At 46.4% G+C, this 113,452-nt stretch overlaps 19 protein-coding genes and 1 pseudogene across 29 annotated transcripts; 15 read left to right on the top strand and 5 right to left on the bottom strand.

The window, feature by feature from the left end:
• The first annotated feature begins 461 nt into the window (after positions 1-461).
• Positions 462-1,305, top strand: LOC112878000 (basic blue protein-like). Its single transcript, XM_025942375.1, has 2 exons — positions 462-747; positions 869-1,305. Exons 1-2 carry the CDS (start codon positions 576-578, stop codon positions 1,201-1,203), a joined length of 507 nt encoding a protein of 168 aa, XP_025798160.1. The 5' UTR covers positions 462-575; the 3' UTR covers positions 1,204-1,305.
• A 1,474-nt stretch (positions 1,306-2,779) lies between these two features.
• LOC112876437 (mavicyanin-like) lies at positions 2,780-3,334 on the top strand. Its single transcript, XM_025940558.1, has 2 exons — positions 2,780-2,954; positions 3,054-3,334. Exons 1-2 carry the CDS (start codon positions 2,780-2,782, stop codon positions 3,332-3,334), a joined length of 456 nt encoding a protein of 151 aa, XP_025796343.1.
• Positions 3,335-4,381: 1,047 nt separating this feature from the next.
• On the top strand, positions 4,382-7,223 carry LOC112875803 (basic leucine zipper 23-like). The gene is made up of 3 exons (XM_025939779.1): positions 4,382-4,516; positions 5,125-5,924; positions 6,591-7,223. Exon 2 carries the CDS (start codon positions 5,152-5,154, stop codon positions 5,920-5,922), a length of 771 nt encoding a protein of 256 aa, XP_025795564.1. The 5' UTR covers positions 4,382-4,516; positions 5,125-5,151; the 3' UTR covers positions 5,923-5,924; positions 6,591-7,223.
• Positions 7,224-9,430: 2,207 nt separating this feature from the next.
• Positions 9,431-13,708, bottom strand: LOC112874306 (YTH domain-containing family protein 2-like). The gene is made up of 9 exons (XM_025937557.1): positions 13,519-13,708; positions 13,085-13,161; positions 12,851-12,992; positions 12,682-12,737; positions 12,106-12,531; positions 11,149-11,706; positions 10,838-11,050; positions 10,469-10,615; positions 9,431-10,141 (listed from the first exon to the last, which is right to left on the bottom strand). The coding sequence occupies exons 1-9, from the start codon at positions 13,544-13,546 to the stop codon at positions 9,890-9,892; spliced, it is 1,899 nt and encodes a 632-aa protein (XP_025793342.1). The 5' UTR covers positions 13,547-13,708; the 3' UTR covers positions 9,431-9,889.
• A 1,037-nt stretch (positions 13,709-14,745) lies between these two features.
• Positions 14,746-17,197, top strand: LOC112874307 (annotated as a pseudogene).
• Positions 17,198-17,970: 773 nt separating this feature from the next.
• Positions 17,971-33,181, top strand: LOC112874305 (casein kinase 1-like protein HD16). Of its 4 annotated transcripts, none has more exons than XM_025937553.1 (17): positions 17,971-18,102; positions 25,675-26,130; positions 27,171-27,296; positions 27,378-27,451; positions 27,529-27,598; positions 27,682-27,737; positions 27,812-27,883; positions 27,976-28,070; positions 28,227-28,293; positions 28,389-28,518; positions 28,599-28,814; positions 28,899-29,029; positions 30,071-30,245; positions 30,326-30,416; positions 31,688-31,845; positions 32,533-32,721; positions 32,828-33,181. In XM_025937553.1, exons 2-17 carry the CDS (start codon positions 25,720-25,722, stop codon positions 32,885-32,887), a joined length of 2,121 nt encoding a protein of 706 aa, XP_025793338.1. In that variant the 5' UTR covers positions 17,971-18,102; positions 25,675-25,719; the 3' UTR covers positions 32,888-33,181. The 4 variants fall into 4 exon arrangements, with proteins under 4 accessions (XP_025793338.1, XP_025793337.1, XP_025793340.1 ...); XM_025937552.1 differs by having other exon boundaries at positions 25,667-26,130; XM_025937555.1 differs by lacking the exon at positions 17,971-18,102 and adding an exon at positions 25,252-25,565.
• Positions 33,182-38,174: 4,993 nt separating this feature from the next.
• LOC112875698 (type I inositol polyphosphate 5-phosphatase 4-like) lies at positions 38,175-43,031 on the top strand. The gene is made up of 13 exons (XM_025939640.1): positions 38,175-38,777; positions 38,876-38,963; positions 39,532-39,609; positions 39,814-39,901; positions 40,122-40,226; positions 40,324-40,821; positions 40,968-41,103; positions 41,254-41,447; positions 41,553-41,661; positions 41,743-41,885; positions 41,982-42,251; positions 42,331-42,476; positions 42,563-43,031. Exons 1-11 carry the CDS (start codon positions 38,748-38,750, stop codon positions 42,199-42,201), a joined length of 1,689 nt encoding a protein of 562 aa, XP_025795425.1. The 5' UTR covers positions 38,175-38,747; the 3' UTR covers positions 42,202-42,251; positions 42,331-42,476; positions 42,563-43,031.
• A 3,124-nt stretch (positions 43,032-46,155) lies between these two features.
• LOC112877624 (non-specific lipid-transfer protein-like protein At2g13820) lies at positions 46,156-48,932 on the bottom strand. Its single transcript, XM_025941970.1, has 4 exons — positions 48,599-48,932; positions 48,415-48,486; positions 47,739-47,865; positions 46,156-46,836 (listed from the first exon to the last, which is right to left on the bottom strand). Exons 1-3 carry the CDS (start codon positions 48,930-48,932, stop codon positions 47,753-47,755), a joined length of 519 nt encoding a protein of 172 aa, XP_025797755.1. The 3' UTR covers positions 46,156-46,836; positions 47,739-47,752.
• A 2,521-nt stretch (positions 48,933-51,453) lies between these two features.
• Positions 51,454-52,605, bottom strand: LOC112873811 (non-specific lipid-transfer protein-like protein At2g13820). 2 transcript variants are annotated; one of them, XM_025936876.1, is made up of 4 exons: positions 52,226-52,605; positions 52,064-52,090; positions 51,920-51,967; positions 51,454-51,818 (listed from the first exon to the last, which is right to left on the bottom strand). In XM_025936876.1, exons 1-4 carry the CDS (start codon positions 52,554-52,556, stop codon positions 51,631-51,633), a joined length of 594 nt encoding a protein of 197 aa, XP_025792661.1. In that variant the 5' UTR covers positions 52,557-52,605; the 3' UTR covers positions 51,454-51,630. The 2 variants fall into 2 exon arrangements, with proteins under 2 accessions (XP_025792661.1, XP_025792662.1); XM_025936877.1 differs by having other exon boundaries at positions 51,920-51,955.
• Positions 52,606-53,093: 488 nt separating this feature from the next.
• Positions 53,094-58,491, top strand: LOC112873812. 4 transcript variants are annotated; one of them, XM_025936878.1, is made up of 5 exons: positions 53,094-53,589; positions 53,691-53,783; positions 55,530-55,590; positions 56,710-56,813; positions 57,716-58,491. In XM_025936878.1, exons 4-5 carry the CDS (start codon positions 56,763-56,765, stop codon positions 58,238-58,240), a joined length of 576 nt encoding a protein of 191 aa, XP_025792663.1. In that variant the 5' UTR covers positions 53,094-53,589; positions 53,691-53,783; positions 55,530-55,590; positions 56,710-56,762; the 3' UTR covers positions 58,241-58,491. The 4 variants fall into 4 exon arrangements, with proteins under 4 accessions (XP_025792663.1, XP_025792665.1, XP_025792664.1 ...); XM_025936880.1 differs by having other exon boundaries at positions 53,667-53,783; XM_025936879.1 differs by having other exon boundaries at positions 53,094-53,592.
• A 1,204-nt stretch (positions 58,492-59,695) lies between these two features.
• LOC112876404 (non-specific lipid transfer protein GPI-anchored 2-like) lies at positions 59,696-60,677 on the top strand. The gene is made up of 3 exons (XM_025940503.1): positions 59,696-60,038; positions 60,136-60,219; positions 60,329-60,677. The coding sequence occupies exons 1-3, from the start codon at positions 59,696-59,698 to the stop codon at positions 60,445-60,447; spliced, it is 546 nt and encodes a 181-aa protein (XP_025796288.1). The 3' UTR covers positions 60,448-60,677.
• A 163-nt stretch (positions 60,678-60,840) lies between these two features.
• Positions 60,841-61,694, top strand: LOC112874641 (uncharacterized N-acetyltransferase p20-like). Its single transcript, XM_025938089.1, has one exon. It carries the CDS (start codon positions 61,012-61,014, stop codon positions 61,561-61,563), a length of 552 nt encoding a protein of 183 aa, XP_025793874.1. The 5' UTR covers positions 60,841-61,011; the 3' UTR covers positions 61,564-61,694.
• Positions 61,695-62,249: 555 nt separating this feature from the next.
• LOC112876387 lies at positions 62,250-63,074 on the top strand (the record flags this gene model as incomplete). Its single annotated transcript, XM_025940485.1, has 1 exon — positions 62,250-63,074. A coding segment is annotated over one exon (690 nt), but the record flags the coding sequence as incomplete, so codon positions are not given.
• Positions 62,952-63,866, top strand: LOC112874642 (uncharacterized N-acetyltransferase p20-like). The gene has a single exon (XM_025938090.1). The coding sequence runs from the start codon at positions 63,077-63,079 to the stop codon at positions 63,590-63,592; it is 516 nt and encodes a 171-aa protein (XP_025793875.1). The 5' UTR covers positions 62,952-63,076; the 3' UTR covers positions 63,593-63,866.
• Positions 63,867-64,003: 137 nt separating this feature from the next.
• On the top strand, positions 64,004-65,099 carry LOC112874640. Its single transcript, XM_025938088.1, has one exon. It carries the CDS (start codon positions 64,410-64,412, stop codon positions 64,977-64,979), a length of 570 nt encoding a protein of 189 aa, XP_025793873.1. The 5' UTR covers positions 64,004-64,409; the 3' UTR covers positions 64,980-65,099.
• LOC112874639 (glutamate dehydrogenase) lies at positions 65,027-70,672 on the bottom strand. Of its 2 annotated transcripts, none has more exons than XM_025938085.1 (10): positions 70,358-70,672; positions 68,152-68,292; positions 67,823-67,936; positions 67,002-67,223; positions 66,825-66,899; positions 66,446-66,562; positions 65,971-66,221; positions 65,759-65,834; positions 65,579-65,665; positions 65,027-65,469 (listed from the first exon to the last, which is right to left on the bottom strand). In XM_025938085.1, the coding sequence occupies exons 2-10, from the start codon at positions 68,257-68,259 to the stop codon at positions 65,284-65,286; spliced, it is 1,236 nt and encodes a 411-aa protein (XP_025793870.1). In that variant the 5' UTR covers positions 68,260-68,292; positions 70,358-70,672; the 3' UTR covers positions 65,027-65,283. The 2 variants fall into 2 exon arrangements, with proteins under 2 accessions (XP_025793870.1, XP_025793871.1); XM_025938086.1 differs by lacking the exon at positions 70,358-70,672 and adding an exon at positions 68,379-68,470.
• Positions 70,673-72,352: 1,680 nt separating this feature from the next.
• LOC112878147 (40S ribosomal protein S18) lies at positions 72,353-74,201 on the bottom strand. Its single transcript, XM_025942566.1, has 4 exons — positions 74,052-74,201; positions 73,802-73,962; positions 73,523-73,711; positions 72,353-72,675 (listed from the first exon to the last, which is right to left on the bottom strand). Exons 1-4 carry the CDS (start codon positions 74,052-74,054, stop codon positions 72,570-72,572), a joined length of 459 nt encoding a protein of 152 aa, XP_025798351.1. The 5' UTR covers positions 74,055-74,201; the 3' UTR covers positions 72,353-72,569.
• Positions 74,202-77,698: 3,497 nt separating this feature from the next.
• LOC112874453 (5'-3' exoribonuclease 4) lies at positions 77,699-89,645 on the top strand. Its single transcript, XM_025937775.1, has 22 exons — positions 77,699-77,905; positions 78,001-78,103; positions 78,187-78,263; positions 78,344-78,535; positions 78,631-78,750; positions 78,834-78,896; positions 79,038-79,172; positions 82,301-82,465; positions 82,564-82,641; positions 83,661-83,747; positions 84,236-84,307; positions 84,437-84,535; positions 85,422-85,492; positions 85,753-85,881; positions 85,981-86,057; positions 86,183-86,223; positions 86,309-86,383; positions 86,541-86,692; positions 86,775-86,879; positions 86,977-87,052; positions 88,139-88,215; positions 88,444-89,645. Exons 1-22 carry the CDS (start codon positions 77,699-77,701, stop codon positions 89,210-89,212), a joined length of 2,970 nt encoding a protein of 989 aa, XP_025793560.1. The 3' UTR covers positions 89,213-89,645.
• A 1,714-nt stretch (positions 89,646-91,359) lies between these two features.
• Positions 91,360-96,761, top strand: LOC112877824 (tryptophan--tRNA ligase, cytoplasmic-like). Of its 3 annotated transcripts, none has more exons than XM_025942197.1 (11): positions 91,361-91,837; positions 92,214-92,337; positions 92,868-93,053; positions 93,194-93,245; positions 93,348-93,500; positions 95,252-95,344; positions 95,513-95,593; positions 95,733-95,804; positions 96,108-96,176; positions 96,254-96,364; positions 96,526-96,761. In XM_025942197.1, the coding sequence occupies exons 1-11, from the start codon at positions 91,699-91,701 to the stop codon at positions 96,574-96,576; spliced, it is 1,131 nt and encodes a 376-aa protein (XP_025797982.1). In that variant the 5' UTR covers positions 91,361-91,698; the 3' UTR covers positions 96,577-96,761. The 3 variants fall into 3 exon arrangements, with proteins under 3 accessions (XP_025797981.1, XP_025797982.1, XP_025797980.1); XM_025942195.1 differs by having other exon boundaries at positions 91,363-91,837; positions 92,218-92,337; XM_025942196.1 differs by lacking the exon at positions 93,194-93,245 and having other exon boundaries at positions 91,360-91,837; positions 92,218-92,337; positions 93,353-93,500.
• Positions 96,762-98,048: 1,287 nt separating this feature from the next.
• LOC112876376 lies at positions 98,049-99,857 on the top strand. Its single transcript, XM_025940474.1, has 5 exons — positions 98,049-98,566; positions 98,722-98,868; positions 98,971-99,030; positions 99,138-99,302; positions 99,392-99,857. The coding sequence occupies exons 1-5, from the start codon at positions 98,153-98,155 to the stop codon at positions 99,788-99,790; spliced, it is 1,185 nt and encodes a 394-aa protein (XP_025796259.1). The 5' UTR covers positions 98,049-98,152; the 3' UTR covers positions 99,791-99,857.
• The last annotated feature ends 13,595 nt before the right edge of the window (positions 99,858-113,452 follow it).

The raw sequence follows: 113,452 nt of genomic DNA, 5'->3' as shown, positions 1-113,452 counted from the left end.
TCTCACCACGGGGAGGGCCCTGCTCACGCCGACGACCGGGCCCGGCCGGCCAACCTAGCTAGCTACCCAGGTGAGCGCCGGACAATCAAGTGTCACCGTCACGTCAGGACCAGGTCCGGGTGTCGCGCATGGAGGCACAACGATGCGGTGGGCGGTGAAACTGAGGCAGGCAATTGTTCTTTGTTCACGTTCGGCGTCTCTGTTTCACACATGTTCAAGAGATCGCGCCGTTTCGTTGCATTTGGCGCGACGCGGGCAGCTCCATGGCTGCCGCCATTGGCCTGCTGCGGCTGCGACGCAGAACAAGTCCTCCCTCTGAGAGCTCCACTGGCAGACAAGCCTGCCTGACAACAGCCTGGGCAAGTGACCAAGCAGTGGCTGGCCTCTTCGTGCCAACCCTTGCTCTCCACCTTTATATACACATGCAGGATGCACCTTTTCTTGGCAGGCCAGAACCGAGAAGCAGCACGAGCAAAGAGCTAGCTTAGCTGCATTCTGAAACTGAAGGTCGAGGGCATCCGCTGCACGAAACTAGAAGAGTGCGCTAGTTAGCTCCGAGTCTGACGACAATCCCTATGGCTTCCAAGCAGACGCTCGTGCTCGTCGCGGCCGCCCTCGCCGTCGCCTTCCTCCCGGCGCTCGCCGCCGCCACCGAGCACTGGGTGGGCGACGACAAGGGCTGGACCCTCGGCTTCAACTACTCCGCCTGGGCCGAGACCAAGCAGTTCAAGGTCGGCGACACGCTAGGTACGCACGCGACGACGCTAGCTTCCTGCTCTTCACGGCGCACGCCGGCGAAGATCTCTTCCAAAACGAGATGAGCAAGACCTGTGTATGTATTGATTGCCTCTGCGCGTTTAATTTGCAGTGTTCAAGTACAGCGAACCCAGCCACACGGTGGTGGAGGTCAGCGGCGCCGACTTCAAGACGTGCAGCAAGCCGGAGAACTCCAAGGTGCTCACCACCGGCCAGGACCAGGTCACGCTCAGCGAGGCCGGCCGGCGGTGGTTCGTCTGCAGCGTCGGCGCGCACTGCCAGAACGGCATGAAGGTCAGGATCGACGTCCTTGCCGCCGAGGATGCCGCCGGGGGTCCGTCCGCGATGCCGCCGCCGCCGTCCAGCCCCGCGGCCAAGGTCCAGGCGCGCCTCGCGCAGGCTGTGCTCGCGGTGACCGCCGTCATCGCCGCCGTGCTCGCGTTCTAGGCTTCTAGCCTTCTGCGCCTACGTAAACGTATACTTGATTTGAGCGTTGAGTTCTGTGGTGCCGTGGTGGTTTAATTATTTCTGTAAGAGTGTCTACGGGAGAAAATTTCATTGTGTATTTGTATCCAGTATTTTGAAACCTACGTATTCAATATTTTTTTGAATGTCGATGATTAAATTAATCTAATTTGGTCACTTAAGCTACTATGTTGTTGCTACCGAACTGGTGAACATCTGATGCTTGGGGTGCTTAACAATGGAGATTCTAAGATGCTGTAGATCGTGTCTTCAGATTACTGTCCATCGTGTGCTATATTCCATTGCGCTCTTCCAACTGTTTTGAATTCTGCTGAACAAGATGCATGGCAACGCTACACATTGGCATTCAGGAATGCCCCTAGCAGATTACACATGGCGTTGCGTGTTTCCAATTTGTCGTCGATCCAAGTAATTCAACGTGTCAAGGAGACACGAATTCAAGATCAAGAACCGTGTGTTGTTATGGGCACGTTAAGGATTATAGGAGCTGTTCAAAAGGTCAAGCAACTTCAGAGCCTGAACACTAAACCCCGAACTCTAACCTCGCTAGAGAAAACCTACTGCCCGGGACCCTATATCCGACCTTGGCCAAAGCTCGTCGAAATTGGAGAACATATGTTGAAGAGGAGGGTTTTAACATTACTCAGACCTGGAATAATCACTTTGAGCTTTTTAAGAGGATTCACTTTGAACTAGTACATGCTGTAGATCTTTTTTTTTACAGTTTCAGTATCATGCATCGCTCATTGTAACAGTACTTCTTAGTAGTAGAATTTATTCAGTTTATTTATGTAATCAAATTTCTGTAAGACTGAATTTCTTCTTCTCTTTTAAGTGACATGGCAGTGCTCCTGCCTTTATTTTCAATAAAAAAAGTATAAGATATATGTCACACTGGCCAAAATTCAGGGTGTTCGCTGGCTGTTCGCCCAAAAATTGGCAACGTTTCTGGCTTCCTGGCCGCTGCACGTAGCTCAATGAAAATTTCAGCATCAAACAAATGCAAGCTAAATTTCAAAATTCAGTTCCAGCCCTAGATTCCCTCTCTTGTACTCTCACCTGAAAAAATTGGCCCTAGGCCCCTATCTCGAAGTGAACAGGTACCGAGACCATGTCAAACAACTCAAATTTGTAGCGATGCCCCTGTGCATTGTATGTTCATTGGTTACTCAGAAGCAGAGCTTTCACGCCTGTTATGTGCTGCCTCCATTTCCTTTCCTTTCTTTTCTTTCTGGAAAGAAAGCCTCCATTTGTTGCCAAATGAGAATCGTATAGCTGATGACGCAATGTAGTTTGTGTGGCTGTTTAATTACGTGTGGTATGCAGTATACACTTGCAGACCATTACGAGTCAAGCCAACAATATTGATTTGGCGCGTGTGATCATGCACCCTGCCGCCCTGAGCCTGCTTGGAGCCCGTCTCAGCTGACCCGTTCTCCAACCTTCCCGGAACAAACAAGAACTCGTAACCTATATAAACATGCAGCTGAACCTGTCCTTCTGAACTCAAGGAATAATTGAAGCCCTCCTCGCCTCCATGGCTTCCAAGCAAATGCTTGCAGCGGCGGCGGTGTCCGTGATCGCCGTCGTCTTCCTCCCCGCGCTCGCGTCCGCCACGGATCACGTCGTGGGCGATGGCCACGGCTGGACGCTCGGGTTCGACTACGCTGCCTGGGCCGAGAGCAAGCAGTTCACAGTCGGCGACACGCTAGGTAACTAACTAACACCAGTCCACGACACTAGAACGATCGTTTCATTCAGAGCTGCACCATGCATCTGATGAAGGCATCTGATTGTGCGAACCCTTGCAGCGTTCAAGTACAGCAAGAGCTCCCACAACGTGGCGGAGCTGAGCGGGCCGGACTTCAAGGCGTGCAACAAGGCCGCGGCCACCTCCGTCTGGAGCTCCGGCGAGGACCGCGTCACCCTGGACAAGCCCGGCCGGAGGTGGTTCATCTGCGCGGTGGGCGAGCACTGCCGGCTTGGCATGAAGCTCAACGTCACCGTCCTCCCGGGCACGCCAGCGCCGCTGCAGGCGCCGGCGCCGGCACCGGCCGATCCTCGTGCTCGGCGCTCCCTCTCCAGGTGGTGATGATGGATGCGCAATGTCTGCACGGCTGCAGATCGTTCAGGAGCTTCCGCTACGCCTACGCCATCCTGGTCGTGGTCCAGCGACATGGTGTGATAACTGTTGGACATGTGTGCAGTGTGCTCGTGTTCAACACATGAATTTTTCTACTTTTTTTACTTCAAAAAATAATCTACTTTTCTACTGGGCTGATGCTTTCCGCTCATAGACATGTGACCTTGCATTCGCCGTTCACTTCGCTCCAGAGTCATGCGAACGAAATCACGCCGCTCCCTGAACGGTGCGATGCCGATGCGGTCCTGCGCCGCGCGAACGCGCTCCGTGTCCATGGGCGCGCTCTGTCCTCTGCCCAGGATGATGTGTCGCGACGTCGCAGTGCTGAGGCCCATTACGCAGTGCCGCGGCGGCGCCGGCCAACCGGGAGGCCGCGCCGGCGACGGCGATGAGGCCCCGATGCCGCAGTGTGCAGCACCGCAGCACTTCATGTCCTCGGTGGGACACTTCCGCTTGGGCTTCGGCGTTTTGGCCTCCCCGTGTGGTTGCTGACGATTTGGTCGTCCACATTGGTTAATGAAATCTGTAGTTATAGTGTAGTGTAAGAGAGAATGAGGCGTAGGTATTTCGATGTTTTTATTCGTTTGGATGAATTTTCAATTGTAAGCTTCTAAAGGATGGTGTAATCCTCTAGGGGTGAAGGTGAAAACGAAATTCCTACCAGAAATCATTCTTTACATTTCTTCTAATTTTTGTGCAAATATGGAAACAAGAATGAAGAATGTTATCCTCAAATAAAGACGGAAATAATAAAAAAGTTAAAACAAAAGTAATTTAAGCCTTTCTTACTAATTATTTTCATGTTTTTCGTATTTTAGCATTAACAACTGTCAGTTAAAACTGTTTTTCCTAGCTTCTGGTTTATCAAAAAAAGTTCTGATATATTTCTCTTTGGTTAGATTATGCAGAAAAAAGTTCGTAAAAAATCAAGGCTTATAAACGGTTAAAAAATTTATAGTGCGGCCATCTCTCTTATACGTCTCCGATTACCTTATTCTCCTCTCTTTCCTCCCGTTCACATCTGCGGCCTTTCTTTCCGGGTGGTGGCGGCGTCGCGGCGACGACTGGGCGATCGGTGCCATCCTACTCAGGTCTTCGTCGGGCCCAGCGCCAGCGACGAGCATCCACCAAGTACGCCCTTCCATTCCAATTCCATTCCATTCCCGCTGTGCGAAATCGAGCTCCACATACCCTAGCTTCGATTCTTCGCAAAAAATTACCGGGGGGTACATACGCATGTCCTATACTTAGATCCGCCCCTGCTACTCCTGAGGGCTTCCATTGAACCCATGTCCAACGTTAGATTCACCCCGTATGGCCGCCGCGTAAACAAATCAGGTTCAACATTCGTAGGCATCTCTAGAACAGGAGTCCCTAAAGCTTACCCCTGTTTTGTTTACTGCTGCCAAAGTTGGTGGTAAAGATTGATTTGCTTTTGCTCCACAGAATCTGTTCGTTTGCTGCGAGCCCTGGAATTACTGGGCATGATGCTTCAGTCTGTCTAATTTGTTGTGGATTTTTATGCTGAGTGGCGGATTACAGAAGTAGTAAAAATTTCCAGTTAATTTGTTAGAGGCTCCCCATGTCCCGCGTTAGATTTGCCCTGCTTAGCTAATACGATTACCACCACACACAAGTGAATCATGGAAGATTGGGACCTTGGTTTGTTCATTGTGTACTCACTTTGCTTATTGCGACGGCCAATGTTAGTGCTGAAGCATCTGATCCTTTGTTAACAGGTTTGCACTTGACTGCTAGTTGCCAAAATGGATGACGAAGACCTCGATTTCTCAAACCCGGACACGTTCTTGTGCCCTGCCATTGGCAACGATCTACCCAGCAGTTGCTCCATGGACAGCTACTTTGATGACATCTTGAAGGATACAGAGCATCATGCCTGCACACACACCCACACCTGCAATCCACCAGTCCATGATCATTCGCACACCCACACCTGCATCCATGTCCACACCAAGATCGTCGCGGCTTCGCCAGAGGCTGCTGAGTCGCCGTCTGAGAACAACGCCTCCAAGAAGCGTCCATCTGGTAACCGAGCTGCAGTGAGGAAGTACCGGGAGAAGAAGAAGGCTCACACGGCGTCGTTGGAGGAAGAGGTGGTCCATTTGAGGGCTTTGAACCAGCAGCTCATAAAGAAGCTCCAGAATCACGCGGCGCTTGAGGCGGAAGTAGCCAGGCTTCGCTGTCTGCTTTTTGATATCAGAGGGAGGATTGAAGGGGAGATTGGTGCTTTCCCTTATCAGAGGCCAGTCAAGAGCATCGATTTTGTGTCTAGTGTTGACCAGGGAAGCTTTCTTGGTGGCACCCAGGTGACCAACTCCTGTGATTTCGGATGCAACGATCAGATGTATTGCAATCCTGAAATGCAGGGGGCTATGCGTGCTCAGGTGTTGGGGCAAGGTGCCTGTGATATCGCAAATATCCGATGCATAGGAAGTGCGAAGTCTGGATCCACAAAACTACCTGTCTGTGGGGGTATGGACACCGCTGTCTGCTTGCCAAATGTTGAAAAGAAGTGAAGGTAACTTACTAGCCATATATGTTTGGGAACTATGGTTGTAACACTCAGAAGTTTTTGCTGTCTATATCCCTAATTGAAGAAGAGCATAAGTTGACTTTTGGGCCATTGATCCATTATTTTGTGGTGTATTCAATTTGCTGCAGTCTCATAAATGCATTTTAGTGAACTTGCATCTTATCATGATTGAAGATGAGATCCTATTCAATTCCGATCTTGTCAATAAATAGCTTGAGTTTGTGGTATGTTCTCAGCTGGATACCTGCTACCTTTGCAAACCTGCATTAAGTCATCTGTGGCTGGTTGAAAACTGTTTTCCAATTTTTTTATTATCTTCTGTGCTTATTACACCAGATTCAAGTACCAAATAACTCAATTCATGGAAACAAAGTACTTACAAGTTGGTTCAAGTTGATGTTGAATGTAGCTATTACTCACCTCTCACCATGGAACTTATTCAATTTAAAACAAGTAATAGTATCTTGTTCTTCAAATGGTCCTTATTTGTATCCATCTTGATATATGGACATTAGCACTCGATAGTTCTTTTGACTGACAGCAAATAAACCTGCTACATAGTGTCATCTTATTCTGTGCTACCATTCCTGCTGGCAGGAATTTTTCATGTTCTAAACTCAAAGTAACACACGTTATACTGCTCTTTTCCAGGACTCCTCGTGGTGTTTATGGTATCTTCTTTTCAGAGCACTGGGTCTCGCTTTCTGCATCCAAGAAACACTGTATAAATTGCTAGTTTTTGTATTTTGGATCCCATCTGGTTCAAGCTGTCATGTATGTTTGTTGCCGGTGATGCTTCTATGGTGCCCGAGCTGATTCAAGCTCGTTAGCTCTAAAGCTGACAGGACATCCTCGTTTATTTTGCTTAGTTTCCAGATGCTCTCTGATGAAGTTCAGAACTGACCGGTTTGAAGGAGTTAAACTAGCTAACCTGGCACATGTGCTTTAGACACTTGCTTAGATGTTGGTAGAGACCTCAAGTTTAATGCGGGCCTTATCCTGTGTAGATGCATCTTGCGCGGAATCTGTTATGTAGTTGGTCTGTTGGTGCCATGTTTCCTTGTTGATATGTCCGTGATCCAAGTGTTTGGGTTCAAATATTATTTGATTGTTCCCCTATTTCATTTGTTAGTAAATAATGTACTGCATGGATCGGATCTTGGACAGGAACTCTGTAACTCTAGCCCTGGTCATATTTTGAATTTCTGACGTATTCTACAGTACGTCTGCAGGATTTATACTTGAAAAAGAAAAAAGAGCTTGCAACTTGCAAGCATTACCTTATGTGTATCGGAGTGCAGTATAGTGGCCAGTCGAACACAAATCATTGAATCCAACTACTCGTGAATTTTGAAGTCAACAGACGCATTCATCGATCACGTAACGAATCAGTAATCACGAGCACATATACACACGCAGACCTCCAGAAGGCAGGAGCTCCGGTGCTGCCTGCGAACTAGATTACACTTTTCAGTTTCCACGACCAAGAAACTGTTAGTACTCCTTACGCATTGGCTAGTTAGTTATGCATGCCGTTTATTTCTGCTTACATGCGCACGAGCTCCGACCTGTGGTGACCGTGTGCTAGGAGGCCGTGGACCGGGAATAGCTCGTTCACGATGCCTGGGATTGCGGACGTGAGGATGGACACGCGACAAATCCGCAAGGAGCAGCGGCAGGATCCTTAAGAAGAGAAGTGTTTCCCTTTTTCTATAAGAAGAGAAGAGAAAGAACAAAAAGCTGCTCATTGTACGCAGCACCAAAAACCACCGTATGTTCCAAGTGTGTCTAGCGTGCATTCCGCTGTGTGAGCTCGTCTTCCGTCGAGCTTCCATCCTCGTCGCCGGCGTACATCGCCGGGTTGAGGCCTGACAGAAACCAAGGATCACGTGAGCGAATCCGCGATCAGCTCCTCTGTTTTTGGCTATCTTGGCTGCAACGACGACCGGGTTCTGCGTGGCGATCTGCTCCCTCCCGGCGGCCTTGTAGTCAAACCTGCAGCTGTGCGCGTCCGAGTAGCGGTGCGAGCAGCGAGCCACAGAAGGTCCCGCCGCAGCGGCACCGGAACCCCGTCAGGCAGGCCCTGGGTCGACGGCGGCAGGGACGGGATGCCTACGGCGACGTCTTCCGGAGGCGGCGTCCGGCGTAGGAGCAGATCCAATGGATGACGACGAGGGCGCGTGGCACACTGGCACCGGCGGCAGGGAGGAGAGCCGTCCGAGGTCAGGGCGACATTTGCAAATATTGAATTAGGGAATTTTTCAGAAACACCCCTAAATCGGATCGCGATTATGTCGATCCATAATCGCGATCCAAATCGCGGGGGGCGGGAGGGGGGGGGGGTGGTTCGAAAATATTCGGGGCGGCACCGGACCAGCCGGCACGAACCCGCGCCGCCGCCGGTCAGGCCCACCTTCTTCCGGCACGACAAGAACCGGTTCGCCGTCTTCGACGGCTTCGCAGGCCCGCCGGCAGGCTGCTTCTGCTGCGTCGTGACTAGCAGCGACGACGGGTTGACTGCGGCCGTGCGGCGGCGGTATAGCATCAGGCATTCGGGCGTCAACAGTCAGCTTGATCATGTCTTGCGGCTGTGCAAGGGGCGGGGCTGACGCCGCGGCGGCGGCGGCGGCGGCGGAAAAGGCTGTCATGTCGCGATCGGCATCCTTGCTCTTCTCCTGGACAGCGGCCGCCGTGGTAGCACTTGGAGCACATGCCCTTGTCAGAGAGTAGTCGCATGAACTCGCGTACGCACCGAGGATGTTGGCGTCTTTGAAGTCCTTGCCGCCGGCCCAAGCTTGGTAGTCGCCGACGAGCTTGTTCCGGCCGTCGCCGCCCCCGACCCTATAGACCGCGGCGAGCTCAGTCGCCGGGAGCAGAGCGGCGGCGGCGGCCACGGCAGGTTAGCGCCCGAGTATCAGAGGTTAGCTGTAGAGCAGTAGAGGTCTGCAGCCTGCCTGTCAGTTTACGGCACGTCGTTGGTCGGATCACCGGCGGCGATGGCCGGGTCTGCCTTCCGCCGGCGCCGTCGCTTTTCATCGCGCGAAGCCTCATGTTAACTTCCCGTCGCGGGACACAAACGAACGGGTCGGGAGAAAACAAACGAGCTCCTCATGTCACCTTGCGGCCCCCAGCGTCACCTTGTCGTCGTCCCCATCGACCAAACACGGGAAGTGGTGGTCCGGCAAGGAGCACGCCTCGTATCGCCAGTGAAATTGCCGCACGCGGGCACGTACAGAGCGTGCCGGCGGCGTCGGCCGGCTGTGCTTTCTGGTGCATTCGACGGGAATCTGGGACCGAGCGGGCACGGGATGGCACTCGGCAACCCGGGGCACGCGGATCGTAAGCAAGTTTGCGCTTCATAAAGAAAAGGAGAAAGAGAGATACGATACTGAAAACCAGATCCAGATGCCGTTCCCGATGTTAACATTTACAGTCGCACAAGCATACATGGACAACGATAGCAGAAAAGCTAAAAGAACGGTGTTGCCAGGTTCAGGACTTCAGGGACTTTCAGAAATCAAAAGGTTGGAGAGGAACAGAGTGAAAGAAATAAACCATCCCAAAACCACTATCATTCATTCACTTCGAGAACCCTTACAGATCTCACCACACCTAGGTACAACTCCAAAAGACAATACAAAAAGACAACGCACCTCGCCGGAACAGGAACAGCTGACCTCTATCTCACGCTAACCAAACTCAACTCCCAGACGACACAACCAATCACAGGGAAAATAGTACAGAAGAAGCAACGAAAAGGAGGACCCTAGCCAGATACAGAATCGCCTTAGACTGCACCCTTCTGCAACCTAGCAGCATTGCAAACGAAAATCAAAGAGAACAAAAAACATGGCAGGATCTTGAATGGCTTGAACAGCAGCAGCTTTCTGCGGCACATAAGCTTTGTCTCCTTGCACCGAGCTCGAACAGCTGGTTGCCTGCAGCAAAAATTAACAGCCATTTGCAACTGCCACCACTTTGGTTGTTGGGTTAGCGTCTTCCGGGGCGACACCATTAGCAGCTACTGCCACCGCACCATTTTCTACCACAGCAGTTTGCTCCCTTGGGGCAACACCATTAGCAGCCACTGCACCATTCTCCACCTCAGCATTCTTAACATCCTCAGGTTTCTGCAGACACTGCTTCCCATCAGTGGCTTCATTTTCAGCATTGTTGGTGGTAAGCAACTTTCTGTTCATGACCTGCAGGGCAGAAAAATGAAAGTTCAAATAAGTTTTTTAACATCCAAATGAAGGTAAACATCCCAAAGCTGACTGATGGGTGCCATGAAACTGAGGTTGAATAACCAGAATGAAAACAACGCTGATCCAGTTTAATAGGAAAAATGCTAAAATCAATTCTACTGCACCTCCATTGCTGCATATTACCCTCATCAACAAGGCTACAAACATGTGTGTGTTCAAAGGAATTATCAGAACACAGAAGCTGGGTTCCCACGGTTCTCAGGTTCACAAGTGAATATAGAAGAGAGCTCATTACATAAACTAGATTGGTAGTCACACACATACCTTCTCCACTGGATACTGACGCCTTGATTTCTTCTCTTGCATTATCTTTTCACGGTTATCATAAAAGCCAAAGTCATCCAAGATGGATGTCTTGCAGACATGATCCTTGAAAATCTTTAACATTTGAAGGCCTTGGTCAAGCTTAACCTGACACCATGAAAAGGTATGAGCAAACTTAGCTACTGCAATATTAAAAGAGTTAGGCACAAAAGTCTGCAGGACAAATTTCCATTTCCCTTAAGATAGTACTTTTCACATATATTATCAAGGATTTCTGATTCAGGCATATCAAGAATTTCTGCAATGTGCAACCTGATACAAACAGTGGAGGAAATTGGCAAAAAAAAAATTGAAAGCAACTTATCTCACCTCCTGCGTATCTCTGCTGTTTGTCACTGGTTTGTTTTCATTATACTCAAGAATGATGTGCTTCAACAAGCTGTTAGGAATGTCCTTCACAATGTGCCACTTGACAGCAAAACAACCAGTCCACTTGTCTTGCTGCCAGTATTCCACCGTCTTGCTAAAATCAACCCGGCCCACCATCTCAGCCAGACCAACAAACTGTCCGCTGGTGTTAACCTGAAAAATTAAGGAAGACCAGTAACATCAACATCCAACCTTACACATTGTTCACAGAAGGAAAAAGAGCATCAACAGATGGCAATGATAAAACTTACAGAGAACAACAGGAACACAGGAGAACTGCTCGATTTTTCCTTAGCCTCTAGATAAGCAGCGTCCAGCTTTTTATTTCCACTAGGGGTGCTTGCCCAAACATTGTACTTGATGCTCTTGTGAACATCATCCTCACTGTATGATTTAATAATAAAGAATTTGGCATCTGAGTAGGTCTCAACAAAATCAGCACGGTTGTACTCATCCTGCTTAACAGCATTGGATCCATCACTGGTGGGAAGCTCCTGTCCTTTTGCATCAACAGCTGCAGAACCCTGTTGGTTTTTGAAGAGACCACTTCTTGGTCCACGCTTCAACTCATTCAAGCCATCCAAGTTTTCATTGCCAAAACCATAAGATCCATAAGTTCTTCCTCTAGGCCTGTACTTTCCATTCGACAACGCATTCCACCCACCATACATCCCCGGACCATAGACATGAGATCCATACCAAAAGCTAGGTGTGTAAGCGTTTGTGTTGTACATTCCATTACCAGAGTATATTGAACTCATGAATCCAGATGATGGTGGCCCCATCGGAGAGTTTTGCCCATTGAAGCCCTGCAAGAAATGTGCACATATTCAGAAGCAGTTTAAGCCTATACATCAAACTATGAAGGTATGCAGCATGTCTAAATTTCACTTGAAAAACAACTGAACATACTTCATATTGCCACCAAATAACACAAAACCAATCGATAAGTCAATGATAATGCCAAAGAAAATCTAATGTTGATTCATCTATCTTTCTTTCCCTTATGTTGATTATTATAGACCTGGGCGCCTAGCCAGAAAAAAAAAATAAAGAGCATGTGTTTTGACAGGTCACAACAAACAATACAGTTCTGTGGCACATGTATTACTACCAATAAACAGTATTCACCACTCAGTAAGCAACACAATTTGTGGAGTAAGCCAAATGTAAATGACAAAGTGGTTGTTTAGATTCTTCAGCTATACCTTGTTACTACGATTAGAGGCCGTTGACGTAGGACTGCCACCAGAGAGTTTCGGATGCTTCTCTGAAGAGGTACGGGCACCAGACCATGGATAGGCTGCTTTGCTACCTTGATTCTGGTAACTACTCAAACGCTCATTTGGTTTCATAGGCAAAGTCTCCTTCTTAAGACCTTTTACACCATCAATGCTCTTCGAACTGGTTTTGGAGGCATCCAACAAGACAGGCTGCTGATCAGCAGCAGTTGCAGTAGAAACATCTTCTTGTGATGAAGGAGTTGATTTGCCAGTTTTAGCCTTGTATGCTGGCTTGCTGGCAGTAGTCTTCGGCTGGTGGTATGTGGATGGATACTGGTACTGCTGAGATCCATAAATCTGACCATCAGCAACGCCATATTGAGGATAGCAGTACATGTCCCCATAAACACCCTGAGGAGCAACAAGCAAGATTGGTTAATCCAAGTACACTTTGCACGATTTGCATTTGCTGTCCAACTTGAAGGCTTGGACCATAGATTGAACTAAGGAGCCAAGTGTCTACAAGCTTAGCGAGATGAGAAGAAGGGGATGGATACTCACAGAGGAAAGTGCATCGGTTCCATCCTGGCTCACATAGACCGAGTAATCACCCCAACCTGCAAAGCCAGAGTTCTAGATAAATGCTCTGGATGTGGAAGCTGACATGTAACTACGCAGTTGCTAATTCACTAGAAACGGGCATATAACAAACTTGATGGTGAAGCTTCACCTCCACAGTAGTAAGCTCCAGGGTAGCCATAGTACATCGCAGCATCCTTGTAATCCTGCTGTGCCCACGGCTCCACTGACAACGCTGGAGGGTTTGGAGACAACACCACACCCTTCGACACACCATTCAGCCCTCCCGACGCCTGCAAAGTGATTCAAACTCAGGCTGCGAAGTGCTACTGTAGAACGTCGCACTGATTCGCTGGAATAGCTCGGAGAGGCAAGCTGACCATACCTTATCCTTCGTCTCTGGGCCCTTGCCGCCTTCGCTCTTAGGATCCAGGGACAGGTTCTGCAGTAAATCCGCAGCATCTGGAGCAAATCAAGTCAAGAAATTCTGATCCAGCTGCTTCCAATACACATACCAGAAGATCACAGATTCAGCATCGAATTCTAAAACTCGGAGCTAAAACTAGGATCGAGCAACAACCAAGACAAAAATTCACAGCAGAAACTGAACACCTCGCACTATAAGTCCGCGCTTGTAACCCACACGGAATCACCCCCAGAAAACTCATAATCCTCCGCTTCACCAACGAATCCCCTGCGGCTAAGAAACCAAGCTACTCGCTGGCCCAAAACCCACCCCAAAAATCTCAAAAAAATCCGCCCAAAAAAAGGCAACCAAATCCGGGAAAGAGTAGAGCAGCGAGGGGTGGTCAAGGATACGTCCGGCGGCGGGGGCGACGGCGGCCATGGTGGCGATCCGGCGGCCGCGGGGTGCGTGGCGGCGCGGTCCAAAAACCCAGAGAAACCCTAGCGAGGCGGAGCGTGGGGGCAGGTGGTAAGTGTGAGAGGGGAGGGGGAGGTGGCGCCGCAACGTGGGAAAAAAAGAAAGGAAGAAAAGGGGGGAGCGAGGGAAACGAGTGGAGAGAGAGCGGGCGCGTTAAGTAGCAGTGATTCGCGGCGAGGGGTTTTGGTGTTTTAATGCTTGCCTTGTACCGTTTGGAATTTTCTATGTCGACGATGTTGTGGGCCTGGGCCGTTCGGGCTATCTGGGCTTTGAGGAGGTGGGAAATGTAACTGGGCTTGTAACTTCGCTTGACGATGCAAAAATGCAGCAACTCCTTCGAATCTCCGATTCCATGGCTGTTTATGAAACAGGTTTGCCGTACCAGTTCGTTTTGTTTCGATAGTTATTTTGAACCATCTCGTTATGTATTTCGCAGTTTGTACTTTGACTTTTGGGATGGACAGGCACAGGCAGTGTTGTCAACTTGTCATCGAGAAAAAATGAGATGGTGTTGGAGGATACTATTCAACGCACATGCTCCACGCGATTCAATCGTAGAAGGGAGTGCCGACCGTCGCTGCCATCGCTCGCGCTTGCGCGGCCGGAGGAGTGAGAGCCAGGGGAGGGGGAAGGGTGGAGCGGCCGCCGACAGGGGGTGGGAGGTGGGTGGAGCGGCCGCATGCGAGGGTACCAGCGGCGGGGGTAGCGATCGAGGCGGCAGAGGTTAGGGTTTCGAATTTCGGAAGGGCGGGTTGCCAGGGCGGGTAGTCACCGACGGCCTTAGAAGAGGGGGGAGGAAGGGAAGACCGGCAGTGGTGGCGGGTTGCGGGGCGGCGGCGGGACGCCGCCGGCCGGGGGTGGCGGCTTGACAGCCGGTGGGCCAGGAAATGGGGTGGAGCGTGAGAGTGGGGTAGGCACTGGGCAATAGGATCCGGCGGCGAAAGTAGCTGTTGGAGACCAGGAAGATGATCGGTGGCGGGAACGAGTACCTTCTGCGACGCGTCGCTCCCCACTCGTATATGCAGGGAATAGAAGCCCCGTGTTGGGATGGGTCTTGAACTTTTTGAATAACAGAATTCAGGAGTCTGGCCTCGCACTCCCCCAACCCAAAGGACAAAACTGGAGAGGGCCCAATCCAATCGTCCAAGCAAAGCCCCCGCGCCCGGAGCTGGAACCCCCCAATCAAGAGACGAGGCCATGGTCCCCTTCCGCCGGCCGGCCGGCGACCTCCATCCGTTAAATTTGATGGCCTCGGAGGTGCCTCCTAGACGCTATCGCCGGCTCCAGAAGGCTTCTGATCTCCCCGCTGACGTCGCCGCCTCGCCCTCCAAACGCAAACGGGTAGGTACCTCCCTCCCTCGGTCGCTCCCCCTCTTCCTGCCCTCGTGGTTTTGCGTGTCTTCAACGATCTGTTCGTACGTAGCGGCGAAAATCTGTCAGCGGAGAACCACCATTGACATGCACAGTGTTTCAAAATCGTGGAATAATATTACATTTTCCTTTTACTATCTTTGGATTGCCAGTCTCAACAGCAGAGTGTAACTCATGCTATCTTCAGTCTAACTGCAGGATTGCCCGTTCATTATCTCTATTTGTTGTGAAAAATGGTTGATTAGGACACCTCTTGTTCATTTCATGTGATAGTTTAGAATTGTAGGTGGAAACGGTAAAAATATGAGATTTAGGTGTTAATCTGAATTTTTGTAATCTTGATAAACCAAACTGCAGGATTGTTAGCTTGGTATCTCTATTTACTTGTTAAAATCGGTCAATTAGGAGACCTCTTACGCATATGATCGTTTACAATGGTTGGTGGAAACAGTGAAAATATGAAATTTTGTGATCTTGACCTTCCAATGCTTCTAGCTATTTGACATTCCCACATTATTTCTAATCAAAACAAAATTTAGATGCGCGTTGGCAAGAAATGTACCAGACATGATGACAGGATCAGCATCTTACCTGACGAGATTCTGATCCTGATTCTTGACAAGTTAGACACACGCACTAAAATAGCAACCACCATCCTTTCTAAGCGATGGCGTGATCTTCCTCGATGCTTGCCCACATCCTATAACCTCGCTGTCGATGACATCCTCCCACCACGCTATCACCGTCCTGAAACACCTTAACATGGAGGCTAAGGCAGGGTATGAGGCTGAGAAGAACGCGCATAAGCTGAATGATATCTACGCCATCAAGGATCGGCACGAGCGTTGAATGACCACGATCCGGCCGCTCACGGCCATCCTGAACGCATTTCTTCTGGCTTCAAAGGATGTGCGTCAACGCCGGCCTGTCCAGAAGCTCAGGCTCCAAATGCTAGGGCGTTGGCATGAGAATATTGATGAGTGGATCACCACAGCCATTGCCAAGCGGGGCGTTGAGGATTTTGAGCTTGTTAGCGATGGCTATTGCCTGTGCTATGACCTCAAGCAGCTAGATGCATACCGGAATTTGCGGCTGGAGCGGCTTGCGCTGACCAATTGCGGGCCTGTTTGTTCATGGAACTGCCTGACAGTAAAGAGGCTCACCAAACTCTCGTTGAGTGAAAGTTCATATATGGGAATGGTCAATGATATTCTTGCAAACTGCGTGCAGCTAACTGATTTCAGGATCACACAGTCAAGATATTACCGAGCTAAATTTTTTATCTACGCCCCATCGTCGAAATTAAAGAATCTGCAACTGGACAGGTGCAACTTTGGGAAAATCTATCTGACCTGTCTACCTTGTCTTGAAGTTTTTGTTTGCCGCGGTCGCCCAACCAAGTAATCCTGCGGTGAGGTGCCTCAGCTCAGGCGTGTGAGCTTGGACTACTTACAAACTGAAGATAATGACATAGATGATGAATCTGGTTCCAAGAGGGCATCCACCGAGCAAGTTCTTCAAAAGGGTCCCACAGCTAGATTGCCTTGTTCTGCAGTTCAAAGGGCCCCAGATGAGTAACCATCTCTTATACAAACTAATTGTGTGTCAGCATTGCATTGCCACATAAAAACCGCTGTATGCAGATGTGGATCGAACCATTTGTTGTTCTCAGCGAGTTCACCCAGCTCAAGAAGCTGTTCATCGCAAATGTCCCAGTGAACTGGGATGCGTATGGATTCTCCTGCTGCTCGACGCAACACCAGCCTTGGAGTCACTCCATGTTCATGTATGCTGTTTCCTGACCACTTAACTTTACTAAAAACGTGTGCGCGTGGATGCTGGGAAGCAATTGTAAAAGAGACCAAATTGTTCTGAAATTCGTATGCAGATTGACAACAGCTCAGAAGAGAGAAGCGCAGGTGATCTCTGCGACAGTCTGGACGCCGGTGCTCGGCAGGCTCGGTACCTTCGCCTGAAGGAGCTCGTCGTGGCCGGCTTCGAAGGACTGGGATGGCAGACCGGCTTTGTCAGGCTGATCATGAAGAGATCGCCGCTGCTGAGGCGCGTCCACCTGCTCGACGGGGAGGTCAGGGCGCGGCAGATCGTCCCACGCCGCCGGGAGTGGCACGAGTGCGAGCGAGCTGAGGTGCTCGATGACCTCACGGCTGGGTTTCGCTGGCCTCCTCAGATAATTCTGGAATGAGTTGTACAGCTTGCTTCTTTCCTGCTCCAATAAAATCACATCATCCGTTGTTATTAAATTGGTTTAAATAAATTAAGAAGAATGTATAATTACGTGTGCCTTGTGCTTTACTTTGCTTGGCGATGCAAAGGATGCTGCTAGCTGCTCAGATTCCATGTTTGTTCACGGAACCGGTACGGCTTGGCTTGACTTGCCGTGATCACCGGTTGCTCGCACCATCAGAAAAGATCTTGAGAAATTCAGTACACGCACTGTGTGGCTGATTAGTTGACCGGTTAACGCTGAACAGTAGAACACGCCATTGCTTTTTGAACAACCAGAAGTAAACTAATAAAACATGCCATGACCACGTGCAATGCATATTTAGTATAATGACATGACTGTCAAGCGTCCCGGTTTTCAAACGAAGCTACGAAATTTCAGGTGCTGCTACGCGTATGAAGTTTATACAAACTTTAAAATATTTTGTTTTTTAAAAAACTTGATGTCTGATGTAAACAGGAATTTTCACGGCCTTTTTTTTTGAAACGGGAATTTTCACGGCCTTGGCTGCAGCGTGAGGGAAAATTCCTGAGTTCCAAATGGAGCCTCTGAACCTGGTCAAGCGCGGCACCAGACATGGCCCACATGTCAAGGACGGCCAGCGGCCCAGCGCCATTTCCGTCAATTTAAAATATAAAAGAGAATTCCGCAACTGCCGCGTAGGGCCCACCTGTCGGCGGTACCAGGACACCGGCCCCAGCCCAGGCTCGTGCCACCTCCACCTGCATGAGTTGCTGCGGCACACACCGGGCGCTGCTCCCACCACGACAGACGCGAGACAGAGGAGAGAGCCGGCGCCTCCGCTCCGCAGTTTCTGCCCCCGGTCGCCACGCCCCGCCGCACGGCTCCCGAGGCGCCGCACTACGGCCGCCGCCATCGCCGTCGCCGCGGAGATGCTACCGATGTAAGTCTCTCTTCGCTGCTGCTCCACCGCCGCGCGCTCTCCATTCCGCCCGCCCCCCATTGTTTCTCCGTTTTTTTTTTGATCCGCGCGCGTGGCGGCGGGTCCCGGTTTCCGCACGATCGGATCGCTCGTCGGGCGTCCGGCGGTACGTGGGCGCGATCCGATGGGGCTTTGCCGGCCTGATTCGGTCACCGGAGGCGAATTCGGACCGGGAAATGCTTCGGCTCTGATGATAAGATGCTGTTAGACCAATTAGGATCTTCTAATCATGCATTAGCTCGGTAATTACTAATTAGACAATAATGCTTGATCAATCTAGATAGGAATCGAGAGAGAGAGAGAGATCCGTACCCCCGGTGGATGAACCGGCTTCGTTGGTGTTGGCCATGCGGTCGAGGGAGTAATGCCGGAGTCGTGGACGATGGCGCCCGGGCGGAGGCGATGCCGTGCAGTGGCGGCGACGTGGATGCAGAGGCGGCGGCGGTGCTCGGCGTAGAGGCGACGGTGGCGCTTCCCGTGGCTTCAGCACCTCCCCTTCGGATCGGGTCTCTAGGGTTTTAGGTGAGTTCGTAGGCGCACGGTGAACTTCGTCATCCGTGCCCCCCGGCCCCCACCTCTCTTTTATTATGGCGCTGCGCGACGGGGGCCCACCCGCCATTGGGTTGGCGGTGCGCCCCCGATCGGGGCGCGTATCCAAATCCGGATCGGTCGTTGGACCGATCCGGGTTGAAATCAAACTAACATTCTCCCCTTTGATTTCAACTTACTTACTTACTTCTTACGTTCGATTTCATTCAGATCAAATATATTGAGCATGCCTCGTCGCAACAGTTATTACTATTGGATTAACAGCCACAACATACTTTTTCGTTTGAAACAGAACCATACTTTTGGGCCCTTACTTATCCAGGAATCATAGGCTTTCCCGTAAACCCATGCCGGCTAAGTGTTCTCTGAACACATTGGGCGGTAAGCCTTTTGTGAGCGGATCCGCTAACATTTTCTTTGTGCTCAAATACTCAAGGCTGATTATATGATCCTGGATTTGCTCTTTAACAACATAAAACTTTATGTCGATGTGTTTGGCAGCTCCACTCGACTTGTTGTTGTGAGCGTAAAATACTGTAGGCTCATTGTCGCAGTACATCTTTAGTGGTTTTTCTATGCTGTCAACCACTCTTAATCCGGGTATGAATTTCTTTAGCCATTTAACCTGCCCCGATGCCTCATAACAAGCTATGAATTCTGCATACATCGTAGATGATGCAGTTACTGTCTGTTTGGAGCTTTTCCACGATATAGCTCCACCTGCGAGAGTAAACACATAACCTGACGTGGATTTTCTATCATCCTTATCTCCCGCAAAGTCTGAGTCTGAATAACCCTCTATCACTAGAGATTCAGATCTCCTATACGTTAGCATGAGGTCTTTCGTTCCTTGCACATAACGCAAGGCTTTCTTAACCATTTTCCAGTGCTCTATCCCTGGATTGCTTTGGAATCTGCCAAGTATCCCGGTGACAAAAGCTAAGTCAGGGCGTGTACATACTTGAGCATACTGTAGGCTTCCGACAGCTGAAGCATATGGTACCGCTTTCATCTGATCGATTTCGTACTGATTTCTGGGACACTGAAATTTCCCATAACTATCGCCCTTGACTATAGGAGCAGGTGTTGGCTTACTCGCATGCATACCGTACTTCTTTAGTACCTTTTCTAGGTATGCTTTCTGCGATAATCCTAAAACCCCCTTGTTTCTGTCTCGGTGAATCTCAATTCCTAAAACGAATGAGGCTTCACCTAAATCTTTCATATCAAACTTCGAGGACAAGAATTTCTTTGTCTCTAATAGCAGATCAATATCGCTGCTAGCAAGCAGAATATCATCCACATATAAGATAAGGAAAACAAATTTTCCATTCTTAAATTTCGCATAAATGCAGTTGTCCTCCTCATTTTCTTTGAAACCAAATTTTCTTACGGTTTCATCGAATTTTAAATACCACTGTCTGGAGGCTTGCTTTAACCCATAAATGGATTTCTTTAGACGACATCCCATCCTTTCTTTTCCTTCCACGACAAAACCTTTCGGCTGTGCCATGTAAACGTTCTCATAAAGATCCCCATTGAGGAATGCCGTCTTTACATCCATCTGATGTAATTCTAAATTATAATGTGCCACTGACGCCATTATAATTCTGAAGGAATCCTTGCATGAAACAGGAGAAAATGTTTCATTATAATCTATCCCTTCTCTTTGCGTGAAACCTTTCGCCACAAGTCGCGCTTTGTATCTTTCTATCTTCCCTTTGGAGTCACATTTAGTCTTGTAGACCCATTTGCAGCCCACTGTTTTGGCCCCTTTAGGAATTTCTTCTAAATCCCAAACATCGTTGGTACTCATCGATTTCATTTCGTCTTTCATGGCTTCCAACCACTCAGACGAATGAACGCTTCTCATGGCTTCTTCAAACGAAGTGGGATCACCCTCCATCTGAATTTCCTCGCTATTATAGACTTGATAATCACTCGAAATAGCGGGCTTTCTTATTCTTTGAGATCTTCTCGGTGCCTTAGCTATCGGCACTTCCTCCTCTTGGGGCTGCTGTTGCTCCCCTTGATGCGCGGCTATCGGTTCTATCGGATCCTGAAGGACAGGTTCCTCGTTCTGACTTGTCGCCGCAGCTGGGGAACTAACAGCAGGTGCTGGCACCGTAGGTGATGCAGCAACTGGCGAAAAACTAGTAATAGGTGCTGACGCCGTAGGTGAAGCAGCAACAGGCAACCCGAAAAAGGGATCTTGGATCATCGGAGTAGGTACGAAGACCCGCTTCTCTTCAAGATCAATCTTCCGAGCTACCGTGCTCCCCCTCATCATCTGATCCTCCAAAAAGACAGCGTGTCTCGTTTCTACGAACTTTGTATATCCATCAGGACAGTAGAAACGATAACCCTTCGACTTTTCCGGATAGCCAATGAAATGGCAACTTACTGTCTTAGGGTCTAACTTTCCGATATTTGGATTAAATACTTTCGCCTCAGCTGGACAGCCCCACACATGTAAATAGTTTAGTGTGGGTTTTCTCCCTGTCCATAACTCGTACGGTGTTTTGGGCACCGACTTACTCGGTACGCGATTAAGAATGTGAATGGCGGTTTTTAACGCCTCCATCCACAAATTAATCGGTAACGTGGAGTAGCTTAGCATACTTCTCACCATATCCATTAAGGTACGGTTACGTCTTTCAGCGACTCCATTTTGCTGAGGCTCGCCCGGTGTAGAGTACTGGGCTACTATTCCATTTTCCTGTAAAAACCTTGCAAAAGGTCCAGGAACTTGGCCATACGGGGTGTGACGACCGTAGTACTCACCTCCACGATCAGATCTTACTATTTTTATTTTAAGATTTTGCTGATTCTCTACTTCAGCCTTAAAAATCTTAAATTTATCTAACGCTTCCGATCTTTCTTTAATTGGATAAATATATCCATAACGCGAATAGTCATCCGTAAACGTTATGAACGAATCATAACCGTCCACGGACTTTATGGGAAATGGACCACAGATATCTGTGTGCACTATCTCCAAAACCCCTGAACTGCGTTTAGCTCCTTTCTTTATTTTCTTAACGTACTTTCCTTTAACGCAATCGATGCAATATTCTTCATTTGAAAAATCTAACGGATTGAGAATATTTTCTTTAATTAATCTCTCAATTCTCCCCCTCGAAATATGGCCTAAACGACAGTGCCATAATTTCGCTGAATTTTCGTTATCGCATCGTTTGCGCTTATGACTTGCGTCGTTAGACGTGCGTTCAATACCCGTGGTATTGCTAACAGAATTTACAGTCTCATGCATAGGCAACATATAAAGTTTGTCTTGTCGGATGGCAAGACCAACACACTGACTTTCAAATAAAATCTCACATTGTTCTTTGCCAAAATGGCACTTATAACCATCATCTGCCAAACATGATACTGAAATTAAATTTCTAGACAAAGAGGGTACATAAAGAACATTATGTAACTGGAGTTTAAAGCCGTTCTCTAATTCTAACGTGAGTTGACAAACTGCTTCAACGTCGGCTCTAACTCCATTGGCGACTTTCAGCCATCTATCCCCTCTTTGTAGCATCGTCTTTGTACTTATACCCTGCAAAGAATTAGCAACATGAACAGTTGCACCTGAGTCAATCCACCAAGTAGATTTAGAATAACTTACGTACAGGGTCTCATCGATAAACGTGATAACATCCTCACCTTTCTTAATTAAATGCCTAAGAAAATCTGGGCAATCTTTCTTGTAGTGTCCCGTCTTGTGGCACCACATGCATTGATCCTTTTCAATGTGTGGTTGATCTTTCTTCGCACCCTTGCCCTGGTGAGTCGAAGAAGAAGAAGAAGAAGTGAAACCTCGTTTGAACTGAGGTTTCCCTTGTGGCCTCGTGTTTTTGTCTGAAGAGTTGTTTCTTTTGTTGTGCCTAACATAGTTGAGCGTGTCACCATGCGAGGCTTTGAGCCTTTCCTCTTCTTGCACACACATCGCAATGAGCTTCTCTAAGTCCCAGGTGTCTGGGCTGATGTTGTAGTTAACAACAAACGTCTCAAACTCTTTCGGCAGAGAAGCCAGAACCAAATGGACAACAAAGGCATGAGGAAGCTCCATGTCCATAGGTTTTAGCTTAGATGCCATATTGCTCATTTTCAGTATGTGCTCTCTCACACCACCGCCAGTGTACTTATCATTGACTAACCTCTGAATCAGAGTCTGAGCATAAGCTTTTGAAGAGCCAACGAATTGGCTCTCAACTTTCTTTAAGTACTCGACTGCGGTGGCGCATTCTGGGATTGCTCCCCTGATACTATCTATGATGGAGCTCTTGATCACCATCAAACACTTTCTGTTGGAAGAGATCCATTTTGCTTTCTCAAGGTCAAATTTCATTTGAACACTTGCATGTTCTCTCTGACGAGCCTGCCAAGCGGCAGACGTCTCTTCCGGATCACTCACCAGTTCCGCAGGACAAGCGGGAAACGGTGAGGTGATGGCGAAATCGATATCTGACAGTGCGAGTGCCACTTCTAGCTTCTGGGCCCATACCCCATAGTTGGAACCATCCAACGGCGGTATGGCATTAATGAATGTCATGGCATTAGATCCTGAAATTTAAATCAAGAAGGGTGAGAACTGCTTTTATAAAATAATAATTGCATATCTCAATTTAACGTTGGTCAATATTAAGATATACAATTAACTAGCTGCATTAATTCTAAAACACCGTTGGGCAGAATTAGAGCAAATGCATGGAAAACTTACTTAATAAAATTATAATACTGCTATTATCAACGTTGGTCAGAAAATAACAATATTATAACTATAGGAAACTGAAAACTGACTTGAAAAATTGTAATATTGCTATTATCAACGTTGGTCAGAAAATAACAATATTGTAACTGAAGAAAAAACTTGAAAATCTGAAAACTGACTCCTTTAATTATAATATCTCGTTGGGTCTAAAATAATTAAAGGATATGACTTAATTAAATTTGCAGCGGAAAAATAGACAGTGCTAATTTTCAGAAACATTCTTACTCACTATCCCTCCACAGAAAAAATTCACGTTGGTGAAATTTAAAACGGAGATCAAATCATACTGGAATTACTTGAAAAGGGTTTCTGAAAATATATTAAAACTCACTGTTCATGCAACCCAAAACCGGGCAAAATTGAGCCCAAAATGGCCCAACGCGGCCCGGCCCAGCACGGCTAACGCGCGCTCGCGGGCGCTTCCCCGCGCACCAGGCCGCAACCTGGGCCTGGGCCGGGAAAGCTGCTTCCCGCCTGGGCCAAAAGTGGCCCGCGCGCCCGTCCTCTCTCTTCAGCCGTCGGATCAAATCCGACGGCCGTCCGGCCGTCGCGGGCGGGTAAAACCCCGCGTCGCACCCGTTCCCCGCAAAACCCTAGGGCCATTTCGTCTTTCTCCCCCCCGCCCACTCCTCCCGGCCTCTCCTCTTCCTCCGCGCGACGGCGGCCGAAGGTGTGGCGCCGCCGCGGGCCTCCTCGCCGGCGAGTGCGCTCGCCTGGATGTGAGCGCACCGCCGTCGAGCGGGCTCGGGGTGGCTTGCTGGCCCACGCTACACGGCGCGGTGGAGATCCCGAGCTCGGGGTGGCTCGGGATGCATCTGTTGTGCGGCGACGGAGGGTCGCCGGGGCTGCTGAGCCTCGGCGTGACTTGCCCGTGGAGCTGGGAGCTCCTGGTGGTGAGGTAAGCCCTCTACTTTTCTTGATTTGGGGTTAGATCCAGGGTTAGGGTTAGGGTTAGGGTTCGGGGAATGCCTTGTGCGTTCGGGTTCTTTCACCCCGAGGGGTTTGCGTCTTGCTTTTGATCCTTCCCTTGCAAATTAGGGTTAGGGTTTGAGCTTGGGTGTTACGGGATCTGTCACCCCGAAGGGTTTGACTAGATTTTTCTTTCTTGCCTTGCAATTTTTTTTCGGATTAAAGCTATTCCCCTCCTTCTAAATGCTTTCTTTCTCTCTTACCCGAGACTAACCAAGATTAGATAGGCTAAACTGATACCATTGTTAGACCAATTAGGATCTTCTAATCATGCATTAGCTCGGTAATTACTAATTAGACAATAATGCTTGATCAATCTAGATAGGAATCGAGAGAGAGAGAGAGATCCGTACCCCCGGTGGATGAACCGGCTTCGTTGGTGTTGGCCATGCGGTCGAGGGAGTAATGCCGGAGTCGTGGACGATGGCGCCCGGGCGGAGGCGATGCCGTGCAGTGGCGGCGACGTGGATGCAGAGGCGGCGGCGGTGCTCGGCGTAGAGGCGACGGTGGCGCTTCCCGTGGCTTCAGCACCTCCCCTTCGGATCGGGTCTCTAGGGTTTTAGGTGAGTTCGTAGGCGCACGGTGAACTTCGTCATCCGTGCCCCCCGGCCCCCACCTCTCTTTTATTATGGCGCTGCGCGACGGGGGCCCACCCGCCATTGGGTTGGCGGTGCGCCCCCGATCGGGGCGCGTATCCAAATCCGGATCGGTCGTTGGACCGATCCGGGTTGAAATCAAACTAACAGATGCTTGTCACGCGGTGCGTCAATGCGGATTCAGGAGGAATGCGCGGTTTGTGTGGGATTGGCGCCCTGAGACGGGTTTTGATTAGTCTAGAAGTGATTCAGCTCCCGATTGGTGGTAATCTGGGGTACGAGGTGGAATTTTCCTGGGTGGAGTCCCCCTGGGAGGCATCGGGTGATGGAGATACCGCCTCTTCCTTTTGTGCCATGGCGGCATTCGATTCCGCTTAAAGGGCCCTGGTGATTGGAAAGCAGGTCGTGTCTTTAAGATGGTTCACGATGGCGATGAAGGCCCCAGTCTGATTCCTCCCCCACCTTTGTCCACCTGAACTGGTCATTGTTTGGTTGCCACGGCGTGGTGAAGGAACAAGTCTCGAGCAGTTGAGCTGAAATTCAGATGCTTACTGATTTGGCTTCGCTCATGGTTTTCCTTTGATTGGTGAATTCATTCTTCTTTGTTGGGTATTTTTTTCATGTGGAGATGCGAAGGAGTGCGGAAGGATGTAAGGCTAGTCTGAGTTGCATGGTGGGATAATGCCAGAGTTGCGAAGTGGTGCTCGGAGAGGTCTGAGGTCAAACAAGGTTGGCAACGTCCAGGCAGCAGATCCAGTTGGGAGTCCGGCAGTGCCAACTCCACGAGGGAGGGTTGGAAGGTTTGAAGGTGCTGCGGCTGGTAAAGTTAACAAGGTAGCTGCCAAGGGAAGAGGGAGGTCAGCTTCAAAACATAGAGGAAATAGGCTCAAGGCTATTGATTTGCAGACTGATCTGCCTTGCAAGAACCTCCCTGAAGCTGTTGCTGGTGAGGCAGTTATCGGCACAGCCCAGGAGGACCTTTGTTTGAGCAAGGCAGCAGACCGGGCTGCCAGCTTAAGAATGGATGGTGATAGTGCGGACAAATTTGCAGTGGCTGAGGATGACACCACAACAACCCCAGTGCCTGAGAGGGTATGGCTTCTCTTTTCCTGATGTGTTTCTTTACATGATGTATCATTTGGTAGATTGATCGATCAAGTGTTGTCCTTTTATCCCTTTACAAAGCCTTTGCTTGTGTTGTTTGGTCTAGTTGTTTTGTTGGTTCAATAGTTCCATCATATTGAGATTGTATTATTTATTGAATTTCACATGGGTCCTGCTGTTGTATCAGTTACACTTATTTTCACTTCCAACATGCTTCTTTTTGCTGTACCTGATAACCTTCCTGTAGAATGTAGCATGCAGTCTTAGGTACCCATTGCTATATGTTGGTCACAATACACGTTTGTTTCATATAAACACAAATAGAAAAACCAAAGCGAGAACTTACCACGATGATGATCCATCTGAGTGGTGAAGAGGAACAAAATTGTTGGCTTTGGCGTGCTTGAGAGGTTGCATTTTTATTTGTATGAGAGGAATCTAGGAACTTTTGCTTGCATTGTATTATTTTGTCTACGTACTGGAACTGATAGCATTCAGTAGAGAAATCAAGTTCTCAATGGTTGGATTGGACCATCACAATACTATTGGTCTTTTATCAGGAAGTAATGATAGAAAGAACTATCACCAGGACCTGGAAGAAATGTAAATAATATACATAAACTTTCCTGAATTAGTCGTTTTGTTGTTGTTGTTATTTCAGTGATTACTGAAATAGTTCGTTACGCCACTCTACAACTACTCTTTTATGTGCAGTCCCTTAGGGAATACAGTAGGTTTTAGTCTTTCAGTGACTAAGTATAGCAGAGAGATTGTATTCCCCATTTGGCACAAAATTGTGAAGACTTGGCTGGCACTTTCAGTTCATTCCATTTACATTTTTAGAAATGGGCACTAAAGACACATTCACTTGGCAAAATAAAGTCTTATTGCAGAAATAGGTTTCTAATTTTCTATTGTTACCTCAGTTTGTCATTTCTTTACCAATCCATATTGTTACTTACCTGCAACACCATGTTATGCTGTAGAGTTCTACTACTATGAATTAAGCACCTATATGATTGTTGCAGGTTCAAGTAGGTAATTCCCCAGAATATTTAACTGGTAGAAAGTTAGGCAAAGGTGGCTTTGGCCAGGTCTATGTTGGAAAAAGAGTATCTGGTGGATCTTCTCGTATGGGTCCTGATGCATATGAGGTTCCTTCTTTTACCTCTGTCAGTTGAACACTGAAGTTCTATTTAGTACACCATTCAAAAATCTTGGTGAATATACTGTAGGTTGCACTGAAATTTGAGCATCGAAGTAGTAAGGGATGCAACTACGCCCCCCCATATGAGTGGCAGGTTTATCAGTAAGAACCTACACAATCCTCCTCCTAAATTTAACATTATCCTCTGCAGACAATGATTCATTATCTTGTCTTACTAGAACTCTCAATGGTTGTTATGGCATTCCATCAGTCCACTACAAAGGTCGCCAGGGAGACTACTACATTCTCGTGAGTTTAAAGTTAGTTATTAACTGCAAAATGTATCCAAACTTTATTGGACATTTTATTTAACCAGGATTCTAAAATTTCAGGTAATGGATATGCTTGGTTCTAGCCTCTGGGATGTTTGGAATTCTGTAGGACAGGCGTAAGTATCTTGTCAATCTGCTTACCTTGTTCATATTCTTTCTTAATCCCTACTGATATTAACATCTCCAACAGGATGTCTCCTCATATGGTTGCTTGTATTGCTGTTGAGGCCATATCAATTCTTGAGAAACTTCACTCAAAAGGGTAATCTAAATGCATTTGATAATCATCCTAAGATACATGAATTTTACAATGCTTTTGATGCTAACAGTCACATGGTCTCCTATCATTGTCAGCTTTGTACATGGCGATGTGAAACCAGAGAACTTTTTGCTTGGTCAGCCTGGATCACCTGATGAAAAGAAGCTTTTCCTGATTGATCTTGGTTTAGGTACCCTCTTGTTCAAAATAATTTCGTATCTATGTGAAGATAGTCGTCTCAAGACTATGGCCTTCAATAGTTGGCATTGGTACTTAACATGATCACATGTGTTTTATGCCCCACTGACCTTTTCCTCACTGTTATGTTAATGTTAAAATTATGCAGCATCCAGGTGGAAAGAAGCAGCATCTGGTAAGCATGTTCAGTATGATCAGAGGCCAGATGTCTTTAGGTTAGCTAGATCTTGTATGCATGCTACTGTACTAGCTTCTCTGTATTAAATTATGTCACCTACTAATATAACTATCTCCTCGTTATATTTTGCAGGGGAACAACTAGATATGCTAGTGCCCATGCCCATTTAGGTCGTAATGGTAGTAGGAGGGATGATCTGGAGTCACTGGCATACACCCTTATTTTTTTGATAAGAGGAAGATTGCCTTGGCAAGGCTACCAGGTAGCCTTCGGCACGCTCAGCAGTGTCAAAATCTTCTATTCTGACTTTGAACCTATTTTTGCTAATGACTTAATATGCAGGGAGATAACAAGAGTTTTCTTGTTTGTAAGAAGAAAATGGCCACTTCTCCGGAGATACTGTGTTGCTTCTGTCCAGCTCCTTTCAAACATTTTCTTGAGATGGTCACCAATATGAAATTTGATGAAGAGCCAAATTACCTGAAGCTTATTTCTCTTTTTGATGGTTTGATAGAAGGGCCTGCTTCAAGGCCCATCAGAATTGATGGAGCTCTAAAGGTCTGCACTGCTATGGCCATTATGTAAATCCTTGTTTGTTTTGCTTGTAGTGGTTTTGGTCATGGATCTGTGTGCAAACTATAGGTTGGACAGAAACGTGGAAGAACACCTGCACATCTGGACGCCGACGAACAACCTAAGAAGAAAATTAGATTGGGGAGCCCAGCAACTCAATGGATTTCAGTTTATAATGCTAGGCGGCCCATGAAGCAGAGGTAATTGCACTTAAATATGCAGGTGCTACAAATTTCTTTATTTTTATGTTTGTGTATCCAAACACAGTATCTCCTATAGACTGTGATGTCATATTTCCTTTGCCCTTTAAGATAGTCTGTTCTGGACTAAGCGCGTCCAATGCTCAAAGTGCATGGTGTCATCGTTGACTCTGGATGATGGTTTGTTTGTTTCTTTATCATAATGTGATGGATTTGAATAGACACTTAGTACCAAAGATTCTTGCGGCATAATGGTTAGAGCGTTAAGCTCCCTGTTTCCGGCCTGGGTTCGAATCTTGGTACCAGCTTCTTTAAGACAAAATCAGAGGGATGTCTTTCCCTCTGGTCGAGGTTGAATAGACACCTATTATCTCATGAGGCTTCTTATTGTTTCTCTGCTATCAAAGTTCAGCTTGGGCTATCTTCTGTACTATACAGATTATCCACCAAACATAAACTTGTTACGATCATGCTTTAGTTTCTCTGAGAAACTGGTTTTTATGCCCTGCTTTGCGCTTTATCAACATTGCAACCAACATGCTTTCAAGACATAACATAAACATAGGAGGAAACTAGAGCTGGAACTTAGTGATGTTGGGGGTTTCATTCATGATACCAAGAACCTTTTTAAATGATGTCAAGCATATGATTGGATTCACAAGACTACATTCTTAAGCATTGGATAATTCTAGCTGAATTAATCAGGATATCTTTTTGGTCATGTTTGGGATAGCGCTAGTGTGAACTCCCCTTTGAACTGTCATACATCTTGCATGACCTTTAATTGGCACACATTGTCCTGGTAAAAGCAGCAATCAACATTGCTGTACAATTTAAAATTAAAGCGCTACATCCTAGTTCAACTGATGCTCAATCTAAGCTTGTGCAGTTCCTATTCTCTGTGTATGCATGCATTCTTGCTCTTAGTTTGAAATATATGAAGTCCCCCAGTTATTCAGCTGTTGATTCATATTTTACCGCTTTTCCCTAATTAAATATTGTTATTTAAATTTGATTGTAAAATACTTCTTTTGTCTTTAGATACCATTATAATGTAGCTGATGCAAGGCTGCACCAGCATATAGAAAAAGGTAATCAAGATGGCTTGTATATCAGTTCTGTGGCTTCTTCAGCAAATTTCTGGGCTCTTATCATGGATGCTGGGACTGGGTTTTGTTCTCAAGTTTACGAGCTCTCACAAGTGTTTCTGCACAAGGTGCACTATGATCTCTTTCTTTCGCTCTGTCACTCCCTCACTCCCTCCATCTCCTGATATCAGCTTGTGTATGTTTGCAGGAGTGGATTATGGAGCAGTGGGAGAAGAATTATTACATAACAGCAATTGCTGGAGCAACCAACGGAGGTTCCTTGGTTGTAATGTCCAAAGGTTTGTTGATTATCTTTTCTTTACTAAAAGCTACTGTAATCATATCTGCTTTCTTCTGTGGAAAATGAGCAGTTACAGTGAAACAAGAGTTGGGCATAACCTATTGTGCACCAAAGTTATGTGCCTTGCATACTTGACTCAGTGATACAACAATGTGGCATCAGTTGTAAGGCTGTGTTCGATTCTACTGGCTGCACAGTCCCTGCTGACTCTAGTTGTTGGTGCTGCAGCTGCAGCCGCAGTGCTGCTGCAGATAGCGCTTCCGAGCACCCTCTTAGGGGATGTTTAGATGAGGGGTCTTGTGAAATTTTTAGGATGCGGTTGAAACTTGAATTACATCCCAAGGATTTGGTATCTGAGTCTTCCCTATATAAGCATGGTCTTGTAGGTAAAGAGGGTCCTGTGGACATGACAGCCCTTTATTATTTTAAGGGATAGTCATTGGTGTTTCCTACTTATCTATGATATGTTATTTTTGTGTAGTAAGCGTTATACTGAATGCCATAGAGATTTTAAAGCCTTGGCTGCTTGCGAAGTACTACCTCCATTCGTTTTTAGTAGGCATATTAGGATTCCGTTCATTTTTAGTAGGCGTATTAGGATTTGAGGAAATCTAGAGTTATACTTTGACCACCAATTTATCTTACAATGTATCATTAATTGCTGCAAGATCAATGTTATATTAAAAGATATCTGAAATATGAACATTTATACACTACAAATGTATATAATTTGACTAATTGTTGGTAAATATTTATGAAGCTTATCCTAATACACTTACTAAAAACGAAAGGAGGGAGTAATGTGGTCATTCTCATTCTATTGTGTGGAGTGCAAATAATCAGATAATCTTTCCTGTTTTACAATGATGTTTAGGCCTAGGCTTCCAAATATGCATTTTTGAGGTACCCTAAAACTGCTCCACGGACTCCATATTTCTAGGCCATATATGGTGTTAATCTATATGGTTGTGCAGAACTGATGTTGAGGTTGCCACAGCATTGTGGGAAACATATTATGCCCCATCTATGGGTTCTTGCTCGTATTAGGTAGCCGTTGGCCATAATTCTGATAAACGACCTGCTAGTACTTGCTAATGTTAGTTTAGTTTTGGTCAAAGTTCTGATATACTAGTGATAAGCTGATGGCATGAACAGTTTTCTATTTCTGAGCGTTGACAGGATGTCTGTGTACTTTGTGTTCCTTGTGAACTGTTGGTGTCTTTTCTTCCACATGATATTCTTCTGACATGGTATGCCTCATCACTACAGGAACTCCTTACACACAGCAGTCATACAAAGTCAGTGAATCATTTCCTTATAAGTGGATTAATAAAAAATGGAAAGAAGGCTATCATGTAACATCTATGGCTACTGCTGGGAATCGCTGGGGAGTGGTCATGTCCAGAAATTCGGGCTATGCTACTCAGGTTACTTATCTACCTGAATTTATCTGTTTTTTAGAATACAAGCTGTGTTTATTAGTTTATTTTTTGTAATACATCATATAGAATGATTATCGTATTTTTCATGAATGTTGTAGTTCCTCGTGTCAAATTAGCTTCATGTGTGCTATAACTTCCATCTTTCAGTACGTTTGGCGTTGATTATGCATCAATTCCCCTCATCTGATTTTTTTTCCTTTGGGGAAATTAATTTGATGAATCTTTTGCCAGCAATAATAATTTTTTTTTGCCCCCCATGTCAACCTTGTCCGAGCCGTTGAGCAACCTCCTGAAACTACATAATCTGAATTGCTTTCCTCTGGGTTGAAACTCGGCATTGTAGGGCAAATTCTTGTTAAATTAAATAATTTCTGTGCATTCTATATTATAAGCTGCCTGCAATTCATCAATGGTGGCCCTACATGCCGAGGCTTTCAAAGTTGGGTTCTGAATTCATGTAGAAACCTATCCATACGAAGCCCGCTTGCTCATCACTCAGAAAATCGGAAGAGTTACTTCTCCCCTCAGCAAGGGTTGATAGTGTCTTCAACTCGTAAAATTGATCTATAATTCAGATGACTGCAAACTTCTCTTCCACTTTTAGCCTGGCATGTAAATACCAATCTGTCAGGGTATGGCTCCCTACAAGACTGAATCTGTCGTCAAACATAGGTTGTGGAGTTGGACTTTCTGTATCCTAGCGAAGGGATTCATCATCGATGGGAGACTGGTTACAGAATAACATCGACTGCAGCTACACCCGACCAAGCTGCTTTTATCTTGAGCATGCCGAAGAGGAAACCAATGGATGAGACGCAAGAAACTCTTCGGACTTCCGCCTTCCCCAGCAACCATGTAAAGGTATATATTTGCATCCATGATTTATCCATTTAGCGAACCGGTTTTCTAGATTTTTTTTCCTCTCTCGACTTCTCGAGCAATCTAACATTTGGAGCAAAAAATTTAGGAAAAATGGGTGAAGAACCTATATATTTCCTCGATCTGCTATGGCCGAACTGTGTGCTGACGGCTATGTCTGAAGCTCTAAGGTGAAGGAGTTCAGGTTTCCAGTGGAGGCTGAAGACCTGCGAGATGGAACAAACTTCCACATATAGCATCGGATTGCAAATGGCTGGCATTGGCTTCTTGCAATATCCTACTCTAGTTGTGAAGGATCATATGCGATGCTGTATCAGATGTGAACCTTGCCCACAAGCTAGTGTGATATTCCTTAATATTTGCTGTATGTGCTTTCTCCATTAACCACTGGCACATTTAGCTTTGGCGATATAATTGAGCTAGCAGGTGCCCTTCTTCTCAATGGTTGCCTCCACACTGAACAGGAAAACGCAAGTTTTGACCAATTGGCTGCACCGTACAACAGACTAAAGGATTATGGATCTTAAAGGGTGAATCATTTCGATCTGTCGATAATTTGTCCACAGCGCAGGAGATGCAAAGTTTTGATGAAATTTCTGTGACGGGCTATGTAACCTAAATGTAAAAGGAAGAACTACATCCATATCCTCGGGGATGGGCACTCGACTAAACACGGCGCGCATCAGTTCACGTTGCCACTGGGTACCCAGCACCCATACCCAAATGCGTCGCCCTGGGGCACGATCCCGCGAGCTCCGCCTAGACGAGCAACTGCCGGGGCGTACGTCCGCGTCTCCCTCCGCCGCCTCGCCACGCCGCCAGCGCATTAATTCCTGCCAATCCTGCGTCCAGCTGCGCCCCACGGCGGTCATCCTGACCAGGGGCTCGCTGAGTAGTGAGTACGACGGCGGCCTGAGACCGTGTTCTCCTTCCGTGCCCTGGACACCTCTGCAGGCGTGGGCTGACTACCACCGACACCGTGGGATACTGTGCTGCGACGTGTCCTCCGGCGACCCCGAGCTTGGCTTTCCTCCGCGTTTCCCGGCACCGAAACCTGGAGCTGCGGCGATCGTGCGCTTCCCACCATGTACAGCTCCGCCTCGACCTGTAGAGACCGCATAAAGTTCGTCGACGACGGCAACGGCCGGTTCCGGTCCGCGGATCATACCGGCAGCGGCGGCGGCGACGACGACGACGACGTGCGCATCGGCAGCGATGATAACCCAACCCAATAGTGGAGGGAAACTGTACATTATTCGATCTTACCAACGTACACCCTGAGTCCATGACACAGTCCCACGATCTCGATCAACTCAGCTTTTTCATATGCAACATTATATTCCGGAAGGTGTTGAAGCACTTCGCTAGGCATGAACGTGTGTTCAAGTCTGATCCGTAATACAATCTATGGACAAAAAATGTTGGTGCTAGTTATGTTTATTTGCTTAGCTTGATCAGATATTCAGGTGACTTGCATTGCTGTCTTGCTGATTTGTTGGTCCGGGCTTTCAGGACACGAACACGCTACAATTGTCAGTTCATTTCGAGACTCGCCCAGGGATGTTTTGTGAAGAATTCCATGCAGGGCAGGTGGCCTGGACGGCGCGCGGAGCTTCCTCTGATCTTCTCACCTCAGGTCCCTGGGGCACGGGGGCAGCGGTCGTGCTCGGGCCGGGACGGCGGACTGCACGGTCCACGAGGCTGGCCGGCCACAGCCGCTGCCGAGAGAGGGGGGGGGTGGGGGGTGGGGGGGGGGGGGCGCGGCGTGGGGAGGGGGGAGCTAGCGAATCAAGGACCCCAGCCCCGCTGCCTTTCCCGAAAGCCGCGATGATGATTGGGACGTGCCACTGCTCACTGCTTGGTTAACAGGATAATCACCCACCATCAGCTTCCATTCCAGCTTTTCTAAGCAGATCATGTGGAAGTGCTCTGTCCAAGCAGCGGCCAAGGACACTCCCGTGCATGCAGGATTATTTTTATATGCAACAGAACAGTAACTAAGGATGTTTGATCTTTACGGTAAAAAAGAAAGAGTAAAACATTCTTCGGAAAAGTCATGATACACGCGTCACGGTCTAACTGGCCGGTTTCTTTGACGACGCTTCCGATGCCACGTGGACCAGTGGGCGTCCATCCTCCCATCTGCATGTGAAAAAAAAAGAGAGAGAGTAAAGAACCCCACCACTGCACAGCAAGCTTGACGAACCCATCGGTCTCACCACCCCGTGGGCCATGGCCCCATGCCATTAGGTTATTGCCCCCCAGAACGCCTCAAAGCAAGATCCCAGAGAGCTAGATCATGAGTCTAGGCGAGGGGAGCCGGGGCAAAGCATGGATTAGAGCAGTGAGCAGCTAAACAACTCAGCAGATCACTTCGAGCGAGCCGCTTCGGGAGAAGCAGAGACAGATCGATAGATAGGGTTAAGAAAGAAGCAAACAAAATTATCCGCCGGCCGGAGCCCACGAAGGGCATGCAGCGCGCGCGCGCGCGCGGCCATGCCGTGCCCGTGCCGCGCGTGGCGGCGGCAGCTGGCCTGGGTCCCGGCGACGCGGGCCGGCCGCCGTCTTGTAGGTCGCCTCCGAGCATTCATGTGCCCGTTCACGCGCGCGCGCAGCATGTTCGCGTATACTAGTCCTAGTAGTCCTAATCCTAACCATCATCGGATTACGCGTGGCCCTCATGCATTTTGTTGCCGGATTAGCCGGCATGTAATGTAATCACCTCTAGTGTTTCATGCATGCAATCATCGGATTTTGCTACATACCTCCTCGTCCCAGATCTCGATGCGTGCCCTTCTTTGAACAAAGATGAACATGCATTATTCTTCATGCATGTGTGTGTGTGTCCTAGGTGTGCTATGTTGTATGAGCAATGTAATGCAATTGCAAATCCAAATGAAAAAAAAGAAAGAAACTTGCATTCAGAGATTGCATCTCAAGTCTCGACGATGTAGCAAACCCGATGGAACGTCTCGTGCACGTGCGGCGAAGCTGGTAGTAGCCAGGTTAATGGAGGGGTCGGAAGCTAGACAGGGACGCGTGGAAATAAAGCTACAGTGTCCGGTCTGCTGCGAGCACGCGCCAGCGCGGAGAAGACAGTGCGACGCGAGCCCGGTGCTAGCTCCGATCCGATCCGATCATCCGCCCCTGAGAATTCGCTCCGAAACAAAAACCAATCAGTGTCCACGCCATCACCCCTCGTCTCTCGATCGCTCTCCCCCATGCTGCGGCCATGGATGCTAGCTCTATAGCTCTAGCTGTAGGATGTAGCGGTGGGTGTAGCCAGGGGACAGCAAAGAGATTTACGCCCGCTCGGGAAGCGAACAGTGCACACCAACGCATGCCCGGGCAGCCACACCACACGCACGCACGCGCCCGTTTTTCGTACGTGTGGCGCGTGAGGACAGGCGTGAAAAGACGACGCAGCCCTCTCGATCCATGGGAGATCTATCGAACAAAAGACGATGCATCGGTCACGCACACCCATGCGTGTAGGAGTAGCTAGCTAGGGGTGTGTGTGTGAGGGAGAGGGGGGGGGGGGGGGGGAGCGGCGCGCTAGCGAGCTCGATCTCGCATGCATGCAAAGCAGCGACGGCGACGCCCATTGCCCGACGGGGAATGGAAAGGAGCGTCGCCGAGGCCCTCGGTTCGTCGGCCGCGCTTGCTCGTCTCGGGTTAGCTAGCACGGGAACGGACGTGCAGGGGGGCGCCGGGTAAAGCGCGTGCTGGTCACTGCTGCATCGATGAATCTTTCTAAGTTTTCGTGTAACAACCGTGTCACGTCGACCGGACGACGATGCATCGAAGGATCCGGCCGTGCTCGCCAGTCTCCCAGGTGAGCAGAGCAGAGCAGCCAAGGCGACGGTTCTGGCCACGTTTGGGTTCGGGACGACGACTGGTCACTGCCCCCGGCTCACCTGGCTAGCGAGACCTATAGGTATGGCACGCAGTGGTAGCTACGCTAGCTAGATTCAGCATGTAGTAATGTACATGCATGGCTCATGGCTGTACTGTGACTGTGAGAGAGAGAAAAAAAACATGGCAAAACGTAGAAACTAGAAAGGCGTCGTCTACTCGTCTCTATGGATCTACTACTCGTCTATTCTAGCTAGATTGGGCCGGGATGTTTCCGGTTTGTTTAACTTTGTTACAGTAGTTCAACTGTGCTTCTATGAGAATGAGGGCCTGTTTAGTTCATTTTGCGTTTTTGCAAAATTTCACTGTAGCAAAGGAATCTTGCTAATTTGAAGTACTAAATGAAGTCTATTTGCAAAACTTTTTGCATGGATGGGTTGTAAATCACGAGACGAATCTAATGATGCTAATTAATCCATGATTAAGCAATAATTAGCGGATGGTTACTGTAGCATCACTGTTGCAAAACATGGATTAAGTAGGCTCATTAGATTCGTCTCGCGATTTACAACCCATCCATGTAAAAATTTTTGTAAATAGACTTCATTTAATACTTTAAATTAGTAAGATTCCTTTAGCATCTTTGCGTTTACAGCTTTTTTGCGTTTTTGCGGATGGCCCTGACATGAAATCGAAACCCCCATAAAAAAAAATCACCGCAAACCCTAGGACAATGCGTGACGTCCTGTTTAAAGACCGGCACGATGACGGGTGGGTCCAACGTGGCGCGGGCCCACGGGCAGAGGCGCAGCCCTGCGGGGCTGCAGTGGCTCGGCGGTAGCAGCAGCCAGCGCTGGGGGGTAAAAACGAATAGAAGAAGCGCGCCCGAGCCCACGTACCCAGGAAACGCGGCAAACTGACAGTAGGCCGGAGGTGGGCCCGGGGAGGAAAAGGCCCAACAACCGGTCGCACCTGGCCACTGCACGTGGGGTCCGCTTCCCAGAGAGACTGTCCCTTCACCGTGGAGCCAGCCAGCCAGCCCATCGCCATCTTCCTACGGTTACCGTATTCTGGTTCAGTTTCTTTCCATCCTCGTTTGGTCTCGCGGATCACACGGTCTGCTAGAATTCCAGTTTGATGCGTACAACCAGGGCCTGGTCAAGGGAGGGAATAGTTACCGAATAAGTAAGTATAATCTACCATACAAACTCCTTTAACAAATGATGCAATTTGTGCACGAAATCTGGTTGGAAATCCTGCAAATGGCATGTAATTTACAACTTCCTTTTAGCAGAAACAGAAGCCCGTTTCTGATCCGTATTGCCATTTGCGGTCGCTGCTGCTTCACTCTCCCAGGCTAGCACGCGCACCTTTTCTTCCTCCCAAGGGACCATGACCCCAGCTCGCACCACCTTACTGTTAAGCAGCTTGGGTTCGATCCAGCGAGCAGGCCGAGATTAGGGGCGATTAGAAATACAAAACCCAGAGCTCGGGGACAGTGGCCACGCAGCGAGGACTGGGAGGGGATAAAAGAGCGCAGATCCGCTGCGGGGGCAGGCCGTAGGCCATTGCGTTTCGCTTTCGCAATTCGCACTGCACGCACCACCATACGCCGCTCTGCTGAGCTCTCTACCTCTACTCCTAGTCCTGTTCCTGCTGCCCGTGCCGCTAGCCTTCTTAACCCCTAGAGCCGTAGCGCGCGAGGGAGGGGAGGCCTACGGAGACGAGGACGAGAGCTTTCGGGGTTTCAGGAGCGAAGCGGTGGCGACTTGCCATACCGCTACGGCGCTAGGCTGCTGCTGCGGAGCGGGGGCAGGCATTCGTTGCTCCCCATTGCGAGGAGAGGAAGGTTTGGTGGGGGTGTTTTTTTTTTTTCTGCGCCAAGTGAAGCTGGATTCTTGATCCCCGGCGCGGTTGGGGCTCTTGCGGCAAGCTCAAGCATTTGGCGCCTACATTCGGCAGTCGGTCGATTCGGCCCGGGATTTGCGGCTTCCCGGATCAGAATCCTGCCTTGAGCTGAATTTGTGCGGGATTTGAGGATTCTTTCCGCTGAGGGCGCGCCCTGCCTTGTTTTGGGGCAGATAGGAGACTCCCAAGAGGGGTAGAGAGGGGTGCGGATTTTTCCATTGCTGTGGACGGGGAGGTATGAGACAATGAGGGAAGAGAGCAACAAGAAGGGAAAGGTATTCGCTTGGTTTCAGTTCAATCTGGGCTGGGGGTCTTGTTGTTCCGTTTGCTGTGTTTTTGATCGGCTTGCTGTGCCTTGCTTGTTCACCCGCAGCTCTCCTGGTCGAAATCCCTTGTGAGGAAGTGGTTCAACGTCAAGTCTAAGGCGCAGGATTTCCACGCGGATTACGATGCGAGCCAAGGTAACGTTACCGCTGCATTTTGGTGAAATCGTTTTGATTCAGTAATGAGCATTTTGCGGCACTTGTTTTTGTCTAGCTCAGTTCTTAGCTGTTGAAAATCGAAGGCCCAAGTCTCAACCAACGACCTCTGCTTTTATTTTTGCTGCTTTCTTGTGTCTGGCTCTCCCAAACTATGGTTTAGGAATGTTTGTTGAGTGGAATTTTTATCATCTTGTGCTTGAGAGAAATTTCTTGCATTTACCAGATTTCCCGGTCTAAGTTCCTAGATTTGGTTCAAAGATAAATACATTACCATCAAATATATCACAATCGTACACGGCTACCTTAAAGTCTTTGTTCCTGGTATTGGTCCTTAGGATGTCCCAATCAGACACCTCTTCCCAACTGATGCAGATGTTTGTCTGTTGCTGCTTGGAATTTTTGTATGCTTCTCATCTCATGGCATGCTTACATGTCTAAGTTTCCACTTTCATTTCCGAGACGACAGCTCTGGCTACTCTGCTCAAACGGACTCAAACAAATGGCTTCTTCTTTGCATTGTTTGGGCTAAACTTGCTTAGTGGTTCAGGAAGGGAGGGGCATGGTGATGAAAGGAGGACCAGCTGCTCAGAGAGGGAGGCAGGCACAGCCAAGAAAAGCAGAACTGGTCAGTTAAAAGCTTTTGGACCACCTTCTCTCTCTTTCTCTCTCTTAAGGCATCAAAGATTGCAGCTACCTCCCTTTCATTTTGCAAGATATCCTCTTTTTCCAAACTGATTTCATTGGTCCTCCAACTGAAGTTTTTCTCTATGTGATTTTTACTGGTTCATCCGATTAATCTTTGTTTCTGTTGTTCCTTAATAACTTATAGATGGGTTGTCAAAGCGGAGTATCGACCGAATCCGCGGAGGAAGGAATGATGTCGATGCGGCACACCTGACAGAAGTTCAGAATTACAGGTAGAGGTTTTTCACTGCATGTGCTTTGCCTCGTGAGCTTAGAAACTGAATGGAATGCGTGTTGAAAAAACAGATCTGTTGTGCAGTAGTAGTATGGTGGTGTGCAACTCAGTTTTGAAAATGAGTTGGTCATTATGGACCATATTACTTGTAGGTAGTTCTTGCGGTTTGACTTTACTGCAATAATCTGACCGAGCTCTTTTCTCCTTTGCTTTTGTAGAGTCTTTGCCTCCACATGGAATGTAGGTGGTAAATCGCCACCAAGGGGCTTAAATCTTGATGACTGGCTCCATTCTTCACCTGCAGCTGATATCTACGTGTTAGGGTGTGTACTCCCCAGGGGCTTCCTAATTTTTGAACAGAAATTGACTTAATTATATGTTCTTGACTTAATCCCTAAGATTTCTGTTTCTTGCTGTCAGATTTCAAGAAATTGTTCCCTTGAATGCTGGAAATGTTCTTGGCACTGAAGATAATCTCCCAGCAAAAAAGTGGGTATCCCTTGTTAGGAGGACATTGAATAAGAATCCTGGGTCGTGCTGTTATGGTGGCTATCGAACGCCATCTCCTGTCCCTGATCCAGTTGTGGAACTGGATGCCGATTTTGAGGGATCGTCGAGAAGGCAGGATAGTCTTTCATTTTTGCATCGTCGATCATTCAACCTTAGCCGGAGTTTAAGAGTTGAAGGGAACCATATGTTATCACACCCTAGGTTGGATCGTAGGTTCAGTGTGTGTGATCCAGTTAGCTTGGGAGGCAGGCCAAGTGACTTTGATGGAAATTTGCCATTCATGGGATCACCAGATGATCATTGTATTGAGGAGGATACAAGCAATGGAACATATCTTTCACCCTTGCCAAATGGCTATGGCGCCTCAGCGCCTATGGAAGAAAATAATGATCAGCCAAATACATCTAGGTATCTTTTTTACATTTTCCATAAATCTTTATACATGCTTATTCTTGTATACATTTTTGTACTTTTGTATCATTTGACCTTAATAGTCCTATGAGGCTTTGTTTCTATGTTCCTGAGACTAACTACAGATGTTTTGTTTTTACCAGGTATTGTTTGGTTGCCAGCAAGCAGATGGTTGGTATATTTCTTACCATTTGGGTACGCAGCGAAATAAGAAATGATGTGAGAAACCTGAAAGTTTCTTGTGTGGGTAGAGGACTAATGGGTTATCTGGGAAATAAGGTAAACGAGGTACATTCTGCATGGTTCTCATTTTTGACCTGCTATGCATTTTGCTTAGAAATGTACCAGAAAACAGTTCAATGTTCTTAGATTGATCACCTTGGACGTGAATGGTTATTGACCACTGAACATGCTTTTATTTTGCGGCAGGGGTCTATATCGATAAGCATGTCTTTGCACCACACAACTTTTTGTTTTATCTGTTGTCACTTGACCTCTGGGGAAAAGGAGGGAGATGAACTGCGAAGGAATTCTGATGTTATGGAAATTCTAAGGAAGACTAGATTTCCTCAGGTCCGCAGTGCTGGTTATGTTAAGTCACCAGAAACAATTCTTGAGCATGAGTACGTATCTATGGTCCTTTTTTTAGAGGCGATGCTCCTTATATGCATCGTGGTGTAGTAGCAACAGAGAAATGGCACTAATTTGAAATTCCTTTCGTTCTGCAGTCGTATCATTTGGCTTGGGGATTTGAATTACCGGATCGCTCTTTCATACTGCTCAGCTAAAGCTCTTGTTGAAATGCATAATTGGAAGCAACTATTGGAGAAAGATCAGGTAATTTTCTATTGTTCTGTTACAGTACCTCCTTTTTTAGTAGGTGTGAGAACCATGTCTAAATTCCCTGCTTTGAAACAGCTTCGAATAGAACGGAGATGTGGGCGTGTTTTCCAGGGATGGAAAGAAGGCAGGATCTATTTTCCTCCAACATATAAGTACTCATTCAACTCAGATCTTTATTCTGGTGTGCGTCCCAAAGAAAAGCGGAGAACACCAGCTTGGTAATTTCTTTTGTCCTAGTATCCACCAGGATTGCATCCTGCTTTGAGTCACTCCAAAGGAACTCCCTGATATGTCTTTTTTCTCTCTGATTGAAGGTGTGACCGCATTTTGTGGTATGGTAATGGCCTCATGCAGTTGTCCTATGTACGCGGAGAATCCCGCTTCTCTGATCACAGGCCCGTGTACAGTATTTTCATGGCTGAGGTTGAAATTGTCCGTCCTAGAAGAAGGAATATGGGCTATTTCAGCTCTAGAATTGAGGTGGAAGAGCTTTTGCCATATGCTTACAACTCTGGAGAAATGAAGTTCTACTAATTTGGCTCACATTGCCATATGGTTGGAACTTGTTTTGTACTTTAACTTAGGTAAGCTTGGTCTATTCTCGATAAAACTGCTTGTTTTACATTTAAGCCTTCTGTTCACACAACTGCCTTGGTGATACAGGTTACTGGGTCCCTGATGTAACTGGGGTCAAAGATTGGTTGGATGATCAGGTGTAAACTTGACTTTTTTATAAAAAAAAAATCTGGTTTTCATTGCTAGCTTTCAGCCAGATGCTTGAGGCGCATTGCAACAAAACTAACATAAAGGTAACCAATTTGTAGTCTGGTGATTTGCTGCAAAAATCTAGAACTCCTTGATATCTTGCCTAACATGTCCTCTGCTGTTGTTGCAGGATAGTTGGGCAATTTTGCAACTAACCATTTGCCTGTGAACAGCCATGCTCAAACAAGGATCAGCCCACATGTGTACATAACTACACAGCTCAAGAAACCTTTGTCCTCCATTTTGATTTTTCTCTCTTTCTAGGGATGTTACTAAATGTAAATCATTTTTCTTCTCCTTTTGCCTTTGGGAAACCTGTCAGTATGAGGTTTTGGGGTGCATGAGTATGAGCATGAGATGTAAAATCATTGCAAATCGGCAAAAGGTGAAATGATGCTTGAATTGAACTGATCCTGGATCATGATCTCCGGTGCCGAGGGAACAGTGATCGATTGATGTGACTTGAGAGGTTTGCAAAGGTGTAATCATGTGCATAACTTTTACCCCTGTGGTGCAGTACCTGAGAAGCAAAATGATGCCTGCATTTGCTGTGCTCATTGCTGTGGCAGAAAAAAAATGTTGGGTTAAAATTTTACTAATTCTTGGTCAGAGTCTTGTTTCCTGGATGGTGTACATGGTGCCATACTCTTATCAGATTGCTTGTCCTCTACATCAGGCATGGTGTCTGGTTTGGAGGGAATGGAGGCAGGCATTCATTTCGGCAAGTTGATTACTCTTGTAATCTTGTTTAGTGCTGAATCCTTTGAGACGAGAGCTGGCTACTTGCTCTTGTGATGCAATCACTCCTGGTGCCTTGTTGAGAGAGCAAGCTTTGACTGGACCACCTTTTGGGCCCAGGTGAGGAGGGGTCACGTGCCGCGATCTCACCCTTCACCTACCGGCTTGGCTACCTTCACTTGAATAGGCTTCGGCTCGTGAGATGTGATTGGGAATTTAAGAATCCTGGCTTTGACTTCTGACCGGTTGTTGCCTGCTGACGTTTCTCCGTTCCCTGGAATCCTAGGTGAAGAGCCCGCTCCTAGCTGTCAAAAAACTCAGGACGTCAAAGGTGAAATCCGACGAGAAATCAGTTAAGCCGGCGAGCTGTGAATTCTGGCCTACATTTACCATGCGCAGCTAAATTTGAGCTGCATTCTGGCTGGTAAGTGGTAACTGTCCCCCGGAGTTCCGAGATCAGAACAGCAAAAGCAAAAGGATGAGATAGAATCGGTAGATGCTGCTGCGCTGCAAGCAAAGACAGAGTAAAAAAGATAAAGAGGTCGGCCGGTAAAAGGGGAAAAGGAACTGTAACTCGATCGTCGCAAGCAAAGGATGAGAGGACGAGCGAGCAACGCATCCGCATCCTGCCTGCCTGCTCATCCTTTTGACCGTTAGTCGCCAACGACGCCGGGGCCCATGGATCGTACGGCGTCGCTGTCGACACGCGGCTTTGCACGATTACGAAGCCGGGTCGTCGTCCGGCAGACCGTATCTTCTCGAATACTGTACAGTATAACCACTGTTTCCCCTGAGAACAATATACGCCGCCGACTTCTGCAAACGTCCGGCCTTGCCGGCGCCGGCTTGTTGCTCGCTCGTGTCCGGGCCCCGGTGGATGGTCCCGGCCGTCAGGGCGAGGTGGCCTACTGGTAGATCTGTTCGGCTCGCAGCTTTAGCAGCCATTGTTAACCAACACACTGCCCAGACCTTGCTGCCTCGTGCTCCGTGCGCACAGTGTCTTCGCAGTGCCGGTTGGGCCATTAGTGCCTGGGACTCCATCCATAAAAGGCAGGCGTACGATCGTTACAGTGCCTGGAAGTTTGGAACCAGACACGATAGATGTATTTTCGTTGCACAAGAAAATCCTGGCGTGCTAGAGCCTAGTAGAGGTCACCAATAATACGGGGGCGAGAACAGAGTGCGCAAAGGTGACACCAGATGGTGACGACACGGGCACACGGCACGTGCCACGGTCCGCTAGCCGCTGTCCTGAACTGGTGATGGACGCATTGCATGGCCGTACGCCACTGAAACCGATGGATGGATGGGGATCTGACTCGTCTCCCTGTGCGCCCGAAACGAGAACTTGAGCGGAAGTAAAGGCTGACGTCCATGGATGGATGTGAGCTCGAGCGGAAAGGCTACCCAAGCCGAGACACTGATACGCACGCGGCACGTTGGGTGAGGCCTCCAATGGCCGAGCTGCGCGTCATCAATACGCGAGGGCGCGGCAGCATGAGCTGAGGTAACACTTAACACAGGACTGGACCGGCACCGTACTGGACGCGTGCACGACCCAACAGTTGGTCCGTACGTCAACCCGCGCGCGCGCGCCGCGCCGCCCGTAGCGTCCTTTGCATGCTGTCTATCGCAATCCGCGGGCACTGCTCGGGCGCCGGGTGGGGTGCGTATGTACATGCGTGTGCCCAAGGTCAGATTCTCAGATCACGCGGCGGCGGTGCTACACTGCTACATGCACACAGCGCGCGGCCGGGCGTTGCTTGCATTGCTGCTCCGCTGTGCCATGCATGGGAGCTGATCGAGCACGCGAGAGCCGGCGTCCGTTTGCGTACATGCCATTCCCGGAACGCACGCGTACGAGCACAGCACAGCATATCGTATGCTACTGACGTGTCGGCGTGTGCCACAGTGATTTCCACCCCTTTTATTTCTAGAGATACTTCGCGAGCCATCTCACTGCTCTGCCCTCTGCCCTCCTGACGTACTCCCTCCATCCTAAAAATAATATAATTTTCGTTTTCTAAGAAGTCAAATAATTTTAAATTTAACAAAATTTATAAAAAAATATTAATATTTAAATCTCCAAATAAATTTAGTATGAAATATATTATATAATCAATATAAAAATATTTATTTGTAATATAAATATTAAATACTATTTTGTATAAATTTAGTCAAACTTAAACTATTTGCCTCCTCGGGAAGCGAAAGTTGCATTCTTTTAACATGAAACTCAGTGCCAATGTGACATAATGGAAAAAGGTGAAAGTTTGGTGCTAAAATATGAAAATTACCTAAATTATTCCCCCAATATATAGGCATATGCATAAAACATGATCATCCGACAGCAAAATGTTTCTAAGCTTTCTGATCTGAATTTTTAAAAAAACTGTAATATATATGCATGGCAACCTCTACAAATGTACGATGTCAATTACTGATTTTTTTTTCTTCTGTTGGATTTGGCTTACTTATAAGTTGGCGCGGGGAAAGTGACGTTCTACTTGATGGTGTGCTCGTTTGTGCTGTGCCATCGGCCATCCTAGGGGCTGCTAAGCCGCCATTAGCATGACGTCCACGTCCTCCTTCCGCACACCCACGCTTGGACGTGCCGAAACGCACACGACCCTGCAGTACCCACACCTCCTGTGCGTGCTGTGCTCATCGTCGTGTGCTGCCGCCGCCGTACACCGTCTGTATACAGCCACGCCTCTCGCAGAGCCTCGTCGATCACCATGCCGCCGTCACACACGACGAAGGCGACTTGCTCGAGCGTCACCGCCGTTCCCTGTTAACCACGCAAGCTTCGGTTTCACCCACAGCACGATTGCTTCCGATGCAAATCCCCCAGACTCGTCCCTGTTATCCTCATGCATGTCTGTATTGAGCCGTGCACCATGGGCCCACCTGGTGGCCAATACTTCCCACACGAATAGGAGTCCCAGCCAGCTGAGTTTGACCGAGCAAAAGGGAATCCTTCCAAACTTCATTACGTGCATAACCAATCACAGGCTATCTGTCCCATGCACGCAACATCCATGCAATTCTGTACGCAGACATTTACGTACATCGTTGCCTTTCTGTGCTGCCGATCTGCACATCATTGGCCACGACACCAGCATACTTGTGGCCAGTGCGGCTGTACCCTAATCATGCAGGGTAGCACCCTTGCAGCCGTTTGCCACGGCCAAATCAAAATCGAGCAGACTACTCGCGTTCAATCTGCACAGCCACAACATTATCACGCAATCTTCGAACAAATCATCTTCATCAACTTGCGGAGTCCACTACGGTTTTTTGTCACCGCTTTTGCTACTCCACCTTGAGTTTGCAACAACCACCCCGATCATGATCAACCACCCGTATGTTTGATTGCAAGATAAAGCCGCTGTCTTCATCCATGACTTCTTCCGGCCGCACCTTCAAACCTGACCATCACATCTGACCAGCCCATCAACAACAGCAACCAGCCACCATCAACTGACCTCCACGTCTGGATGCATCCCTATTAATTCCAGCTTATTGGGTGGCTCAAGCCACCCGTTCGAAGCGTCCAACCTCAATGATCGAGTCGTTGATCGTCGTCATGCTCCATCTTGCGTCTTGTCCCTCCTCAAACAGCTTGTGCGACCTTTGTTGGAATAATAGCGCGGAAGCGATAACCTAAGAACGCAAAAGTAAGATCACAAGATCACACAAAACAAAAATAACACAAAGACATGATATTTTTTAAATGAAGTTCAACGATATACCAACATCCTCAGGGCATGACTACGGATGTTCCTCCCTATGAACAACAGCTACACTAACACCAACATCCAAGCACAACTGTGGCCTCGCCGCCGCTCATGCTATCCGCCAAGTTGTCTCACAGCTACAACAGTTATAATGGTACTTCACTTGTATTTATAGGCCCTAGGGATACAAAGTACGGTCCAAACTCTATCCCTAACCTTCAAATTATAACTCAAGTCCAATTATAATCAAACTGTACACATATTCAACAACTACTTCGAGATGGCGGTCCCGCACCTATCCAGCGGCCGGTCGTCGTTGCAGTGCCTGGAGTGTGGGCACGGCAGCAGGGAGTGGGACAGAGAGGACCATGAAGAGGGACGAGAGGAGCAAGATGGTGGACAGAATGCAACAGCAACGTATAGCTTAGAATGGACTCAAATTGAACAACGTCTCATCGAGAACTCGATGCCGGTGAAGTAACAAGAGCAACTCAAGCAGTCCTTCTAAATAATCCTCTACCCTAAATTTAGAGAGCTAAGGCAAAAAAATGCACCCCCAGCAGACCTTCTACTAGACCGCCTATTTTGAGAAGATCTCCAAATTTTTTTCTCCACACTTCATTCCTAGGAGGTCTGTAGAGGCCTCAATTAAGAGCTATTGCAAGAATTGGGGCAAATTTTAAGACCCCTGTAAATAAGATACCCTCCATTTAGTGTTTGGAGATCCAATTTAAGAACTATTGTTGGAGTTGCTTTTATGCAGAGGCATTAAACATTAACCTACGAGCGACGAACAATATTCTAAATATTCTTTATCGTGATGCTCACACGGACGAGGCAGCTTAGACGGCGACAGCCGCGAATGTGAGCGCCAGGCTCGCCGCCCCCCGGATCGACGCGTCGCCAGATGTCAGGTACGGCGCCGTCGGCGTCGCCTTGGATCCACCGCTGGCCCCTGCGCATCGGTTATATATACTTGGATTATTAAGTCGAATTAAAAGGTTAGTAAAATAAATTAGAATAGCATTCTGCGTAAATAATTTAAGAGGAAAAATGAAGTAAAGTGATATACTATAGTAATTAATTAGCTGATAAAAATACTATTGGGTACCACTTATATTCTTATGTGTTCCGTTGATGTAAGAAAGAAGCGTGTGGGTGTGGCAGCTCAGCTAAGAAAATCCAAAGCTACTCACAATAATCCGTTGCAGCTTGACAACGAAGGCTAAGGCGCGAAAAGAAAAAAAAAGGATGCGGAAGAGAGGACTTCTCTAGCTTCCCTTTCATGGTTTTTGGTTTCTGATTTGTTTAGTTTCTGAGAGGATGTTTAGAGTGGGTTTTCTTTCAAGCTTCTGCTTTGTGCAAAGCTCTTCTCGGTGCGAGTTGTCAGAACTCTTGTGCTTGTAAGCTGGTAACCTTAGTACGTTCTTATGGTTTCGACTTTCGAGTAAAACTGGAACGGAGGGTCTCTAGTCTAAAAAATGGGCGATGGTGGTTGTCTTGCCTGCGCTCGCTGGCACGCCGGTCGACGGCGTGGTCGGCATCGCGGCGCCCGGAGCGTTACCACCGCCGGCAGCTGCAAGCAAAAGCAACGAAATCAGTTACAGTTTGATTGAGCTACGCAAGAACCGGCGGTGCCGGCTGCTCTGCACTGAACCGGCGTGGTGTGGGTTTGGTTGAGCACTCACAGTTGCACTTGCTCGCCGGCGGGGTCTTTACGTTGCAGGCCTGGGGGAGCTCGAGCGCGCGCGTCTTGTCGATGGTGACGCCGCCGAGGGACGACGAGTCGCCGCTTAGCGCGGCGCAGAGGCACTGCGGGTTGGACTGCACAACGCTGGCGAGCTGCGAGCAGCACAAGGACGGCGGTGTCGACACATTACCGCTGATGTAGTTCAGGCACGGGTACAGGCTGATCAGCGTGGTCGTGCACGCGGACTGCGCCGACGCCGGCGAGACCAGCAGTGCCACCGCCATGGCGGCCACGAGGCACGCCACTGCCAACGCTCCTGCTCTTGCCGCCATTATGTTTCTCTCCTGGCTTCGCTAACGCGAGAGCAGAAGAGATGCCTCCTGAGTTCTTGGATTTGGTGGTGAACTGCTGATTGCTTGGTTACTGATCTCTATGTGCTTATATTTTCTGGATTTGTGCTGGAGAGATTTTCACAGAACTGATTGGTTTAGGAGGTTGGACGGGTTGGTTAACTTTGGTGAGCTGCAGCTTCCTAATCTGTCAAGAAATAATCCTTTTTTCTCTTCGATTCGTGTAGAAGTGGTTACAGAATTGGCAGTGCTTGATTCGGGGTCTCAGCTGAAAAAAATTGTGCTCGGAATTTCAACCTGGTGTTGGTCCTTGCGGTGTTAGGTGCTGCTAACAATAGGTACTGACTATTGTTAGTTGCTCGATGTGGTTTTTGTTTCTGGACCGTAACGTATGTGATCCTGAGCCCTGATCACTGGCAGGTGACTGACATTCTTGTAAAAGGAACCGTTCATAACTTTCTCGTCGGACGCAAGTTTTTTATCAAGCGTGCATGCGCGGCGTCAGGCTAGCGGCTAGGAAGGGCAGAATGACGGCGTGAGGACGACAGCGCAGCGAGGAGGCAGGGTGTCAACTAACCAAGGCGGCGGTTGAAAGAACCGTAAATATACAAATCTATTTACAACTCACTTGCTGATTTGGTTAGAGGGTTCAAGTACCACCTCCTCGGATCCTAAATTCGACTTTCCGTAGGAGTGGATTTTAGCCTGAGGTTAAAAAAATTCTCTCGCACACCAAAGCACGAAAAGCGAGATCCCGACCCGTACTCACACGGGTAACGGCGTCACGGGTAACGGCGTCCTTATTAGGGTAGATCAAGTTTTTTTATTTACAACTTAGTGCCATAATAAAAACAAAGTCCCTTAAAAAGGGAAAGTCTAGTACCTCAATATGAAAATTATGTAAAATATTTCCCTGCTAGGCATATGCATAGAACATGATAATCCGACTGGAAAGTGTTTCTAAACTTTCTATTCTGATTTTTAAAAATTGTAATATGATAACCTGTACAAATATGCACGGTCAATTACTGAATTTCCTCCCGTTGGATTCGGTTTAGCTCGAGTTAGGACCTGTTTGGTAGAGTTGCAACTGATTCTGATTGTCTGAGAGAAGTGATTCTGTGGCTGAAGGTGATTCTCTTTGGTTCTCTAGCATAAACTCTTAAAATCAGGATGGAGAATCACCTCACAGAATCAGGAGAAGCTACTTTTTTCAGCTTCCAACCTTTTAGTTCGTTTCAGAGAATCACTCCACAGAATCAACAGAGAATCACCTCTCTAAAAAATTGTTTGGCACAGTTCCTTATGGATTTAGCATAATTCAGTAGAGAATCAACTTTGGAAGCTCTGCCAGTCGCACCCCTGGTGGAAGTTGGTGCACAGGTGAAAGGTGACATCCTACTTGCTTGCGTGCTCGTTTTCTCCATCGGCCATCCCAGGGGCTGCTAAGCAACCACTTAACGTCTGCATACTTTGTTGTTGTTCACCTACCTGCTGACATTAACAACTTCTTGCTACTGCTTCAAAAAAAAAAAAGCAATTCCTTGCTACCATCTTCCGGTTGTTTCCTCTTAGCTGACTTCACGCGTATGATTCTGATATTAAAATGTTCAGCGTCTGCATGCTTTACAGCCGTAGACATCGACCTGTCTACGGTAAGACTATGCGCATTTTCCGGATAGTAAAATGAACCAAGTTATTTTTTTCTGAACAAAGTGAATTGTTTAAATAGTAAAATTAATTTACTTTAATAAAAATTTTGTTCTGTGGAATTTCTAATCCACGTAGTTTTAATAGAATTTCCACCTAAATGGGCAACGGTCTCAATAATAGGCAAAGTCAACTCGACTTAAAAGCATGAACTTTTGAACTTAAATTCATCGTTCACAAGTTATCACGCTTAGGCATACCTGTTTCTGATATTTACACTCTGGTCTAATTATATCTCATAGACTGTCTGTCCATCAGTGATCACATATAGTTGGTTTAGTTGGTTAAGCTCACATAGTCAGTACCAAAACATATTTTTCATACTCTTGACTAAATTTGGAATGACAGCTCTCTATTTGTAAACCATCGGTGGTTACAGGTTTAAGGTCGTCTCATGCAATAGTTTGACCTAGAGATGTGGTACACAGGTACGGTTTTAAGATAGCAAGATGACAGGGCTGTTGATGGTGGAGGATGATGGCCGGACTTGAAAAAGGGGAGAGGCTGTGAGGAAGCAATTTGACGTAGGAGTTGTAATGAAAAAGATGAAAGTGGACGGCCAGTGCACGGGCGATTGATCACGGAATGAAAGAGAGAGAGATGGGGTGAAAAATGTAGTGCATGGTTAGAACATCCGGCCGGTTTGTATATTTTTTTAGATTACACAGTGCAACTCAGATATCCACAACGTACGCACACTCACTTCTATGAATACATGTACGCAAACCCTACCTCGATTTTGTTCTTAAGATACTGAAATATATAGCCTCCCGCACAAAAACATATTTCATTCTGACTTGGAAGTAAATATCACTATTCTTTTTGAGATTATATATCACTATTTTAATATACAGAATTATGATTATACTACAACTCAATTCCCCGAAAAGTAATCTCCTTGTAATAGTTCCTTCTTAAACCACATAAACACAAGACGTGCATCCTACAATACCACATCCTGTTATCCTAATCAAACGAAAATGGATGCAGCAACCGACAGTACAATGGCGACAGCCGCCACGGGCACGTGAGAACTCCTCCATGCCGAGCTGGGCACCACCACTGGCCTCTGGGGGAACGGCGGCGAGTCCACCGCCGGAGACGTCGCTGCGGGATCCACCGGAGAGCCGGGCACTGAAGATTCCGGTGGTATCGGTGCTGTAAAAATGTGTTGAGCAGATCTGTCAGTGAGAATTCAGGCAAGGGACTTTGCATTGCATCTTTGACACGGTGTGAGCAGAGAAGGCAGAGATCCTTACGCAGAGGGGGCAGCGCCGGAGCGAATGCAACAGGGCCTACAATTGCAACTAACAGAGTTCAGTTAAACTGCTCACTGCTCTCTTCAGTAACCTACAGTTGTTTTGAGTTTAAATTTGCCTGTTCAAGTAAGAAGATGAAATTACCTGGAGCTGGGATTTGCGTTGCCGTGTCTGCGGAACACCAAAACCAAACAGAAGATAATTTTCATCAAAAAAAACAGAAGATAATTTTCAGTGACTAATCTTGTTCATTAGAGAAAGATTAGCATCTTATTGTGCAGGAAGTGTGATGAGTCTGCAACCAACCTCTGCACTGCAGCGGGACGGACGTGGAGCTGCAGAGCCTGGGGAGGGAGATGGCGAGCGTGCGGTTGATGGGGAGGCTGAAGGGCACGTTCCCGGTGAGGATGAGGCAGGCGCAGTCGGCGCCGGTGCGGACCATCTCCGCCAGCGAGCCGCAGCACTGCTGCGTCGGCGACCCGCCGCCGTTGGTGCTCCCCGTCACGAAGTTGAGGCACGGCGTGAACGTCGTTATCAGCGACGCCGTGCACGACGTCGCCACCTGCCCCGACGCCGGCACCGCGGCCAGCAGCACCGCCGCGACCACCGCCGCCGCCACCATCCTGTAACGCCTCATGGCATACGCTTTGCCCTCGGGTGCGTAGCAAATTTGACACGCGTGAAGGTTTTTGGAGGGAAAATGGATTTGGAGCAGTAACCTGCGATCTTGATGCTACATATATCGGAGAAGGTTTCGAGTGGTAGATGAAGATCTGGTCAGGTTGGTTGCACGAACCGAGCTAATGTTGACTCATGCCAGTTTATGATCCAGTTTACTTGTTGATTAAATGCTTCTGTTTTAGGTCTGGTAGGCATGGTTCGTGACCAAACGGATCGATGAAAGAGCAGGACGCATAGCTACCTCTATCTGCAGAGTTTCTAGACTTTTCCTAACTTAACTCTACAAACAAAGTTGAAGCATGGAAAAAATTGGCGAGAACGAAGTTGACCAGACAGTGCCCCACACAGGTTTAAGATCAATGGCACGGTGTTCAATTCAACAAGTTTGGATCTGTCACGAACAAGAATCCAAGATCGCAACTGTAAATTGCAAATATTTAATTTAATCCACACGAGGAAACGACGGAAATTTGGGGCTTTAATATTTATGGACTAGTTCGTCGAAAAAATATTTATGGACTAATTTGTAAATAATTAGATCGTGATGAATAGTAGCGACCCGGAGGGGCTATCTTGCAAAATCATGATCGCCGCCAGACAGCCTCGCCTTGGTCCGCCGTCGGCTCGCGCAACCGCACCGCGCCGTCGTCTCCGTCTCCACCCACCTCCCTGCGCTAGGGCTTCGCGCTCCGAATTCCGCCGCTAGTGCTGGGGCCAGGGCCTTCGGCTCCCGCGCTGGCGGCGGCGGCCGGAGGCGAGGAATGGTGTGCGTGGATGGGCCGCGCGCAGGTCAGGCGGCGGAAAGAGCATGGGGCATGGCGGATCACCGCCGATATGGAGAGGGGTCGGGCGCTCCTCACCTTCTCGCCGCCGCTATTTTGCTCTTGAGTGATGGCCTTGAAACGGGGATCGGATTTGCTGGGCGCAGCGCAGGGGTGGTGGATGCGGAGGAGAGGAGGCGGCTGGTGGCTGCGAGTTCGGCATTCATGGTAGTGAGTGACTAGTGAGCAGTTCATTTGCATAGCCTGTCTCGCATTGTGAATCGTTTCAGATTGTTGAGTTATAGAGTCTTCGGGGTTGCTGCTTGCAGGCTGTCTGCCATGGAATGGTTGGAGGATATTCGAGGAAACATTGGCACCACCAAATGGCGATCTTACCTCGAGTTACGGAGGAATTTTATCAGGTTAGCAGGGAACTGAGATTTTACTGTAATTGCAATTTTTCTGCATTTGCATGGTACTGGTTCTTTGTAACTCTTGAGAGCTGAAAAAGGGATGTGCAATATTGAGCCTCCGCGTTGTATAGTCACTGGTCCGTAGTTCTGGAACTGCAGCATGAGAGGGGACCAGGGTAATTTTCTCAGTTCTCAACAGATAGGCGAAATGTTTTGTTTTCATGTATAACTGGATAGCACAAAACGAATTGTGTCATGTGGCATGGTCATCCAAGGTTGAAAAATAGACTTGAATTTGCTTTAACTTGGCTTGTAATCAATGATTGCACAATCCAGCTCACAATTGATCGTCTTGTTCACACAGCAAGCATATCTGGAGTTTCTTGACCTTTTTTTGAAATAATTAGGTATGGTGCCTGCAAATACTAATTTACAAATTTACATGAAACAGAGCGGCAACATCGAGTTCCATTGTAATATTACCTACAACGTTCTCACTTAGCACCAATGTACCACAGCCGAAGTTAAGTACTCCCTTCATACCAAATTATAGGTTGTTTTAGCCTTTTTTAGATACATAGCATTTGCTATGCACCTAGATATATGCTGTGCCTAAATACATAGGAAAAACTATGTATCTAAGAAAGCCAAAACGACCTATAATTTGGAACGGAGGGAGTAGGAAAATGATAGCACAATAACTATTAAACAGAGTATGTACATTGTATTATCTAAATTTACATATGGCAATCCAAAAGTTTACTTGAGAATATTCGAGAAGTTAACTGGAAATTTATAGAGTCCATTTATCCAATCTTTCTGGCTCAGTAAAATCGGATACTCTTATTTCAGGTTTTTGAAATTAAATCAACTGCATACCATATGCTTATTTCATGGTATACAATTATGTTCGGTTTCACACTCTTGGATACTATAAATGGAGCATTATCACTATGGTGCGAGTAGGATTGTAGATGCCATTACTATTCCTGTTTTATTACTTTCCATTTGTCGTATGTGTATCTTCTTTCACCAGCATTTAGTCAATCGTATCATACAGTGGTTTCTCTTGCCAGTGCCATCCTACCTGTTGCATTTATATACTGATGACATGATGGTGTTCTACACATTGCCATTCGTATACCGTTGATCTGATAGTGTTCTCGAATTTCGAGCATTAAGGAACGAATCTGCATTAAATTGTTGTGGATTTTATTTGAGAAGGTGACCGTTACTACTCCTAGGCCATTACTGGCTATATATACGCATCAAACCTGCTTCCTCTCAATCTTGTCCGCCCCAAATCTCTGTGTTGCCTCTTTACAGGTAGCGATATTTGCTTTCTTAACCTTCTTTTCCATGTCTTGGATATCTTCTGTTATGGTGTTTCTGGCTACTGTTGCATGTTTGCTTGGAACCCTGGAGCCGGCTGCCTGTCCCAGGCAACAACACCTACAGCAGGCCACCGAAATGGTGAAATCCAACGCCTGGATTTGCTGCCTGGGTGAGGCAGCATGACCGGAGCTGGAACCAAACATGCCATCATGCATAGCTTGGCCGCATTTTCAATTATTGTTTCTAAACTCTATCTGATCCTTTTTATGATACGAAGACTCCCATAATTCAACTTTCCATGCAGTATTTAGAGTTTTTAAATGCATCTTTTTTTAATAACACTTCTCTCTCGATATATTCTTTCATTATTATACTATATGATGTTTCTTTTTTCTTTTTTGCATGCTCTTGATTAAGCAGCTCTAAGATGGTGAGCTTCATAGGCCGGATTTGAAGCTGCTAACCCTATCATTGTCTCAAGGTGAGGATGCTCTTATCTCTATCTTCATATTTGCACTTTGTACATAGAGCATAGGCTGATGATGGATAAATGGGTGAAAATGGGAGGGATGATTTATTTCTGACCCAATAGTAGATATGGGAAAATCCTGCATCTGATGCGTTTTCTAAACAGTGATGCGTATTCATACCATGGGATTTTATGGAATATGAGTCAGGGTACGGGGTGAGCAGCAATATCTACTCTATTTGTATCCAGTAGCTTATAAACTAAAAGGTTGGATCGGATGTTCTAAAAAAAAGTGTAGCTGTGAAATGTTAATATCCTTCAGTGTGGACTTTGATTTCCCAATCAGTGACTCTTTGTAGTGTGAATTTGTGAAGTACATGTAGTTTATTTTTTTGCTGTTATTATCATTTATCTAACACATTATACGACTGTCACTTTCATTGGTAAAGTTCTATCTTTCCTTTATGCATCTACTATCCATTAGTGGATCTGTGGATGCTTTGAACCCGACCTGCATACACCGAGTCCATGTTCCAAGTGACCTGTAATCACATTCCTGGTAGGAATTGAAGTATTGAACTGTTTTAGAGAATTTCCTGCACTTCAAATAGGCCCTGATCTGATGTAGATCTTATATCAGCATGGCATTTAATCAGGCACTGCTGTAGAATTTCCAAATGAGGGTGACTTTTGTACAAGAAAAAAATGAGAAAATCCAGGACCTTATCCAAGTGTCCTTATTGTGCATCATGAATAAATTTGACTGGCGAGACTATAATGGATCTAGGTGCATTTACAAGACAATACTACTGTTGGCCATTTACATACTACAATAATGAATTCTGTTAATTGTCCTAGTAGGACTTTGTAGGAAACTTAAGTACATACAGGTTTAGTGGAAACAGTCTCTACAGAAAGCATCAAATATATTCATATAACTAACTTATCAGAGTTTTTGGAAAGCTTTCTTTTTCGTGGCTTCTATTGGGATTTTTGTTATGCATGGAAGGATTTTTGGTCTCCAGCTACTTTATCATTTATTGATGCCTTAGTACGCCTCTTTTTCAGTAAGGACTCTTGATGGATTTTATGGATATTGAAATGTAACAGTAGCTGCTCTGTGGCATTTAGATCCAGGGAGCATAGCAAAGGCATCTGGGCGCTTCGCTCCTGCAGTATTGAATATGTCCGGGGAATATAATGGTTCGTCTGAGATGAGTGTTGGTCAGCCAAAGGTAAATTATTCCATCAACCTTGGTTGTCTTGAAAAGGACAAAGTCAACTGCATTTAGAGTTTTGGACTACAGTCATAATGCAATATTTTGCTGAATGTCCATTTTTTTACTGAGTCAATACCATGTTCCTTACAATTGCCCCGATCCTGATAAGCAATATGTCCTATTTTCTCATTATATGAGATGAATATTAAGTTCTTCTAATGAATGTTTAGCTCAAGTTAATTATGAAGGAATCATCTTTAGTGACTATATGTTATCCACTCTAGCTTTTGATGTTTAGAGGGAGTTTTAGAGAGATGGTTTAGCTACATTCTGGACTGGATGTAAGCTAGATCAGTTGAACTTGCTCTTGTAATAGCTGGTAAATCCAGCAGAATTCTAAATGCTTTCTAATAAATTAGGGACAGGGTGGTCTTTGGTCTAAAAAATAGTAGCATGTAAAATACATAAAAACTAAGTTAACTAGATTTTTTCTTAAATTCAATTGTGCGAGCTTCTTTCAATATTAGATGTATCCAAGCACAATTGTGATAGAAGGATGTATATATTATTATATGTAAGCTTATTTGAGCACAAACTCGAATTGAAAATTGCAGAAATCTCATGCTGATTCTTCCAAAGTGTTGGCACATGTCTCCATGTGACCAATTTTTTTGTAAAATTGACAGTTAGGTGCATTGATGGTTTTACTGTCTTTGCATCACCCTTTTCTTTTAGCTGTGACGTGACTTGCCAATAACATAAGATAAAGTTATGACCTCCAGTAATATTCTGCCATGAGTACTTTCAAAAGTTAATATCATGAGAGTTGAGTAGGAGTATAAGTTGGAGGTTCTATCTTTCAAAGCAATGAAAATAATCCTTCAATTGTTTCTTATTTTCTTTTTTTTGAAATGTAGGCTGTTGGCCGGAAGCAGCTTCGACGAGGTACTAAAAGGCGCTTTGTCATGACCCATGACAATCAGGAAGGGACCAATGGAGGCAACATGGTGCCATTCAGCGCCGCTCTAAGAGACGAGGAAAACGTTGGTGAGGTCATCCATTGCCCCTCAGTCACAATCAATGTAGGTGAGATTGCCATCAGTGAGGCTGCATATGGAAGCAAGGTGCCAATCAGCAACCCTGCCGGAGACTTCTGTTGGCCTGTTGTAGCGACCAACGATGACGAGGAAAACATCGGCAAGGTCGCCTACGACAGCATCCTGAACCTGGAATCGCCTGATCCCACCACACTCCTCAGGATCATGATGGGAAACAAGTACAGCACCGATGAAGTGTCGGCGCAGTTCCAGAACGTGGCACGGCTCCAGGCTCCTGAGTTCACCACCCTCCTGACCATCATGAACAATGCTGGCTATGGTGAGACCACGGACGATGGACACTATGATGTCTACAAAGTAATGACGAATTTAGAAGGGTGGTAGCCAGCGACAGGTCGTGCTTAGGCCTGCCGCTGCCATGATGCAACCTTATATGTAGGCTTGCTTAGTTCTCTGGTCGATGGCTATCTATCTGTTCTCTTTTGCTTGTGTTATGACTCCGAACTGGAGCAAATGTTTGTATGGACCTGGTTCATGCATGGTATTAAATCTTGCATTTTATTAATTTGGTAGGCATGCGGACCTGCGGTTCTATTATGCGCAAAATGATTTGTTTGTAAGAAACTGAGAATGTGTCCAATAGTTTGCAGAATCATGAAGTTTTCGTTGCATGGGCACTGAGCATTGAAGCACAGACCTGCATACTCTTGTGAGATTGCCTGATCCAGTCAGATGCTGGTGTGAGAACTTGCATGAATTAGAACGGATTCTCCTTTTAGCTGAATTTGAATGGATTCTAACAGAGATGCATAGTAGATTTGTTTCGTATTTTTCGTGTTCATGAGCTCTGTAACACATCCACCAGGATCAGAAGATAAGCACAGAAGCAAGCTTGGTCTAGTTTCGAACATGAACCCAACTAGTAAAGCAACCAGGCAACAAACGGTCCGGATCCAGCAGCAGATGTGCCACTGCTGTCTTGATGTCTTTCATCATGCTCCCTCACCCTTAATCGATCTATCGCTGCAGAACAGGAAAAATAAACCCAGGATTTAGACAGATGATAGTGCAGTACAAGGTCAGCAAGCCTGGATCGCACAGTGATGTCCAGTGAGACAGAGCTGGTAGCAGAACAACCTTATTACTCCTGCCAGTGAAGCCAACCCTGCTGCAGGAACACTCTGTTCTCAAGCTTCCTCTGGCGTAAACCATGCTTCCTATAGTGTGACGGGCGGTGCGTACAGGGCCCGGGAACGGATTCACCGCCGTATGGCTGACCGGTGATTACTAGCGATTCCTACTTCGTGCAGGCGAGTTGCAGCCTGCAATCCGAACTGAGGACGGGTTTTTGAAGTTAGCTCACCCTCGCGAGATCGCGACCCTTTGTCCCGCCCATTGTAGCACGTGTGTCGCCCAGGGCATAAGGGGCACGATGACTTGGCCTCATCCTCTGCAACCTGTGCTAGCAGGGCTCGGGACGTATCGAAGCGCTCGCTGAGATGGAAACCAGCGAGCGATTGTAGATTTGGATTTTGGATCGAAATCCTGTTCTAAGTCAGGTAGGAATGGTTAGTGACCAAACGAATCAATGAAGGATTGCTAACTTTAATTTCTAGACCTGCACTAACTCTACAAATCAAGTTCAAACATGAAAGAATTTGGTGAGAAGTTGATCAACTGCACAAGTGGTTCTTTCTTCCTCACCGGCTTACGTGGCCAGCCACGACAGCGCATCTAAATTCAACAAGTTTTCATCCGTCACCAACAAGATTGTTGCTATAAATCACAAAACCTTTGATGTGCATAGGCACGCTCGTCTCACCTTTCGGTCGAAAGCCAATGGGACCAGCAGCCTGCGCCGCCGCCGTGCGCGCCCTGGGCGTAGCCGTGGCGGCCGCGCTCCTGGCGTGCCGATGCGCGGCGCAGCCGTCGGGCTCCGGCTGCATGCCGGAGCTGGTCAGCCTGTCGCCGTGCATGGACTACCTGTCGGGCAACGCCACGACGCCCGACGGGCCGTCGTGCTGCTCGGCGCTGTCGGGCATGCTGGGATCGAGCCCGGGCTGCCTCTGCATTGTGCTCGGCGGCACGGCCGCGTCGCTCGGCGTCGCCGTCGACGGCGCTCGCGTGGCGCAGCTGCCCGAGGCGTGCAAGGTCCAGGCCCCACCTGCCAGCCAGTGCAACGGTGAGTGCGCGTGTCCAGCTTGGCACATTCGAGTCGAGGCAATGGCAAACGGATGATTGAGATTGACACGAGCTGAACGTGTTTCGTGTTGGTGCAGCCGTGGGAGCTCCAGCGGCGTCTCCAGCGGCGCTGGGTACTCCGGCCGTGGCGGCGCCGTCAGACGCCAACGCGACCCCTGCAGGTACAGCACCAGCCGTACATAGTTCAGGCTAAAACACTACTAGCATTTGCTAATCGCAGCATGCCAGCATCATTTTGTATCTCTGAAATCTGAATGTCTGACGCTGCAGGGTCTGAATCGAAGTCTACGCCAGCATCCACACTTGCATACTCTGACGGAAACACCGGGAAACCTGCAACGATCTTCGTCTTCGCCGCCGCAGCACTGGCGCTGCTCTATCGTTTGTGAGATGATGCGAAAGCTTCTTGTGTTCGTCTCCGACGACCGAATCGTTTCACACGAGCAGCTTGCACAGTTTGGGGTGTTTGTTGCTACAGGATTCAGAGGAGCAGAGCATTTTCACTCGAGCATTTTCTACATTGTTCACTCGAGCATTTTCAGTTAGCGATTAGGCTGCGTCTGTTGACACGTTGATCTATACTTCAGAGTTCAGAGGAAGATGTCACGTTGATGCGTTGGATTCTTCTCCCCCAAATCTGAACAAGCCGTAGTCAGGTTGACCGTTGGACTTGCCTGTAGCCGCCCACACCTGCTTCCTCCGGCCTTCCTTGTTCCTTCCACGAGAATGCGACAGGTTCACGGAGCTCACCGCTCAAATCATATGCATCACCAATTTGCAAAAGCTAATCTACACCAAGCTTGGCGGTCAAGATTCTCCCTCTCTTGGGTCAAAGTCAAACCAAGTTAGCTCGTGGTCTGCCTCATCCAGTGGAAATATAAGAACAGAGACCACTGGCCGGTAGTTGCACTGCTTCATCGAAGCATCTCAGAGCCCAAGAAAACAGCTCATCAATGGAGGAAGCCAAGCCCATCATCCCCAAGGCGCCCGTGGAGGTGACGCTCCGCAAGTTCGAGTTGTCCGACGTAGACGCCATGATGGCGTGGGCGTCGGACCCGCAGGTGGCCGCCGTCTGCCGGTGGGACCCCTACGAGTCCACGGAGCCGCTGCTCGCCTTCATCCGCGACGTCGTGCTCCCGCACCCGTGGTTTCGCGCCATCTGCGTCGCCGGGGGCGAGGAGCCCCGCCCCGTGGGCGCGGTGTCCGTGTCGCCGACGGGGGACCCGTGCCGCGCCGAGCTCGGCTACGTGCTGGCGCGCGCGCACTGGGGCCGGGGCGTGGCGACGGCCGCCGTGAAGCGCACGGTGGGCGCGGTGTTCGGCGAGGTGCAGGGGCTGGAGCGCGTGGAGGCGCTGGTGGACGTGGCCAACCCGGCGTCGCAGCGCGTGCTGGAGAAGGCCGGGTTCACGCGGGAGGCCGTGCTCCGCAAGTACGGCGCCGTCAAGGGCGTCGTCCGGGACATGGTCATGTTCAGCTTCGTCACGACCGATCCAGTGCCCGAGTGAATCACGTTGTTGCAAATCCAAATCTGTTGCCGAATACTCCTGTAATTTGGGATGTTCGTTGGAATTACTTGGATGGAAACATCGGCTGAAGGGACGATAAGAATAAACCGCGCTTATGTTAGCATCATCAATTGATCTTACATCTGTACACTAGATCCATTGACGAGGAGATTGGAATTCAAATTGATCCATGGCGAGGTCGTTCAGGGCTGCCACGCTAATCCGGAGGTTTCTCTACCTTCTCATCGACGACGACCACCGTGCCCACACCCTGCGCAAGATCGACACAACGCCCTTCTTCGCGGCGGGCGTGTGCCCCCAACATGGATCTGTGTCGCCGGCGGCCATGCGCCCCACCCTACTGCCACCCCCGGTGGCACGCTTCGAGTCACCGCCCGGCGACTGCTTCGCCCAGTTCTTCCCCCTCGGCCGCGGCGTCGAGAAGATCGTCGGAATCAATGAGCACCGCTACACCATGATCTGCTACACGCGCACGATGGCCGTGCGTGCCGGGCCGGACCTGCGCCATGACAAAAGGTTGCAGCAGCCGCCCTCCTGGGCCGAGGTCGGCGGTAAGCTCTACGTCCTCGGATGCCCCGACTTCCTCGACCCGCCGTCGTTCGACTTGCATGCCCTGACCTAAGACCGCCGCCCGCCGACCGACGATCGAGAACCCCGGATAATCTCGTTTCACCGACGGCGGGGCCTCGAGCGGCGCGGTCATCAGGGTGTCCACGCGGCTCGGCGGCACGTACGCGTTCGACACGGCGCGCGGGTCGTGGCGCAGGGAAGGCGACTGGACGCTGCCCTTCGAGGGCCGCGCGCAGTACGTCGCCGACTACGGCCTCTGGTTCGGGTTCTCGAACTCGGACCGAGGGGGTTTCGTCCTGCGCGCGGCCAACTTCGAGGGGGGCAGGCCGGTGCAGAGGCATATCTGGCCCGACGTCGACGGCATCGCGGACCACGCCGACGAGTGGTACACGGGGGATGACTACCTCTCCTACCTAGGGGCCAGCAGGTTCTGCGTGACAAGGTTCTTAACCTCCACGAAAGATTTCCGGCACATCGCCGTCGTGACGGCATTGGAGGCGACGCTCGCCGCGGGGAGCGAGGAGTTGCACATGGTCAGGAAGGCGTCGAGGTGCTACCACTTCTCCAAAGTCTTTTTGAGTTTGAGTTGGAAAAGACAAGCACAAAAAAAAGACTTTTTTTTGTCAAATCCCCTGCTACTGATGAACAACGCCATTGCACCATCGTATGTGTCAGCTTTTGAACTAGAAGTTCCTGCAGATTTGTTGCCGGACACATGTGTCCAAATTTCAGTGATTTTTATTGCTTTGCTTTCTGTGGCGTCGACATTTCGCCGTGGGCAGTGAACTTGCTGTGTTTTCTAGCCGCTTTATAAGAGCGGCGGCGGCCGCTCCCTGGCTCAGAGCCTCAGACCAAGAACAGCAGCGCGCGTCAGGGCGGCGTCCGCGACCGGAGCCCATCATCCCCACTGACCCTAGCGCCGATGGCGGAGGTAACCCTCCGCCGCTTCGAGCTCTCCGACGTGGACGCCATGATGGCGTGGGCGTCGGACCCGCAGGTGGCCGCCTTCTGCCGGTGGGAGCCCTACGAGTCCAGGGAGCCCCTGCTGGCGTTCCTGCGCGACACCGTGCTCCCGCACCCGTGGTTCCGCGCCGTCTGCGCCCCCGGCTCCGGCGCGGTCGTGGGCGCGGTGTCCGTGGCTCCGTCGACGGCGGAGCGGTGCCGCGGGGAGCTCGGGTACGTGCTGGCCCGCGCGCACTGGGGCAAGGGCGTGGCGACCGCGGCCGTGCGGCGCGCGCTGCGGGACGTGTTCGCGGAGGTGGAGGGGCTGCGGCGCGTGGAGGCGCTGGTGGACGTGGACAACCCGGCGTCGCAGCGCGTGGCGGAGAAAGCCGGGCTCCGCCGCGAGGGCGTCCTGCGGCGGCACTACTGGCACAAGGGCCGCGCCAGGGACATGGTCATGTACAGCTTCCTCGCCTCCGACCCCCTCCCCGAATGATGACCCCCATGGCTGTTCCATGCATCTCAGCTGCAAGCATCTCATTTTTCTACAAAACCGTTGTGTTTCTCCTTCAATCTTGTATGTAATCTCGTATCGACGCAAATGAAAACCTCGTCTGCCTGAATCAAAACCTGCTGATTTCGCATCGGTGGTGGTGTTTGGAGGAGGAAGATGACAGCGATCACAAGCAGAAGCAGGTAGGTGGACCGTGCCGGGATGTTCTTTTTGGATGGTGTCTTTGGACGATGCAGCGCTCGGTTTTCACTTGTCAGTTCCATGGATTGCACTGGTGTCTGGTTTGTTGGGATGATTGGGAGTTGGTTGTTTGGCACCGCACGTGGTGCCCCGAGAGCACCTGCTCGCCGCTTGGCGCCGCGAGTAAAGCTTAACGGTGCCGCGTGTCCGTGAACACGACGTCGTCGTCATACCAGCTGCGATTAGTGCGAGGAGGCTGAAGTAGCTCAGAGACCATTCTGACCATCCATCTTGCTGGACACTTTGGTCATGTTTCTTAGCTTAAACTTCACACTACCAATCGAACACGTCGCTCTGTTGCTAATCCAGATTTAAGTAAAGCCTGATCGTTTCTCTTTCTCGAGATGAGTGCGTGCTGGCGTGGGTGGGGCCTACACTTTGTTTGATTTTTTTCTTCAATACGCAGCGTACCTTTATATTAATAAATAGAAAAGAGTCTTTGTACAACGCGCGAGGGCGCTTACAAGGCCACTACGGATTACACTTCGTTTGATTGGTGTGGCTGAAACCACAAAGCAGAGACAAGGCTCCACTAGTGAGTAGTGTGACTGAGCAGAGGATGGACCAAGAAGAAGCGCCTGCCCAGCCGGGGTCCGCGCGCGCGGACGCGGTCACGCTCCGGCCGTTCGACCTCGCCGACGTCGACGCCATGATGTCGTGGGCGTCGGACCCCGTCGTCACGGCGTTCATGACGTGGGACGCCTACACGTCCCGGGAGGCCCTGCTCGCGTTCATGCGCGACGCCGTGCTGCCGCACCCCTGGTTCCGCGCCGTCTGCCTCGGCGGCGGCGGCGAGGGGTCCCGCCCCGTGCCCGTGGGCGCGGTGTCCGTGACGCCGACGGACGACCGGTGCCGCGCCGAGCTCGGCGTCGTGCTGGCGCGCGCGCACTGGGGGAAGGGCGTGGCCGCGGCGGCGCTGAAGCGCACGGTCGCCGCGGCGTTCGGCGACCTCGAGGGCGTGGAGCGCGTAGAGGCGCTCGTGGACGTCGACAACGCGGCGTCGCAGCGGGCGCTCGAGAAGGCCGGGTTCCAGCGGGAGGCCGTGCTGCGGAGCTACTGCGTGGTCAAGGGAAGTATCAGGGACATGGTGATCTACAGCTTCATCTCCACTGACCCCCTCGTAGAGTGATCTGGAATGTATCTAGAGAATTCACAACATGGGTGGATGACCCAGTCTTGCAAAAGAAACCATACTGCATTGCTGCTTGCAAAACAACAGGCATCTCATCTATGAATTACAGATTTATTACTTCTGTTTTTCCCCCTCAATTGATCTCTAACAAGAGATGCACACTTCATGAAATTATTAACTGACCTTGTTTTTTCTCAAACCCCCGTTGACCGATAACCTAAAGAAAAATTAGGCTCAAGAAAAACGCGCGAGAGGAAGAGGACACAGTGACACAGGGCATGGTATGAAGATGTGATCTTGATCAGGCTTCCCATCCCCTGAGGACGGTGGCGCGCGCGACGCGGTTGACGCCGAGGGTGAAGGCGCCCATGCGGAGGTCGCAGTTGTGGCTCCGGCACATCTGCTTCACGTCCCCGAAGGCGCGCGTCATGTACGTCCGGAGCTCCGCGTTCACCTTCTCCTCGTCCCACATGAACCCCTGGATGTTCTGAACAATCGAAGGAGATGCCCAGGGTCAGATTTACACTGCTCTGAACAAAAACATAGTCCATCGTGCAGCGACTGATATAAACCGTTCAAAGGACTGAACTACTAACCTGAACCCACTCGAAGTAGCTCACCGTGACACCGCCAGAGTTCGCGAGTATGTCGGGCAGGATGAGAACGCCTTTCTTTGACAGGATCTGGGGGATGGAACACACGGAGAAATCAGAAAATATTACAGGAAGTGGCAAATTTCTTGTCAGTCTGTTTGAAACTGTCAAGGTATGACTTGCCTCATCTGCCTCAGGGTCTGTGGGGTGATTGGCAGCCTCAATGATGTACTTTGCTTTAATATCGTTGGCATTATCCCTGCAAAACAATGGTGAAACAACAATTTATTCAGGTTTGGAGTTACAAGAACAACTATAACTGAAAAAACATTACAGTACTGAAAGAGAAGTGACTTTTCAGTATGGTGAAATGGACAATTATGAGGAAATTTTACTTGTTTATGACTCCCCCGAGTGCTGCCGGGATGAGGACATCGCACTCTTCAGTGAGCAGTGAGTTTGGATCGATCGCATCTCCTCCGTTGAAGCCCTTGATCCCTCTGTTCTGCGCCGAGTGCTTCACTAGCTGGGCGATGTCAAGGCCGTTGAGGTTCTTGACAGCACCTGTGACATCACTGATAGCAATCACCTTGCCACCAGCTTCAGTGATCAGTTGAGCTGCCCAGGAACCAACATTACCGAATCCCTGAAAAAGGCAAGCAAGGCACCTATTACTCAACAGATCCTTGGCAGATGAAATGTTTAGCTGTGGCTGCTTTTCAATGAAAATAGAGGTGAAGAGCTGGTAGCCTTAACCATCAATTTGTTCTCATAATAGGAGCTGAAAGGTGCATATAATGCAATTCACGGGCTCCAGAAAATTCTCTACTGTGAATCGTTTGAACCATGCTTAATCTACACACCATTTACCTGTATAACGAAACGCTGGCCTGCAATGCCTTTGCCATGCTCTGCAAGCAAAGCTTCAGTAGCAAACAGAACTCCCCTTCCGGTAGCTGCATCTCTTCCCAATGAGCCTCCAAGGTCCTGTATTGAGCAGGAAATTCACAAAATATGAAGATGCTGAGCAGCTAAACCAGCTTCCCCTATCCTTGCTTCCATTCAAATGCTCATTATGACAGCTACACATACAATGTTGCTGTAACCTAGTTAAATTCCGAAGGATTGTGCTTGACAAAATTTAATTTGACCACCTTTGTGGAAATCTTCGTATCTTACACTTTCCATCTGGAAACATTATTTTCAGTACACTTAGGTATTGAGAATTGCAGGATAGATAGATACTTACAACAGGCTTTCCTGTCACCACAGCAGGTGAGTAACCATGGAACTTTGAGTACTCATCAAGTATCCATGCCATTGTCTACATAAAACAAACAAAATAGTTCGTATTAAAATAAACATATACATATGACTAATTCTCATCAAAGTCCATTGTGAAATAATATATACAAAGGAAAATAACCTGTGAGTTGGTACCCATATCTGGAGCTGGAACATCAGTATGGATGCCAATCAAGTCATGGATTTTCTGAGTAAAAACTCGGGTAAGCCGCTCAAGCTCAGAGATGCTCAGTTCTCCAGGACTGCATCCTATTCCACCTTTAGCTCCTCCATACGGTATGTTGGCCACGGCTGTTTTCCATGTCATTAGTTGTGCCAAGGCATTGACCTCATCAGGATCAACCTGAGTTACATAAGAGCATTTAAATGTCAGGGCATGACATGGTCATACATAATCTGGTTTTACTAACAGCTTTCAAAAATTCTTGAATAAAGAGAAATTTGATTTTAAGGAAAGGAATAGAGAATGTGACCCCGACCCCCTCACCCCATATAGCTTAGATATTGTGAGATGTCCCTAGTTTCTGATATATATTTGTTTTTCATTACTTCAGGCAGATACTGCAAATCATTACAACCTGAAATTTATGCTTTAAGGACCATTTCAACTCTTTATGCTTATAAGGAAATAGAGCCAGAATGTGACCCCATATGGCTCAGATATTGCTAATTGTTCATAATTTTCAATATACTTGGCCTCAAAAAAGAAATTCCAATATACTTTTGTTTACCATTTCTTCAGGTAAATATCAGAAAACTAACATGATCAACTGAGAACTGTTCTACTTATGGTGGATTCCTGCAAAAACTGGAATTTATGCTAAAGGGTCGTTTCAAACCTTTATGCTTAAGGACCATTTCAAGTCAGCAAAAGTGTTGTAAGAATCAAATGCTGACTAGTGTTGCCCAGAAAAAAAGAACCTGAGTAACATATCTGCGTACCTCATGGTGGTATCTGATTCCACCCTTCATAGGTCCCCTAGCATTGTCATGTTGAACCCTAAAACCAACATAGGACGCTAAAGTCCCATCATCTTTTGGGATTGTGCATTCAACCTGCAACCACAAACTCCATGTTACTCTAAAGCTGAACATAATGTTTCAGATGGGAGGAAAATGATCAGAAGAACCTTGTAGAATACTGAACCTATTCAAGTAAATATTTTTAATATTCTTATTGTATTCATCAGGAATACAGGGAACCACCACGAGCAAGTGAAACAACGGAAAAAAGTTTACCAGATCTAAAATAACTGTAGTCGTGTCATCACCTTGATCTCCCGGAATGGGATGAGCAGGCTCTTCTCCAGCTTGGAGTCGAGAGCCAGCAGCTTAGCTGCCTGCTTGAAGTTCCTACTGGTTGCTGCCAATGCATTCATCCTGCTCGACGAAATTTCCCTTCAGAAACACACCTGAAACCAAACCAGAAGCCCAATGGGATGAGCAAGAATCCAGAAAACCTAACCACAAGAGCTAGAAGAAGCTAAACAAATCAAACCTCTTCGAGTAACCAAGGATATATTTTTTCTTTTATTTTCCCAAGGCAGGACAAAATATAGCTACCGAGGAGAGGCCGCCCAAGCTCTGGAGGAGTTTCAATGTTAGCAGGTATACTATATATAGCTGCTTGGTGAGTTGGCATAGTTCAGTTTGGTCAACAAAGTATAGGAAAGTTGTTGTGAGATGCTAATAGCGACAAAATGCTCTTACTGCCCTATCAAGCTATCACACATCCGACCTCTAGTTGACTATTGTAGCTATGAATTTACTGTATATATTCAGCAAAAGGGTGATTGGGAACTAAAATAACTGCTCGCATTCTTTTTTTTAGAATAATCTGCTGTCAATCTATGTGAAGATACCAATCCTTTACCCTTGCTGATGCTGAGAGAAAGGCGTTAGGGACTGATCTTTGAGGGATCTGGTCCTGAATTCATGATTAAGACAGCCGCATGGAACTATGGAAGTCAGGCACTCGCTGCTTCTTTTCGCAGCAAAGCGTCCGGCATTTCAGCCACAAAACAGTAAAAAGAGTGCTCAAGAAAGTCTCTCTCCAGCAATAGAAATATGCCCACTCCGTAAGATGTACAATTGTACTTGGCTGGGTGACCTGGGTCTGTACTGATTGTACAGCCACAATGTCGCACGCTGAGTATTCAGTTACTGATTTTTTGAAGGTGAGGAAAGCACATAATGAATTTTTCCTTTGAAGTAATAAAGCACATAATTAAGGTTGCCTTAGCATGCCACATAACACAAAGGTACGCAGATCTTCTATGTGTTCGCTAATATACTGTTTCGTATGGCTAGCTTTTAGTTGGATGCAATTATGACTTATGCAGCGAAAAAGCTTCATTATTAACGTTACTGACACAAACCATTACCTGTGAATATTCAGAAATACCACCAAGGATAGGCAATTTTGAAAAGGCACATGGCTGACTCAGCAATGACACACTATAGAATTATTTAGGCTTCCAGTGTTGCATTTGTTAGTATAATATTAACTAAGGTCACAAGTTTGTCATGGATTAGGAAGGTTGCTTTCGCCCTCGAATAAAACCTTATATTCAGACAATGAATTATTTGCACATGACATAGCCATAGGTGTGCAGCAGTCTGCAGAGCAGCATGTGGAGCATATGCCCATATAGGCCAAATGATGCGGTGACAAGATCACATGCCATGAGTTAAGCAGTGCGGGCTAAATTTTTTAATAAATATGCTCAAACAATAAAATATACCTATTAGGATAGCTTTGCCACCTTAGTTTTAGGATAAGATCATAAGATAGCATTAGTGATTAGTGCCACCAACCCTTGAGCATATTCTCAAAAGTATCAAATAGAAGAGAAAAAAAAAAGATATGCCCTATCCTAAGCTTTGGTCTCAAGAGCTAAGTGCATTGGCTAGACAACCAAAATTCGGCAACCTAAAGTCCCAAAACATTAGGATGCCTGTATTATAATAGCCATTCTAGTTTTTCCTTGTAAAATTGTCAGAGAATGTTGAAATAAAATCCCTAAAAGGCATATCGGAGAGATCTTCCTTCTCAATCTTCTAATTCTTTCTGAAACTTTGGAGGGCATTCTCTCTTATTATGATCTTGAAGGTAGCTGAGCTCTTTCAGAAGCTATATGGCAAAGTACTAGAAGTGTTGTGGGGGTAGGTGGTATGTACTGTGCACAATAATTTGAGACTCTGCAGTGGTCTGTGCCTCTGTGGGATATTTTCCTTGACCTAAATGGCCACAGACCAAATTGTTGAGCCAACCACTAGATATTCCAGAATCAGCAGCGACACAATCATCCAAAAAAAGAAGGATCAGCATAAACGCAAGCATGGTAGCAAGATTCTGTAAACTAGTCTATTACATCTCAGTGTAAAGTGTAAACATCTGATCAGGATAAACTCGATTCATAAAATAAAATAAAATGAAACCGGAAGCAGTTGCAGTTGCAGAGCAGATTGTCTTACAAGCAGGCTAGCAGGGGAGCGGAGAAGCGAACTGACTCGACCGATGAATTCTCCGCCGTGTGCGCGCCGGTGCCATCAGGGCGGGGGACTAGCCGGGGTTTTATAGGGGAGGCGCCTGCGGTGCATGGGATGTTCCTGCCGGGGCGATGGAGATGTGGGGGAATTCGGAACTGGGTGCTCGCAGGCGGAGGGCGGAGAAAGAATTGGGCGATGACGCCACGGCGACGGTGCTCGGAATTGGATCCACCTGTGATTCCAATTGCTTTGGGTGTGCGCGCAGTGTGGATCTCATTCCATTCTCTGGCGAGAAGAACAGGTGGGGGGAGGAGGGCCCACCGTCCCCTTTTGATTCCTCCCCCGCCTTCTTCTTTGGCCGTTCGACGGTGATCCGACGGCTGGATTTGACCTGCTTCTCCGGCTTTTTCGGCTCAAGAAGGCATGCTTTGGCCTGTGCCATTATATTATAGGGGGTCTTCGTCTTAACTATCTCCCTCTCCAGCCTCGTGGTGACGCGGCATTTCCAACCCATGTCCGTCGGTGGTTCCTTCTGCGATCCAATCCCTCCCTGTTCAAAGCAAAGGAAGAAATGCTGCAGCTTTCCAGCTTCCAAGTGACATGCCTTGCTTGCTTTGCATCATCCACGATTACCTGGAGAGGTCGATCTCCCCCAACAAAACGGAAAACACACACAGCCAGCAGCAGCAACTGCAGGATGCGTTTCTGCAAATTGGCGCAATTGGGTTCCAACAGCACCCCCACACGCCGTTTGCTTTAGAGTTTACAAGATACTAGTGCATTTGCACAGATTACTGGGCCTGCATTCCTGTGTCGTGGATGAACCGTCATGCTGCATTTTAGAGCCCTCCCAGAAAGGGAGTAGCAGGTTCTTCGAGCATAAAGCTGCATCGGCTTGCGTTTGAGTCGTGTGTGTCACTGTTCGCTAGGCAGCAATGTGTGGTGTTCATTTGCATGACCTGAGCTCATAGACTTGGGAGTTGGGTATGCTAGTGCGTTGACCCCATTGTTTACCATGACTCGCTTTGCTAAGCACAGAATTTAAGTATTTGGCAAACAAACTGGGTGTCGATTAGGACTACACTTGCGTGCAAAAGGAAGCTCTTTGCATCCCCTTTCAGTTATGCTGGATCAATATTTTACAGAACAGTGGGCAAAGCGAGAGCAGCCCACACTTTGAGGTGCAATCATTATGCGCGGGGGCAAAACTGAACGGAAAAGGACGCGGCGAAAGAGAACTGGGGGAGGGGGGGAGCTGCGCCGCGCCCAGAATTGGCCTCTCGAGGCTCCAAATTCCAAATCCGAATGGCATGCGGAGGATGAAACACGAAAGGCAGAAAAGATCACATATATTAGCCTGCAGTCAGCAACCCTTGGACACTGAAAGTGGAAACGGGAGTTTGGGATGACCACCGCCACACCTAAAGTTTGGGATGATGGAAGGATTGATTACGATTATAGCACACAGGTTATGACGTTATGTCACACCTAAAGTCAATGCTTGAGGATTTCAATCGCAAAACCATGCAAATTCAGAACCTCTTAGGTAGTGCTTGGTTCACAGGATACCATGAGATGCAAACATCCCATCCTATTTTTTCATGTGTTGAGTCGGTAGATGACATAGGATGAAGTGACTCACTTGAGATGTGAGAATGACAGTAATCCCAAAGTCCTAAAGTAAGATGGAACCATCCCAATCCTGACCTAGGATGGAGCGACAGCGTTGTATTTGTCACCAACAGATTTTGCTTATCGCCGATGGAACTTCTAACTAGACAGGTTTAACACCAAGCACAGCAACAAACCAGCAGGGTAAATAGCCGATATACCTGGAACAAAAAGAGCGGTGTAACTTACAGAATGGAGATAGCATTGGTGCTGCAGCCATTTGCATCATGTAAACCATGATTCAAACTTAACACAACAAACAGTAAATACTACTGGAGGAAAAGATCACTCAGATAACAATGAACAATGTAAAGAGTCAATCCGCAACTGTCTCATCAAAATCAAATTACTCTTAGAAGTTGCAATAACACATTGTACGATACAATATATTAAGGTTCCATAACTGAATGATTATCCTAGGGCAAAACATCATTTCAGGAAACTGTCTAAACAGAAACGCCTCATCAAGACTGTTTGGACATGAACCAACACGGTAAAATAAGGCCAAGATTGGTAGATATATAGCTTATCGCTTCTTGGAGACACCAACGGTCTTTCCACGCCTGCCAGTAGTCTTGGTGTGCTGGCCACGGACACGGAGGCCCCAGTAGTGACGCAGACCACGGTGGTTCCTGCAGAAAATATAAATGTCAGCATGCAAAGTGACAAATGATATTTTAGGCAGTACATAACAACATTCAAACTGCCAATGTCTGAGGTTATATCTGTATATATTCAGTGAGCAAGCATAGACATCAAACAATAAAATGACAACAAAGCACGCTGAAAGAACATGAATACTAACATCAAAGATTATTAGTTCTATGAGATAACCGTATAACAAGTGATTAATGATAACCTCCTGCATAATGATCAACCAGATTATGTGCAATTTCAGGTACAAAACTTGACACTAATCATCACATAAATAAATGACACTGCAGTCAAATTGTAACTGGTTCAATGATAACATTTCTACAACCAGAAATATTGCAGTGATGCTGGCACGTACAACCAACAACATAGACCAGGCCTCCCATCTCATTTCATAAAACATAGACCACAGACCATAGATTCAATGATGCTATCATCCCACATCTGCTCTGACAAATGCCCACAGAGATTGCTATAACCACCCAAACAACAATTACCACATTCAAGCATGAGCAGAACATTCTTGCCATCCTGAATGGCATCATTAGGCAGCCATTTCACAACTTGGTAATGTTAATTATGTAACACGATTGCACGTTGGTAGAACATTGACCCAACCAAGAATGTATACGATTACCACATACATAGAAATAGGCAATGTATAAGATCAATAGGGAAGTCACTGATTTAGGTTGCTTCGACGGAAATCGCGGCCTCGCGAATGTCATATAAGCACTAACAGCACCAGCATTTCTCAGCAGATGTAAGATTACTTGTAGCAGTTGACTAACAGGCAGGGACCAAAGAGTGGAGTGGAGTAGTGACCTGATCTTCTTGAGTCTCTCGAGGTCATCCCTGAGCTTCATGTCGAGGGCGTTGGAGACGACCTGCGAGAACCTGCCGTCCTTGTAGTCCTTCTTCCTGTTGAGGAACCAGTCCGGCACCTTGAACTGTCTGGGGTTCGCCACCACCGTCATCAGCCTCTCGAGCTCGTCAGGCGACAGCTCGCCGGCCCTGCACGCCCACCAACACAACGAACGCCTCAGCTCAATCATTACTAGCGAGATCTGGTAAGACCCTCGGAGCGAGAAGGAAGGCACTTGCCTCTTGTTCATGTCGATGTCGGCCTTCTTGCAGACGATGTTGGAGAAGCGGCGGCCGACACCCTTGATGGAGGTCAGCGCGAACATGATCTTCTGCTTCCCATCCACGTTGGTGTTCAGCAGACGCAGGATGTGCTGGAAGTCCTCACCGGCGATCAGCGACTGCAAACACAGCATCATCACGGAGTCAGAGCACGATACGAAAAATCCGCATACTAACAAGCAGTGGGGAGGTGAGACGAGGAGCTTGCCATGGTGGCGGCGGCGGCAGATCGGTCGCGCGGAGCGAGGCGGCGACGGCGGGAAGGCGCAGGTGGTGGTGGGCGTCCGCGCGGCTAAGGTTTTGGAGGCGGGGTTGTGGGGAGGCTTATATACGGGGGGTGAAACCCTAGAGCTTCATCGGACGGCTGCGATTTGATGGGGGAGGGGAAGGGGCCTCCTACATATCCATCAAAGGCCCAGTGTATACATCCGCGAGGCCCAAAACAGCCCGTAAAGCACAAGCGGTCCAGAGTTTTGCAAGCCCAAGATGCAGAAATAATAGGTGGATTGACAGCAACGCAGACGCCGCAGAACACCGTGTGCGAAGGGGGCCTTGGATCGGCTATTCTGTGTTGTTTGGGCCTATACGGATTTTAGTAGCAAAAAAAAGGTTCTATAGTGGCCAGTGGGCCATTGAATAGAATTGATTATGATCTTGAAAGTTCAAATATTTTCTTGTGTGTTGTATCTAAATTATTTCATGAAAGTATAATGAGAATGTGTTGGAATTTAGAACACGTATAGAAGAATATTACCTCCAACTTTAGATCGCGGAGCTCACTTCAAAACTTTGATAATGGAGGAAGAAGGGGATCGTTGTTTTAACGTACGTGGAGCGAGAGAGGAGATAGGATGAAAAAAAAAATATCACAAGTGGTCGCAAAAGAGATAGCAACAATGAAAGGACTTGAGAATTAGTGAGTCTCATGATTCTATGGGCCAGCTAGAAAATTTGATGCAATTTAGACCTAATAGGGGAAACAACCTCTCAAGAAAGAAAGTTTCAAAAAAATCATCTAGTAGAACACGTAATAGAACATTTTAATATTTTCAATCAGTCACGTGCCAATTTTTTTAATGGTCACGGGGGAGAGCATCCCACCTGAATTGTATTCAAATAGTGTGGCAAACTACGGATCAAAGACCTTATTTTTAGGAAAAATAAGACAAAACCCTGCACTCGGTTAATTTTAGCAAAACTGTACTAAAACCTTGATAACCTACCAAGCTAAACTAGATCTCATACAACACACCCTAGCCCAAAGGGTAAATTATGGCATAACCATGGATAACAACACCATGTCCTAGCACAAGGATGAAAAATGCGGCTTAACCGCGAATAACACAACCACGCTAATTACGAGCTCCAAATTATATCAGCAACCACGGCACCGCACCATGCACAAGTTCAAGATGCCCATCTCCAAGACAATGCCTCCAACGAGGACTTGACGTCAAGACGCCAACATTGCTCAATCCAGCAAAGGAGGATCTTGGTCTTCACCTGGAGAGAATCCATGGTAAAGGTAGATTAGAGGTTCTTCGACGCCGCCTCCAGCGAGAGGTGTGCCATCCGAGGATGCCACCGTTGTTGGCTTAAGCTCGAGCTGGACTGAGCTTTCATCCAAAACCGCCACCGTGTACAGCCATGGCCATGACTACCACCGAGCTTGAACGGGGGAGATTAGATCCACAAGGGGCAGCGGGACTGTAGGGGGAGCGCAGATCCATGGCTGATTCGCCCCCCCCCCCCCCGCGCAAGCCTGCAAAAGGAGAGGTATTGATGTGCCGGCTGCACGCGGCAGCCGTACAGCTACGTCGGCCGACACCCCCTCAGACCAGGCTTCACCGCACTGTGAGACACGGAGCACCCGCCGCCGATGCAGCCTCTGCCCATGCGCACGTGAAGCCACCAGGCGTCACCGCACCATTAGGCGTGGAGCACCCAAACAAGCCGCCGATGCAGCCTCCGCCGGAGCCCAGCCGTCCATAACAGCCCACCATCGAAACCAACTGGAACCGCAAGCAGACCGTAGACTGTTTGCCGCTTGTGCGGATCCGGTCGCCGCCTATGCAGATCCGCCTGCCGCCCGCGAGGATTTGGATGCCGGCCAAGCCGTTGCCCCCACCGTGGAGTCGCATGCCCTGCCCATGCGCCGGGCGTAGCACTGTCTAGGAGCTCGAGATCCGGCTCAGGAGAGGACAGATCTGGGTGCTGGAGCACCATGGACGGCTGCAGCTTCGGGATGGAGCTCGGTGAGGCTACAGGGGTATGGACCGAGGGGGGGAATGGGGGAAGGCGGAGAGGCCCCATCGCCGCCGTCCTGACACTCGCACGGGCTTCCGGCGGCGGCGAGAGGCAGGGATGGGGGGCGGGGGAAGTTGGGCGTTGACGGCGCGGGGTCCCCTCAAGTTGCTTTTGGGGGCGATGCGGGGGCCGAGTCGGGTCGGGGTTGTTCACTCACGTGCAAATTCAAGCAATAACGGACAAAAAGATCATTTTACCATAACGATAATAACAATAAGTAGCAATGGTGGGTGAAGGATACGGCGAAGTTACTTTATAGGAATTTATACTCCTAATACATTGCATAGACATTTAATCTACCTAACCTACTCATAAATAAGCTTCACTTAAGAAAAGATAATCTGACCAGTATCGCTGGAATCTATTACTATTATTATTATTATTATTATTATTATTATTATTATTATTATTATTATTATTATTATTCGGTTTGACACCTTTTCTTCATAGGCTTGTTCACACAGGTAGGGCTAGATAACGAGCTAGCTCGGTTTAGCTCGGCTTGGTTCAGCTTAGTTCGGTCCGGCTCGCTAAGATAACGAGCTGGCTCGGCTCGGCTTGTTATCCTAACGAGCCTGCTCGGCTCGACTCGGTTCAGCTTGCGAGCCAAAAACTGACATACTCTTCTAAGTGATATACATCCATATAAATTAAATAAAAAATATATTAGAATAATATATGATTCTATTTCCATACTTTCAGGACCATATACAATTCCATAGGTGATACTTTCATGGTTCATCAATAATATATGCCCATAAATTAGACTATTATAAGCCAAAAGGTTATAAAAAAATGAGTCTTAGATCTCTCAGATACATAAATTGATCGGTCCATTCAATGAACATTGGATAAGTATAAAGGCATAAAGGAAATACTAAGTGTTAGCTTCTAGACGGCCTGTAAGGTAGGTGGAAATCATGTTGTACGTGTAACTTGTTCGGCTCGCGAGCAAATCGCTCGTTATACTAACAAGTTGATAGGAATTGGATCGAGCCAAGTCGAGTCGGCTGCGAGTCAAGCCAGCTAACAAGTCAGGAGCAATTTCTGCAGACCTAAACAGAGGCGAATATCCGGCGAAATGCCGAGATTTTACAGCTTTTTGGTAACCAAAACTTGAATATGACTTTTTCTGAACTGCAGCGCCGTTACAAGCGCCACGTTGATCCTGACCGTGGAAGAAACGCATCGTACGGCCTCCAGTCATCTCTTGCAGTTGCAGGCCGTACTTACGGGTTTATTATTGCAGGTCTGCAGCCCATCATTCATCCATCCCGGATCGGGCTAGAAACCGCACAAAAACTACCGAGCCGCAGTGACCGAGACGGAAGCCCAACCCGCACGCACGCGGCACGCGCGAGGCCATCCGCCCTCCTTCCCGCAGCCTCGCCTTCGTCCCCCGTCCCCCAGATCGAACCGAAGAGAGAGGGAGGAGGCAGCAGCAACCACCGCACGCCACTGCCGCGCTAGAAGCTTCCAGAAGCGCCGCCCCACGAGAGGGAGGCCGGAGCAAGGGGGAGATCCGGCGGCAGGGCAGGTCGGTCGGAGATGGGAGTCCCGGCGTTCTACCGGTGGCTGGCGGACCGCTACCCGCTGACCGTGTCGGACGCGGAGGAGGAGGAACCCGTGGAGCTCGAGCCCGGCGCCTTCGTCCCCGTCGACCTCCGCCGCCCCAACCCCAACGGCCTCGAGTTTGACAACCTCTACCTCGACATGAATGGCATCATTCACCCCTGCTTCCACCCCGAAGGCCGGGTACGCATTCGATCCTGCTCGATTCCCGCCCCCCGAGCCCCAGCTAGTGTCTGCTCAGCTCTCGATCCCACGGCTACGGTTTTTTCTCCCTGCAGCCGGCGCCCACCACATACGACGAGGTGTTCAAGTCGATTTTTGATTACATCGACCACCTCTTCGGCCTTGTCCGCCCCAGGAAGCTCCTCTACATGGCAATTGGTGAGTCGCTGCTGCAGTGGTGCTACCTGTAATGTACCCAGCTTGGGCTCTGAGTAACAGGCTCGTTCAATTTTGTCACTTAGATGGTGTTGCTCCAAGGGCGAAAATGAATCAGCAGAGGTCCAGGCGATTCCGGGCTGCAAAGGACGCGGCTGATGCGGTAACCTTATAGCTGCTGTGGTTGTTTGGCTCATGCAGGCGGTGGCAGCTGTTTTCTCATATTGTTTCTACTTTGTTCAGGCAGCCGAGGAGGAGAGGCTGAGGAAGGAATTTGAGGCAGAGGGTAGGACTCTAGCCCAGAAGGAGAAGTCGGAGGCAATTGACTCGAATGTCATTACTCCCGGGACGCAATTCATGTTTGTACTATCTACGGCGCTTCAGTACTACATACAATTGAGATTAAATCATACCCTTGGATGGCAGTCTGTCAAGGTGTTTATTATACTGGCTTGGAATTGTAAAGTTACTCCCAATCCTAGTTAGGCTGTAGTGTGTTAACTGAGATCTGCATCGTGTGTATTTTCAAGGTAATATTGTCTGATTCCAATGTCCCTGGAGAGGGAGAGCACAAAATTATGTCATACATCCGCCTGCAGCGCAATCTTCCTGGATTTGATCCCAATACACGCCATTGCTTATATGGCCTGGTAAGTCTACTACAACTTTTAAACTAGTATGCTTCTGTTTAAACTAAGTATGTGTGTTACACATTAGCCACCTTATTCTCCAGGATGCTGATTTGATTATGCTTGCACTGGCAACTCACGAGGTCCACTTCTCAATTTTAAGAGAGGTAAACTTCTGGCAGTTCTTTATTGGGGAGTATATTTATACACATATAGCTATGCCCAATTTCTGGATGTACAATTTCGTCCTCTTTATTATGATAATTTAGGACTGTTTCCATAACTACAGAATTCAACTGACTTTACAGGTGATCTCCATGCCAGGGCAACAAGAAAAATGTTTTCTATGCGGTCAAGTTGGGCATTTGGCTGCTGAATGCAGAGGCCCTAGCCAGGCTGATAATTCTGTGGAGCTACCTCCTATTCATAAAAAGAAGTACCAGGTACTCTGAACTATATCACCGTTTGGTCTAGTATATTTTTTTGTGTTCACTGTATTTATTGTGTCTAGGTAGTTGGAACGTAGGGTCTCTGACAGGTAAGTTAAGAGAGCTAGTCGATGGAGCAATTAGGAGGCGTGTAAATATTCTATGCGTGCAGGAGACTAAATGGAAGGGCCAGAAGGCGAAGGAAGTGGAGGGTTCTGGCTTCAAGCTTTGGTACACGGGGACAACCTCGGGTAGGAATGGTGTAGGCATCTTGATCGATAAGAGCCTTAAGGATGGAGTTGTAGATGTTAGGAGGCAAGGCGACCGGATTATCCTAGTGCGGTTGGTTATTGGAGATTTGGCTCTGAATGTGATCAGTGCCTATGCCCCTCAGGTAGGTCTTAGTGAGAGCTCCAAGAGTCAGTTCTGGGAAGATCTTGATAGCATGGTTAGTACCGTGCCTATCAGTGAGAAGCTCTTCATAGGAGGAGACCTCAATGGCCATGTGGGTGCGACTAATGTAGGATATGAGCGAGTACACGGGGGTTTCGGGTATGGTAGTAGGAACGAGGGGGGGGGGAGGATGTTTTGAATTTTGCGTTGGCCTACGACCTGCTGTTAGCGAATACCCTCTTTAGAAAGAGGGAGTCCCATCTAGTGACCTTCCATAGTGGACAATACTCGAGCCAAATCGATTTTATCCTTGCTAGGAGAGAGGATAGACGTGCCTGCTTAGATTGTAAGGTGATACCTGGGGAGTGTGTCGTCCCCCAACACAAGCTTGTGGTGGCGGATTTTCGTTTTCGGGTATGTGCCCACCGGGACAAACGTGCCAAGATTGCGAGAACGAAGTGGTGGAAGCTTAGAGGGGAAGAGGCTCAGACGTTTAAGGAGAGGATGCTAGGCGAGGGGCCTTGGGAAGAAGGAGCAGATGTAGATGATATGTGGCTAAAGATGGCGATATGTGTTCGGAAGGTGGCCTCAGAAGTGTTTGGTGTGAGTAGGGGAGGCAAGCAGGAAGTGAAAGAGACTTGGTGGTGGAATGACGAGGTGCAAAGGGCTATTAAGGAGAAGAAGGAGTGTTTCAAACGCCTTCACCTCGACAAGAGCGCAACCAACATCGAGGGATATAGATTAGCGAAAAGGTCTGCAAAGCGAGCTGTAAGTGTAGCGAAAGGTCAGGCTTTTGATGATCTGTATCAACGGCTAGGTACGAAGGAAGGAGAGAAGGACATTTATAGGATAGCTAGGACCCGCGAGAGGAAGACAAGGGACATAAACCAAATCAAATGCATCAAGGATGGGACAGATCGACTTCTGGTGAAGGATGAGGAGATCAAGGACAGATGGCGAGAATACTTCGACAAGTTGTTTAATGGGGAAAATGAGGGTCCTACCTTCGAGTTGGACGACTCATTTGATGATACCAACAGACGCTTTGTGAGGAGGATTCAGGAGGCAGAGATCGGGGAGGCTTTGAAGAGGATGAAGGGAGGTAAAGCGATGGGTCCCGATGGCATCCCCATTGAGGTGTGGAGATGCCTGGGCGAGAGGGCGGTAGTATGGTTAACTAAGCTTTTTAACCTAATTTTCCAGTCAAACAAGATGCCGGAGGAATGGAGGAGAAGCATATTAGTACCGATCTTCAAGAATAAGGGAGATGTTCAAAGTTGTACTAACTACCGGGGGATTAAACTGATGAGCCATACGATGAAACTTTGGGAGAGGGTTATCGAGCATCGCCTAAGAGGATTGACAAGGGTGACCCAAAACCAGTTTGGGTTCATGCCTGGGAGGTCGACCATGGAGGCGATTTTCTTAGTACGACAGTTGATGGAGAGATATAGAGAGGAGAAGAAGGACTTACACATGGTCTTTATTGACCTAGAGAAGGCGTATGATAAAGTACCGAGAGACGTCATGTGGTGGGCCTTGGAAAAACACAAAGTTCCAACTAAGTATATTACCCTCATCAAGGATATGTACAAGGATGTGATGACTTGTGTTCGAACATGTGATGGCGATACCAGTGACTTTCCAATTAAAATAGGACTACATCAGGGGTCAGCATTGAGCCCTTATCTATTTGCTTTGGTGATGGATGAGGTCACAAGGGACATACATGGTTATATCCCTTGGTGTATGCTCTTTGCTGATGATGTGGTGCTAGTTGATGAGAGTAGGGTAGGGGTTAATATGAAGTTAGAGCTGTGGAGACACACGTTAGAGTCGAGGGGGTTCAGACTGAGTAGTACCAAGACCGAGTATATGATGTGCGACTTTAGCCCGACTAGGCATGAGGATGGGGACGTTAGCCTCGAAGGTCAAGTGGTGGCCAAGAAGGATACTTTCCGGTATCTAGGATCAATGCTTCAGAAAGATGGAGACATTGATGAAGATGTTAGACATAGAATTTCAGCCGGGTGGTTGAAGTGGCGGCAGGCTTCGGGCGTCCTCTGTGACAAGAAGGTGCCACAGAGGCTAAAAGGTAAGTTCTATAGGACGGCGATTCGCCCAGCGATGCTATATGGTGCTGAATGTTGGCCTACAAAAAGGCGACATGTCCAGCAACTGAGTGTAGCAGAGATGCGTATGCTGCGTTGGTTCTGCGGGCATACAAGAAGGGATAGAATCCGGAACGAAGAGATTCGAGATAGGGTCGGGGTGGCACCTATCGATGAGAAGTTGATTCAACATCGGTTGAGATGGTTTGGACATGTACAACGGAGGCCTCCCGAGGCGCCGGTGCGTAGTGGAGTTTTAAAGCGGGGCGATAATGTAAAGAGAGGTAGAGGTAGACCTAGACTAACTTGGGACGAGACGGTTAAGAGAGACCTTAATGAGTGGGATATCGCTAAGGAATTAGCTATGGATAGGAGCGCTTGGAGATTAGCAATTAATGTACCTGAACCGTGACCTTTGTTACTTTTTGTTTAACCCCTAACTCTTCCTTTGGCTTGTGCACTTTTTGTGTTTCTTATTCTTGTTTTCTGTGGGTTTCATCTCTAGCCTACCCCAACTTGCTTGGGACAAAAGGCTAAGTTGTTGTTGTTGTTGTACTGTATTTATTGTGTACATGAGATATGTTACAGTTCATGTTTTACTCCTGTTGGTTCTCTATGTGACCACATTCCTGTTAACAGTTTCTTAACATATGGGTGCTGCGTGAATACCTGGCGAAGGATTTGGAAATCGTAGATGCTCCCTTCAAGATAAACTTTGAACGCCTTATCGATGATTTTGTGTTTATGTGTTTCTTTGTTGGCAACGACTTTCTGCCTCACATGCCAACTTTGGAAATTCGTGAGGTTTGTTGATCTTAAAAACATCCATTATATTCATATACACTTTATCTTATTAGATGATTTGTGCATAACTGTTATTAATTGCCAGCTCTATTCTGCAGGGTGCCATTAACCTTCTCATGAGTATCTACAGGGCGGAGTTCACATCAATGGGTGGCTACCTCACTGATGGGGGCGAGGTAGTTTCTCACATGCATATTCTTGTACTGTTTGATGCCATTCAATTGCATTTTTTTAGTGTTAGCAAATACTTACGGAATGTGGGAACATAGTTCTTTGGTCAGCTTTATAGTGGACTGTTGGATTTTCTTTAACCATGTGATGCACATTGAGATGTTAAATATTTTCATAGTGTATCATTACGACTGTTTAGGGAAGCCAATTGAGAAAGTAATTCTCTCTTCATGGTTATGCTGTCATCTTGTATCATCATATTTTCTTGCAAAATGTTAATGCTCCTTAAGCTTTAAATGATACCAATCCCACCATTTTGCAAGTTTGGTATTATACAACCATATTGGTTTGAAATGCAATTATGTAATATAGTCAGTAGGATCCACTGAATTGCAGAAATTATAGTATCATTACTTAAGTTGACTGACTGATTTGAACATCATACCATTATTAGTGCCAGATAAGTTATGGAAGCCATGGACATTTCCTTTTGTAGCATTGCATGTGAAAAGGAACTGCTTTTGGAATGTCAGAAGACAAACCCAATGTTCTAAGATTTTAGTTAAAGTGCCCAGTGGCTTTACTGTGTTTGGCAAGCATGTTTTGTTACAGCTCAGTAGCACGTAACTTGAGTCAACTCATACGTCATCTCTGGTCGATGTTTTCTTGTTTAGCATGGCCCTTTTGCCAACTTGCAAATGGCACACATTGGTTTTAGTTAGGGATAGATATGTGCTTGTTTGTAATATGTTGTTCTTGCTGCAACAGTGGCATACTCTGCACATCATGCTGCTCAATCGCATACATGTATATTTAGTTCATTATGCCGCCACAGTTGACACTGAGCCATCTCAGAGACCCTTAGTTTTTCCCCTGTCCTGCTGTGATCAAGTTTCCACAAAATTAAAACCTTTGGTCTCATCATTCACCAAAGTTGATTCTTTGCTGAATGCCCAGATTATCCTTTTTCTTTTAAATGCGGCCAGTGCCTGAAATCTTGACATTTTCTCCATTCCAACGAAAGGTTGTATTGGACCGAGTGGAACATTTCATTCAGTCTGTTGCTGTCAATGAAGAACAAATTTTCCAGAAACGTGCACGCATTCAACAGGTACTTATTTTCTAACCAATCTTCATTTGATGTCCTTCTTGATTTCTGTACTCCCATATGTTCTTTATGCATGCAAATCGAAGGAGTTCACCTTTTTAAAACTATTATGTGGTGAAAATATATAATTGTCATGAAAGTTGTGGGGTCATTTTGTAGTGAGTTTTAAGTTATTCCAGTGATTCTGGGCCAGTCAAAGTCATAATATGCTACATTATGTTTATAGTACAACATCAGTCTTTATGACATCATATCAGCATGTTAAGATACCATAGATCTGATGATTATAATAATACCTTGAAGCGAACTGCTCAACATGGAATACATTTCAAATTCCACATTAATATACATTTTCAATGGATTTGAAAATTTCATGATTCTTGCAGATGTTATGTGTTAATACTTAAAAGTACAAAAGCTTGTTTGTTAAATCTTTGCATTGACATTGCTATCTTAGAAGACAAATTAAGTTTATGATTGCTAAATTGCAGGCACGCGAGAACTATGAAGAGAGAAACAAAATACAGAAGGAAAATTCTGAGGAGAACCAATATGTGGACAAGGTCCCCCCCCCCCCCCCCCCCAAACAACAAAACATGAAATGTCTGAATAAATATCTTCGTTCAGTAATGTCTCTGATGATTCTAATTATGAAAATTGTTTGCTGTCCCTCATTCTATTTCTTCGTTCAGGTCAAGTTAGGAGAGCCAGGATACAGGGAGCGGTACTATGCAGAGAAATTTAAAGAAGAGGCAGAATCAAAACCCATCGCTCAAGTTCGGAGAGATGTTGTGAGTCTCCTTTCTAGGCACTGTTGATTTATCATGAGCAGCAACTCCTAATTAAATGACTCAATGTTACCATCTTACTAAGCTCCGAGACACTTTATTTTAAATTCTGCAGTGCCTATATTATGAGGTTTGCTAGATAACAAATACTCAGTAACCATCTTCTGAATGTTGTCCTAATAACTCAAACAGCCACAACTTACTACTAACTGGACTAATATTGATAGTTCATTGTTGGAAATTTTGAATACACCATTGAGATGCCTTTTTCGGCCTTAGTGCTTTACAGACTGGAACAATCAACCAACTTTTTGACTTGTTGGTTGCATGGTCAATTGCCAAATAAGCTAATGAGGTTGATCTGTCTTTGGTACAGTGAAAACTTAACCTGATTTAAATGTTTTAAGTTTGGTTTTGTCAATTTGTGAGCTGGTCTCAACCTACTATAGATTATTCATGTCTGAAGTGCTTTTGAAACTTTTTTTTATCTTTTTATAAGCCTATTTTGTTTAAGTGTTATTGCTCTCAAGCCGGGGTGATGGAGGAAGGTTGTGAGGCTGGATGAGCAATAGTAAAAGCCCAGCCATCAGATGAAACCCTAAATAGAAGTAGTAGCGTGTGAATTTAGCAATCCACATGTACTTAGTACAATCCTTTTCTTTTGTTCATGTGGCTCTTATTGGGTTTTATCGCTGGCCTGCCCAACTTGCTTGGTACAAAGGCTTTATTGTTGTTTTTGTATGCTTATTAAATTTATATGTTATATTAAATACTTAGTTATAGTGCAGCACAATTGAGACTAGCAGGTTTTTATAGTTAGATTATGTTCCTGGCTATTGTTATCTGGTCGCCAATTGCTCCTGACACATCTAATCTATGCATATTTCAGGTCCAGAAATATGTGGAAGGTCTTTGTTGGGTTATGAGATACTACTATCAAGGTGTTTGTTCCTGGCAGTGGTAGGTAAATATTGACCATCGACTGTCAAGAGTATGTTACGACTGTTAGTTTGGTAGATACTAAAACCTCACTTATAGAGCGTCAGAGTATTGTTCTTCACTATTCCTGACCTAAAATTTATGTCCACTTTAACTAGCCCCGCTTAAAAAGTTTCTTTAACCATGGACATGCTTAGCAATTAGATTGACATACTCTTCTAGGCAGCACTTTTCTTGTGTTTAGTATGACATGTTAATTCCAGCTGTTTCATCCTCATCAGGTTCTATCCATATCATTATGCGCCTTTTGCATCTGACTTAAAAGACTTGGCTGAATTGGAGATAACATTTTTCTTGGGTCAACCTTTCAAGCCATTTGATCAACTCATGGGGACACTACCAGCTGCAAGGTTTGCTATATCCCTTATGCAAATGAATCTGTTCCATATTTGGATGGAAAGAGTGTGAAATATAATGGGTTCTGAGATGTTTACTATATTCTTCTGTAGCTCCAATGCACTGCCAAAATACTATGGTGATTTAATGACCGATCCAAATTCACCTTTGAGATCATTCTATCCCAAAGGTATTACCTCTTATTATGTAACACAAAATAAAAGTATTCAGGAACTACCAAATGCATAGGATGATATTATGTATTATAAAATCATACTAACCCATGCCGCCTAACATGTTGTAATGCACCTGTAGATTTTGAGATAGACATGAACGGTAAACGTTTTGCATGGCAGGTAATGTATAAATGGATAGACCATTCTTTTTTATGCTGCTGATTTTGTTATGATGGTTTGTTTATTTTGAATTTTTTTTATCCAGGGTGTTGCAAAATTGCCTTTTATTGACGAAATGCGTTTGCTTGCTGAGACGAGAAAACTAGAAGATACATTGACAGTACGTATATGCTACATTCCTTCTTTGCGAACCCTCTTGGCTTGTTATTTTCAGTGTGGTTGTACTTTAGTTTCTTTCTCTGCAGCATTCTTGTTCTGGGCTTCTATTTTTCGTTTCAATTGTTCGATGTGTTTATTGTTTTTGGTATCTTTTGCAGGAAGAAGAGAAATTCAGGAATCGGACAATGTTTGACATCATATATGTTCGGGACTCTCATCCATTGACTGCTCAGATTGCGTTTCTGTATCAAATGTACAACCATCTACCAAGAACAGATCCTTATGTTATACCCATTGACCCTGCTGCTAGGTCGGTAGAGACACTAGATACTGATATTTCATTTCTCTCAGCATCTATTTACAGTTTTGTGATATGTTAATACTCTTTGCAGTGGTGGAATGAATGGGTTCCTTTGTTTATCTGAAAGGAACTGGTATTGCATCACTGTAACATCTCCAGTTAAGGGGTTCAACGGCATTGCCCAAAACAGAGTTTTGTAAGCATCTTATCATCTAAAAGTGTATTGTAAACTAAAAGCCACCCTGTAAATGTTCTAGCGCTATATTTCTTTTTTTTTTCTTCTATATTTTCAGGAATGCTACCTACCTTAATCCTCAATATCACAAACACATCCCGGAGCCCCCAATGGGGGTCATCGTACCTGCAAAGGTATTTGCTGACCCACACCCTATGTGCATATTGGGGCATATAATTCTTGATAAATGAAAGTGTAGCAGCTTGTATTTTCTTCGACAAAAAAGAATAAAAACCTAGGCATGTATAGTTCAGTGTTTTTACATTAGCAATACAAAAATGATCGCTTCTTTCCATTTTGGGAAAGAGTAATTACTGACCCATAAGCAAAAGTATTAGGTGATGTATTATTTAGTATTTTTTATGTTACTCATCTGTTTTTTTTGTATGGCATTTTCTTTAAACATTTCAGTGTTTGCAAGCGAAAGTATTTGGTGGTATGTTGTTTAGTACTCCCTCTAGTCCTCTTTATAAGGCGTGCACGCATATCAAAATTCAAACTCTACAATTTTTTACCAATAATTTGGCCAATTTTTTTAACTATTATAGAACAAGCTTGATATGGATAGATTCGTAATCAAATGTACAATCCAATAATCTTAAGTTTATAATCATAACAATTATAGTATAAAATAAATGAATGGTCAAACTGTAATTTGGGAGACCGTGCCATATCAAACTACGCCTTATAAACTGAACCGGAGGGATTATTCTTTTATGTTTAAGCGTCTGTTTCTTTTAATATGGCATTTTCTTTAAACATTATTTGCAGTTTGCAAGACGCAAACAGCTAGTGTTTGCTAACTTTTTCTTGCAAAATATCATAGTGTGTAACTTCTTTAGAAAACTTTTAGTGATTATATATTGATCTGGCTAACTGAAGTTCTTTTAAGCTTTTGTGTAAGCTGACAAATTTTGAAAAGTTCAGCAGCAAGCAAGGCACATTGCAGCACAATGGTTTATAAATGTGGAACACATAAGCATAATATTTTCTTGTGCGAGTGATACTATATTTCAATTATTGAGTTGTGTTATCCTTTAGAACTATATTGCAATTATTTAGCTCCCTTATCCTTTATTGTTTGCACTGTCATGGCTCTACCTTTATAGCAAGCATGCTATTTGAAATATACGGCGACTTTTTTTTTTTACCAATTGTGATGTTAGTTTGCTAAGCAGTTTAAGACAAATTCATAGTCCAACAAGTGTACCATTTTGCAGATATTGAAACCTAGTGATTTCAAACCCTTTCCTGTATTGTGGCATGAAGACAATAGTCGCCGGCAAGCAAGAGACAGGTATGATTAATATTTCTTATGCTTTTAGCAGAACATTTCCACTTGCACTACAGAGTATTCATAGATTCTGGGCATCTCTTATCAATGGAATACTGTATTAGTTTTACTCTAGCAAAGATAGATGAATACACATTTGCTTCATTCTGCTTAGCCCTTTCTCTCTGTTAACTATAAAAAAACCAATATGGTAATTTGTTAGCTCTTTTCATGATTTCTTTCCAATTGCAGGCCTCAGGTTTCTGGAGCTCTGTCAGGTTCTCTCTTAGGAGAAGCTGCACACCGTCTGGTGAAAAACTCCCTCCAGATCAGATCTGGCAGCGCTGCCGGGCTACTTGATATGCCTTATAGAGGTGCACCCTATGGCCTTGGAAACAGACCAAGGCCTGCCGGACCATTGGGATATGAGAGGGGTTTTGTGGACAATTCATACCATCCACACATGTCCAGAAGTGTCCCGAACTCTCATCCTCAATTCTTTGGTGATGCTCAAGCTAACAGACAGCCTATGCGGATACTGGAACGTCCAAACTCCCGAAGCCATGAAGCTAGTATCCGCGCATCAATGTCAAAACTGACAATCCATGAAGGGCCAAGGCCTCATCAGAATAACATGATGCAGAATTCCGGGTATTGGTCCAATCAACCACATCCTAATCACTATGCTGGACCCCCACCCCAGCGCCCCATGCAGAACATCAATGTTACACATCAGCGGCCTTTCCAAACTGGAGGATTCCCGCAGCAGCGACCAGTAAATGGGGTTCCACCACCATTACCTCCCAGTAACTGGATTGGCAAGCAACCAAGTGGAGGCCCCACGGGTGTACCTGCAAAGCATGATCCGAGGACAGTCCTGGATAGGCAGCCGAAGCAGGATAACCCGAGATCACAACAGGATAAGAGACAACAGGCTACGAAGGTATACCGTGTCAAAACCCAAGCTACTAATGGTAATGGTCTGTCAGAGTCGGGTAAACAGGAAGAACCCACAGCATAACTTTGCTGCCCAGCTCCTGGAAATTCGCACGCCGTGTTTAATGTGTGTGGGCATCCTGCTGCCAGGAGATAAACAATCTCTTGGTGTAAGCAGGCATTGTTTTTCTTGTATCCCTGTAATTTTCCATTGATGAATTGTTTTGTTGTATTACATGGAAAGGAGTTGATTACATTTATGACAAGGGATTTAGAAAAAAACCTTGTTAGTTGTTAGGACAGGATATGGGAAAAGCACTGCTGTAGTGAAGCTGTTAGGTGGATAGCTGAAAAACTGTTTTGTGCTGACCGCTGAATAATCTCCCCCGCCCCACGCGACGGATGAATCACCTGCCCACCCGTATCTTGTGAAAGAGTTGGGGGGCAGGTATTCTTGGCCCTTCCGTGGAGCGAAGGTAAATAAACCTTGACATCAAGTTTCTGTTGTGTGGCAACCAGTAGGCATTCTCAATTTCATGCAATATTTGCCCAGTTTTGGATGAGACTGTCAGTAGACCATTTTGTAGCTGCCATGCCGCTGGTATTTTGCACCAAAAGATTTGGCAGCAGCTTGCTTCGTTAATTTAGGGATGGTGTATTCGTTGGTGGAGCACAAGACATTGTCGTGTGGGTCATCGTTCGGTCACGTGCGGTGGCGCTTTGTGGGTTGCTCTTGTGCGTGCGGCAAAAGCTACAGGAGATGAAGAGACGATGGGCACCCATTCCTCATGCTGTATTAATTTTTTTGCCACTGTTTAAGGGGTGCAAGTGCAATTAACCTCTCTCACATTCACCCCTCTCACATAATGGCAATTCATATACCACTCATCTCGTAAGGATTGCAAATAGTTAATTATTCCTCGTGCTGCTGTAGTCAAGAGTAGAGGAACTGACCCTCATCTTCGCGTGCAGTGAGCGCCGTCTCGCGACGGCCCTCGCGCCCAGCACAGGTGCCCGGCACGCCGCCTCCTCGCCGTCATTCCGTACTGCCCCTTGTGCCGTCGCCGCCTCGCGCACCGCCTCCTTGCCGCCGCCTCCTTCTGCCCCTCGAGCACAAGACGGTTTCGGTGAGCCCTTCACTCCTCGTCGACGTCCACCTCATCGAATCCCTTCAGTTCGCCACTAGTACCTGTTCCCAAGTCAGTCGATTCCTCACGCCCCGTGTTAGATACTACTGTCTATTCTGATTTGGGGGGTCTGATCTCCTCCCGCCTGTTTAACCAAATCCTCAAATTTCTCCAAGAAGAGGTGCTAGCTATTGTTTAGTTGTCAAATGCTTCTGTTTCCGAACATCATTAGTCATATGGTAGTGTCCTGCTAAGTGCTAAGACTGGTAGCACGTCTTTGCCAAATCTGATGAGCTCGCTCCCTAATCAGTGGCATGTTGTGTGCTGATGATGTGGAATATAACTAGCTGTCTTACATGAGTCTAAGTTGTGGACAACAAATAGTTATGGTCTCTGTCCCTGATGCTTTCTTTACATATGTTTGTGTGGCCATCTTGCTGCTCTATGTTTCAGAGCATGAACTGCAAGTGGCAAATGAATAAATAAGTTAAAAATAAATAGAAATACAAAATGTTACGACCTACAGGGCAATACAGAGCTTTCCTACTGCAAATGGCTTCTTTTAGACAGTTAGATAAATAAATCAGGGGTCACGTGCTCATATGGTAATTGTCTAGTTTACTTGCATAACAAATTTAACATTCCTGGATTGCGCTCTCCTCTGTTTTTTTCCCATTGAACTGACCTTCAAACTAAGTTGCTTTTGTTTCATTAAGAACTAATAAATATTGCATGATTCCTATGTATGACTGACATTTACTTTAGCGGTGCGCGAGGCGGCGGCAAGGAGGCGGTGCGCGAGGCGGCGACGGCACAAGGGGCAGTACGGAATGGCGGCGAGGAGGCGGCGTGCCGGGCACCTGTGCTGGGCGCGAGGGCGAGACGGCGCTCGCTGCACGCGAAGATGAGGGTCAGTTCCACGACTCTGGTGGCAATTTTTGTCTCCCCGGTGGATTGATGGGGATCGGACCGCGATCCACGCCCACCCGCGTCTTGCCAAATGTAATTTTGGGCCGAGTGGGGGAGCTCACCCCGGCGTGGGCTGCATTCCACGGGTGGCGGGGTTTGCGGCTCGATCCACCCCGAACCCGATATTCCCAAACGAGGCCCTAATCCACCTCGCCGCCCTCATCTACTCCCGTCGCGCGGCGCATCGCCCTGTCCTCCACCTCGCCGCCCAATCGCCCCTTCCGGCCCCCGCCTTCAGCCGCCTGGATTCCCCTTTTGTCGGATTCTCTAGATCTACAGCCTTACCGATACCAGCCTGGTGCTCAACGTGAAGCGGCGCAGCCGGTGCTCATCGTGCAGGAGGAGACGCCGGTGGTCGGCGTTCCGGCCGCGTATATAGAAGAGGAGACGGCAGTGGCGCCGGCGATTACTATGGAGATTGAGGAAGTGGCGGCAGCAGAACAGGTAGTGACACCGTGGGAGGTGTCGGCTCCGGATGGGGTCATTGACTACGACAAGCTGGTCGACCGGTTCGGCTGCCAGCTCATCGACGCAGCAATCGTCGACCGCATCGCGCACCTCACGCTCTGCCCACCGCATCGTTTCCTCAGGCGCGGGATCTTCTTCGCCCACCGGTGACGCCCTCAAAACCTTTTTTTGCTCCAAGCAAATAATTTTTACAGTCGATCAGCTATAGTTTGTTAAACTGGCCGATTGCCCGTCCGTTTATACGGATCTCTCTTTAAAGCAGTAGAACGTACCATCTACCCATCACTACCAATTCCAATGTTTAAAGGAGTAAAGAAAAACATAGAGTTTGGCTACGGTACTCCAGAAGTCCAGAGTAATTGTGAACCGTTGATCTGGTTGGGTTTTACTACAGATTACCTCAGCAAGGCCCTATGTTTAAAGGAGTAAAGAAAATCATAATTTTTGGCACTTGAAGTATAGAATCTCTCTTTTGCTCCCCTGGAGTGTGGACTGAAATGCTGATGAGTTTTTTCTTTTCGGATAGGGATTTGAACAGGATACTTGACCTCTACGAGGCAGGAGAGAAGTTCTACCTGTACACAGGGAGGGGACCCTCATCAGAGTCCCTGCACCTTGGCCACCTCATTCCCTTCATGTTCACAAAGTAGGCATTCCTCCGAAACTGTGGGTACTGCTCCTCTGATATGCTCTTGCCATGCTGTGGCTTCAAGGTAGTGGTGTGTGGTATTGTTGGATCTGTTGATTATTGCTGGAAGATGGTGCATGTTTAGATGCTGTTGTTATCCATTGACCCTTAGATGGGTAGCGAAGATTATTGTATTTCTTGTGGTTTTTGATGAAATGTTTTCTATGTTTGTTTGCATGTTCAATAGGCCCAGCAATGGGATAGAAAGCTGGACATGCTGCAAAGTCTTGTCCAGTGAAAGCTTTCCTGGTGTATTTCATGGCTTCTTAAAAGAAAATAGATTTTAGAATATTCTTTATATCCTGTAGCATGCTGCAGAAACTGTCAGTTTCCCAGGCTCAAATAAGTCCCATTCCATAGGCTATGTGCTATATTTATGCTCATCTACACTGAAAGTGGGTTCTTTGACAAATCTTGCATTGTAGTATGAGGTATTATTGTGTTGTTACCATGGATAGTGCTTCTTAACAATCAAGATCATTTTTCAGGTATTTGCAGGATGCTTTCAAGGTGCCCCTAGTGATACAGCTAACTGATGATGAAAAGTTTTTGTGGAAGAACTTGACTATTGCCGAATGTAAAAGGCTTGCCCGTGAAAATGCCAAAGACATTATAGCCTGTGGATTTGATGTTGAAAGAACTTTCATTTTTACAGATCTCAATTATGTTGGAGGGTAACTTCTTAACTGTTGTCTTAGTTAAAGTATAAATGTCTGACTTGGTCTTTTTGGTTGTCCCTAAACAATTGAAATGCATGCTTTTATTCTTTGCTCTTTGTTCTATGGTAATCCAACCCTCCATCCTTATCTTACAGGGCATTTTATGAAAATATGCTGGAAGTTGCCAAACGTGTGACATATAACAATGTGAGAACTGTTCAATTAAGATCAATATTTATGAACTTTACAGAGCTTGCTTGCTTGTCTCAAGCGTTATTGTTTTCTAACTCTCTTACTATTGAATGTCAGCTTAGAGGGATACTTGGAATTACTCCGGAGGATCACATTGGTAAGGTCAGCTTTCCTCCTGTGCAGGCTGCTCCATCGTTCCCTTCTTCGTTTCCCCATCTGTTTCCTGGCAATGACCAACTGCGGTGCCTTATCCCATGTGCAATAGACCAGGTACAATATCTTGTCTGATCTTCTTGACAGTACAGCATAATTGGGGTTGTATCTACTTGCTAGCATACTGGTAGGATGTGTTACCTCAAGCAAGGCTAGCCTAGCTTGGTAACAAAGCCACGATAACCTATGCGAGCATGCACAATGCAATTGTGTGGTGATTGGTTTGCCTGCATAGATTTTTCTGTGTACTGTATCTTGTCTGATCTCCTTGACAGTTCAGCATAATTGGGGTTGTATCTACTTGCTAGGATACTGCTAGAGTGTGTTACCTCAAGCAAGGCTAGCCGCCAGGATAACCTATGCGGCATGCACAATGCAATTATGTGGTGTTTGGTTTTCCTGCATAGATTTTTCTGTGTTTTGAAAATTGTGTTTGGTTTGCTAATTTGCATAGCATGTAGTTGCCTCTTATTCACTGTGATGAATTTAATTTCGTCACCTCCATTGGGCCATTATTTTTCAATCTCTCATTAGAACCATTAAACCACCATCGCCTTGGCACTTGAGATTTCTTTGTTGGAAATCCGCCTCCAACCGAGTGGTTTCTCAGGCACAACCGAGTAGTTTGCCTGAGCTGGAAGGGGATGAACACACGCACCTTTGAGTTTGTTTGCACTAGGGCTTCAACTGGATGCCTGTTGCTGCTGTGAGCTTTGATTTAAATAGCTTTCCCAAGGGGACAAGGTACAATGAAGTGGCATCGGGCACAAGACCGGGCGCAAGTTATAAGGAGTGGACCTTGGTCCACGGGCTGCACGCAGGCAGAAATAGTAATGTGGCCGCAATCTACAACTAGTGTGACTCAGTCTAGATGCTGCCTACCTATTTGCATCAAGTTCCCAATATGATTATGCTGGGCTATCTAAGAAAAAAGTTAATGCTTCCATCTGCCGCTACCTATTTGCATGCTTGTTCCTGCTAGCATTGGCTTCATGAGTGGCATCCATGGCTATGGATATCGCGGCCTATGCTCCATCGACAACAGAGACACAGCACGCTAGGGATCGAATGGTGGCGTGGAGCACTGCGGCGTGTGAGCGTAATCTGGCCAAGGCAAGCACAAATGGTGCAGACCTTTGTGCTGTAGCCACCACTAACCTTGCTGGCTGGGCCTTCCGTTCGTCCTCCCGTGCATGTTACGTGTTTGTAGTGAGTACAAGTGGTGCTGGAGCACTAGATGTTGACTTGGCTTAGCTACCTACAGAAGCTAACTTTAGATTTTGGCAGTGTCCTGTAAATATTTCCATTTAATATACTAAAATGTTCTACATCTTTATGAGGCGTATCAGATATGGCTCATATTGACAACCAATTTGAAATGTGTCCCACCTACAGAAACTAAGTTTAGATTTTGGCATTATCATGTAAATATTCCCATTTAATATACTAAAATGTGTACATCTTTACGTATTGGCCATGTATCAGTTATGGCTATGGAAACATTTTTAAATATCAGTCATTAAAGATGGCAATAATGCAGCTAGCCTTGTTCCGTGAGCAGTAGGGCAGTACAAAATATTTGGTGTATATGCTTGTTGGCATTACATTAGAGATATAAGTTTAATCTGCCAGCTTTAAATTTGTAATTAATGCTTCTTGGTACTTAATTTGGTGGGTCCTGCCACATTCATATTATGGACAATTTTATTTACTAACGATCTGTGTTTAGTTTCATTAATGGTACTTGCATGTTGGCACATCTGTGTTTAGTTTGGCAAATTTGAGTTGCTAACTTTATATTTGTGCAGGATCCTTATTTTAGGATGACTCGTGATGTTGCTCCTAAAATTGGTTTTCAGAAACCTTCACTGATTGAATCAAGATTTTTCCCTGCACTTCAGGTATTTCCTTTAAGAAGAGCATGGATTTATATGGACTCATAAGAGCTGGTGCAACTTGACCACTTTTAAGTTTTAATTAACCTGATCAACATTTTTGATTTTATTATAAATGGTCAAAATTTCAAGTGCATTCATTACCTTTCCGGCTCCTTTATTTTCATTTTACAGGGAGAGAGCACTAAAATGTCGGCCAGTGATCCAAACTCTGCAATATATGTGACAGATAGTTCTAAACAAATAAAGGCAAAGGTTTGTCCTAGCTTTGTTTTAATCTGGAAGCATATTTACCCAACAATCACATTTTATTTAAGTCAATTGAAATTTTTGCTGAAATGTTACTGGATTGATTCTTCATAGGTTTATAAAATTTATTTTCAACATTTCCCAGGTGAATAAATATGCTTTCTCGGGTGGCCAGGCCTCTGTGGAGCTTCACAGGAAACTTGGTGCTAACCTTGATGTAAGTACATTTTACTATTCATGAGCACTATTGAACACCAAACTAGTAGCTAGAATTATGCTGTGCATTTTGACTTTTGCTTGGAAGTCTAGGGTTAGATCCATGATGACACTTGAAATTGAATAATCAGCAGAAGCTACCTACTGTATTGCATATAGTTAGAAATTCTTTATGAAGCCTTTTATGTCACATTTCATTGCTAATATGAGATTTTGATCTTTATTTCTATAATTTGCCTACAATATTCTAGTTATTCCCGTATGCCTTAAGAAACACAAAAGATTGTTGAATTCATATGTTCAGGTGGATGTCCCAATTAAATACCTAAACTTCTTCCTAGAAGATGATGATGAGCTTGACCACATAAAGAAGGTACATTTTTCATGCTGGGAAGCTAAGTTGCAATTCCATTATGAAACTCCATGCTGAAACTCTTTACTCAAAACCAGGAGTATAAGGAAGGACGGATGCTAACTGGTGAAGTAAAGCAGCGACTCATTGCGGTTCTATCGGAGCTGGTTGCTAGACATCAGAGAGCTAGAGCTCAAGTGACTGAGGAGGTAATGAATTTTTTCATTTGATCTATCCTGTCTCGCAATTGAATTTTTTTTCACGTTATAACTGTTGTTCCTGTTGTGCACATATATTACCAAGTATTCTCAATGGGACAAAATGTCTTTTTAGCAATACAGATTATGACTTCAATTTCTTGCTTTTGCAGATGGTCGATGCATTCATGGCAGTAAGGCCTCTTCCTAACATGTTTGGCTGAACGACAAAACAGGGTTGTACATTTTCGATCTATACTCATTTTATTTAACAAGATGACTAAATTATGACTGAACAGTTAAGCAGGGTTTTCAATGCCCTTGTTTTACGGCCTGTGTCGTTATTGTGGTTGCCTGCTCTTCATTTATAATCTGCTGCCATGTGGGTTACAGCAAGCGTTAGGTCCAACAAGTCTTTACCTCGTCAGTTTAGGACTGTCTTCAAATATGTTCAGTTGGGTTGTCGGACTAAGTCCAGCCTAGCTAAGATTCTGAGCCTGGCCAACTAAAGCATGTGTGCACAGAGTCGGTGTTTTGTTGCTCGTTTAAGAACTCCAATAGCATTGCATATTTGATTGTTATATCAAAAAACTAAAGAGCCTAAAAAGTTGTTCCAACATAGATTGCTATCTCTAATTCTCTTAGGCTATGGTCTATTTTTCTCTCTTCTATGTATGTACTGCTGTTTTGCAAAATACGTCCACGTCGGCCAACTTTCCTTTCTCTCCCACGCGTCTCCCGATCTGTGTCGTTGCCACCGCCGGCGCTCCGTCTTTGGCCGCCCGCACTCCCTCCTGGGCTCCTCCGCCTCCTTCACAAGCTCTGGCGCACTGCCTCCAGCCGTCTGCACACGCGAGGGACGGCGTCCGCTAACAACTAGTTCATTAACGAAGGGACCGAACTAGCGCCGGTTAAAGTACATAGAAACTTAGCCTATGTCACGAAACGACCTCCCAAGCCTCTCTTGTAGCAATCTTCTCTCTAATACGCACTCCAAAAGGCCGTGCCGGCTTAGAGCAAGTATTATGTCAAGCTATAATCAAATGCTGAGGTGGAGGAGAAGGAGAACCGGCTTCGGCACAAAAATCAAAGAAACTACGAGAGAGACAAGTGGGTGATATATTAACGGTGAAGAGCTCACCATTGTATGAGTAGGCTGAGAGATAGGCTGTAAAGATTCTTACAGGTAGCGGCCGGCTGTATTATTAAGCTTACTCTTAGAGCAAGATGATGTAAGTAGGTTGCAAGATCTGGCACATCAGATTTGTGATAAGTTGGAGGAGAGAGAAAAGAGGTGGGTTGTTAGCTTACGGCCAGTTTATGCATAGATTTTCAAAAACTTATGAAGGTAAGGTGGGCCAAGCATTAATGATTTAGTACGAGTCTATTAATGGAGCGTGCTATTAGCTAGCTATATATAATGCGGCAAAAACTTACACCCGCTGCCAGCTGTATTATTAGTCATGCTCTTATTTGATTGTCGATCTTGATGAGCACATGCGTACCGTGGTTTTGGAAAAGCTAAAAGTCAACTAAATGAGTTGACTCTACTTAAAGCTACAGCCGAAAGTAGCCGTGGGCTGGTACAAATTTCACGCCACCCTTACCCTACTTTCACATGCTTTTGGATTCCAAATTTTTTTAAAAATTACCACTGAAGTCTGCTAAGGCCCAGCCAAACAGCTCAACCCTAGCCATAACCTCTGCCCGGCGCATGAGGACCGCACCGAAATCCCTGTCGCCTGCGTGCCACCGCAAACCCTAGCCTCCGTCGCCTCCGCAGCACCGCAAACCGGATCCATGGATCCGGAGTCCTACGTCCGCTCGTGCCTTCCGGCTCACGCCGTCGTCACGGGCGCCATCCTCTCCGCTGCGGCCGGCGAGGCCTACGACAGCGCCCTCACCGATGACATCCTACGCATCATCGTCTCCCGCCTCCCCATCAAGGACGCCGTGAGCACCACCGTGCTGTCGAAGCGCTGGGTACGCCTCTGGAGCTCTGTGCCACCCGTATTCTATGATGAGCAGCTCTCCACCTCCCCCGAATCCACCCGAGTCGCCGCCGTGGACTGCATCCTGTCCAGGCACCCGGGCCCGTTTCTCGCAGTACACATCTCATCCATCGAATTCAGCCAGCGCCACCTCAACGAGTGGCCGCCTCTCCTCGTCGACAAGTGCGTTGAGGACCTCGTCTTCGTCGGCTTGATAGGAGGAGTTTCTCCCTAACCCTCCCTGCGAGCATCTTGTCCCGCACCAATCTCCGGAGTTTGTACCTAGGATCATTGGACCTCCCGTCTGAGGCCCCCAGCGGCGTTGGCACCTTCCCTCATCTGGAGGAACTCGTCATCCTCAATTGTGCCATTAATCAGGACATCCTGAATTACATCCTTGATTCCTCCCCCATGCTGAAGGTGTTTAGTCTTGTTTTGATCCATGAACTTCCTCTGATTGTGCTCCTCCGCGGTCAGAACCTCCAATGCGTCAACCTTTGCTGCTTCATGGGCAGTGAAATCAGTGTGAGTGCTGTGCCCTGACTTGAGAGGATCCTGGCTTGGATGGCGTTGCCTCCACTTAACAGCGGAGGAACTCTGAAGGTCGCAATTGATGCTGCGCCAAAGGTGCTTGGGTACATGGATGCAGGAGCTCTCCTGCTCCAGATTGGGGAAATCATTGTCAAGGTATTGGATATTGATGTCATATTCATGTCTATGATGTTCCTTTTCTTTAAAAAAAAGCATCTGATTTTTATTTGTGCTTGTGCTTGAAGAATGTATTTGCATTGCAGAAAGGAACAGATGTCAGGCCCAGCACCAAGGTCTGGAGCGTGAGGATCTTGGCTTTGAAGGTCAACTTTGGTGTGCTTGCTCAGCTCAAGGTCAACTTTGAAGGTCAACCTGTTGGCTCAGATGCTTTCCCAATGTTGAGATCCTGCACATTGAGGTACATAGAAGTATACACTGTTTTTCTTATTTTGCATTGTCATTATCACTACTTTCCAGCTCTGTTATTCTGTAACTGAGATGTTTAGTCATTTTGTAGTCTGTGACACTGAATCTGCCATCTGATGAGCAACATACCGAGTTCTATGAAGAGCTAGATCTCATTGGATGCGTGCAGTCACAAATCAAGAAGGTGGTTCTGCATGACTTCCGTTGCAGTCAAAGTGAGCTCTCATTCCTCAAGTATATACTGAAGACTGCAAATCGCCTTGATAGCGTCACCCTTGTGCAAGCTGAGAATTCAGGAGGTGCGATGGATACTCAACTGAATGATTTAGCTGTTCTTCCCTGGGGGTGTCAAGCTTGCTCTATTTCGCTTTTGGCCCCTAGACAATACTATGGCTGGAACTTCCGCAGGGCATCTGATCTTTCTATTGAGGACCCTTTTGATTTAGTGCATGGGAAGGAGGTGTCGCATTTCAGCAAGGATTTTAAGTAGTCTAATGGTTTAGGATTAATAACATTGCCTACAAAGTTAAACATTTGTCAGATGTAGCTTGATGCTATGGAAGGACTTGGATAACTAGATGTTTGGATGCAATTCATACTTATGTTTGTTGACATTCTCTTAAGTTACCCTTGAAATGCATGCCTTTTCCATTTCAGGTGATCATGTCTTTTACTGAAATAGACAGTTTGCCAAATTTTCAGTTTAGTTTACTGTGACGTCTTCGTTCGATGTTATTTTGATTTGTATTTCTCTCCTTAAAATTTTGTGGTGATGCCCTGGTCCGTTGCTGCCGCATTCCGCTCGCCCTCGCGGTCCTCGCTCCGAAGTCCGAACTGCGCATGCGCTGATATGTGGGCCCGTTCCGCTCTGTTCCTTGCGGCTCATCTACTCACGTGCGCGCTTCCCGCCCCCGCCATCGCCAAATCCCATCCACGTACAGCGCCACCCCTGTATGTTGCCACCCCTGTATCACGTGCGCGTTTGGTCTCGGCCTCCTATGCGTCGGCGCAGTGGCACAAGCGGGGCGACTCGCTGCGGCCTTAGAGATGGTCCTCGTGCGGTCGTGTGCGGTCGTGCTGCGCAGATACGTGCCGAGCGGGCGCACTGAAGACGGCGTGCCACCTCTCCTCGAGAAATTTCAGTATTTGGATCTTAATTTGAAATTTCAGTATTTGGATCTCAGTTTGCACGTCTTCCAGAATTTATTTCAGTATGCCTCGCAGAATTTGGCACCGGATGCACCAGTTCTTTCAGTTTAGGTGTTTCTCGCTCTTTTTCATTGATTTTCTCGTAGAATTTTAGTGTATTCTTTTCACACAAAGAGAATTGTCTAAGAACCATGGCATATAATTGAAGCAAAGTGAGCCAAACTTCTACGCATGTACATAATGGTAAAAATTGCATATTCTTACCAGTGATGGATGGCATTGCATATAATTGCAGCAAAGTGAGCCAAACTCATACGCATGTACATAATGGTAAAAATTGCATATTCTTGCCAGCGATGGATGGAACTAGAATACTTACAGATGCGGGTGTGATGACAAACAGAGAACAACCCCACATACACCAAAATCGGACACGACTTAGGCGTGATCCAAATTACTGAAACAGAAAAAAGAACACTGTAGGCACAATGATATCATAACATACATGACTGATGTTGCCCAATTGAAATAACCAACATCAAAGTTCCATATGTTCAGATCCCTTTTCTTTTGCATAAGATAAGTGGCAAAGTTACCAAATGCAGCTAGCATGAATATTAGAGTAGTTGTGATCCATAAAGACCCGTACTGCAGAAATTAGAACGATTCGTTACACAAGTGCAGAATCCAGAGATCCAAATGATTATTTTGAAGTACAATAAACTTAGGACTTCAAAAAAAAATCTAGTTACATGATAATACAGCTAGTAGCTCAAGTATGCACAAATTTGGATCAAACTCCGATCAAAACACTGAATTGTCCAGTTCTAAAACTATGCTCATAGAAAAAATAAATAACATCTGATACAATCCATACGATGGCATTTTTACACTATATTTCCGTATCCTTTTGTATGAATTTTGCAGTTATCCTATCTGAAATCTGAATTACCATCTCATGCTATTATCAACATGAAAACATTAGCGTGTTTTTACACAGTTCTTAGTATGCATTTTATAACTTACAATATATCTTGCCACATTAACAACGCTTAGTATAATGAGAGGTTGAGAACTATCATTTGTAACCCATTATTTATCACAATCAATAGCATATTAGACTGCTGCATGAAATTCTCCATTATAAATGATGGCATCGAAACAACAGAAAGGTAACTAAGAGCAAGCATTTTTAGAAAATGAGACAGATTGAGTTAGTCAGGGAATAAGAGAAATTTACATGTCAGGATTAGCATCTATCTTCCTGTAGAAACCATCCATTAAATAAAGTGAACTGATGAGAGGGGAAGCGATTCTGCATCCGGTGGCTTCAACTCGGTGGGCTGCCGTTTAAGAACCGTGGAGGAGGCCGTTCATTTGTTACACGAGAGGATGATTCTTCGTTTCGGTTTCAGTGGCAACTTCTTCTATTGAAGCTACAAACCACCCACCATCGAGCGAGGAGACATGATGATGCCTCCAAAGAGGAAAATGGCTCCCATAGAGGCATAGACATCGAGACATTTTGCCCAAGAATCCCCCGCTCTACCCATATCTGGAAATCAACGTCACCACCCAGTTAGAAAAAGCGTCGCTACGTCATCCATATCAGACTGAATTAGGGGGCTAAATTTTGGTTCACCACCAAAAGAACTAAATGAAAAATAGTTGAGAAAGAACTTTAACAATAGCGGAGAGAGAGGTATCTTGACTTTTGTTTCCGTTTAAAAAGCATAAAAAGGGTCAGGTCCTCCGAACAAATAAGCGATCAGTTCAAATATCCAAGTATCGTGGCTTTCCTCATGCTCTCACCACCAAACCGATCCCTAATTGCCGCCGCCAAGGCCGAAACCCGCAAACCCTAACCAATCCACCGCTATCGATCGATTTCATCCGGCTCTCCCACGTCCGCCGCAACACCTGAACGAGGCTCAAGCCCCCTGCCGTCCGTCCGGCCGCTCGCTTTACCATGGATCTCGATGCGGTGCCGGGGGATCACCTGTTCGATAGCGATCATCATCAGTGCCAAACTGGACCTCCGACATCAGTTCCCACAACTTGAGATAATCCACGATGATAGGCACAGTTAGGCCACTAGAGATATCTTTGATCCAGCGGCCGTCAGTCAGCGCCTGTACACCACAAGTTAACAACTCTGTTAGGATGGACTCTATCTCACGTTCACAAATGTTTCTTATCGATGCTAAAGTTGTTTGCTGTGCATGATAAAAAAAGACTCCACAGGTTCAACGAGTGCTTTGTTTAATTTATCTTATAAGTATGAAAAGAAAAACAAAATGATTACATCGGTAAGCTAATTAGAAACCTTTCTTTCAGAATACCATCCTCAATGTTCGATGTTATAGTCTGTAGCGAGTTGAACAGATTCAGAATAGAAGAAGAAAAGCTCTAAACTGAATGGGAGCAATCCAAATTGATCAGAACTGAATTGTGGTGCTAGTATAGCTTTTGAGGCCTAGACGAGCACGGTGTAAACTCATAGAGTGAAACCTTAGCCCCGGGAGAGGGAGAGATGGATGGAGCAATTGAGCAGGGGAGGTACATCTGTACCGTGTCATCTTCGTCTCTTATCACTTTGCTTGAAGACTGCATAAGAAAATCGCCGACGGCTAGGAGCGAGAAGCCGAGAAAGGACCAGACTGCATTTGGACCTAGAATGATAAGATGAAGTAATTTAGGGATTTGTCCAAAAATATACCACGAACAAGGACATCACTGCTGCGTGGGATTTTCTTTTTGGACCATGTACAAAATGTTCTAGGTCGGACTGAGCCCGCGCAGATCCGTTCGTCCATGCTGGATCCGTCGGTTCACATAGCCTAGCAGTCTCCGCACGACCGCACCTTACTTCCTGTCGCGACACAGGGAAATTACCTAATTCATTCCGCTTCTTCTTCCTTCTCCGCCCGCCGCCATCTTTCTTGGTCAGATCCAACAAACCTAGCTGCGCCTACCCTGCAATTCTTCCTCGACCCGACCGTACAGTTCTTTGCGCCATGGCCCCTGCTTGCGTCCTGCTCGGCCGCGCTGTTTACTTCCGCAAGCATCCCGTAGCGGGCGTGGTCGGCGGCACCACCCGGCGGCAATCATCATCAGAGCCGATTCCAAGCGTTGACGCCATCGAAGCAGATATTGCCACGTACATGCGGGCCATGACGCCAGATCTGCAGGTCGTCGATCCCCCGGGGGTAAGCTGCCTCACCATCGTGCGGCCGCACCCATCCCATCCGTTCCCAAAACACGGATACACATGGAACCAGCAGTCCGGCAATGCCGTCGCCGCCGACAAGAACCTGGTCCTCATCTACGTCGGCTCCTACCGCCCAATCTCCACGTACGGGGGATGCTACCTGCTCGTGGACACCGCATCTTCCTCGCTCTCCAGGATCCCCGGTGTCCACCACAACTCCTTTCCTTACTCGTGCGTCGGCGCCGCCGGGGCCGTCATCATGGCACGCGAAGGTGGCGCCTTCGTCCTCGCCGAGCTGCTCTTTAAACTCCCCTCGCCCGCCGAGCCCGGGGTGCCTGCGTTCGGCAAGCTCTGTCTCTGGCAGAGCAGCGAGTGGGTCTACAGGGTTGGCCGCCTCCCTTCCGAGCTGCGCCACACGTGGAGGCTTCACACGTCCTTCTCCGTCCAAAGCAGGAACCTCTTGTGCTGGGTTGATCTTCTCCACGGATTGCTGCTCTGCGATCTGGGACGCAATGGCGAGGTCGACTCGCCGGACGACTTGCCGGACTTGGGCATGTCTTTTGTTCCGCTGCCCCATAGCTGCTCCATCGGCGAACACCACCACCGGCGGCTGATCCCGCAAGACTTCTGCACCATGGCCTGCGTCGACGGCACCATCAAGTTTCTCACGATGGAGGGCTTCGTGGAACACAACCCAATTGCGCTCGTTACCTTTGCCCTGGACCTCGATGGGCCATCCCCTACCTGGATGAAAGACACGGTGCTGCGTCTAGACGATCTCTGGGCAGACAAGACACTTATCTCCAAGGGTGTTCCGCGGATCACGCCATTATTCCCTATGCTGAGCACGCAGGAACATGATGTAGTCTACCTTGTCATTGGGGGTCGTGTGGATGACGTGGAAGGCTACAAGGTTGAAAGAGCGCAGCTCCTGCTTTCTGTTGACCTGCGCAAAGCCATGGTCATCTCCGCCACCCAGGACAATTCCCTAAGAACATTGTTGTGTTGGCGTGACATCCTTGTCATCAATGCCTCCTAGTGGTGCTCAACATCTTAACAGGTACATACTAATACCACTACGTAGAACACATACTCAGTTTTATCAATTCCAATTGCATTGTTTTTATGCTTTTGTGTGGCTGCTCACGATTAAATGTGAATTCCTGTTTGTTTACATCCAGTTAGAGTAAAAATTTACTAACTTATTAGGCCCACAATGCTCCGTATTACAACTGCTCCCGTGGTTTTAGTGTTCAACCTAATTGCATCACATGACGAAAAATATTTCTGCTTGCGTGTCTTTTCTTTGGTGGAGAATTTGGTGTCAGTTACTTTTCACTTCTCATTAAGATTAGACAACTGTTCCTTACATGAATACAAACAAGTGTCTCCGGTAAATAGATCTGAATTCAGATTGTCCCGTGTACCGTGTGGCAGTATTCCCAAGTAAAATTTAACACTGAATTCGAAGCTGTGAGAAGTGCAAGTGTTAGCATACGCTCCTTTTTGATTAGGTTATCTTCATGAAATGCCTTTATGTCCGTAGCATGATGTCGTTATGTCGGTATTCCTAATTAATCTTAGAAAATACGACAATGTTGAAATGTTAGTGATAAACTTCGATATCCTTAATTGTCGTCGACACTGTTTGGCTGTTTCTTCCAAAGTCGTTCCAACTTTTATTCTTGAATGAAAGCGCTGTTTATATTATGTTTTTTTTGTGCTGCGACCCACATTTGTGAGAACACCCTTGAAGTAGGTAAAGAGCTGTTTATATTTTGACAAATATGTTTGTTTCTGCTAGTGAGCGGTGGAAGCAATTGGGATGGGGGCAAGTGGAAAAAAGATGAAGTTTGAATGATCTCCGCAATCGAATCATGTGAAGTTGAAACTTTGGATGATCTATCTCTTCGTTATATCATGTGTAATTAGCATCATTGCATGGTCTTTCTTAGCTGTTGGGGAGAGCATGGTTGAATGTGTTCTATTTTAACTAGGACCTGGTCAATATTATTGGTAACTTATGATCGGATATTAGTAGCTGTGTTGAATGGCTAGTGGCATGTAATATTTACGGGTTGCTGTGTGGCACTTTGGATTCGTGTGCTTGTGGGGATTATCTATGAACCATGTACCAACAATGGTGGCCTTTTTATCCTTGCTATGCTGTTTTTTGTTTTTATGATTTTCATTACTGCTCATTCGTCCTCTGGTATCCAGCTAAAGTTTGATGCATATTTTGTTTCCGTGTTATCCTTAGGTTCTATTTTGCTCATATTGATTAAAACCTATCCCTGTGATTATCAATAATCAATGAATGTGAAAATAGTAGTAAATTAAATTGTACCGGCTATTCTGTTCTTTTCAGAAATGAAATATATCGTTTTGCATTTCCTTTACAGTTGCGACTTATGATTCACTATTTATCAGCGCATGAATCAGATGCAAAATCCAGTCTAAAGCACTACAGCAGGGCGTAAAATCTTTTGAGGATCCGAGCAGTGGTGAGGACAATGAGAAGAACACCTGACGGCTAGGAACACCATATCAAGCTATGTACCCCACTGCCTTGTGTAAAACTGGCAGGGGCTTTAGAGTTCCATTTATTACTATAGAAGAGTGCCAGTACTGTCAGTTAGGTATCCTTATCCAGATTTGTCTAGCTCTTGATAAGTTGCAACACCATCTTCACGCCACACAATTCGATCCGCACACAAAGCAGCAACTGCGCCAACAGACTTGATGCTCCTAGGATGAGAAGAGATTGAAATCAGCAGCAGCATCGATAGTTTCGGAAGTTACACCTAGCTTCAATGGTGTGCACGAATAATTTGAAGGAACCATAAGCTAGAAACCTGAACTTTTACCGCATGAAATTCCCTTGCAGCCAATGCCTCTGGCGTGTCATTCATCGCCAATCAGCCGCTCCTCCTCCCCAATCAGCCTGCGCCGTGTCGAGAGGAGCGGCTGCCGCAGCCGAGCCCGCCGGAAGCAGTGGGCGAGACACCATGAGTTGACAAAACCACCGGCATTATTGGCGAACTCTGATTCCCTGGATGCTGCACACGAGGTTAGTCCCTCCGAGCCTGCAGCGAGACATGGGGATGAATGGTTTTGATGCCTAATCGTGCATCCGATGCATGCAGAAGCTACAAGATTAGAGCATAACTGGGTCAAGTAATTTAGATTTCAGAATGCTGCAATTGGATCGAAAAGAAAACCTCTAGGTTCTGTTGCTTGATTTGGTACTTGCATGCCTACTTGGTAGAAAAACTACGTGTATCTGATGCATGCAGAAGCTACAAGATCAGAGCATAATTGGGTCAAGTAATTTAGATTTCAGGATCCTGCAGTTGGGTCAAAAGGGAAACCGGCCTCTAGCTCTGTTGCTTGACTTGGTACTGAAAAAACTAAACTTATATGCATGGGTTGAATATGCCCTGAAGTTTGAATTAATAAGAAGAAATAGAGTTTTACAGGCGCAGGAAGCGCATGTCACAAGCTCCAATGGTGCAGACCGCCCCAATTGGAGGGGGAAAAAACTATCTACTACTCACGGTCAGGGGGAGCAACTGGTAGGCTAAGATCTTTTGCACCTGCTAAACACCACACCCTGGCCTCATCCTGGAGATCCACGAGTAGAAGACGGACCGTACGTTGGGTACTTTGAAAGATCCTATTATTTTGCTCTTTCCAGACGAACCACAGGGTCAACAAGATTATGGTATGAATCCCTTTTTCCGCACCTGTGTTAACTCTTGAGAGCTGCAGAAACCATCCTTCCATGTCAAGATGGTTGATTATAGTTTTGAATGAAGTATCAAACTACTTTCTGAAATTCAGTTAGCACAATTCACCATAATGAATATCACTTAGCATTTAGCTCAACGTGTGTTTGGACGCCAACTATGAATGGTTTCTTTTGCAAGAGACTATAAATATTTTGGATCCTTCTATGGAGCTTGATAATTGATCCTTCTCAACACGTTCAAGATTGCAGTTTCAACACTTTTTATACTTCAGTTTGAGTTGTGTCTGCTGATTCAACATGCTTTTCAATTTTCAGATGGTATAGCTACCAATTACCCAATTTAGTAATAGAAAAAAGACCTGCTTCCTTGATACAAGTCACTTAGTCTATTTCCGCATGAAGCTTTCCTATTTTATCCAGCAGTGTGTTTAATCTTTATGGTAAGAGATATAGTCCATGCCTCATATTCTGGAGTGTCTTACCTTTCCCATTATTAGAAATCTGCAAATAACAATGTTATGCTGGCTTCAGGACCTGCTGCTGTCTAATATATGGAATTTTGTTGTTTAAATCTTTCAGAGCTCTACGATTATTCAAAAATTCTTACATTCATGCATCCAAAATCCTCTCAGGGAGAATAGAAAGACATTTTCTAGAATTCTGTAAGCTTAGCTGCCTTTCAAAACATCAGATATTTAGCTACACCGCCGGTTTAACTGTTCTTGTTTTATTCACACTTACTACAAGTATTGACTGCTGCAAAAAGTACATACTCAGTCCTTGAACCTGACCTCTTTCTTGCTCTTCTTTTATGCAGCATTTCATTGTCCAGATTTGTTAACCATGAACATGGCATAATTATGGACTTGATCATGGTGTAATTAATAGTGCATAGAATTGTTGTTTTATTTTGCATCAATTCCTTTATCAGTTTTGAGTGCAAGAATAGGCTGAGAGTTTACATCACTTCTGAAACTTTTGGCCAAGGATTGTTTCCTGAATCTTTTACATCTATACTGTACAGGAGGAAGGATTTAACTTGGTTAAATTCAACTTTTGGCCTTAAAAATCCAGTGTATGGGTGATGATTTCTCTCTTCGCTTTTGAAATAGGATGGTGATGTTTAGATCACTTTTTGTAATGTTGATCCGGTGAGCATGTCAACAAATACCTTCATCCTTAATTTTTATGCTGAGCAATATTTGGCTCCATTTAAACATGATGAGTTATCTAAAGTTCCTTAGAAATTACCTTGGTGTGTTCCATGAACTGGAAATAAGATGTACTATTTTTGCTATCCCATATGGATGACGGACCCACATGAAAGACTTCAATGCGGCCACAACCAAAGGAAAAGGATGACACAATTACTTTTGGTATCGCATAGCAAAGAAAGGAAAAGGGTGCATGAATGGAGGAAGAAGTGGTATTATTTTACTGTCTGGTTCATTAATGGATTATTTTTTATTGTGTGTTATTGAGAGTATAACCAGAAGCAAATTACCTTTATTGATCATGGATTCATGGTTTGGTTTAGTGGCAATGTAGATCTAGTTAGGCCTGTGATATGATTTGTTATCTTGATACCGTCAAGATTGGCATCTAAACATACTCTGGCTCCATTTCTATCAAGTTCAGTTTAAACAGCCACTTTGAGCTGAATTTGTCAGTTAATTGTTTGTGGTGTTATTACCATTTATTGACATAGAGATCCTTGCATGTTTTTGCTGTTTCATGGTATTGGAAGGCTGTGTAAGCCTATGTTCAATTTCGTCCTTTACTGAAGATCATGTTGCTTAACACAATTTAATTTCTTTGGTGTATTAGGTACTTGATTCCTCTAGAAATTTTGGGCTCCTGATGGCTGATGTGGCAGTGTTCTGTTTAATTGTCATCATGAAGAACATCACTTGTATGTTTGAATTATATAGTGAATATAAATGATTTCGTATTTCATTGTCAATTTGTAATTTCCTTCTACCAAAAAACCTGTGAATTTCTTCTTACCATGAATTATGTGTCGAGTGAAGTTTAGCAATGGGGAGAAATAAAATATTTTTTTCTATTGTACAGGTTATAAGATTTTTGCAATCAGCTCTACATTTCTCTCGAAAGCAAATTTCGCATAAAACAACTTTGTTGTTCGTAGCAGGGCATTTAGCTACTCTATATAGAAAGTTGGTGTCAATTATCACAAGTTACATTTGGCACACAGAGTAAAAGATTATTTCTTGATCACCCATCCATCACATGTTGCAATTTGTCTGATAACTGTACCATATTGAAGAGTTGACTTACAACAAAATATAGTGTTGTCCCTCGAAATTACACAATTTTATTTATACAGTAGTGTTTTGTAGGTTTGTAGGAGGGGGGGGGGGGGTTCAACAGGGTATGTAACAGATGAGGTAGAAATGTTATTCCATCTGTAAATGGATATGCATGCAGTTAATGGTACATGATACGGAAATTTAAACTACCTTACTCCAGAAGCATTAACTGCTTTAAGCGCCTTCAGACCATAATAAGCCTTTGCCTCCAAATGCCCGAAGTAGAGAGGGATGAATGTTTAATTTATCAATCATGGATACTCTCGTGAACCAATTCAAAAGGTATTAGTTTCAGGTAAGCAGCAAGAAGACGGAAGTCTAAATATGAGCTAGATTTATTTCATTTGTCAAAGTAAGAGTAAAGCTAAAGGACATACATGAGACAGATGTGAATTTAGTATGATCCAAGTCCAACAATGTGGCAGATCATGGCAGATTTGTCCAATATCATTCTTCTATCTGAATATTGTGTCAAAGCTCAAGAAGTATAATGATCAGATAAAAGATGTCTCAAATGATTCACAACACTAACAACCGCCACAACTTACAGAAACTTTTAAATAAATCATTGAGCCATTTTCAGCAGAGTAATCATCGATTGGTTGAACTTAGATATCAGGGCATTTATAAGGAGTGTGGTTTCGTGTGTATTTTTTTTACACGCATCATGGCAGATTTTTTTTTACACGAACCCAAGGGGATTCTGGGGTCGGATTCAAAGTGGAGGAGGAGAATTCAGAAGAAGAAGTGGTTCAGAGTTCGGTGTTTGTTATTCCATAACCCATCACGGTTACAAGTCACGACCGTGCCAACTGGCATTGTGACGCAACCCTCCGGCTGACAGCTCAGGAACACGCTGGCTTCTCCTCATCTAATCGGGCCCACGGCTCATACAAACAATCACTACTACAGCGATTAACTGCCCATTCTTCAGTTAGCATAGGGAGTTGTGTCGATTTGTGTCGGAGTTGTTGTGTTCTGGTTAGACTTGATTTGTGGATTCTAGTCTACTAGGGGTTCGATGTTGGGATCAATTTGTCCCGGGAGTCGTTGCCAGTGCAGACCATAAGGTTCTTGTAGAGGGGGCAAGAGGGAGAGATGGGACATGGACTACGATGATCCATGGAGCGAGCGACTCCTTTCTCCAGCGATTTTTGTTTTAAAGAAAAGCAGGAGCACTGCTGAATCTCAGCATTTAAGAAGGAACAGAATCAAGGTTACAATACGTTCGATATTACATAAAATAAAATAAAGAGCTCTCTCTCTCTCTCTCGCTCTCTGTGTGTGTGTGTAAACTAAAGTTAACATAAAAAAAAACTAGGTAACGCTCTCCCCGAGCACCGCCGTTCCACACGCACGTTGTCACTGCTTGATGTCTTCTTGGAGCAGTCCAAGCACCTGTGCTGGACGAAGATGCATGTTTGTTGTCAAAGACGCGGTGATTTCTCTCTTTCCACAGGCGTCAAGTTGTGTACATAAGAAAATTGGCTGTGTCCAGCATCTTGCTCCACCAGCTCTCTGCTTTCCTCATCAATCATCACCATCCGGCCCTCTGACTTGTTGATCAGTCCACTGGCTCACCAGGAACCAGAGCTCCTTTGCTTAGCTGCACTGTAGCCGGAGGTGGATTTCTCCAGCGATTGCTTCTTCCCCTTTGAATCACTGACGAGAATCAGGTCCCCTTGTCCAGTTGTCGTGGCTTTTTTGTTGGACTTCTGATATTAATGGTCGATCTGTGTTGTGTTTTTCATGTGTCAGGGTGAACCTGACTAGGGCAACTGAAGAACAGGGGAAGGATCGTTGCCAAATCGATCTGATAACTTGATTGATAGATGGATTCGAGTTCAAGGTAGCTACTTTAATCTAATTCAACTTCGACATCACTAGTGATGTAGAAATAGTGGTTTATTTTGTCTCTGGAAATCTCCGATGCCCTGAAAGCATTATCGCTACTACTTTGGATGTTTGAATCCTTCATGCATTGCTTGGCTCTGATATATGTCTACTTACACCAGAGAACATATCCATTGAAATATATTCTTTTGATACAAATCTCCACTGAATTACTGGTGTCTTTGTCATCAGAAGTTATTCTTTATGCAGCAGCTGTAAGCACACGACTCTTTAGCCTTAAAGCTACTTGTCCTAGAACAACCATACGCGTTTGTTATATATTCTTAAACTCGTGCATTTCTGTAACCCTTTCATTTTGAACAATTCTTTGCATTCCTTAACAAGGAGTCTCCTGTAACATTCTTTCATGTCCTGTTTTATAAACCATGTGGCGATGGGCTTTAAATACAAAATAACAATGCATAGCAGTGTAATTCTTTTGTTATCTCAGTCATTTTTCTGGAAAAAATGTGCATGGCTTATGTTGTATCTAGTCCCGAAACTGTGCATAATGATGTTATAGAATGGGATTAATCAGGGTAGCGATGTCATGAATGCTTTGCTTCTTTCCCTTTTAGTTGTGTGCTTGGGCTCTTTATGAAGTTGCTGTGAGGATATACTAGAGTGAAATCCACGAGACGTATGATGGTAATTGATACTGGGAGTCAAGCAAATTGACCTGTAAAGTGACTACAACATCTTTAGTCTAAGCGGAGAGAAATTGACCTAAAACAGATGATGCAAGGCAGTTAACTTGTGAACCAATGTGACCCCATTGGCCAGACACCTGCTGGCATACTTACAAGCTTAATCAATCTTTTTTATTGCCTGAGAAAATTTGAAACCTGAGCAAAGGACTTGTCTGCATGTTAAATGGCAACCAGCAATTCGTGCATGACGTAATAGAAAAAAATCCCCAAGCTTTGTGCTAACTTAATTTGATGTCTGCATGTTTTGTCAGTTAAATTTGAATAGATGAACCTAAGGGATGGTTAGATGATTGTAGGGGCACATGTATCTAGTTTCTTTGGGTTCAATTACGAAGCTTTCAAATATTAGAAATTTTAGTGTATATTGAAGACATATATGAGTAGAGGAATTTTACTGTGCTTGAAAATAATGCCAGCCACTCGTTGGTTCCAGATCCAATGGTTAAAAATTAAGAGGTACTTATTATGAAGAACCTAAGTGGTGGGCCAGGAACTAATTCTAAAAAGTGAGTTCAAGGGTATATTAGTATTTTCATCATACCAAGAGGATAACTGTAATACAGTAATATCAATTATATAATCATCTCATCCTCTTGGAATGTCGCCCATCGTCAATCTCATCTTCTTATTGAATGCCGTTGGTCAGATCCCCTGAACTATCTATAACAGAAGCTAAAATTGACTTGATCTAAGTAGGTCCGATGGATTAGGGTCAAGGACGCAGGTCGATGTTGCATTGGGGCGGGCGGATCGAGGGGGTATATCCATGGCTAGCGATGGGCTGCAGCGTGCCGGCGAGCTCCTTGGCAGAGCAGGGCGGCTGGGCTGGGAGGAGGACGCCTGGGTTGCGAGCTCCGTGCTGCAAGGCACCAGGTGCATGAGGGGCGATGGTATGGTATGTTGCTAACGGATGGTAGGGAACTCCATTTCGCCGGACTGCGATGGCGGCGGCGCCCCTGATAGGATACGGTGGCAGCAGGCTGTGTTTGTTGCTGCGCTGGGAGGAATAGGTATTAGACTTGTGAACAATTACTAAACTACCCACGTTTATTAAACGTCCTGTTTTGTAGTGCTAATTCGAAATCAATGGTCCACATTATTTTAGAGA

This window comes from Panicum hallii, chromosome 9 (assembly GCF_002211085.1).
Source record: "Panicum hallii strain FIL2 chromosome 9, PHallii_v3.1, whole genome shotgun sequence".
In the NCBI taxonomy this organism is placed as follows: Eukaryota; Viridiplantae; Streptophyta; class Magnoliopsida; order Poales; family Poaceae; genus Panicum; species Panicum hallii.
The sequence above is the reverse complement of the archived record's forward strand: the minus strand, read 5'-3'. Positions and strand labels throughout refer to the sequence as shown.

What these genes read in the sequence shown, in the direction of transcription:
- LOC112878000 (XM_025942375.1), top strand. Translation starts at nt 576, where the DNA reads ATGGCTTCCAAGCAGACGCTCGTGCTCGTCGCGGCCGCCCTCGCCGTC. An exon ending in CAAGGTCGGCGACACGCTAG is followed by an intron (nt 748 to 868) that starts GTACGCACGCGA and finishes TTTAATTTGCAG; the next exon opens with TGTTCAAGTACAGCGAACCC.
- LOC112876437 (XM_025940558.1), top strand. Translation starts at nt 2,780, where the DNA reads ATGGCTTCCAAGCAAATGCTTGCAGCGGCGGCGGTGTCCGTGATCGCC. An exon ending in CACAGTCGGCGACACGCTAG is followed by an intron (nt 2,955 to 3,053) that starts GTAACTAACTAA and finishes GAACCCTTGCAG; the next exon opens with CGTTCAAGTACAGCAAGAGC.
- LOC112875803 (XM_025939779.1), top strand. Translation starts at nt 5,152, where the DNA reads ATGGATGACGAAGACCTCGATTTCTCAAACCCGGACACGTTCTTGTGC.
- LOC112874306 (XM_025937557.1), bottom strand. Translation starts at nt 13,546, where the DNA reads ATGGCCGCCGTCGCCCCCGCCGCCGGAC. An exon ending in CGTCGCCCCCGCCGCCGGAC is followed by an intron (nt 13,162 to 13,518) that starts GTATCCTTGACC and finishes GATTTGCTCCAG; the next exon opens with ATGCTGCGGATTTACTGCAG. An exon ending in GCCCAGAGACGAAGGATAAG is followed by an intron (nt 12,993 to 13,084) that starts GTATGGTCAGCT and finishes ATCACTTTGCAG; the next exon opens with GCGTCGGGAGGGCTGAATGG.
- LOC112874305 (XM_025937553.1), top strand. Translation starts at nt 25,720, where the DNA reads ATGCCAGAGTTGCGAAGTGGTGCTCGGAGAGGTCTGAGGTCAAACAAG. An exon ending in TATGAGTGGCAGGTTTATCA is followed by an intron (nt 27,452 to 27,528) that starts GTAAGAACCTAC and finishes TTGTCTTACTAG; the next exon opens with AACTCTCAATGGTTGTTATG. An exon ending in TGCCTTGGCAAGGCTACCAG is followed by an intron (nt 28,519 to 28,598) that starts GTAGCCTTCGGC and finishes CTTAATATGCAG; the next exon opens with GGAGATAACAAGAGTTTTCT.
- LOC112875698 (XM_025939640.1), top strand. Translation starts at nt 38,748, where the DNA reads ATGAGGGAAGAGAGCAACAAGAAGGGAAAG. An exon ending in AGCCAAGAAAAGCAGAACTG is followed by an intron (nt 39,610 to 39,813) that starts GTCAGTTAAAAG and finishes AATAACTTATAG; the next exon opens with ATGGGTTGTCAAAGCGGAGT. An exon ending in GAAACAATTCTTGAGCATGA is followed by an intron (nt 41,448 to 41,552) that starts GTACGTATCTAT and finishes TTCGTTCTGCAG; the next exon opens with TCGTATCATTTGGCTTGGGG.
- LOC112877624 (XM_025941970.1), bottom strand. Translation starts at nt 48,932, where the DNA reads ATGGCGGCAAGAGCAGGAGCGTTGGCAGTGGCGTGCCTCGTGGCCGCC. An exon ending in GCCGGCGAGCAAGTGCAACT is followed by an intron (nt 48,487 to 48,598) that starts GTGAGTGCTCAA and finishes TTTTGCTTGCAG; the next exon opens with CTGCCGGCGGTGGTAACGCT. An exon ending in CGGCGTGCCAGCGAGCGCAG is followed by an intron (nt 47,866 to 48,414) that starts GCAAGACAACCA and finishes ACCGATGCGCAG; the next exon opens with GGGCCAGCGGTGGATCCAAG.
- LOC112873811 (XM_025936876.1), bottom strand. Translation starts at nt 52,556, where the DNA reads ATGAGGCGTTACAGGATGGTGGCGGCGGCGGTGGTCGCGGCGGTGCTG. An exon ending in CGTCCCGCTGCAGTGCAGAG is followed by an intron (nt 52,091 to 52,225) that starts GTTGGTTGCAGA and finishes GGTGTTCCGCAG; the next exon opens with ACACGGCAACGCAAATCCCA. An exon ending in TCCGGCGCTGCCCCCTCTGC is followed by an intron (nt 51,819 to 51,919) that starts GTAAGGATCTCT and finishes ACATTTTTACAG; the next exon opens with CACCGATACCACCGGAATCT.
- LOC112873812 (XM_025936878.1), top strand. Translation starts at nt 56,763, where the DNA reads ATGTCCGGGGAATATAATGGTTCGTCTGAGATGAGTGTTGGTCAGCCA. An exon ending in TGAGTGTTGGTCAGCCAAAG is followed by an intron (nt 56,814 to 57,715) that starts GTAAATTATTCC and finishes TTTGAAATGTAG; the next exon opens with GCTGTTGGCCGGAAGCAGCT.
- LOC112876404 (XM_025940503.1), top strand. Translation starts at nt 59,696, where the DNA reads ATGGGACCAGCAGCCTGCGCCGCCGCCGTGCGCGCCCTGGGCGTAGCC. An exon ending in ACCTGCCAGCCAGTGCAACG is followed by an intron (nt 60,039 to 60,135) that starts GTGAGTGCGCGT and finishes GTGTTGGTGCAG; the next exon opens with CCGTGGGAGCTCCAGCGGCG. An exon ending in CGCCAACGCGACCCCTGCAG is followed by an intron (nt 60,220 to 60,328) that starts GTACAGCACCAG and finishes CTGACGCTGCAG; the next exon opens with GGTCTGAATCGAAGTCTACG.
- LOC112874641 (XM_025938089.1), top strand. Translation starts at nt 61,012, where the DNA reads ATGGAGGAAGCCAAGCCCATCATCCCCAAGGCGCCCGTGGAGGTGACG.
- LOC112874642 (XM_025938090.1), top strand. Translation starts at nt 63,077, where the DNA reads ATGGCGGAGGTAACCCTCCGCCGCTTCGAGCTCTCCGACGTGGACGCC.
- LOC112874640 (XM_025938088.1), top strand. Translation starts at nt 64,410, where the DNA reads ATGGACCAAGAAGAAGCGCCTGCCCAGCCGGGGTCCGCGCGCGCGGAC.
- LOC112874639 (XM_025938085.1), bottom strand. Translation starts at nt 68,259, where the DNA reads ATGAATGCATTGGCAGCAACCAGTAGGAACTTCAAGCAGGCAGCTAAG. An exon ending in CTCGGGGGAGTCATAAACAA is followed by an intron (nt 65,835 to 65,970) that starts GTAAAATTTCCT and finishes ATTGTTTTGCAG; the next exon opens with GGATAATGCCAACGATATTA. An exon ending in CAGACCCTGAGGCAGATGAG is followed by an intron (nt 65,666 to 65,758) that starts GCAAGTCATACC and finishes TCCATCCCCCAG; the next exon opens with ATCCTGTCAAAGAAAGGCGT.
- LOC112878147 (XM_025942566.1), bottom strand. An exon ending in GACATCGACATGAACAAGAG is followed by an intron (nt 73,712 to 73,801) that starts GCAAGTGCCTTC and finishes GTGGGCGTGCAG; the next exon opens with GGCCGGCGAGCTGTCGCCTG. An exon ending in GAGAGACTCAAGAAGATCAG is followed by an intron (nt 72,676 to 73,522) that starts GTCACTACTCCA and finishes TATTTTCTGCAG; the next exon opens with GAACCACCGTGGTCTGCGTC.
- LOC112874453 (XM_025937775.1), top strand. Translation starts at nt 77,699, where the DNA reads ATGGGAGTCCCGGCGTTCTACCGGTGGCTGGCGGACCGCTACCCGCTG. An exon ending in AACGTGCACGCATTCAACAG is followed by an intron (nt 83,748 to 84,235) that starts GTACTTATTTTC and finishes GCTAAATTGCAG; the next exon opens with GCACGCGAGAACTATGAAGA. An exon ending in GGTGTTTGTTCCTGGCAGTG is followed by an intron (nt 85,493 to 85,752) that starts GTAGGTAAATAT and finishes CATCCTCATCAG; the next exon opens with GTTCTATCCATATCATTATG.
- LOC112877824 (XM_025942195.1), top strand. Translation starts at nt 91,635, where the DNA reads ATGGAGATTGAGGAAGTGGCGGCAGCAGAACAGGTAGTGACACCGTGG. An exon ending in GATTTTTCCCTGCACTTCAG is followed by an intron (nt 95,345 to 95,512) that starts GTATTTCCTTTA and finishes TTCATTTTACAG; the next exon opens with GGAGAGAGCACTAAAATGTC. An exon ending in AGCTTGACCACATAAAGAAG is followed by an intron (nt 96,177 to 96,253) that starts GTACATTTTTCA and finishes ACTCAAAACCAG; the next exon opens with GAGTATAAGGAAGGACGGAT.
- LOC112876376 (XM_025940474.1), top strand. Translation starts at nt 98,153, where the DNA reads ATGGATCCGGAGTCCTACGTCCGCTCGTGCCTTCCGGCTCACGCCGTC. An exon ending in TCATGGGCAGTGAAATCAGT is followed by an intron (nt 98,869 to 98,970) that starts GTGAGTGCTGTG and finishes GCTGCGCCAAAG; the next exon opens with GTGCTTGGGTACATGGATGC. An exon ending in GCACATTGAGGTACATAGAA is followed by an intron (nt 99,303 to 99,391) that starts GTATACACTGTT and finishes GTCATTTTGTAG; the next exon opens with TCTGTGACACTGAATCTGCC.